Source organism: Astyanax mexicanus, chromosome 19, assembly GCF_023375975.1.
Source record: "Astyanax mexicanus isolate ESR-SI-001 chromosome 19, AstMex3_surface, whole genome shotgun sequence".
Taxonomy (NCBI): Eukaryota; Metazoa; Chordata; class Actinopteri; order Characiformes; family Acestrorhamphidae; genus Astyanax; species Astyanax mexicanus.
The window spans coordinates 13,539,692-13,683,870 of record NC_064426.1 but is presented as its reverse complement, the minus strand read 5'-3'; the positions used below and the strand labels follow the sequence as shown (position 1 = coordinate 13,683,870).

Below are 144,179 nucleotides of genomic sequence, written 5' to 3'. Positions count from 1 at the left end.
TATTTTTTGAACAAGTGAGAAACATGTCTGCTCGGGCTCGGAGGTCCTCCACTCTGCTCTATGCCTCTCCCTGCTCAGAGAATGCTACTCAATAAAATATGACTGTCACGCTAAATCTTTAATGGCTCTGTCTTGGAGCATTAGCCCACATGAACACACATTTAGGGCATCTTCTGTCCATAAGCCACAACAGACTCCTCCCCCCACTAAAATCACCAGAGGAGATTTAAGAGTCATTTAGCAAATAGGGTCGACCTACCCCGACACAACAGACAGCAGTGAGCAATGAACAGGATGAGGCTGATGCTGCAAATGCACCGTGCCCTATATAATCTGTATATAATATTAATGTACACTATATAAAATACTATTTGGGAGCATAGGTGGGGAATTTAACTGCATTGAGCAACAGCAGCATTAATAAAGTCAAGATGTTTGATGATGATCATCCCCTGCTCCTCAACTCTCCCAAAAGCATTGTATGCTCCATCATTCCAGACAACACAGTTCCACTGCTCCACAGCTCAACACTGGGGGCTTTATCCTGACATTAGGCAGGTTGGCGTTAGGCATGGTGCCAAAAGGTTCATATTTATCTGCCCCAGAAAGTCAGGGACTAAACGAGCTGTGTGTGTGTGTGAGTGTATCTGTGTCAGCAATGAAAGCAACTTAAAATACTTGTACTACTAATGCATACTAATGCATTTATTAGAAGAGGTGTCCACAAACATTTGTCCATATAGTGTAAGGTTTGTGATTTACTTTTTATTTGGTATAAACAGTGTACACTTTGTCATCATACTGTAAATGCCTATAGATGCAGTTTATGTACGCTTATTGAGACCCCAAAATCAGCAAAAGTTGAGATAGAAGGTAAAACAATTTTGCGTATTACAACTTTTATTTGTAAAAGTGTACCCACAATATTTTTTGTTTTCTGCATTTCATTTGTTCATATACATCCATTCCTGTATTTCAGGTCTGCAGCACGTTTGTAATATGGCACTATACAACTTCCTTTTTTCATTTCTATTAACTCATCTAATTCATCAAATCAGCTCCGGATTTAATGTTAGTTCAATTAAGTGAAATGAACTTTTAACTCTTAGTTACAGCTCTGTCTGTGTGTAAAAACTTATTCATATCAATTATCACTGAACTATGTTGAGTTGGGTGAACATTTGTTGTTGTCATTTGACAGTTTTCTGAAATGAATTAAACTTGTAATCATTAAGTTTAGCTGTTTACCACCAGCAACTGAACAGAGAAAGCCTAAAAAAGCACATACAATAAAAATAAACTGTACTGATATTAGATTGAGTCAACTGAGCTGGTTCAGTGATACACAATCCGGGTGTTTTTCCCTCTTCCTCACTCACCATCATTGTGTAGTTGTTTCTCCCAGGCTATCTTCTCTTATGTGTTCTATTATACTTTATACTATGGTTGGTTGGCTGTTCTCAGAGTCAGTGGCTGTAAGAACAAGTTACAGTTTAACGATGAATAAAAACACCCTGTTTTACTTAGCAAGGTGAGTTGTTCTATTTGTAATTTGTAATTATTTGTAGTTTCTGACAGTCCTGACATAATAGAGCTGCTAAAACTACCAATTAACATGTGAGCCAAATCAGGTGTGCTTAAACAGGAAAAGCACAAAACTGTGAAGGAATCTGCCCACTCAGGACTGGGTTTGTTTAGCCCTGCTCTAACTTACTTAAATTAAAACGAATACAACAACAATTAACTACAAGTCCTGTAAAGAAGTTATCTGTATTGTAAACTTGGATTGCTAAGTTGTAGCAACATGTATTGTATATTCAAATCAACTTTCAGAAAGTCCAAAGCAAAACTACTAATAACTGCTAATATAGTTTTACAGTGTGCCATTCTTTCTCACAACACCAAAATGACGTTTTGGGAGTGAGGATTGAGTGTTTGAGTGTTTAAGGTGTTATTTTGCTCCATTCTTTCTGTAAACACTACTTAAGCTGTGCAACAGTGTGAGGTCATTATTGTTACATTCCGGGACAGCTTCTTCCCCCAGGCGACCAGGCTGTGGAACAGCCAGTAGAACAGTGTTCTGCCCAACCCACCCCACTGACATATACAGCTTTATGCCCCCTGTACTTCCCTCTGAACTCATTCCTTACCTGCACTTATAGTTATTCTGTCACCTACTGGACTATTTCCTCACTTCCACACACACACACACAAACACACACACTCTAGATATCTGCATATCTACATAGCATCATATATTTACTTATTCAGTCTTACTTAACATATTTCTGTGCAATGTTTGTCTATAGTTATTAGGTGTATTGTAATTAAGTGTACTGTGTATATTGTTTATACTGTAAAGCTATCTGTATATCTTATTTTATATTATATTTAATTTTATTGTTCTTCTTGTAAATATTATTCTCTGGTGGGAATCTGCAGCTAAGTTTCTAACTCACATGTACACCTGTAATCTGTGACGTGGCAAAAGAAATCTTAAATCTTGAATCTCTTGAATCTTGAATGAAATGTTTCAACACATTGGGTTAGTCCAGATCCCATATTCTCTTCTTCTGCATGGTGTAAAAATATCTTATTAATTTAGGTGATGTTGGAGGAACTTAAATCTGCTCCTTAGGGCTGTAGAATATGTAGACCACACCTCTCCTTCATGTTGTTCAGCTGCTGGTGGACAGCATACACAGGAGTGCTGGTTATCTTTTAAACTTCATTTATTTATCTGAAGTCACACCATTGGTTACTTTTTTTTTTTACCTCATTATTAAATTGCCCCTATCTCAAACTTTTGGAAATGCGCTGCAGGCTTGAAATGCAGGAATGGATGTACAGTATATTAACAACTGAAATAAAGTTAAGCAGACAAAATATGAACTTTATTGAGATAATGCTTTCTGAAATCAAATAAAGGTCAGTGTAATGATAAAAATACCAATGATAAAATACTCTACTCACTAGATTAATATGTTAAAGTAGTTTAATATGATACTATATTTGTATTAATTAGCATGTAACTTGGTTTGGCTGTCTTTGGTAATGTAGTTCTAATTTAACTTTAAAGACACACACACACACACACACACACACATGCACACACACACGCACACACAAACAGGAGTGTACCAGAGGCCCTCTGTGACACATCCCTTGCTGTGGTTTGAGACTGTGAGAGGGATTAACCCCTAATCCCGTGATGTGGCCCTCACTAAAAATACAACAAGACATAGCAGATCTGCTTTTTAGCTCGGCCTGCTGATTGAATCGGCTTAGGTCACCGTACAACAGAGCAGAGTGATCCCAGAAATCCACTGAAGCCTTTCTCCTCTAATGTGTGCTTAAGTACCTCTCAGTCTGGCCAAATATTGTTCCCGTGCCTGACTCCGCTCACTAAGGAGCTTAAGTGTTTCATCCTTTCAGTGAACTGAGGCCCATCTGTTAGTAAATCAGTGGGAGCCCCTTGAAGTCGTGTCTACAAGACACAGCCTGACACTACGAGAGAACCTCACAGACCTGTGATAAATCAGATTATTCACCATTAATACTGAGAGATAGGGACCGGCTTCATATGATAAACTATTTATAGCAGTACTTTATTAATTGCACATTGTAAAAGGGCAGTGTTAAATGGCCCCTCCCACAGTGAATGGCTCCTTTCAACCCCTTTGACACCTTCTATCCTGGATGACTCCTCCTATAGTGTCCTGTTCCTCCCACACTGTGTGATTCCTCCCATTGGGCATGACTTTGCTCAGATTTGCAGACTCTTTCCATAGTGGCTCTGACTCCTCCTACACTGAATGACTCCTCCCATCCATTGTTTCTATGTCTATGTCACTAAATACAGTCATTCACAACAGTTCACAAACGTTTGGGCAGATGGTGTATGTGTTTATTTTAATGTGTGGATGAGAGAAAGACATTGAAATGATTATGGACTGCAGTGTTCATGTGTTTTTGCTAAATACCTAAAATAGAACTGTATTAAAATACAATTATCATGATTAAAACATCCAGTGCTTAACCGGGGGGATTTTGTTTGTTGCAGCGCCACCCTGTGGAGTGTAGCAGCTGAACCACACACCTATCCTGCTAAAAATCCCCGGAGGAGCTTGTGCTGGTAGCTGGTTTCAGAGAGTCTAGCTGTTTAAAACTGGTTATCTAGATGAACTGGTTGACCAGTTTTGCTCATGACCTGATCATCAAACTGGTCCTGTTGGTAGATCAGCATGTTCATATGGAACGTCCTGAAGGTTAGGTTGGGGGTAATGAACCTCACAAGACCCTCAATATCTCGCACGTTGGGTGAAGTGCAGTGTAGTTTGGAGTAAAGCCAGTGAAGCTGATTTGATGCAAAAGCAGGATTAATGGATACAGAAGCAGAAGATAAAAGTGTGCTTCAGAAAGTCATAGTGTGGTTAGCAGTAGCCTTCATATACAAATAAAGAATTACACGTGAAATAATACAGGAAGACGACAAAATTATACACCTTATCATTAGGGCTACACATAGTCAAATGGTAGGCATCTCCTTCCATCATTACTTTACTAATTTAAACACCCTTCTGTTACCATCTCTCACATATAATATATAATATATAAATTAAAATAAAATCTTCAACTAACACTGTTAAAAACACATCCAAAATAATTGCAAAGTACACATTTTAAAAGGATACGATAGGAGTGAGTCAAGGTTTAGGGTGCCCTGTACCTTATTCTATTCTAAAGTTAGTCACCCCTGTTAAAATTCTGAAACCTGTTTTTATGTGTCACAGGAATGGATGAATATTTGTAAATGAAATTAAGTTAAGCACATTAAACAATATATCTTGGGTTTACACAGTCTGCAATCAAATGAAGGTAAAAATAAATCTAAGAAATTATTTTATTATTATTTGCATTTTCCATACTGTCCCAAATTTTTCTGATATTGGATTGCACACATTATACATAATTGGTAAATTTTAATGCTGGTATATTAATAATTTATTCTGAACAGTCTAAAATAAAAAAAAACTGCCCCATCAGCTGTCCATCACACCACCGATTTTAGATGGGGTGAGTAATAATAGCTGCACTGACATCTAATTTAAGTCTCCATTTTACACACACAGACACACACACACACAGACACACGCACACACTGACACACGCACACTGGTAACTACAGGATTTCTACAAAGTCAAAGTCTGCCCTCCAATGTTCTTTTATTGAAACATCAGTGCACACATCACCTCCCCACTCCCTGCAACAAGAGCTGCAGTCCAGCATAGATATACTTACCCTGCTCACACACACTATACACACTATACACACACACTATACACACTATACACACTATACACACCCTCACACACACTATACACACTATACACACCCTCACACACACTATACACACTATACACACTATACACACTATACACACCCTCACACACACTATACACACTATACACACTATACACACCCTCACACACACTATACACACTACACACACCCTCACACAAACTATACACACTAAACACACCCTCACACACACTATGCACACTATACACACCCTCACACACACTATACACACTATACACACCCTCACACACACTATACACACCCTCACACACACAATACACAAACACTATACACACTATAAACACCCTCACGCACACTATACACACTATACACACCCTCACACACACTATACACACCCTCAGACACACTATACACACTATACACACTATACACACACACTATACACACTATAAACACCCTCACACACACTATACACACCCTCACACACACTATACACACCCTCACACACACTATACACAATATACACACCCTCACACACTATACACACTATACACACCCTCACACAAACTATACACACTAAACACACCCTCACACACACTATACACACTAAACACACCCTCACACACACTATACACACTATACACACCCTCACACACACTATACACACACACTATACACACTATAAACACCCTCACACACACTATACACACCCTCACACACACTATACACACCCTCACACACACTATACACAATATACACACCCTCACACACTATACACACTATACACACCCTCACACAAACTATACACACTAAACACACCCTCACACACACTATACACACTAAACACACCCTCACACACACTAGACACACTAAACACACCCTCACACACACTATACACACTATACACACCCTCACACACACACTATACACACACACTATACACACTATAAACACCCTCACACACACTATACACACCCTCACACACACTATACACACTATACACACCCTCACACACACTATACACACCCTCACACACACTATACACACTATACATACCCTCACACACACTAGACACACTATACACACCCTCACACACACTATACACACCCTCACACACACTATACACACTATACATACCCTCACACACACTATACACACTATACACACCCTCACACACACTATACACACTATACACACTATACACACCCTCACACACACTATACACACCAAACATACGCTATACACACCCTCACACACACTACAAACACTGTACATACCAAAAACACACACACTATACACACTACATACACTACACACACCCTCACACACACTATACATACCAAACACACACTATCCACACCCTCACACACTATACACACCCTCACACACACTATACACACCCTCACACACACACCATACATACCAAACACACACCCTTACACATAAGTTACATACCAAACACACACTATACACACTACACACACTATACACACCCTCACACTTACTACACACACTACACATGCCAAACACACACTATACACACTCACACACACTCTACACACCCTCACACTCACTATACATGCCAAACACACACTATACACACCCTCACATACACCATACACACTATACACACCCTGACACACACTATACACAAACTACACACACACACTATACACACTGCACACACTATACACACCCTCACACACACTATACATACAAAGCACACACTATACACACCAAACATACGCTATACACACCCTCACACACATTACAAACACTGTACATACCAAAAACACACTATACACACCCTCACACACATTATACACACCACACACACTATACACACTACATACACTATACACACCCTCACACACACTATACATACCAAACACACACTATCCACACCCTCAGACACACTATCCACACCCTCAGACACACTATACACACCCTCACACACACTATACACACCCTCACACACACACTACAACTCTATACATGCCTAACACACAGTATACACACTATACACAGACTATACACACCCTCACACACACTGTACACACAATACACACACCCCCATACACACTATACACACTACACACACTATACACACCCTCACACACTATATACACTATACACACCAAACACACACTATACACACCCTCACACACACTACACACACCCTCACACATTATACACACCAAACACACACCAAACACACCCTCACACACACTATACACACTATACATACCAAACACATACTATACACCCCGCTTACACACAATACATACCAAACACACACTATACACACCCTCACACACACTATACACACCACACACACACTATACACACCCTCACACACACTACACACAGTATACACACACTCACACACACTACACACATCCACATACACACTACACACACTATACACACCCTCACACACACTATATACACTATACACACCAAACACACTATACACACCCTCACACACACTACAAACACTATACATACCAAACACACGCTATACACACCTTCACACACACAACACACACCCTCACACACATTATACACACCAAACACACACTATACACACCCTCACACACACTATACATACCAAACACATACTATACACACCCTCACACACTCTATACACACCCTTAAACACACTATACACACCCTAATTCACTATACACACTATACACACCAAACACACACTATACACACTATACATACAAAACACATACTATACACACCCTCACACACTCTATACACACCCTTAAACACACTACACACACCCTCACACACACTATACATACCAAACACATACTATACACACCCTCACACACTCTATACACACCCTTAAACACACTATACACACCCTCAAACACACTACACACACTATACACACCAAACAAACACTATAGACACCCTTACACACACTATACACAGACTATACACACCCTCACACACACTACACACACCCTCACACACATTGTACACACCAAACACACACTATACACACCCTCACACACACTATACACACTATACATACCAAACACATACTATACACCCCCCTTACACACAATACATACCAAACACACACTATACACACCCTCACACACACTATACACACCACACACAAACTATACACACCCTCACACACACTACACACACCCCCATACACACTATACACACTACACAAACTATACACACCCTCACACACACTATATACACTATACACACAAACACACTATACACACCCTCACACACACTACAAACACTATACATACCAAACACACGCTATACACACCTTCACACACCGTCACACACATTATACACACCAAACACACACTATACACACCCTCACACACACTATACATACCAAACACATACTATACACACCCTCACACACTCTATACACACCCTTACACACACTATACACACCAAACACACACTATACACACTATACATACAAAACACATACTATACACACCCTCACACACTCTATACACACCCTTAAACACACTACACACCCTCACACACACTATACACACTATACATACCAAACACATACTATACACACCCTCACACACTCTATACACACCCTTAAACACACTATACACACCCTCACACACACTACACACACTATACACACCAAACAAACACTATAGACACCCTTACACACACTATACACAGACTATACACACCCTCACACACACTATACACACCCTCACACACACTATACACACCAAACACACACTATACACACCCTCACACACACTATACAGACCCTGACACACACTATACACACCCTCACACACGCTCTACACACCCTTACACACACTATACACACCCTCACAGACTACACACAACCTCACACACTATACACACCCTCACACACTATACACACCCTCACACACACTCTACACACCCTCACACACACTAAACACAACCTCAAACACACTATACACAACCTTACACACACTATACACACCCTCACACACACTATACACACCAAACAAACACTATACACACCCTCACACACACTGTACACACCCTGACACACACTATATACACACTATACACACCCTCCCACACACTATACACACACTATACACACCCTTACACACTGCACACACCCTCACACACACTATCCACACCAAACACACACTATGCACACCCTCACACACACTGTACACACCCTGACACACACTATATACACACTATACACACCCTCCCACACACTATACACACCGTCACACACCCTCAGACACACTATACATACCCTTACACACACACTATACACACACCAAACACTCACTTTACACAATATACACACCAAAAACACTATACACACCCTAACACACAAAATACACACCCTCACACACACTATACACACCCTGACACACACTATATACACACTATACACACCCTCACACACACTATACACTCCATCACACACCCTCACACACACTATACATACCCTTACACACACACTATACACACACCAAACACTCACTTTACACAATATACACACCAAACACACACTATACACAACAAACACACACTATACACACACCCTCACAATACATACGCTCACACATACTATACACAAACACACACCCAATCACCCTCACACACCAAACACACACCCAATCACCCACACACACCAAATACACACCCATCACCCTCACACACTAAAAACACCCAATCACCCTCACACCCCAACACACCCAATCACCCTCACACACCCAATCACCCTCACACACCAAACATAACACCCTCACACAACAAACACACACCCAATCACCGTCACACACCAAATACACACCCAATCACCGTCACACACCAAATACACACCCAATCGCCCACACACACCAAACACACCCAATCACCCTCACACACCAAACACACACCCAATCACCCTCACAAACCAAACACACATGCAATCATCCTCACACACCCTCACACACATTATACACACCAAACATACACTATACACACCCTCACACACACTATACATAACAAACACATACTATACACCCTCACACACTCTATACACACCTTTAAACACACTATACATACCCTTACACACTATACACACTTTACACACCAAACACACACTATACACACCCTCACACACTATACACACTATACGTACAAAACACATACTATACACACCCTCACACACTCTATACACACCCTTAAACACACTACACACACCCTCACACACTATACACACTATACATACCAAACACATACTATACACACCCTTAAACACACTATACACACCCTCACACACACTACACACACTATACACACCCTCACACACACTATACACACCAAACACACACTATACACACACTATACAAACCCTCACACACACTTTACACACCCTCAGACACACTCTACACACCCTTACAGGGTGTCCACACCCTCACAGACTACACACAAACCTCACACACTATACACACACTCACACACACTATACACACCCTCAAACACACTCTACACACCCTCACACACACTATACACAACCTCAAACACACTATACACACCCTTACACACTATACACCCCAACACACCCAATCACCCTCACACACCCAATCACCCTCACACACCAAACATAACACCCTCACACACCAAACACACACCCAATCACCGTCACACACCAAATACACACCCAATCGCCCACACACACCAAACACACACCCAATCACTGTCACACACCAAATACACACCCAATCACCCACACACACCCAATCACCCTTACACCACAAACACACACCAAACACACACCCAATCACCCTCACACACCAAACACACACCCAATTACCCACACATAAAGATGACTTGCCAAATCACCCTCACACACCAAAAGCACCCAATCACCCTCACACACCAAACACACACCCAATCACCCTCACACACCAAACACACCCAATCACCCACACACACCAAATACACACCCTTCACCCTCACACACCAAACACACACCCAATCACCCTCACACACCAAACACACCCAATCACCCTCACACACCAAACACACACTCATCAACATCACACACCAAACACATACCCTTCATCCCCACACACCAAACACACACCCAATCACCCTCACACACCAAATACACACCTTTCACCCTCACTCACCAAACACACACTAAACACACACCCAATCACCCTCACACAACAAACACTTACCCAATCACCCTCACACACCAAACACACACCCAATAACCCACACATAAAGATGACTCGCCAAATCACCCTCACACACTAAAAGCACCCAATCACCCTCACACACACAATCACCCTCACACACCAAACACACACCCAATCACCCTCACACACCAAACACACACCCAATCACCCACACACACCAAATACACACCCTTCACCCTCACACACCAAACACAAACCCAATCACCCTCACACACCAAACACACACCCAATCACCCAGACACACCAAATACACACTCATCAACATCACACACCAAACACACACCCTTCACCACAACACAAAAAAACACACACCCAATCACCCACACACACCCAATCACCCTCACACCACAAACACACACCAAACACACACCCAATCACCCTCACACACCAAACACACACCCAATCACCCTCACACACCCAATCACCCTCACACACCAAACACACACCCAGTCACCCTCACACACCAAACACATACCCAATCACCCACACACACCAAATACAAACCCATCACCCTCACACACTAAACACACCCAATCACCCTCACATATCAAACACACACACAATCACCATCACACACCAAACAAACACCCAATCACCCTCACACACCAAACACACACCCAATCACCCACACACACCAAATACACACCCATCACCCTCACACACTAAACACACCCAATCACCCTCACATACCAAACACACAGACAATCACCATCACACACCAAACACACACCCAATCACCCACACACACCAAACACACACCCAATCACCCTCACACACCAAACACACACACAATCATCCTCACACACCAAACACACCCAATCACCCACACACACACCAAATACACACTCATCAACATCACACACCAAACACACACCCAATTACCCTCACACACCCAATCACCCTCACACACCAAACACACACCCAATCACTGTCACACACCAAATACACACCCAATCGCCCACACACACCAAACACACCCAATCACCCTCACAAACCAAAAACACATGCAATCATCCTCACACACCAAACACCCAATCACCACACACACCAAATATACACCCATCATCCTCACACACCAAACACACACCCAATCACCCTCACACACCAAATACACACCTTTCACCCTCACTCACCAAACACACACCCTCACACACCAAACACACACCCAATTAGCCACACATAAAGATGACTCACCAAATCACCCTCACACACCAAAAGCACCCAATCACCCTCACACACACAATCACCTTCACACACCAAACACACACCCAATCACCCTCACACACCAAACACACACCCAATCACCCACACACACCAAATACACACCCTTCACCCTCACACACCAAACACACAACCAATCACCCTCACACACCAAATACACACCCAATCACCCAGACACACCAAATACACACTCATCAACATCACATACCAAACACACACCCTTCACCCCCACACACCAAACACACACCCAATCACCCACACACACCCAATCACCCTCACACCACAAACACACACCAAACACACACCCAATTACCCACACATAAAGATGACTTGCCAAATCACCCTCACACACCAAAAGCACCCAATCACCCTCACACACCAAACACACACCCAATCACCCTCACACACCAAATACACACCCTTCACCCTCACACACCAAACACACACCCAATCACCCTCACACACCAAACACACCCAATCACCCTCACACACCAAACACACACTCATCAACATCACACACCAAACACATACCCTTCATCCCCACACACCAAACACACACCCAATCAACCTCACACACCAAATACATACCTTTCACTCTCACTCACCAAACACACACCAAACACACACCCAATCACCCTCATACAACAAACACTTACCCAATCACCCTCACACACCAAACACACACCCAATTACCCACACATAAAGATGACTCGCCAAATCACCCTCACAGACTAAAAGCACTCAATCACCCTCACACACACAATCACCCTCACACACCAAACACACACACAATCACCCTCACACACCCAATCACCCACACACACCAAATACACACCCTTCACCCTCACACACCAAACACACACCCAATCACCCTCACACACCAAACACACACCCAATCACCCAGACACACCAAATACACACTCATCAACATCACACACCAAACACACACCCTTCACCCCAACACAAAAAAACACACACCCAATCACCCTCACACACCCAATCACCCTCACACACCCAATCACCCTCACACACCAAACACACACCCAATCACCCTCACACACCCAATCACCCTCACACACCAAACACACACACAATCACCCTCACACACCCAATCACCCACACACACCAAATACAAGCCCATCACCCTCACACACTAAACACACCAAATCACCCTCACATACAAACACACGGACAATCACCATCACACACCAAACAAACACCCAATCACCCACACACACCCAATCACCCTCACACCAAACACACACACAATCATCCTCACACACCAAACACACCCAATCACCCACACACACACCAAATACACACTCATCAACATCACACACCAACACACACACCCTTCACCCCAACACAAAAAAACACACACCCAATCACCCACACACACCCAATCACCCTCACACCACAAACACACACCAAACACACACCCAATCACCCTCACACACCAAACACACACCCAATCACCCTCACACACCCAATCACCCTCACACACCAAACACACACCCAATCACCCTCACACACCAAACACATACCCAATCACCCACACACACCAAATACAAAGCCATCACCCTCACACACTAAACACACCCAATCACCCTCACATACCAAACACACAGACAATCACCATCACACACCAAACAAACACCCAATCACCCACACACACCAAACACACACTCATCAACATGACACAGCAAACACACACCCTTCATCCCCACACACCAAACACACACCCTTCATCCCCACACACCAAACACACACCCAATCACCCACACACCCAATCACCCTCACACCACAAACACACACCCAATCACCCTCACACACCAAAGACACACCCATCACCCTCACACACCAAACAAACACCCAATCACCCATACACACCAAACACACACCCAATCACCCTCACACACCAAACACACACAATCATCCTCACACACCAAACACCCAATTACCCTCACACACCCAATCACCCTCACACACCAAATACACACCTTTCACCCTCACTCACCAAACACACACCTTCACACACCAAACACACACCCAATCACCCTCACACACCAAACACACACCCAATTACCCACACATAAAGATGACTCGCCAAATCACCCTCACACACACAATCACCCTCACACACTAAACACACACCCAATCACCCTCACACACCAAACACACACCCAATCACCCACACACCAAATACACACCCTTCACCCTCACACACCAAACACACACCCAATCACCCTCACACACCAAACACACACCCAATCACCCTCACACACCAAACACACACTCATCAACATCACACACCAAACACACACCCTTCATCCACACACACCAAACACACACCCAATCACCCTCACACCACAAACACACACCAAACACACACCCAATCCCCCTCACACACCAAGCACACACCCAAGCTCCCTCACACACCAAAAACACACCCAATCATCCTCACACACCAAACACACACCCAATCACCCACACACACCAAATACACACCCATCACCCTCACATACTAAACACACCCAATCACCCTCACATACCAAACACACAGACAATCACCATCACACAAAAAACACGCACCCAATCACCCACACACACCAAACACACACCCAATCACCCTCACACACCAAACACGCACCCAATCACCCTCACACACCAAACACACAACAAATCACCCACACACACCAAATACACACCCATCACCCTCACACACTAAACACACCCAATCACCCTCACATACCAAACACACAGACAATCACCATCACACACCAAATACACACCCAATCACCCACACACACCAAACACACACCCAATCACCCTCACACACCAAACACACACACAATCATCCTCACACACCAAACACACCCAATCACCCACACACACACCAAATACACACTCATCAACATCACACACCAAACACACACCCAATTACCCTCACACACCCAATCACCCTCATACACCAAACACACACCCAATCACCGTCACACACCAAATACACACCCAATCGCCCACACACACCAAACACACCCAATCACCCTCACACACCAAACACACACCCAATCACCCTCACAAACCAAACACACAATCACCATCACACACCAAACAAACACCCAATCACCCACACACACCAAACACACACCTAATCACCCTCACACACCAAACACACACACAATCATCCTCACACACCAAACACACCCAATCACCCACACACACACCAAATAAACACTCATCAACATCACACACCAAACACACACCCAATTACCCTCACACACCAAATACACACCCTTCACCCTCACACACCAAACACACACCCAATCACCCTCACACACCAAATACACACTCATCAACATCACACACCAAACACACACCCTTCACCCCACACACCAAACACACACCCAATCACCCACACACACCCAATCACCCTCACACCACAAACACACACCAAACACACACCCAATCACCCTCACACACCAAACACACACCCAATTACCCACACATAAAGATGACTTGCCAAATCACCCTCACACACCAAAAGCACCCAATCACCCTCACACACACAATCACCCTCACACACCAAACAAACACCCAATCACCCTCACACACCAAACACACACCCAATCACCCACACACACCAAATACACACCCTTCACCCTCACACACAAAACACACACCCAATCACCCTCACACACCAAACACACACACAATCATCCTCACAAAACCAAACACACACCCAATCACCCACACACACCAAACACACACCCAATCACCCTCACACACCAAACACACACACAATCACCCTCACACACCAAACACACACCCAATCACCCACACACACCAAATACACACTCATCAACATCACACATCAAACACACACCCTTCACCCCCACACACCAAACACACACCCAATCACACCCAATCACCCTCACACCACAAACACACACCAAACACACACCCAATAACCCTCACACCAAACACACACCCAATCACCCTCAGACACCCAATCACCCTCACACACCAAACACACACCCAATCACCCTCACACACCAAACACACACCCAATCACCCACACACACCAAATACACACCCATCACCCTCACACACTAAACACACCCAATCACCCTCACATACCAAACACACAGACAATCACCATCACACACCAAACAAACACCCAATCACCCACACACACCAAACACACACCCAATCACCCTCACACACCAAACACACACACAATCATCCTCACACACAAAACACACCCAATCACCCACACACACACCAAATACACACTCATCAACATCACACACCAAAAACACACACCCAATTACCCTCACACACCCAATCACCCTCACACACCAAACACACACCCAATCACCGTCACACACCAAATACACACCAAATCACCCACAAACACCAAACACACTCCCATAACCCTCATGCACCAAACACACTGAACTGAGTCGCATCACCCTCACATACCAAACACACTGAACACACTCTCATTACTCTCACACACCAAACACACTGAACACACTCTCATTACTCTCACACACCAAACACATTGAACACACTCCCATAACCCTCACACACCAAACACACTGAACAAACTCCCATAACCCTTACACACCAAACACACTGAACACACACCCATCACCCCCACACACAAAACACACACCCATCACCCTCACACACCAAACACACACCCAATCACCCTCACACACCAAACACACACCCAATCACCCTCACACACCAAACACACACTCAATCACCCTCACACACCAAATACACATTCTTTACCCTCACACAACAAACACACACCAAATCACCCTCAAACACCAAACACACTCCCATAACCCTCATGCACCAAACACACTGAACTGAGTCGCATCACCCTCACATACCAAACACACTGAACACACTCTCATTACTCTGACACACCAAACACACTGAACACACTCCCATAATGCTCACACACCAAACACACTGAACAAACACCCATCACCCTCACACACCAAACACACGGAACAAACACCCATCACCCTCACACACCAAACACACACCCAATCACCCTCACACACCAAACACACACCCAATCACCCTCACACACCAAACACACACTCAATCACCCACACACACCAAATATACACCCAATCACCCTCACACACCAAACACAGCCAATCACCCTGACAAACCAAACACACAATCACCATCACACACCAAACACACACCCAATCACCCTCACACACCCAATCACCCTCACACACCAAACACACACAATCCTCACACACCAAACACACCCAATCACCCACACACACACCAAATACACACTCATCAACATCACACACCAAATACACACCCTTCACCCTCACAAACCAAACACACCCAATTACCCACACACACCAAATACACACTCATCAACATCACACACCAAATACAGATCCTTCACCCTCACACACCAAACACACAGCCAATCACCCACACACACCCATTCACCCTCACACAACAAACACACACCAAATCACCCTCACACACCAAACACACTCCCATAACCCTCATGCACCCAACACACTGAACTGAGTCGCATCACCCTCACATACCAAACACACTGAACACACTCTCATTATTCTTACACACCAAACACACTGAACACACTCTCATTACTCTCACACACCAAACACACTGAACACACTCCCATAATCCTCACACACCAAACACACTGAACAAACTCCCATAACCCTTACACACCAAACACACTGAACACACACCCATCACCCCCACACACAAAACACATACCCAAACACCCTCACACACACCAAACACACACCCAATCACCCACACACACCAAATACACACCCATCACCCTCACACACCAAACACATCCAATTGCCCACACACACCAAATACACACTCATCAACAGCACACACCAAATACACATCCTTCACCCTCACACACCAAACACACCCAATTACCCACACACACCAAATACACACCCAATCACCCACACACACCAAATACACACTCATCAACATCACACACCAAACACACACCCTTCACCCCCACACACCAAACACACACCCAATCACCCACACACACCCAATCACCCTCACACCACAAACACACACCAAACACACACCCATCACCCTCACACACCAAACACACCCAATTACCCACACACACCAAATACACACTCATCAACATCACACACCAAATACACGTCCTTCACCCTCACACACCAAACACACCCAATCACCCACACACACCAAATACACACTCATCAACATCACACACCAAACACACACCCTTCACCCCCACACACCAAACACACACCCAATCACCCTCACACAACAAACACACACCAAACACACACCCAATCGTTCTCACACACCAAATACACATCCTTCACCCTCACACACCAAACACACACCCAATCATCCTCATGCACCAAATACACACCCAATTACCCACACACACCAAATACACACTCATCAACATCACACACCAAATACACGTCCTTCACCCTCACACACCAAACACACCCAATCACCCACACACACCAAATACACACTCATCAACATCACACACCAAACACACACCCTTCACCCCCACACACCAAACACACACCCAATCACCCACACACACCCAATCACCCTCACACCACAAACACACACCAAACACACACCCATCACCCTCACACACCAAACACACCCAATTACCCACACACACCAAATACACACTCATCAACATCACACACCAAATACACGTCCTTCACCCTCACACACCAAACACACCCAATCACCCACACACACCAAATACACACTCATCAACATCACACACCAAACACACACCCTTCACCCCCACACACCAAACACACACCCAATCACCCTCACACAACAAACACACACCAAACACACACCCAATCACCCTCACACACCAAACACAGACCCAATCGTTCTCACACACCAAATACACATCCTTCACCCTCACACACCAAACACACACCCAATCATCCTCACGCACCAAATACATACCCAATCACCCACACACACCAAATACACACTCATTAACATCACACACCAAACACACACCCTTCACCCCCACACACCAAACACACACCCAATCACCCACACACACCCAATCACCCTCACACCACAAACACACACCAAACACACACCCATCACCCTCACACACCAAACACACCCAATTACCCACACACACCAAATACACACTCATCAACATCACACACCAAATACACGTCCTTCACCCTCACACACCAAACACACCCAATCACCCACACACACCAAATACACACTCATCAACATCACACACCAAACACACACCCTTCACCCCCACACACCAAACACACACCCAATCACCCTCACACAACAAACACACACCAAACACACACCCAATCACCCTCACACACCAAACACAGACCCAATCGTTCTCACACACCAAATACACACCCATCACCCTCACACACCAAACACACACCCAATCATCCTCACGCACCAAATACACACCCATCACCCTCACACACCAAACACACACCCAATCACCCTCACACACCAAACACACCCAATCATCCTCACACACCAAACACACCCAATCACCCTCACACAACAAACACACACCCAATCACCCTCACACACCCAATTACCCACACACAATGAACACTCACCAAATCACCCTCACACACCAAATCACCCTCACACACCAAATCACCCTCACACCAAACACACTCTCATAACCCTCATGCACCAAACACACTGAACAGAGTCGCATCACCCTCACACACCAAACACACTGAACACACTCTCATTACTCTCACACACCAAAGACACTGAACACACTCTCATTACTCTCACACACCAAACACACTGAACACTTTCTCATTACTCTCACACACCAAACACACTAAACAAACTCCCATAACCCTCACACACCAAACACACTGAACACACTCCTATTACTCCCATACACCAAACACACTCCCATTACTCTCACACACCAAACACACTACCATTACTCTCACACACCAAACACACTCCCATTACTCTCACACACCAAACACACTCCCATTACTCTCACACACCAAACACACTGAACACACTCCCATAACCCTCACACACCAAACACACACCCAATCACCCTCACACACCAAGCACACACCCAATCACTCTCACACATCAAACACACACCCAATCACCCTCACACACCAAACACACTGAACACACTCTCATAATCCTCACACACCAAACACACTGAACACACTCTCATTATTCTCACACACCAAACACACTGAACACACTCTCATTACTCACACACCAAACACACTGAACACACTCTTATTACTCTCACAGACCACACACACTGAACACACTTCCATAACCCTCACACACTGAACACACTCCCATGACCCTTACACATTAAAAATAAACAGAACATGAATTAATGTATACATTTATTTATATATAATGGATTGTACATGTTATATTTATTCACACTTGATATGAATGTTATGAGAATTTTATTTTGGGTATTTCTTTCTTAATATAAAAGCTATTATATCTTCATTCTGTATTTTAATGGTGTTTTTCCTGCCGCTGGCTGGCAGGGCTGTGTAGGTACACCCTGGGAATAAGCAGCTGGTGTTCTGTTGGGCTAACTGCTGCCCTCAAGTGGGGTCAGAGCATTAAACCAGCTTTCATCTTCTACTCACAGCTCCGGCTGTTTGTTTCCACATCAGTACACAAATCAGAAAGTTCAGTCTTTAAAATGACAGTCTAACTTATTTTTAGACTTTTCTGAATCAGACATTTCTCACAGCAGAAGAGATTAATGTTTCCAGGGTAGACAGTATTAGAATAATGATACTCATTAGGAGCAAATGGAAGAACCAATGAGAGAACTGAGCTGGAGAACCTCCTCCTGCACCTTTGGGCTGTTTTGGATAGTAGGTGGAATTGCAACAGATGAGTTCAGTACAGTACATGTGAGATTACTGAGATATTTAATACAGAGAAACCCCTTAAACTTCAAAATATGCTCCAATCTGTTTAAACCAGTTCTACAAAGTTACATTTCACAACCTTCTCATTGCTAGATGTCGTTCTGGGTCTAATTACCCTCATAAATAAATATAATTATTGGGATCTGGATTTGCCACCTATACTCTTTAAATAATATTGGTGAAGTTGCAGAGAAGTGTAGTAACAAAAATACCTTTCATAATGAGATCATGAAAGTTATTCTGCATCATAATTAGCTCTTTATGAGTTTAAATTTCCCAATTTTATCCCCTTTTTTCCCATTCTGGAAGGCCAATTTCACGTTTCTTGACTGTTGGTTTACCAGGTGTACTTTTTGAGTTGTTGATGAACTATCCATGTAGTTATCAGAAAACAACAGAAGGTAATTCACCTTTTGATGATGTTGGAAATGTGGTAATTCACCACATTTGATGAATTAAACTTGCTGATTCATACTAACAAATTAAACCCAGGTCCTTTTACTTCTCACTAAACTTTTTACAGGTTTAACAAGTATAGGTACAACAGTCATCAACAGTCATGCCTATGGTTGGCTGCATCCAAGCTCCAAGCCAGACCCTCAGTCATATTTTGTTGTGAAGGGCAGTCCAGTACTCTGGTTGATGATCTCCTGCTCCAGCATTTCTCTATGGGAAAGTGCAGGCAGGTACAAAAAGGCGTACAAGAGGAGCAACAGCAGGAGGGCAATAACCAGCGGGATGCCCCAGTCTGAAGTCATGATGGGATCCTCACAGCGAGCCTGCAGGAACGAGCCTTGCATGGTGCTGAAAAAGGTCTGGAACAAGCAGAAGAACGAAATGTGCCCACTTATTTCACTTACTCTTGAATGGAATCACAGCTGATACTCCAGGTGTAAGTTTCTGCCCCCTTTCAAACATCAGAGAATCAGGGATAGCATTGGAGATACCATATAGTATCAGCAAATACCAGCCTGCAAATCTTCAGCTTGTCTCTTTCAATGTCTTGACTGCATTACCAGAAGGTCTCTACAAGATTATTTGTTGGGCTTTCACCTTGTTCTCCTTGGTCTATGTTTCTTCACATCTTCTTATGCACAGCTGGTGAAGATCTGGGAGAAGCATTCATTTATTAGGTCCAAGGTAGAGTCAAAGCTCCTTGTTCAAGGTTCCTTCGAAAGATGACTCATTTGTCTTCCCTGCCTCTGGAATGTCTGGTTTTTCCCATTTCCCCATTCACCTGGCACTCCTACCACTCTTCCAAAATCCCACATATGAAATATGCTTCTTAAAGGAACATCATCTCTGGTCAGCTCTGGAAATCTGACAGATCATAGGAGTGTGTGCCCACCTTCTTTCATGCTCTCAGTGTGGCACACCTGCTGACGGATCAACAGCTGCCATTGTGGCACTGTTCCCAAATTTCAGCAAATCAGGAGTGGCCTGGGAGACAAACGCACACTAACACCCAGCACAACTCACCAATCAGGTCTAAACACCACAAGTAACCTCTGTTTCATCACTAAGCTCTCCTAAGGGCATCACTTCATCATTATCACTGACCAATAGTGTCCACAGGACAATTCAAAAACACAATGGAACGTGTTTCTAATGTTATGCAACAAGGCACTGTGTCTTAAACACCTCATTACCATATTAACATCACCTCCCTAATTCAGTGTAATGAAATGTGAGCTTTTATACAACCGACAGTAAATCATTACTTATGTCTACAGAAATCAAATCAGAAATTAAAGTAAACGGCAAAAATCACTTTGCACTATGATAGACCATCAGTCTGATGCAAAGGTGGGCAATAGAGGCTGGGGTCCATTTCCCTTTCAAATGCTGGCATTTGTGGCATTTCTAGATGAATTTTTCCAGATGGATTTTTTTAATAGTCTGTACAACCAGAAAGGTGGTAAAGATTTGTACAGATGCATCTTAGTCTAGTCTAGACACCTTGATGTCTCATGGATGGCATTGTGTCTCAGAGCTCTTTGGATTACTGAAATCAATCTCAGACACCTGTAATAATTAGTTTGCCAGGTGAGCCCAATTAAAGGAAAACTACTAAAGAAGGATGTTCCACATTATTAAGCAGGCCACAGGGTTCAAGCAACATGGGAAAGAAAGGATTTCTCTGCTCCTGAAAAGCGTTAAATAGTGCAATGCCCTGGACAAGGTATGAAAACATTAGATATTTTACGAAAACTGAAGCATGATTATGATACTGTGAAGAGATTTGTGGCTGATTCAGAGCGCAGACGGGTTCCTGCAGATAAAGGCAAAATGAGGAAGGTTCCTGCCAGGCAAGTTCATCAGATCAGGTCCATATGGATGGAGTAGTGGATGGTTGGTGGATGGTCACCATGTCCCAACAAGGCTGCGACATCAGCAAGGAGGGAGTGGAGTCATGTTTTGAGCTGGAATCAAGGTGAGAGAGCTGGTAGCCCCTTTAGGGTCCCTGAAAATGACCTCAGCAAAGTATATACAGTTTCTGACTGATCACTTTCTTCCATGGTCCAAAAAAAAGAACCATGCCTTCCGGAGCAAAATCTTCTTCATGCATGATAATGCTCCGTCTCATGCTGCAGAGAATACCTCTGTATCATTGGCTGCTATGGGTATAAAAGGAGAGAAATTTATGGTGTGGCCACCATCTTCTCCAGACCTTAACCCTATAGAGAACCCAAGTATCATCAAGCAAAAGATCTATGAGGGTGGAGGAAGTTCATATCAAACAGCAGCTCTGGAAGGCTATTCTGATATCATGCAAGAAATTCAAGCAGATGGATAACAATAACAGTTCAATGTCGGTAAGAATTGTGAAGGTGATATCAAAGAAGGGTTCCTATGTTAACATGTATCTTGGCCTGTTAGGATGTTTTTGTTTGAAACATCTTTTGATTTCAGCAAATGTGACCTCCTAATGCTGCAAATTCAACAAATTATCATTTTTACTTCTTTACAACCTATAAAATGTTTTGAAACTCTGCTGTGCTTAATAATTTGAAACAGCGCATTTTGAGTTTTTTTTATGAAAAATATACTGTTATCATCGGGAGGTTTATTCAATAAAATTTGATAAACACTCCTACGGGTGATGACGTTTTTATACTAACTGTCATTTGCATCAACCAATATAATTTACATAATAATTCGGAATGAGGTGTAATGCAGTGTTCCATCTGATAACACAATCTCATGCCTAACTGATAACACTAGCAAGGTTAACCTGGTTAAATACTACTAACCATACCTGTTTAATTGGAAAGCAGCAACTGGAACTTGACCCCTGACATCCGAGGTACCACAGGGCACCTCAGAAGCCACTATTTTAGGCAGATGGTTTTAATGTTTTGGCTGATGTGCATATCCAGGCCTGGTTCTCTCTCTGCTCACATGATAAATGGCTGGTTTATTTTGAGATGAGTGCAGGGCCTTTCCTCTCCTAACCGTGAATTTATGTAAAAGCAGGATCCCAGCGGGACCGGAACAAGCAAGGACAGAAGAGCTGAGAGCCCAGAGTCCGACTCAGACAGGCTGCCTTCACCTTCACAAAGAAAGGTCCGTCCCAGAGAGGCCGGAAAACAGGTCAGCTTACTGCAGAGAGCAAGGGAAGGACAGGACACACACACACACGCTGCTGACAGAGCCACAAAAACACGTGTGTTCATCTCTCACACACACTGTCTATCACAGCCGCCATGACCTGTAGGCGGGGGTCAGATTACATAATCACTTTCCTTCAGTGTCTGACTGAACACATTGTACAGGACCAGAAAAAAAGCCTGAGCACACACATTTAGCTGTGATTCAGCTCCAAATGACTATTCTCCAAATATAACTATATACAGTCATGTGCAAACGATTGTGCACCTCTGTTTAAATTGCATTTATTGTAACCATGTTCTATCCTCTACAGGACACACTCTGTACAGCAGCTTCAGTATCATGTTGATGCTCCACTGACTGTAATTTGAAAAAATGGTGTCTGTGTCTTTCCCACTCCACTGCTGCTACTGCAACACCTCTCTACAGAACTGTTACATTGCATATTAGCGTAAAATCCTGTAAAATTTATCTACAGCCTTAGTCCACATGCTAAAAAACTATTCTCACATAATTATGTTTTATTAGAGTGGTAAATAAATGAGCTGTTCAAAAGTAATGGCCCATTAAATACAGGGTAAATAAAAATACCAGGAAGCCCTTTTATACGAGAAAAGATATGGAATTAAAACTAGAAAGTTTGTGAACGAACTTTAAGTTGGCTCGGAAAAGTGTGATAATAACACTAAAAAAGGGGTTGCTAAGTTTGTGTTGAGTGTTTGAGGCAGTTGCTATCTAAATTGGTTGCTGAGGTTTTTACAGACAGTTGCTAGTGTTGGTGGTGTGATAATTTTTATGTGAAGTGTGTGTGGGGTGGGCTGTGTGGAGTGTGCAGTATGGGGTGTGTTAGGTAGTTGCTATGTTGTTGCTATGGTGTCTGTGATGGTTGCTAAGGTGTTGCTAGGTGGTTGCTAAGGTGTTGCTAGATGGTTACTAAGGTGTTTCTAAGCAGTTGCTAGGTGGTTGTTTAGGTGTTGCTATGGTATCTGTGGTAGTTGCTAGGTGGTTGCTATGGTGTTCGTGCTGGTTGCTAAGCAGTTGCTAGGTGGTTGCTAAGGTGTTGCTATGGTGTCAGTAGTGGTTGCTAAGTTGTAATGTGGGGGGTGTGTGTTGTGTGTGTGTGTAGTGTGTGGTGGGTGTAGATTGGGGTGTGTGTGGGGTAAGTGTGTGTGTGTGGGTTCTGGTGTGGGGTGTGTGGGGTAGTGTGTGTGTGGGGTGAGTGTGTGGTGTGTGTGTGTGGAGTGTGTGTGGTGTGGGTTCTGGTGTGGGGTGTGTGTGTAGTGTGTGGTGTGTGCAATGTGGGGTGTGTGTGGTGTGGGTTCTGGTGTGGGGTGGGGTGTGGGTTCTGGTGTGTGGTGCGGGGTGTGTGCAGTGTGGGGTGTGTGTGGGTTGTGTGTAGTGGGGTGAGTGTGTGGTGTGTAGTGTGGGGTGTGGGTTCTGGTGTGGGGTGTGTGCAGTGTGGTGTGTGTGTGAGTGTGTGTAGTGGGGTGAGTGTGTGGTGTGTGTGAGTGTGTGTAGTTGAGTGTGTGTGAGTGTGTGTAGTGGGTGTGGGGTGTGTGTGGTGTGAGGTGTGTGTAGTGTGGGGGGTGTGGGGTTTTTGTGAGTGTGTGTAGTGGGGTGAGTGTGTAGTGTGTGGGTTGTGTGTAGTGAGGTGAGTGTGTGGTGTGTGTGGGAAGAGTGTTTGTGGAGTGTGTGGTGTGTGGCTGAATCTGTTTCTGGTTTATTCAGTAGTATCTTCTCCATATAGATACAGTACTGAGGAGCAGGGCAGAGAGGGGTGCCGTGCGCAAGATCAGCTGGTGTGTGTGAGATGGTATGTGTGAGATTGATGGTTGCTAATGTGTTGCTAAGCGGTTGCTAAGGTTTTCTAAGCAGTTGCTAGGTGGATGCTAAGGTGTTGCTATGGTATCTGTGATGGTTGGTAGGTGGTTGCTATGGTGTTCATGGTGGTTGCCAAGGTGTTGCTAAGCAGTTGCTAGGTGTTACTAAGGTGGTTGCTAAGGTATTGCTACGATATCTTTAGTGGTTGCTATGGTGTTCGAGGTGGTTGCTAAGTTGCTAAGCAGTTGCTAGGTGGTTGCTAAGGTGTTGCTATGGTATCTGTGGTGGTTGCTAGGTCGTTGCTATGGTGTTCATGTGGGTTGCTAAGGTGTTGCTAAGCAGTTGCTAGGTGGTTGCTAAGGTGTTACTAGGTGGTTGCTAAGGTGTTGCTATGGTGTTTGTGGTGGTTGCTAGGTGGTGCTAAGCAGGTGTTAGGTTGTTGCTAAGGTGTTGCTATGTGGTTGCTAAGGTGTTGCTATGGTATCTGTGGTGGTTGCTATCGTGTTTGTGGTGGTTGCTAGGGTGTTGCTAAGCAGTTGCTAAGTGGTTTCTAAGGTGTTGCTATGGTATCTGTGGTGGTTGGTAGGTGGTTGATATGGTGTTCATGGTGGTTGCCAAGGTGTTGCTAAGCAGTTGCTAGGTGTTACTAAGGTGTTGCTATGGTGTCAGTGGTGGTTGCTAAGTTGCTAAGCAGTTGCTAGGTGGTTGCTAAGGTGTTGCTATGGTGTCAGTGGTGGTTGCTAAGTTGTAATGTGTGGAGTGTGTGTTGTGTGTGTGTGTGTGTGTGTGTAGTGTGTGGTGGGTGTAGATTGGGGTTTGTGTGGGGAGTGTGAAGTGTGTGGTGTGGAGAGGGGAGTGTGTGGGATGTGTTTAGTGTGTGTGGAGTAGGGGAGTGTGTGTGGGGTGAGTGTGTGGTGTGGGGTGTGTGGAGTGTGGGAGGGGTGGGGTGTGTGTAGTGGGGTGAGTGTGTGGGGTGTGTGTGAGTGTGTGTAGTGGGGTGATTGTGTGGGGTGTCTGTGAGTGTGTGTAGTGGGGTGAGTGTGTAGTGTGGGGTGGTGTGGGGTGAGTGTGTAGTGTGGGGTGGTGTGGGGTGTGTGTGAGTGTGTGTAGTGGGGTGAGTGTGTGGTGTGGGGTGTGTGGAGTGTGGGGGGGTGGGGTGTGTGTAGTGGGGTGTGTGGTGTGGGTTCTGGTGTGTGGTGTGTGTGGAGTGTTTGGTGCGGAGTGTGTCTAGTGTAGTGTAGTGTGTGTGTGTGTGTGAAGTTTGGGGTAGTGTGTGTGTAGTGTAGGGTGTGTGTGTGGAGTAGGAAGTGTGTGTGTGGTGTGTGTAGTGTGGGGTGGTGTGGGGTGTGTGTGAGTGTGTGTAGTGGGGTGAGTGTGTGGTGTGGGGTGTGTGGAGTGTGGGGGGGGGTGGGGTGTGTGTAGTGGGGTGAGTGTGTGGGGTGTGTGTGAGTGTGTGTAGTGGGGTGATTGTGTGGGGTGTCTGTGAGTGTGTGTAGTGGGGTGAGTGTGTAGTGTGGGGTGGTGTGGGGTGTGTGTGAGTGTGTGTAGTGGGGTGAGTGTGTAGTGTGGGGTGGTGTGGGGTGTGTGTGAGTGTGTGTAGTGGGGTGAGTGTGTGGTGTGGGGTGTGTGGAGTGTGGGGGGTGGGGTGTGTGTAGTGGGGTGTGTGGTGTGGGTTCTGGTGTGTGGTGTGTGTGGAGTGTTTGGTGCGGAGTGTGTCTAGTGTAGTGTAGTGTGTGTGTGTGTGAAGTTTGGGGTAGTGTGTGTGTAGTGTAGGGTGTGTGTGTGGAGTAGGAAGTGTGTGTGTGGTGTGTGTAGTGTGGGGTGGTGTGGGGTGTGTGTGAGTGTGTGTAGTGGGGTGAGTGTGTGGTGTGGGGTGTGTGGAGTGTGGGGGGGTGGGGTGTGTGTAGTGGGGTGAGTGTGTGGGGTGTGTGTGAGTGTGTGTAGTGGGGTGACTGTGTGGGGTGTCTGTGAGTGTGTGTAGTGGGGTGAGTGTGTAGTGGGGGGGGTGTGTGGGGTGAGTGTGAGTGTGTGTAGTGGGGTGATTGTGTGGGGTGTCTGTGAGTGTGTGTAGTGGGTGTGTGTGTGGAGTAGGAAGTGTGTGTGTGGTGTGTGTAGTGTGGGGTGGTGTGGGGTGTGTGTGAGTGTGTGTAGTGGGGTGAGTGTGTGGTGTGTGGAGTGTGGGGGGGTGGGGTGTGTGTAGTGGGGTGAGTGTGTGGGGTGTGTGTGAGTGTGTGTAGTGGGGTGATTGTGTGGGGTGTCTGTGAGTGTGTGTAGTGGGGTGAGTGTGTAGTGGGGGGGGTGTGTGGGGTGAGTGTGAGTGTGTGTAGTGGGGTGATTGTGTGGGGTGTCTGTGAGTGTGTGTAGTGGGTGTGTGTGTGGAGTAGGAAGTGTGTGTGTGGTGTGTGTAGTGTGGGGTGGTGTGGGGTGTGTGTGAGTGTGTGTAGTGGGGTGAGTGTGTGGTGTGGGGTGTGTGGAGTGTGGGGGGGTGGGGTGTGTGTAGTGGGGTGAGTGTGTGGGGTGTGTGTGAGTGTGTGTAGTGGGGTGATTGTGTGGGGTGTCTGTGAGTGTGTGTAGTGGGGTGAGTGTGTAGTGTGGGGTGGTGTGTGGAGTGTTTGGTGCGGAGTGTGTCTAGTGTAGTGTAGTGTGTGTGTGTGTGTGAAGTTTGGGGTAGTGTGTGTGTAGTGTAGGGTGTGTGTGTGGAGTAGGAAGTGTGTGTGTGGTGTGTGTAGTGTGGGGTGGTGTGGGGTGTGTGTGAGTGTGTGTAGTGGGGTGAGTGTGTGGTGTGGGGTGTGTGGAGTGTGGGGGGGTGGGGTGTGTGTAGTGGGGTGAGTGTGTGGGGTGTGTGTGAGTGTGTGTAGTGGGGTGATTGTGTGGGGTGTCTGTGAGTGTGTGTAGTGGGGTGAGTGTGTAGTGTGGGGTGGTGTGGGGTGTGTGTGAGTGTGTGTAGTGGGGTGAGTGTGTGGTGTGGGGTGTGTGGAGTGTGGGGGGGTGGGGTGTGTGTAGTGGGGTGAGTGTGTGGGGTGTGTGTGAGTGTTTAGTGGGGTGATTGTGTGGGGTGTCTGTGAGTGTGTGTAGTGGGGTGAGTGTGTAGTGGGGGGGGGGTGTGGGGTGAGTGTGTGGGGTGTGTGTGAGTGTGTGTAGTGGGGTGATTGTGTGGGGTGTCTGTGAGTGTGTGTAGTGGGTGTGTGTGTGGAGTAGGAAGTGTGTGTGTGGTGTGTGTAGTGTGGGGTGGTGTGGGGTGTGTGTGAGTGTGTGTAGTGGGGTGAGTGTGTGGTGTGGGGTGTGTGGAGTGTGGGGGGGTGGGGTGTGTGTAGTGGGGTGAGTGTGTGGGGTGTGTGTGAGTGTGTGTAGTGGGGTGATTGTGTGGGGTGTCTGTGAGTGTGTGTAGTGGGCTGAGTGTGTAGTGTGGGGTGGTGTGGGGTGTGTGTGAGCGTGTGTAGTGGGGTGAGTGTGGGGTGTGTGGAGTGTGGGGGGGTGGGGTGTGTGTAGTGGGGTGAGTGTGTGGGGTGTGTGTGAGTGTGTGTAGTGGGGTGATTGTGTGGGGTGTGTGTGAGTGTGTGTAGTGGGGTGATTGTGTGGGGTGTCTGTGAGTGTGTGTAGTGGGGTGAGTGTGTAGTGGGGGGGGGGTGTGGGGTGAGTGTGTGGGGTGTGTGTGAGTGTGTGGAGTGTGGGGGGGTGGGGTGTGTGTAGTGGGGTGAGTGTGTGGGGTGTGTGTAGTGGGGTGAGTGTGTGGGGTGTGTGTGAGTGTGTGTAGTGGGGTGATTGTGTGGGGTGTCTGTGAGTGTGTGTAGTGGGGTGAGTGTGTAGTGTGGGGTGTGTGGAGTGTGGGGGGGAGGGGTGTGTGTAGTGGGGTGAGTGTGTGAGGTGTGTGTGTGAGTGTGTGTAGTGGGGTGATTGTGTGGGGTGTGTGTGAGTGTGTGTAGTGGGGTGATTGTGTGGGGTGTCTGTGAGTGTGTGTAGTGGGGTGAGTGTGTAGTGGGGGGGGGGTGTGGGTTGTGTGTAGTGAGGTGAGTGTGTGGTGTGTGTGGGAAGAGTGCTTGTGGAGTGTGTGGTTGGTGTGTGGCTGAATCTGTGTGGTCAGTTTCTGGTTTATTCAGTAGTATCTTCTCCATACAGATACAGTACTGAGGAGCAGGGCAGAGAATGGTGCCGTGTGCAGGATCAGCTGGTGTGTGAGATGGAATATGTGAGATGGATGGTTGCTAAGGTGTTGCTAAGCGGTTGCTAAGGTGTTTCTAAGCAGTTGCTAGGTGGTTGCTAAGGTGTTGCTAGGTGGTTGCTAAGGTGTTGCTAAGCAGTTGCTAGGTGGTTGCTAAGGTCAGTGTGTGGTGTGGGTTGTGTGTGAGTGTGTGTAGTGGGGTGAGTGCGTGTAGTGGGGTGAGTGTGTAGTGTGGGTTGTGTGTGAGTGTGAGTAGTGGGGTGAGTGTGTGGGGTGTGTGTGTAGTGTGTGTAGTGGGGTGAGTGTAGTGGGGTGAGTGTGTGGGTTGTGTGTGAGTGTGTGTAGTGGGGTGAGTGTGTGAGGTGTGTAGTGTGGGTTGTGTGTAGTGGGGTGAGTGTGTGGTGTGGGGGGTGTGTTGTGTGTGTGTGTGTAGTGGGGTGAGTGTGTGGTGTGGGGGGGTGTGGGGTGTGTGTGAGTGTGTGTAGTGGGGTGAGTGTGTGGGGTGTGTGTGAGTGTGTGTAGTGGGGTGAGTGTGTGTAGTGGGGTGAGTGTGTGGGATGTGTGTGAGTGTGTATTGTGGGGTGAGTGTGTGGTGTGGGGGGGTGTGGGGTGAGTGTGTGGGGTGTGTGTGAGTGTGTGGGGTGTGTGTGAGTGTGTGGGGTGTGTGTGAGTGTGTATTGTGGGGGGGTGTGTGGGTTGTGTGTAGTGAGGTGAGTGTGTGGTGTGGGGGGGTGTGGGGTGTGTGTGAGTGTGTGGTGTGTGTGGTAAGAGTGTTTGTGGAGTGTGTGGTTGGTGTGTGGCTGAAGCTGTGTGGTCAGTATCTGGTTTATTCAGTAGTATCTTCTCCATACAGATACAGTACTGAGGAGCAGGGCAGAGAGGGGGTGTGCGCAGGATCAGCTGGTGTGTGAGATGGAATTTTTGGCCCAAATTCTGCCCATTCATTCCTATGGGAAAAATTCATATGATAATTTTACGAAAACTGTAAATCGGATCGGTTTGATCGGCATATTGTCTGAAAAGATTCTGCAAGTTCTGTAAGACTGGTGAATAAGTAAGCTATAGAGGCATTTGAAATTTTGTTCGGAAGGTTTTGAATGAATGTCTATAAGGAAAAAATGCGCGAAAAAACGTCGCTTGTGCGAAAACCGTACGACATAACGCTCCAAAAAGCACAAGCCACCTAATAGTATAGTTCCTACAGTACTGTAAAGTTTTGTGGTTGCGCGTTGGAAGCTGTGGGAGGAGTAGCGTTTTAAATTTTCCTGCAAGAATAATAATTAGTAGAATAAAAAGATTACGAAAAACAATAAGTTGGCTTTTCCAAGGCGACTTAATGACAGGGAAATGGCATCTAAATACCCCAGCAAGTAATAGGAGATGCAACATATCTTTTATATTTCCTTTCTAAAATAAAAGGGTGTCCCTTGAGAAACTTAACTCACCCTGTAAATCATGTCTTATTTATCTAATCTGTTACATTTTGAAAACTCTATAAGTAAATTGTCACTTCTGATAACGGCACCCTGAACAACCACAACACTCAAAATTAAGTAAAAGTTAATAAACACTTAAAACACTATTATATTATTATTATTATTATTATTATACTATATCATATTATAAAAAAAATTGATATACATACAATCAAAAGTTTTAGAACACTATCTAAAATACACAAGCTGCTATATTTCTCATGTGATCAATGACTTAATTACTACACTTTACCTCTAATTAGGGTGCAAATTACACAATGATAACTGTATAAAGGGTGTAAATGGAAACCAGTATAGGGCAGCTGCGTGCTTCACTAAACTGAAGTCTTGTCTCGCTTCCTTTCTGTAATGTCTATAGCACGTAAAAAATCAATCCATTACATCAGCTAATGTAGCACATACCATAAAATAACCTTTATATATTCATAAATATTATACAGCAAAATCCACAGTGAATCCTGGATTGTTTTTCACAGACTCAGATTTTTGCCTGACCTCTGCTACTGTACCCTGTGTATTACCTGGGCTGTTTTTTGGACTTTGATTTTAACTTTCTTCTGATACTGCCCTGCTGTGTATGACCCCTGGCCTGTTTATTGTTTATGGTATGTCTTCCCTTTATGATTACCATTTACCGTTAATGACCCTGCTCCTTTTGACCATGATTTTGTTTCCTGTTTTCTTTAATAAAACATCTTTGCTACCTCTACGCGTGTCTGAGCCCTGTCCGATCATTACAGAGTTCACAGTTGTAGAAAATTATATTGATTAGCTTCCTGGAGGTGCTGGGTGAAGAGTCATGTAATCCTGTGATGAAATGGCAAATTGCACTCTGGGTAATGTAGTCCGGAGGCTGGAGAGCGCAGGTAGAGCCCAGTGTGGGAGAGTTAGACGTCTTACGGCACAAGGCATGACAGTACAACCCCCCACTCCCCAAAACAACCGGAGTGGGAGAGATGCGGGGGCGACCATGGCGACGCCCACCTGACAGACAGGGAGTATCGGCGGGAGAGGCGGAGGTGCCGGACAGACGTGAACAGCGGGAGCGGAAACCCCTGCAGGTGGGAGCTATCCTGGACAGAGAACGTGCGTAGAATTCAGCAAGCAGGACGAAGTCCAGCACATGGTTTACGGCCACCCAGGAGCATACACTCAATTTGAGCATCTTTATTACATTGTTAAATATATTTTTGGTAATGAGAAATGAACACTAACATATATTTGTTTATTTTATATTTAATTTAGAATGAACATCCGGAAAAAAAAAAATCATTATTTTGTTTTTGAATATACTACCAAAAATAAATAAGGGCTTGTATTTTGTGTTTTTAGTTGATCCAAACAAAAATGCGTAATAAAAAAACGGATCATTTTATTGTGTAAAGACACACAAACTGAAAACTAAAAAAAAAGAATTATTTTAGTATTTTGAAAAAAATATATATTGTAAAAGTAAGTATACTGTTAAAAAAACTTTTTTATGTATATCTGTAAAATATTTATATACATTTTTTTGATAATCTCATCTGGTCACTTAACACATCGCACATCATTTCACACGCACCACCTCTAAAATAAGACCCATTAGGAAAGAGCTACAGAAATATCTAAAACCACCAGGTTCAAGAACAGCTTTTCCCCACAAGGTGTTAAACTGGTGACACCTACTACACCACCTACAACCTGAACAACACACAGATTGATCAATAACCAATATCTGTATACTACATATCCATTCTGAGCTCCACCAGCACCAGCAGAGACAGTATGCATCTGCACTTTAACCCCATCCACTATATTACATTTAAGCTTGGCTTTTGTTTTCATTTTTTCTTAACAATAATCATATATGATTAAACGTTTGCTGTAGCCGCATGTCTACCTGTCTACCAAGCTGCTACACTAGTATAGTAAGCTGCTATTCTCATACTGCACTGTTCACTTGACGTGATGTGGGCTACCTCTACACACTCACCAGTATTCACTATATCTATTCACTGTACACACAATCGTGCAATCATATCTCTGAACTACATATCCTTTACTAACAGTGTTTCTTTGAGATGTACAACCCAGTATCAGTTTAATAACAATAGTTTAATTAATCTGAATTGCATATACTGTGAATGTGTACAAAACAGTTTCATTAGAGTGAGCACACCAGTAGTGTGTGTGTTCAGCTCAGGTAGTCCACTGTAGACCACATCAGCCTCACTGGCACACAAAACTAGCATGACTCAGCACTCTGTGGGCTTTTTACAGCCATGCTCAGAGAGATCTTAGAGAAAAGGGGTTATACAACATCACTGCCATCATAGAACACATAATACAAGATATACTCTTTTTCCACTATTTAAAAACTTCTGCTGGTTTTAAACGCTCAAGATTAACATTACTAATGCATGGAGATTTGTTTGTTTGTAAAATAAACAGGAATTTCTGAAATTACGCACTTTAAGGCGTAATTACAAATATTTTAATTGCCTCGTCAGTGCGCTTTACAATCCAGTGCGCCTCATGTATGAATTTTACCAATCAGGTTGTAAAGAACAGTAAAGCCTCTCCGCTGAAGTTCAGTGTTATACAGTTTCAGTGAAGTTTCTCCAGCACAGAGGATTGAGCATAATCCGCTAGCTGCAAACCGCAGCGCTATAGGTCTTTCCCCGTTCAGAGTTGAGTACCCAAATAAACAGTTTTCAGGAGAGAAATCTGTGTAGATTAACATCCAGCACTCATTTGACTTGACTTGAATTTTTTTTTTATTAATAATTACTGGTTTGTTTACTTGAAAGAAAACATGGCGACACCCCAATTCCTTACTATTGTCACTTAAAGTGCACCTTATAATATTTCAGTTATGTTCTAACAACACGTGGATGTTCAACCACAACAATGTAGAGATTTAATGGTTTATCTGATTAACTTAATTATTAATTAATTAATTAATTATTTATTAATATTTATCATTTCCTGCATTTCAGACCTGCAACAAAAAGGTTGGGGCAGTTTATGCCTAATAATAATGTAACAAAAACTATTGTTTGTGATTTCAACTTGTCAACAGGTAATTCTAACGATTATTTGGCATAAAAGCAGTATCCACGCACAATGACAAATGTTTGAGAATGGGTTAACATTCCTCTCCCAAACCTCTACCAGTTCCCACTCTCGTCATTTCCCAGACTTTTACAGGCTTTTGACTAAAGAAGATGGGATGCTACACAGTGGTAGACTTAGCCCTTTCCAACTTTTTTGTTGTGTTGTTGCCATCATGTTCAATATGAGTTCATAGAGACAAACATACATTCTGGTTTTGGTAACATTTTACACAGCATCTCATTATTTTTTGTACTGCAAAACCTGTGTGCTGACTGTTTGATGTAGTTCAATTAAGTTCAAATGAACTTACAAGAGTGAAACCCTTTTAGACATTATAAAGAACCTACAAAAGAATCTACAAGCGTTTCTTCACCAATCTTAACTGGGTAAAATATTCATGTGATCCTGTGAGTTGTCATAGCTCCTTATAGGACCAGTGACTGTTAAAAGAACCTCTGAAGGGCACGTTTGAGAAAACACAGCAGCACATGTTTAGCGATCACTGAGTCCAACTTTGAACAGAATGGTTTATTTAGTTTAAATGACCTGATTTCTTTAAACTGGATCTCATAAGGGGCTGTATTCCCAGTGTCCTCCACACAGAGACAGAATGGATGGGTTTCATATAGCAGCAGCAATCCCTACCTCTGCTCAGCGTAGAGTGTGTCACTCGCCCACAGACATGGGGGCTGGCTAAGTTATATAAATTCTCTACACACACACACACACACACACACAGGCCTCTTTTCTCCCCTGAAATTTACCCAGTTCTCCGCACTGATGGCAGAAACCACCAAACCATCATACATCATACATACTCCCTGCCACACACTGCCTCAGAGGGGGTTCCTGAATCCAGAGCATAAAAAAAAAATCAGAGTTTTACCCAAACACTATAGCTGGAGTTTTACATCGTTTTACACTGGAGCTACAAATCATGTGACTAATAAGATGCCTATACCCAGTGTTCTCAAGTCTCACGCTTTGAGCGTGTGACACACGCACCTCAGTGAGTTCACACGCTCACACATGGTATTTCTCACGCTTGCCAATCCATCGGCTGTTTATTATAATGTACTCTCGTTGAGCCAATCAGAATATAGATCGCTCTGTTGTTAGGCAGACGTAGTCAAAGAGGGTGGAGTTTCAGCCAGAATGTCAGGCGCTGTCCGATTCGACAGTCGAGCACACAATATTTAATGACTAAATTATTTATTTACTAATACAATTTTTTTTATAAAAAAAATGAAAAATAAAATACATACAAGGTGTCCACTTTTATCTAATAGGCGAATATTTATTACAATTTAGAAAGGTAGTGACCGTTGTGATTGGCTCAGTTTATCAGTAGTCAACATTATGTCTACAAGGAATTAGCTGTCTTATTTCTCCAATTACTGCTCTACCTTCTTCCTGGGTATGAGGTGGATGAAGAAAGGATGAGTAGCGGAGGTTATATATATACACACAAACACACACACACACACACACACACACACACACACAGTGGTATGAAAAGGTTTGGCCAACCCTGATAGTTTAATGATATTCCTTTATAAGTCACTGGCTGCTCAGATCAGCAATTTCAGTTAAATATATCATATAGCAGATGAACACAATAATATTTGAGAAGTGAAATTAAGTTTATAGGATTTACAGAAAGTGTGCAATAATTATTTAATTCAAAATTAGCCAAAATTAGGTTCTAAAACATACTTTTAGCCAAACACTATATACAGTTTCCTACATTACATACAGCAAAACCCTGTGATTATTTTAAGAAACACTGCCCTGCAAACAATACACTCATCTACCTGTTACACAAACCCAGCTGTACCAGGTGAAAACGTTTTAGGATGATCTTTACACATCTTTAAAAAGAGAGAGGAAAAGGATAAGAAAGGGTAGAGGAAATCCACTGTCCTGTGCAGCACAATACAGCGTACTTTGTCTATTTTATACTGTCCTACAGTACTGTAATGTTAGGCTTTAGACAGTGAGGGAGCTAGAGATGAAACTGTAGTGTTACACAAGTTACTTTACACTGATGAAGCTTCACTCTACCAAAACAAGAACAGGACCATCATTAGAGTACCTGAACAGCGTGGTGGCAACATCAGTGTGCCAGAATGATCATAATTATGACACTCTTGATCTCTACAATACTGCCCTTTCCTGACACACGGCCCACCATATGTATCCCCCCATCACCAGGAAGCAGTAGAAACAAGATGGATCCTTTATATATCTTTAGCCAAATCAGTTTGCTATAGTGATGTAGTGATGTACTTAACACACACACACACACACACAAAAGGGTAATTCTGCTTAGCTGGGGCATTTCGTAACCGGTCAGTCTGGGGTCAAATTAGTGGAAACAGCTTTAATACTCAGAGATTTCAGAGCTAAACGGTCAATAAGCAGCTTGTGTCTCCCGCTCAGGTGTGTGGAGGACTCTGAACCCCATGTCAGGTAAACAGCTGCTGTTACAGAGATGGTGTCACTCCAGCAGAGTCCTAGCACCCCCTACAGGAGTCTGGACTTTAATATGTGTGGTGCACAATTCTGCCTAATCAGAGTTACTGAATAATGATATATAATAATATAATAGTCATACAATAATCAGAGTTTCACATTTCTCTTAAATGTTATGAATTATGAATACTTTTATATTCACTCAAAACTCTATATTTAAATAAACTGGGGTAAATTTAATTTGTTATATATAACGTAATAATTCTCCAATGAAAAAGTCCAATTTAATTGTTAAAAATCTTAATGTTATAAATCACTGATTAACTGATTTATAAATATAATCTAATTAAAAAAGGGTCATAATGTCAAGTTCTGAATTAATTTATAATCCGAATTCAATTTAGTGTAAATATAAATTATTCTGATTTTTTAGAGAGAGAGAGAGAGAGACTTACAGGCGTATTAATCAACTCTTTAGGACTAAATCTCAGATGCTGGTTTTGGTGTAGGTTTTACACTGTAACTCTCGGGTGAATATTTAAACTGTTTATTTTCTCACCTTTAATCATTCTGTTTAAATCTTTCTATTTATCTTTTACCTCTTTTTATATGTGTCTTTATCTGGATGTCTGTGTCGCGCTGCTGGTGGAGTGTGGGAGCTCGGCGCTCTGTTAGCGCTGTCTGGTGTTTGGGAGCGGAGCAGAGAGATGGAGCTGTGCGAGATTTTATACAACAAAGCGGAGTATATAGAAACTGTAGGTAACAGCTGGGCATTTATTTAACTCTGTACTGGAGTGAGAGAGAGGCTGTAGTGTGGCTCTACGGGTTGATAGCGGGTAGTTTCCGTGTAATCTCCTGTGGAGAGCGGGGTTACCTCAGGAGGCTAAAGCTAAAGCTATAGAGCCGCTCCCTAAGGTTCAGCTAAAGCTCCGCTTCTACTGTTTACCTCACATTTTACCTGGTTTAAATCACGATTTAAAGGGGTTACTTGCACGATTTCTCCTGTATTAATGCTAATAAATATTTAAGCTTGAGTAACAATGTGATTAAAATACAGAAAAACATACAGATTCTCCAGAATTCGCCTTTCCACCCTAAATGGTGTAGGTTAGCTTGTTAGCCATCAGTACCACTCTGATGCCTCAGGCCTCTATTGAGAAATATAATTTAATATAATATAATATAATATAATATAATATAATATAATATAATGATAAAGAAGAATAATAGTGTGGTTGTCTCTTTTCAGGCATCGGGTAATAAAGTAAGCAGGCAGTCTGTGCTCTGTGGGAGTCAGAACATCGTCCTTAATGGAAAAGTAAGTTAATGTAAAGAGCCAGTATCAGGGTAACGCTGATGTTTAAGTGTCTATCACAAAAGAATGAATGAATTGGTGAATTATTTCTGTTTCATGTGAAAACGTGTGTGTATGTATATATTTATTATTTATATAATATATACACAAAAAATAGGGAAATGTGTGTTTAGTAGATTATTTCTTTGATGTATCAGGTCTTCTTGGCAATAAACCTTATACTGTTAGAAATCCTGCTAATTTTACTTTAAAATGGTGCCACTTTTGTAAGAACATGCATCTGTGGGATGAGTATGTGAGTTACGCCCATTAAAAAATTGTCAAATCTTTTCTGCCAATGCCAAACAATTTATTTTGCTGTTGCTATTAATACTTGTTTTGAGTTTCTGTAGTGTTGGCCTGATTGGCAGCCCCTGTGAGCATGGGTCCTGCTACAGTGGTCTGTAGGTGTCTGCTATAGTAATGGGCATGTCACGTTTGACTTATTTTCAAGCTCGGGTTCCACAAAAACAAGTTGCAGCATTACTATTTGGAGTGAGCCCTAGTACCAGTATCTTCAAATTGAGACCAAGTTCCACATAACAGGGGATGTCAGAGACAGGCCGTGAAGTGGGCGCCCCAAGAAGACGACGCCCCAAAAACATTTTACACACCAAATGAGTCAATGATAGAAGAAGCTGTTTGGCAATAGCAAGGAGGATTTGGCAAAATTTTGATGGACATGTTCTTTACACATCTTTCCAGCGGTGTAAGATTATATTTTAATGTTTATTATGTATGTATAAATTATGGTTATTTTAACCATGTTCTTGTTTTATCTTCCATGTTCATGTTCGTTTTAACTGTTTCAGACAATTGTGATGAATGACTGTATTATCAGAGGAGACCTGGCCAATGTAAGGGTTGGTCGGCACTGTGTTATTAAGAGCCGGAGTGTTATCAGACCGCCATTTAAAAAGTTTAGCAAAGGGTGAGTACATAATAATATAATTCTTTCTTTTTTTAAGGTTCATTTCCACTCCCTTTACATACGAAAATGAATTAAAGTATTTAGACACTGTAATTATCATTCAACCACATACTTTTGTTTGCATTTGAGGCATGAATGTTAATCAGTACATCCCCAGGAAGGCAGATCAGAATCTACAGTTTTTTGACATTAACAAACCTAGAAGTTCATCAGAACAATAAACCTAAAAGTTCTTTTATAAGTTTCTTTTCTGCCAGAGTAATTTCTACATCAGGTTTTGCTAGACCTATCAGCTACTCTGGACCCATAATTATTTTTCTGTCAAGTTCATAGATGTAAGCTTTTACACATTTAACACTCCATCTGTATCTGTATTTACCACTGAGAGCAAATTAGCCAGTGTGTTCTGATGTTTATCAGTAGCAGTCTGTCCTCTGGAGTTTTTTTTTTTAAACATGCCGTAGTGCAACCCATGCTTAAAAAAACTGGTATTGATCACAAGGTATTGGCTAATTATAGGCCTATCTTCAAGCTTATTTTTAAAATCTTGGAAAAAAGTTGTTTATGCTCAGTTGAAATGGTTTTTGGATGAGCATAATATCCTGAAAATTCAGTCTGGTTTTAAAACCATGCATAGTACAGAGTCAGCATTGCTTAGTTTTTAATGGCATCCTCTTGGCAAATGATTGTGATCCCTGTTGGATTTAACTGCAGCATTTGGTATGGTGGACCAAAACATTTTACAGACGGAATTTTGTGTGTGAGCTCTCTTGCCATATGGGGTTCCACAGGGCTCAATTTTAGGATCCCTCCTTTTACATCTTAAAGTTCATTTTAACATTCTTTTATTTGTTTTTAAATCTTTACATGGACTTGCCCTGCCTTACCTTGCAGAGTTGCTTCATCCCCACGTCCCTGCTTGGTGCCTCAGGTTAGCTGATCAGCTGTTTCTGCAGGTGCCAAGGTCAAAGCGTAAGCTCAGAGGGAACAGAGCTTTTTCTATTGCTGGTCCCAAGTTATGGCACAACCTAGCATTACACATTAGACAGGCCTCCTCACTGTCTGTTTTAAAAACTAGTCTAAAAAAATATATATATCTTGGTTTTTAACCCTGAAATGAGGTTTTGCTGTTGTTTGGTTAGTTTTTTACTGTTCTATTTGAATTTTGTCTTATTGTTTGTGTTTGTCTTTGTTTTATAATTATCTGTGTACAGCACTGTGTCTTTAACTGTTGTTGTTTTAAAGTGCTTTTCAAATAAAGTTGAGTTGAATTTATATTGTAGTAAAAAACATATCCATAAAACCATAGAATGGTTCCCAGAAGTTTCTGAATAATAGAGGCACATTTATAGCTGGTCTGATTCTGTACCTAATTAAGGGTGGTTATACACCTGGATTGGTGGTGTGGAGATAGGGCCCAGTGATCTCATACATACATACATACACACATAAGAACCCCCTTAATCACCAGTGCCTTTACTTACTGCTGGTTCATATCTGTTGTAAAATATTTCTTTGTTTATTATATAATCTGAAGTTGTTTATATCTGTGTAATGTATAGTTCTTTAATCATGTTTATACAGTGTGGCCTTCTTCCCTCTGCACATTGGAGATCATGTGTTCATTGAAGAAGACTGTGTGGTCAATGCAGCTCAGATTGGATCATATGTTCACATCGGCAAAAATTGCGTCATCGTAAGTAGCCAATCAAACATGTCTGCTTCAAGAGGAAGAATGTCACTGCCTGGCCAAAAAATGTCACTTCCTGGGTTTTTAACAAATTTGTAAGAGCCTTCCAGTTGATAATTACTGCATGGGTGATTGTTTCACATGGAAACATATTTATCCTTAACTGATGCAGTAAGTATCTTCTCATTTGTCAAACAACCATGTGGACAGTGTGATTCTTTGGTTGTGGAGAAGATATGTTTCAGAAGGGTGAAATTATTGGCATGCATCAAGCAGTAAAAACATCCAAGGAGATTTCTGAGACTACTAAACTCAGGTTAATAACTGTTCAACACACTGTTAAAAGAGAAAGGACCGTGGGGAAACATTGTCTTCGGGGATGGAATGTGGTTACAAAATCTTGAATGATTGTGATCACAGATGGGATAAACGTGTGGTGAAATCAAATGGTAGAAAAACAGCACTACAACTTAGGAATATGTTTAATAGTGAAAGTAAGACCATTTCTCCACACAGTGAAAAGAGAACTTAAGGGACTTAAGTTGGGACTAAACAGATGTGTAACCTTAAGAAAACCATATATCAGTGAGACTGACAAAAATCAGCTTCAGTTTGCTAGGGAGCATAAAGACTGAACTGTGATGCAATGGAAGAAGGTCATGTTCAGCAAAGTTATGTTTACAAAGAATGAGATAAGCTGACTACCTGAACACTCTGATCAAGCATGTTAGTACAACAATAGATTTTTTTCCCCCTGATATAACGACCATATTCCAAGATGAAAAAGCAGGTATTTATAGGGTTTAGGTTGTAAACAATTGCAGGGTTCAGCATGAGATCATCATTTTCACACATGGAACCAAGTTAAAGACTTGCTTTAAACACAGGGTCACCAAATGAGGTTCACTGTACTACAGTTAATATTCCATTATTATCCAACAGGTCAAAAAACTTTGTATTGTACCAGAATTTCATGATGCTTCAGTGTCTTAGATTGAAATATTTTTAAAATTTCCAGTGCCGTTTAAACATTTGTATGATGTACTATACTTTTTTTTAGGGTCGGCGGTGTGTTCTGAAGGACTGCTGTAAGATTTTGGATAACACAGTTCTACCCCCGGAGACGGTGGTCCCCCCGTTTACAGTGTTCTCTGGATGTCCAGGTGAGTCTTTTCACACTGAGACTGTTTTCAGTCTGAAATAAAATGCTGAGTGAAATAACATTTTTCAGGTAGTTGCTATGAGGTTCCTGGGCAGCTGCTGTTACTAGTGTTAATGCTGTCACTAAGCAGGTGGTTTTCCAGGCGGTTGCTGTATGGTTACTATGCTTTCCCAAAGTGATTGCTATTGCTATGGTTCCCCAAATTGTTGTTTTGTTGTTGTCCAAAGGCCTGTTCCAAGTGGTTGCTATGCTGTTTCTAAGTATTTCCAGGTGGTTGTGTGCTGATGTGTGGCAGTTGCTTTCTCTGCTGTGCAGTTGCTGTGGTGTTTTAGGGTTAAACACTACTAGCTACTAAAGTTGTCCAGAAGAAAGAAATAAAAACCTAATTAAAAATAGCAAATCCTGGTTCTGATAGTTTGCTCCTTCTCATCTAAGAGATGTGGTTAAAATACTGAAGTATTGATTTATTAAACTAATGGCATGGAGTTTTCTGATGTATACGGTGGTTTGTGTTTCAGGTCTGTTTTCAGGAGAACTGCCTGAGTGCACGCAGGAGATGATGATCGACGTGACCAAAAGCTACTACCAGAAATTCCTCCCATTATCCCAGATATGATTCCACATGGACACTGGACTGATCATTACTTATATACACACAAACATACTTATCCAGAGTTTCAGTTTCCAGCTCTGCCTGTCTTTAGTCCGATCAGAAAACAGCATTTTTTTATTTAACTGTTCTATGTGTAATCATCATCATACACGCATAAATAATGTACAGGGAGGGGTCTGTTTTTCCTTAGTTCAATGCTTCACTGTGTTAGCTCTCTCTCTCTCTCTCTCCATCACCAGACTGAACATCACAGGACCCAGAATTTTCCCTGGAGGTGGAATATAACTGATTCCTCTTTTGAAAGTCTGTATTTATTAATTATCATGTTTGGATGTTTAGTTTGTGTAGCACTAACTGGTCCTCTTTGTGGACCTGAACTGTCTTCATTCTGTAACTTAAGAGGAAATAAATCTAATTAGACTTAACTTTAAGACAAACTACAATACAGGATGCTCAATGCTTTATGTGTCCCTCATTTGTACATACAAGCCCTGCCCTAACATATCCAGGCAGTGTGTTCAAATATAGCATTTAATAAATGCAGTAACATAGTTGTACACTTACGTACATAAACATATGCACGTGTGTGTATACATGTATACACCCACAATTATAGTCAGATATTAAGCACAGTAGTTTCCTTTTTTAAAAATAAGACAGGAAATGTTTTTATTTCAGGTAAATATATATACTTCATAGTATAAGTTAGGCCTTACAGGCAAGCCAGGCAACAGCAGAGAGAAGAGTAGTGAATTTCTGAGACAAAATAAATGTAACTATGATGATGTCAATGATTTACAATCAGTCTTCAGCCACACCAAATATAGCTGTGTGGGAAATGCCTCAGTGTCACCTCAAGGGCCTTACTGTTTTAAAATGCAATAATAATCAATCCGAAGGCAAGACCCAAAAACTGTCTGGAGAGAAGGAGCATCAGGTACAGCAGGCATCTTACCCTGGATAGAGCAACAAGCATGGCTTTGCTTACATTAACCATTTGAAGAACTTTAAATTCAATGAGCCACAGTTTAGCACATCGTGAGCAATGAACCGAGTCCAATTTTTCTCCAGTTAATCCAGTTCATTCTCCCACCTATAGTTAATTTTAGATAGATGTTAATCTCCCAAAGACATCAGTTCAGCATATAAAACAGACTTTAGGTAAGAATAAGATTCTCCAACTTTGTAACAGGTGGAGGCTTTGGAGAAGTAGGGGAGAAGTAGTAAACCTGAGGCAGAAGTATATACACTGCCAGGCCAAAAAAAGTTATACACTAATATTTAGTTGAACAACCTTTAGCTCTGATTCCAACACGCATTACCAAAAAATATGGTAGACTTTTCTTAGCCTGATGTGCGTATCACTCTAGAACAGAGTAAATTTGGACACATAACCTTCTTCAATTAGACCAGAGTCCAGTCTTTATGCTCCCTAGCAAATCAATGCAGTTTTTGTCAGTTGGTCTCATTGATAAGTATGTTTCTTAAGGCTACACAGCTGTTTAGTCCCAATCACCAGTCCCAGTTTATTTTGCACTGTGTGGAAATGTTCTTACTTTCACTGAGTTTTGGTGCTGTTCTTCTATAATTTGATTTCATTAACATTTAAGTAATCACAATCATTCAAGTTTCTTTTTTTCTGAGCTTGAAGATGACGTTTTCCCACTGTCCTTTCACTTTTAGTAATGTGTTGGACAATTCTTAACCTGATTTAGGTAGCTTCAGAAATCTCCTTAGATGTTTTCTCTGCTTGATTGTATGCCAATAATTTGACCCTTCTAAAACAGATTTCCCACTACCACAGGATCACAGTGGATTTCCAGACTGGATAATTAACAAATGAGAAGCTACTCTGCATCAGTTAGGGTTAAATATCTTGTTGCCAGCAGTAACAATCACCCATGCAGTAATTATCCAATGGGAGGCCCTTACCTTTTTGTTTAGTTAAATTCAGGTAGTGTTTAATGTTGAGGAAATAGCTAAAACATTTTTAAGGGTAGAAAGCACCACAGGGTTGGATGCAAAATGAGAAGTTTTTAGCGGTAGGGAAGAATGAACTGAAGCTGGAAGTGATAAGGTGTAAAAAGATTGTCTCAAGCTGACACCATAATTAATTGGTGAAGTTGAAAAGATACTTTTTTGACTATGAGTGGCCCAGTAAAATAAATAAAGTTAAAAAGGCCCAGTCCATCTTTCTCACGACCACTTTGGAGAACATGTTTAATAACCCTAGGGACCATGTCTTCTTAGACTATGGAGAATATAAAATGGTTAACTTAAAAAAAATAAAATAATAAACTACCATACAAAGACTGAAACAAAGTTATGTTTCTTATGGGCAGTATTGTAACCTTTCTCCTAGCTATCCTAAGTATCCAGTTACGCCATCTAGACATCTTAAATTGACCTAGATTTGAAAAAGAACGTGAATGAGTGTGTAATGCATGTTTCTATAGTCCAGTTTTATCTGAAGGGCTGATTTTTGTTTTTTGTAGATTTACCTTAAAGCCAGAAAAAGAATCAAATCTGACTGTTCATGTGGAGCACAGACCGTATGGTCACTAAACAGAGATTGTCAGTAGTCTGAACATCAAAAACAAATGTGTTCAAAGTGTCTTCTGGATCATTCACAATTGGACAAACAACATCCACTGCACTGCACAGTTCAGCCAGCCATAACTACAGCACACAACACTGCAGTGTCTACTAAACTCTTCAGTGGAAGAATTTGTATATTGCGATTTAAAGTTTTAAACTGAGACCTGGTAGGTGACTGGAAGGTGAGGTCTCTACCCCTTCCTCGTGCAAAAAGCCACATTACCAGTGTGGCTACGATGTTACTGAAACCCATGTTGTTACTATATCAATCCATGCAGATAGATTTGTGATGTATGGACACACAACTCTGATCTGACTGCTATCAAATAACAGCAGACAGTCTGTCCACAAGAGGGAGCTGTTACATATGAGAGAACACCAACAGCTGAAAGATGTCCACCATCCCATGTTCAGTTGTGTTGCAGTGAAAGGCCAGTCAGTCCCTTTGCAGCTGAAGGGTACATTTGCTTTAGTGTTGTTTATCAGTCTGCAGTTCTATTAATTCACAGCTCTGGTGCAAAAAATCTGAATGTTAAGAATATGGACTTTTTAACCCACTGCATCAGTCCAGAGACCACTCAGAGAGCCACTGCTGACACTGAACCCTTGATTCCTCAGTTTCCTCTGGGCTGCTTCTTCTCTCACACACATTATGTTTTGGGCTTTCAGTCTGCTTAGCCCGAGATCGCTCTAAAATACCCTCCACCACGCAGTCAACTGTGAGCAACACTGTCTGTGGACTCCATTTGGGGTCAGTTGTGGGCAGGAAGGGGTCTGGGGCGGTGACCTGGAGGGGTTCGTGCTCCAGAGGGATCTGCAGCATATAGGCGTGGAGCATCATGCGGTACGGGCTGTTATCTGAGCCCAGGCTGTAGGTGTAGTCGCCCACTATGGGGTGACCAATGGCACTGCAGTGCACACGCAGCTGATGGGTGCGTCCTGCCGGAGAGAAGATTTAAATAGTGACTATTTTCAATAAATGAAGTTTCAAAAAAAGAATACAGAAAAGCAGGACAACCTAACATGGGCCAAACATGGATATTTTATCAAGTCATGTTGGTTCAAGTAGAACATGCTTTTAAGTCATTTTCTATTTCTCAAAGGAACACAATCAACCAGTTTTCCCATCAAACCAATAGATCTTTTTTTCCGAATTTCTCCTAAAGAACATAAACCCTCTGTACCATAACAGTCTGTGTTTTCATGTTATGTGTTTGAGTGTATTTGCTGCGGGAGTTGTGTGTACAATTCTCATCTATAGAATGTGCTCTCATACTTCTATATGTGCTCTCAGTGAGAGCTTTCTAGGTTAAAGCCCAGCTTCCAAACATGGTGGAGGTAATGTCCCACACTGTAAATAACGAGGACACCCCCTTCAATATACACTGACAGTAGCTGATGTTTTGGACCTAGGAGAACCAGAACCATACTGTCGATATTATTAATGAATGAATAAAATCTATTTAATAAGTATTAAATTAAATATTAGATTTTATACTTTGTGGTGAAAAACAAACAGTGTTTGAAAACAGTCTCTTTTTTAAACTGGTTACATTTACTTGGATGCAGAAATGTTACAGATATAGATTTGCCAGAGTGGCCTTTAACGCTGGTAAACAACAACACAAGAATGCATTAAATCATATTTCAATTAACAGCTGAACAAAAGCCCCAAATTAAACTTCCACATACACTGCTTTAGACTTAACCTTTAAAGAGGAAAATAGATGCACTTACAAAGTAATACACATGCACAGGACGTTACTCTACACCTCGTCTCTCACAGCAGACATGGATGCAACAATAGTGACTGCAATATTGTAATATTTTGTTAGATATCTTCCTTGTGCATACAGCTAGTGAGAAACCATGACCGCTCATCTCTGTATAAATGATTGCTATTAGAGCATTACACTGCTGAGTGGCAGTAGTTTTATAGTTTTGTATCTTGATCCAACTTAAAAGTATTGGAGCATAGACTGTGTATAGCTGGACTGAGCATCGTCTCTCAAAAGTGAAGCCACCACAAGTCGGGCACCCCTGCTGTTCAGTTGCAGAAAGCTGTGTAACCCCACTCATCCCTATAGGATTCAATGGCAAAACAGACAACTTTCAATCAGGTTTTTTTCTAATATACTGTAATTCTACCTCCTTTATTTAAATGCAACAGCTAGTGTAACCTCTGCTTATATTGTAAAATTTATATATCCCCACAGAACCCGTTTTTTAAACAGTTATTCAGCTCTATTCAAAAAGGTGTGGTTATTGTAAAAGGGCTGGGTTACACCAATCACTGTATGGGTGGGACCATAGACTGCATGAGCCCTGTGGAGGCACCCCTCAGGGGCGGGTTTATTTAAATGAGTAGGCTGTCTCTCCACAGTCTTTCTCCCTCCTCAGGGGCCTCATGTACTAAAGGTGTGTACGCACAAAAACATTGCGTACGCCATATTTCACGCTCACGGTCAGATGTACTAAATTTGACTTGAACGTGAGAAAGTGCGTTCCCCCACAGCACTTTCGTTTCGGGCGTACGCATGTTTTATTGTACGTAAGTATTGTGTTTTTGTCTTTTGGCGATGTATTGAAATTACAACTGTTAAGATTTCCTTTATGCACACATTGTAGTAAGGCATTATTGGGTAAAATAAAGTAAATTAATCAGACAATTTCATTGGCTTACTGAAATAATCATTCAACGTGTTTCCACTTAGCCTACATCATATAAACATACATAAACCTTTGCGCTGGAGTTGTTGGAGATGGCAGCGTTGCATTATTGGAAATTATTGCTATTGGCCAAATTCATTGAGAGCTCATTTTCCGTGACCATTATGTTTTTTTGGCCCATGATGATGACTGGCTTATAAGCCGTTTTAGATTTCCAAGAGTATAAGAGGATAAGAAAACAAGCTGAGTGCGTGACGGGTGGCTTCTTGGTTAGCAACTCATTTAAATGAAAGCATTTATTATCCATCCTAGAATAATACATTTAAAACATGGGTAATTATTAGTTATTACGCTACGCGTCTTGCGACACTTTTCTTTCTTGACTTGCATATTATTATTATTATTATTATTATTATCATAACATTATACTCTGCGTAATTGAGGGAGGAGACATGGCAGGTGTGATGTTTTCGTGCATTTGCGCTTGATTTCAAGTTGATTGTGATGTACTAAGAGAAAGTACGTGGAATTCTGCCTACGCACGGTTTGATAAATCCGGATTTTTTTGTGCGTACGGAACTTTTCAGGTCTGAGCGTACGGAACATTTTTGTAGGAAGTCCACGCAAGTCTTAGTACATGAGGCCCCTGGTCTCTACTGCACAAAAGAAAGTGGCTTCATTTTCATAAAAATGAATGAGAACAGCGACTCAGCATCCATCTTTTTTAAAGTCTCTGTATTTGAGCCACATTTTTTGGAAGCATTGTTTTGGTATATTTGTGCAGTCTGGTTATTATTATTTATGATTTGATGTCATGACCTTTAATAATGTATTAATGCATGTAATTTTACACTTGTTTATTTAGCAAATACACTGCCTGGACATGAAATAAAACAAATTGTTCATATACTCTAATATTTGGTTGGACCGCCTTTAGCTTTGACTTCTGCACACATTCACTGTGGCATTGTTTCAATACACTTCTGCAATGTCACAAGATTTATTTATTCAATCCAGTGTTGCATTAATTTTTCACCAAGATCTTGCAGTATTGATGATGGTAGAGTCTGACCACTGCACAAAGCCTTCTCCAGCACATCCCAAAGATTCTTAATGAGGTTAAGATCTGGACTTTGTGGTGAACTCTTAATCCATGGGTGAAAATAATGATCTCATGCTCCCTGAATCATTCTTTCACAATTCCAGCTCCATGAATTCTGGTATTGTAATCTTGGAATATGGCCGTGCCATCAGGGAACAAAAAATCCATTGATGGAATAAGCTGGTCTATATTCAGTATATTCAGGTTTTTTACCTGTTCGAGGCTGGAGGAGCACTTTTGTGACTGGATCTCCGTCATACACTCCATACTCCAACACATTCAGCTCTGTTTGGCTAGGCTTGGGGTTCTCACATCCTATAACAATCAAAATAATAATAATAATAATAATAATAATAATACATGTAAACAGAAATCAGACAGAAATCAGAGCTGTACAGTGTGGAACACCTCGGTGAACAGACTTACCTTCTGTTTCCTCTACACACATCATGTGAGTCTTTCCCTCAGTGCTGTTCTTACCAATTGCAAAATCAATCATCAGTTTCTCCTCTGGCACAGAGCCTCGAACCTACATAACATTATTTCATTAAAACTAGTTCTAAGTTTTGCAAAAAGACAATTAAATACACACTAATAAATGCTTTTACATGAATTATTAACATTTATATAGCGACATAATTAAAATAAATCTGACACTCATAGCTACTCAATTACAACAGTGCATTACAGTACTGTTTGTACTGTAGGTGTGTGTTTGTGTGATGTTACCAGAGCAAGGTAGGCCTTGGTTACGAGTCTGTTTTTAAAGAAGTGGTATGCTCTCCCTGCCGCCGCTTTGTTTAGCGCTACACACAGAGCACCACTGGTGGAGAAATCCAGCTGATGACAGAACCTACACACAATCAAGCAACCAATCAGCACACAGCTCATTTACATATAACATGCCTCATGGAACATGAGGTTATTTGCATTCAGGAGAAAATGATATATGAATGTGTGCCATGGAATTTTTGACCATTCACCTACGCCGGAATATAAATGAGTGGAATTCTCAGGCTCAGCTGGTATGGAGTGGAGAAGGCAGATGGGAGTGTGTGTACCTGAAGCCGTAGTAGGTAGCGGGGTCAGCCAGATCAGGGAAGTGGTGTTTGAGCTGCTTCTGCACCGTCCGCTCCTCTGCCCAGAACTTGCTGTCTATCCGGATATCCCAGTGTTTATTAACCACCAAATAATTCTCACTGTGGTACAGAACACACAGCCGGTCCAGACTAGCCTCCTCCATACTGCCCTCACCCTGCACACAACCATCACAACCAGCACCACAGCACACCTCCTTATTCCCAATCTGCTCACTACTGAAGCACATTCGCGTTATTATAGACAACATGAAGAAAATATTGTTTCACAGTTTATATATATATTTTTTAAACAAAACACAACAATATTATTTTTTTAAAAATTGAAACGTTGAAAAGGATGTGTTAGTAGCTCATATGTGGAGCATCTTTTGCTCGAGTAAAGAGTAACCAGCTGGTCTGAAGTACATGCTCAGGTCAAGGAGGTGAAAAAAGGCCCAACAGTTTGCTTTTGCTGACAAAACCTTTGCTGCAGCTATAGCTGCACAGCTGCACGGTACCACGAGATGGGTAGGTACGAGAGAGAAGCATGTAGCGCATGCGTAAAAGCAAATAAATGCATGAATTGACCGTTCACAATTAATGGTTTGGATATGTATCCGATTTAGGACCATATATGAAAATGACTTAAATCTGATTTGAAAAAATCGGATTGACATGTTCACACAGCCATGACAAAATCAAATCTGAGCCATATTGAGCAAAAAAAAAAAAAAAAAAAAGAATTGAGTTACTTCAGCCTGGTAATGTGTATGTAGCCTAGCCTTTCATATGTGGTCATAAATAATATTCAAACCATGGATATGCGACATGAATGTGAACAATCAAATCGGAATTCATGCATCTTTTTGCTTTTCTTTGTGCTTCTCTCTCGTACCCACACATGTCTTGGTGCAGCTGTGCAGCTATAGCTGCAAAAACAGCAAAAACAAACCGCCTGACCTTTTTTCACCTCCTCGACCTGAGCATGAACATCAGACCATCTGTTTACTCTCCACTCCAGCAAAAGATGCTCCACATATGAGCAGCTAACACTGCATCCATTTCCCTTTATAAAGCAACGAGTCGTCTCTTAAATATCAGGTTTTTTGTTTTTGGTGAAGAAGGCGACGTTTATACACGTATCAATGTGAGCATGTTCACATTACACACAGATACAGGTCACTTACACATGTAAATGTGAACCATCAAGATAGTCAAATCCGATCTGAGGAAAAAAATTGGATTTGAGCAATGTGGTTTGTAATGTGAAAGTAGCCAAAAGGTTAAAATCCACAACACCCCTGTTATCAGGAGGCCGCAGGTAACTGCAGCAAGAATTTAAGGTGGACCGAAAATCCGAACGAAGACACCGGTGAAAAGGAAGCTAACCTCAGCGTCCCACACCAAGTAACAGAACTATTGCGGGTGGTAGATAAATAAACTCGCCCCCAGCGAAACAGTGCAGCGGATATTCTAAGAAGTTAACCCAGTAAACTGAGTATGAATAAATACTAATACATAAACTCTCATTCACACCATACTGACCTCCAACTTTACTCCACCTTACACGCCTCCGCCTCACACAGTTACAGACCCCGCGCTCTGGAGGAGATATCATCTAATAAAATCACTCTAATATCCCGCTTTAATATAAAATTACATTAATACAATCCTTCAGCTCCAGCCATGCTACTCCGCTACACTACAACACCGGCGGGAGTTTTTCAAAATAAAAGTTCACCGCCGGGTTATTTAATATTTATTGTCTTTTCTGCACTCAAGAATCCTCCTACAAATACCATAACTATTATATATACACAATTACTTTTTTCCTTTCAATTTTTAATATTGTTTATTTAGGCCTAACATACATATTTAAATAGTATAGAAAATAGTATAGAACTAACAGGAATATATATATATATATATATATATAAAAACTATGTAAATATATGTATGTCACAAACTTTGATTATATTGTTCAGAAAGTGCTGTTTTATATGAGCTATCAGAGCATTCATTGGATTAACATTTAATTTTTTCACAATTTTCAGTCAAACCAGAAAAGGCTCATGTGGCGTGACTGTCCCATTCACATTTCACAAAGTTAGATTTTGCCTAAAAAATCGAGCATTATATTTTGAAGCCACCATTAACTAAAACATTTTGTCCCAAAAATGAATATCACATGGTGTGACGCCATACTCATTTTTTAACGGGCTATTGTTTGGACACCTTTGGGGAGTGAGGGAAGAACAACACCTCAGAAGGACACTGAAAGTTACAGGATGTGTTATCACTGTTTTAAGAAAAATCAAGTATATCTAGCACTTCTGCTTCAGTTCCACTTAGGTGTGACACATTTTACACAAAAATGCCCAAATAAAATGACCTTTAAAGCTATAATGTCATATTATAATTAGCATGGTTTTATGATGCTAGCATAAAGCCACATTGCCTAAAGTCATGCTAAGTACACGAGACGTCGTACGGTGTGACACAATGTCATACGGTGTGACAGGGTTTTCTTGTCACCATATGATTATTTTGCCACATATGATATGAACTCCATTTAAACAAATAAATAATGCTATTAGATTCATATGTTATAGCTAATAGTTAATTGTTTTAAATATTTCATTCGTTTAACACTTTTTAAAGTATATTATTCACAAATGTCATATTTATACAACACTCACTCATTCATGCAGATTCACTCACTCACTCAGACTCAGTTACTCCTGAACACAAAAGGAAAAGTTCAGTCTGACCCAGTTGCAGTCCACTGTAGCACACCTGAACATCCAGCTTCAGCACAAAACCAACATTATCAATACATGCTTCTTCTGTTTGTTTCTTTAAGTAGAAGCCAAATGTGTCTAAATGTTTATTGTCACACTGTTTTTAACAATACATCATCAGCTTTCTGATCGATCATTGTTTTGATCTTTTTTAAAAAGAAATGATGCATTAAATGTAAAAAAAATTCAATGATTTACAAAAAAATATTAGAATTCCTGTAGCTAACATTTGACAGATTCAAATAAAAAGTGCAACATCTTTTAAATACAGTAAGTGGATTAGTTAATGCCTTGTAACCATTCTTCTCTACGCTGAGTAGAATTCACTTGTTCTTCAACAATTTTGTGCTGCTGTGACTGAAAATCATTTCAATTATTTTCCAAACCAAGTTTGTTTGTTTGCTAAATGCACTTACCACAGATTTTTGCATACAGATTATGTGGTGTGAATCATTATATGTTATGACACCATGTCATATGGCGTGACATTCAGAATAAAAAAAAGAAAAAAAATTGGTTATTTATCATAAACTCTTTAAAGTGACATATGAGGAATAGTGCCAGCAAAGGTTACAAGGTATTCCCAAAATATTTAAAGTATATTGAAATAATAAGATTAAACAACTTCCTTTGTGTGTAGATAATGAAAAATAATGCAAAAGGTAACATAATTGCACGTAAACAATGCTATACTTTTATATAGTAATGATAAAGTATCAGGATAACTGACTTTATATCACATTATACCTATTTTTAATTTAATACACAATAATATTCATGTCACACCATATGACAATTTTAGTCACTAGGACAGTAAACTATTGAATAAATGTAAAATTTAAGAAAAAATCTACAAGACTATATATAGATAAGAGTTGGTAGTGTATAACCCAGTGATTTCTGACTTAATTTTGAGATTTTTGAAAAACACTTTTTCAGCCAAATATGTCAACCACCCATAGACTTAAAAACTCCCTGTAATGAACATCAGTCAGTAACAGATGCTGCGTATACTGTGCATATCTTACATATCTAGGCCAATTTATTATAGCTGCACCTTTATTCACCTAAAAATAAGAAAAAAAACACAAGAGCAGACGGTCACACACACCAGGGGTTATTTCAGGTGATTCTAGACTACTCAAATATACACGACTGTATTTTAAAGTTTACTTAATGAAGTTCAAACAAAACAAATGTTCTTATTTTTCACTTTATCATTTTATTTACACAATCTGGTCTTGGGGACTTTTATTATGAAGCCCAACCTGAAGCTAACTGGTGATGCTGTTTTCCGTTTCTTGGGCAGACTTGATGAGAGCCAGTTTCATCATGGTCTTTGTGACTGCTCTTGATACTTTCAAATGTGCTCTTTGCACAACTACTTCTGCATTCTCATCAGTGCTGCTCCAGCGTTTCCTGTTTGGCTTTTCCAATACACTCGGTATGGCAGTATTTTCAGCTGGTGTTTACAAGAGCTTCTAAAAATTAACCTCAACGTCAAGGAGACCAGTAAAGCCTACCACTAGAAAGCTAGAGAAAGGCTTTAAACTATATGCATCTTCATACCTACACACTACGAAGATTTTTTTCTTATATTTTACGTTAGCCCACACAGCTCAGCATTAGCTAGTATAGCTAGTTGTTAGTTTCAGATTGAAATCTGTTTGGAACTTCAAACTACTCTAGTGTCTATTAGAGCTAGGCGATATTGTAAAAAAAAAAAAAAAAAAAAGTCTCAATTTTTAAATATTTAAGCAATTCTCAATTCTGATTACGATTTACTGACAGAATCCAGCCAAATTAAAGTATTAAAATACACACATGCACAAAATTGTATTAATATTTGACATTGTAAAAAAATTAAAAAATGTAGGCTACAAAACTTAATTCACATTCTGACTGTAATCCATCACGTCCACGACCACTTCGCTAGGTGGCAGGGTCACGAAAACATAGGGTCCTTGAACTGCGGTTCTGAAACTGCAGAGTCCTTAAACTGCAGTCTCCGAGGCTGCAGCTATACCCTTCTTGTTCTGGCTCCAATTTGCCTTTACTGCGCAAGAGCACACAAGATATTTTGGCTTCAAAACGCCGTAATGAGAGTGAATATGGACGTCCTGTCTATACTTTTTTACAGTCTATGGTAAATACGACATGCAGGTTGTTAAAAAACTTTAAAGTTCTCATTCCATTGTTTTTTCATTCATTTTAAAATGTCTAGTTGTGATCTCTAGAATGAATTAAATGCCATGTAAGCCGTTTTTTGTTTAAAAAATTAAAATGGCTCTGGTTTAGATCCCTGAGTTTCTGGTCTCTTAAGAAAGACAGGATTTGTCTCTTGCTCATGAATATTCATGCATGCAAACACATTGCCTCTGATTGGCTAACAGCACTGCAGCAGAAAACACCTACCTGCCTTTCCCTCACAGTAAATTTTACAGCTCTAAAACTAAAAGGATAAACTGTTTTCAGAGATACAGCCTTAGTTATAAAGATATAGCATATAGCACTGAATGCTAGGTAAAGTTAACCCCCTAGACTTCACTTCACTCTCAGCATCTCACTAAAACGCGGATTCAACCGGAGATACGATTTAAACCTACAGTTACTTACACAAGATAGCTAACATTAACTAGCTGGTGTAAACAAAGCTGTACGTTTTTGGATAGACAGGTTCGGCTCTGTCTGTGGGCAGTCCTGAGCCACGGTGGGCGAGGCCATGAATTTACGAGTTGATGTAGACACAATGCTTTTCCTGATCGATTCGTTTTTCTGTAAAAAACATTTTCTTAGCTACTGCAGACAGAGTTTGTTGTTTCTTAAAATCCTGCCCTCAAAACTAAACTCAAGAACCTGTACAGCTTAAAAACTGTTTACCGATTAATACTGGCAGCCGTCATGACCTTTTGTTACTGACACGGCCCCAACTGGGAAATTCAGGGCTTATCTAAAAATCAGTTTTCCCACTGGTAAATATGAGTTTGTGGTGGTGTTCATGTGCTCTCGTCTCTTAAATACTATTTGTCCGACACGACTTGAAGGCAGCATTATTCTCAGTATACAGGTCCTTCTCCAAAAATTAGCATAATGTGATAAAGTTCATTATTTTTTTTGTAATGTACTGATAAACATTAGACTTTCATATATTTTAGATTCATTACACACAACTGAAGTAGTTCAAGCCTTTTATTGTTTTAATATTGATGATTTTGGCAAAAAAGTAAAGAAAAAAACAAAAATCCCTATCTCAAAAAATTAGCATATTTCATCCGACCAATAAAAGCAAAGTGTTTTTAATACAAAAAAGTCAACCTTCAAATAATTATGTTCAGTTATGCACTCAATACTTGGTTGGGAATCCTTTTGCAGAAATGACTGCTTCAATGCAGCGTGGCATGGAGGCAATCAGCCTGTGGCACTGCTGAGGTGTTATGGAGGCCCAGGATGCTTCGATAGCGGCCTTAAGCTCATCCAGAGTGTTGGGTCAGGTCAGGGGAGTTGGCAGGCCAATTGAGCACAGTAATACCATGGTCAGTAAACCATTTACGCGTGGTTTTGGCACTGTGAGCAGGTGCCAGGTCCTGCTGAAAAATTAAATCTTCATCTCCATAAAGCTTTTCAGCAGATGGAAGCATGAAGTGCTCCAAAATCTCCTGATAGCTAGCTGCGTTGATCCTGCCCTTGATAAAACACAGTGGACCAACACCAGCAGCTGACATGGCACCCCAGACCATCACTGACTGTGGGTACTTGACACTGGACTTCAGGCATTTTGGCATTTCCTTCTCCCCAGTCTTCCTCCAGACTCTGGAACCTTGATTTCTGAATGACCTGCAAAAATTGAGCAACAGTCCAGTGCTGCTTCTCTGTAGTCCAGGTCAGACGCTTCTGCCGCTGTTTCTGGTTAAAAAGTAGCTTGACCTGGGGAATGCGGCACCTGTAGCCCATTTCCTGCACACGCCTGTGCACGGTGGCTCTGGATGTTTCTACTCCAGACTCAGTCCACTGCTTCCGCAGGTCCCCCAGGGTCTGGAATCGGCCCTTCTCCACAATTTTCCTCAGGGTCCGGTCACCTCTTCTCGTTGTGCAGCGTTTTCTGCCACACTTTTTCCTTCCCACAGAGGTGCCTTGATACAGCACTCTGGGAACAGCCTATTCGCTCAGAAATTTCTTTCTGTGTCTTACCCTCTTGCTTGATGGTGTCAGTGATTGTCTTCTGGACAGCAGTCAGGTCGGCAGTCTTACCCATGTCTTACCCGGTTTTGAGTAATGAACCAGGCTGCGAGTTTTTAAAAGCCTCAGAAATCTTTTGCAGGTGTTTAGAGTTAATTCGTTGATTAGGTTAATAGCTCGTTTAGAGAACCTTTTCGTGATATGCTAATTTTGTGAGATTTTAGGTTTTCATGAGCTGTATGCCAAAACCATCAGTATTAAAACAATAAAAGACCTAAAATATTTCAGTTGGTGTGCAATGAATCTAAAATATATGAAACTTTAATTTTTATAATTTCATAATGGAAAAGAATGAACAATATCACAATATGCTAATCTTTTGTTTGAAGGACCTGTAAATACAGCTCTGAAGGCTGTATTTGTTAAAGAACATAAGAGATCAAATAGCATCGTGAAAACCAAGAAACCAGTCAGAGAGCTGCAGAGTTCCACAGCTAATCATGGTGGCAAGAAGAAAGATATTTTTTAAAGCAGGACGAGAGCCACAAACCAAGTGTTAATCCCTCTCAATCCTATATGAGTACACAGTGCAGAAAATATTTAAAAATATATACATCCAGGCTTAGATGCAATTCTGCGAGCTATACAGCTCTGGAGAAAATAAAGAGACCAATTAAGTTTCTGAATCTGTTTCTCTGATTTTACTTTTTATTGGTATATGTTTGAGTAAAATGAACACAGACATTTCTCCCAAATTCCAAATATAAATATTGCTATTTAGAGCATTAATTTGCAAAACAAATGAGCCAAAATAACAAAAGTTGCAGAACTTTTAGACCTCAAGCAACGCAAAGAAAACTATTTCAGAAGTCAATATTTTATGGAATAACCCTGGTTTTTAATCACAGTTTTCATGCATCTTGGCATGTTCTCCTCCACCAGTCTTACACTTTTGGATAACTTTATGCCACTCCTGGTGCAGCAAGATGCCCTTGACTGAGGCACATACCCCCAACTGCTCCCACATTACTGATGCGGCTGCCCACAGCTATAAATGCCCACTGCACTAATCATGGGTTAACAGCCCGTACCAGTGTATCGCTCCACACCTTCACCCCATTTTACTTACTGACACTATAACAATTCATTCACACTGGTCCTACCAGACTTATTATTGTCACTTCTGTTTTGTATATACTTCTGTGATACAGTTCATGTTTTTATTTTACGTTTAGCCCTCTGTAAATCTGAAGTGAAAAAACTGATTTGTGTTGTCACTACATTGACTGGGTTAAATGTGGAAGTTCAATTGTGTAGCACTGCTATGCAACGATCTTAAAAAAAAAAAAAAAAAGGTTGATAACCATGAGCAAACAACGGCAGCTGTATTTTAAATGCAATCAGACTGATCAGTTCGGAACACCACCATTGTTACTTTACGATTCATAAATGGAGATACCTGCAGCAACAGGAAAAGCTGTGTGTATTAAAGTGTGAATAAGGCAACCTTAATTTTAACACAAATAAAATGTAATTCTTTAGAAATTATTGTTACGTAAAAAGGTAAACCAAACATACTTAAGGTAACGTGTCAAATGCTTCTAAACGGTGCTGTAAACCACTTTAATAAAACCCTAATGAAAATTTATCTACATAAATCTTCTTAAAACATTTCATGTTATGTTCTAAAAGCAGGGTTTAAGTTCAGCATCCACCTGAACAGCACAAAAAGTACATTGTCCAAATACTCTTTGCCTGTAAGAACGAGTCAGGACACAGTCACCACTGTTAGACTTTTATTGTGGGTTGTACCCAAGTTATACAGCTTTGTATTCCGATATTAAGATCAGAACTTTTACAAACAGTTATCAGTCTACTAGTACAGCCAACAGAAGACCTAAAACCACTACTCTACTTCTTATTTCATATCATCGCCATCATCATCGCACTTAAGGGCACTAGAATCGAAAAACCAAGCATAAGAGAGAAAAATAAAACGGCATTAGAGGAAACATTCATCACTACACATGAGTAATCTACCTTGTTATTATTCATCGACTAAATGTCAATTATTGTTACCATTACAAATAAGGATTGTCCTTCAAAAAGTGCAGTTCTCCAAAAAGGTACGACTCTAAGATGACCCCAGGAAGACGCTGAAAACAAAAAACAAAAAAAACCCACACAACCACAACCCGAAAGACCTTCTTACTCGTATTAGGTTGCTCTTGATTAATTACTTTCTGGTCAATCATTGTTGTTGATAAACAGTCTACTGAAGCATGTAGGTGTGTGTGCGCATATTTGCGGATATAGGAGCAGAAAAGCTTGGACAATAACACAACACAACACACTGATGTTATTGAGAACGTATTGCTTCACAGCTCGTTCGTTTGCTTGTCTGTGAGGAGTGTAGAGTAAAAATCAGTATAAACGCTTTGTCTGCTACAACTGGCCCACTTTTTGGAGAAGAGGAAGAAAAGAAAAATCAGTTTCAGTCATGGCACGTGTTTCAGGAATCTGAAAATGTATTCGTTTTCTTTTTCTTTTAAAACCCCGACACCTTCGTAGCGTGCCAGGGACTTTTATTATGCAAACACAGACATGGAAGCCTCATCCTTCGACTGCATAGAACCGGCTGTCTTTTTGTGCTGGTTTTTCTAAAGCTTTTTATGTTAAGATTTATTTAACTGGGGTTTTTCTACAAGACGACGCAACAGTGCTACTCACAGTCAATTTGCCTTTAGCTTGCTGTTCAACAGTAGGAACCATTTAAAGACAAAAGATAAATCATAAAAAAACATCTTTCTTGCAGAAAATACAAAACAGAAACACACATTAGAATGTCAGGCCAGGTGCGTTATGGTGTTCTTGTCCCTCCACTTTTACCTGGTCATAAAAATGGGGATTGTACATTGCTTGTGAACTTTACTCAATTAAAAAATTACTTGTGACAATAAGCAACAACATTGTCCAGCTTTTTACAAAACATCCCTTTCCGAAGCTCGCCCCTTTCCAATTTGGCATGACGATGAGTTAAAGACACTTTGAGACGTAAAACACGTTTAAGAGGAGTAAAAAAAAAACTAAATAAAAGCTTAAAAAAAAAAAATCAATTATAATAAAAGCAAAAATTACTTGCAGCTGCTTTTCCCAGTTTTTTCTGCAAAAACTGCTCAACAGGGAAAGAAGCTTGCCATAATAAAGACTGGTTAAAGCGCAGAATAATCAGCATCTCTCTCTCTCTCTCACACACACACTCACGCACGCACACACACGCACGCACAGACACACACACGTCTGCTCACACTAGGAATTCGGAGTCAGCCACATCAGAGGAGAACAAACTCCTGCAGAAGAGTAGAGGAAAAATAATAATAACAGTAATAATAATCATCATCATAATAATATAATAATATTAATCACAGCACTCTAGTCAGGTGTAATGGGTTCCTGCAGTTAAGCTTAATAAAGACGAGGATGGAGTGGGCCATGCACGCCAAGCCAACACACAAGATAAGAAAATTACAAACAAAAATTATTAAATTCCTCAGCTACACACAGCCCAACACGCACACACACGCTCAGATCAGTTAAATGTACACCAAGTGCAAATCCAAGGCTTTCATTTTTAGGTTCTCTGAATGTTCCACTGTAATATCAGACGAGTGGAACTCTGCACAGAGTTCTGATCGAAGGATTCAGTTTTTTGGTAAAAGCAGAGACTCGAAAATGGTTCAATACTGGCACACAAACCACACGGCTGAGGCTAATACTCGATACCACCCACCCCCCCACCCCCACCACAGGAAACAGCTTACATCACCTACATCAAGGTCCACTGGCTAAACCTAATGCTGACATCACTCGCCACCCTCTCTCTCACACTCTCGCCTCATCGGCACGTTTCAGAACGGCCACCAGCGACAGATTTACATTCAGCTCCTCCCATGGCGGTAGCCCGCCACAAACGTGAGGACAGGAGGGGAGAAAAATACAACAGGGGAAAGTAATAATAATAATAATAATAATAATAATAATAATAATAATAATAATAATAATAAGCAGCCAAACAGATTTCTTGTAATGAACTTCAGAACAAACACAAAACCAAACTGTACATGTTACAATCATATTCTATTTGTAAACAGTTAAAAGCCACTTGACTCGTTGCATCTTCGGACACGATTATTGATTTCTCCAGAATCAAGGCAATGGATGAAATGTGGACGACTTTTCGGAAGGTTAAAACAAACGCTCTCATTCTTTTAACACCATCTCTGGCAATGTAAAGAGATATGCGGAGTTCAGGACACAAGTAAAACATTGAGGAGAAGGAGGATGAAGAAAAGAGCGTTTCTGTGAGCCGGCTGATGGGCTACAGTATGCATAGTTTCAGATTTCTGCTTTTTCTTCTTTAAACACAGTTTAACGATGACCGGTGGGGAAAAACAAAACAAAACAAAAAAACAAACAAAAAACAAAACAAAAATAAAAACACTGCCACTCAATGGAAATATAGAAAAAGGACAATAATAAAATAATGATTATAAGTATTATAGTTGCAATAATAATAATAATAATAATAATAATAATAATAATAATAATATAGTGATTCAGCAAACCAAATTCACTCAGTAATACGAAATAATAAACGACAGCATTGAAAGCAGTGTGTAGAACGTCTCCAGCTTAAAGCAGTTATTTGGCAGAGAAAAACTTACTATAAGTAGTTTCAGTGCTAAAAGTTGGATTTTTCCTACAATAAGGAGTTTTTCCTATGGGGGGAAACTGGCTATATTCCTGAGAACCATGCTGGTTATTTCTTTTAGCAGACGAGGAATAGACAAAATAACCAATGACATGGCCAAACACTGATCAGTATTCCCAGAGATAGACCGCTTCGTCTTCATCCTCAAAAGGGTTTTTAATTTTTTTTCTTTTTTTTATTATTTTTCTTTTTTTTGATTTTTGGGGTTTTTAAATATTTTTTTCTTGTTTTTCTTGTTTTGTTTTTTCCATGTTTTTCATTTAAAATGAAGGAAGAATGACCACCCTTTCCCCCTCAAAAAGTCTGTAAACAAGAGGGCAGAGTCCCACCCTTCCACACAAAAACAAACAAACAAAACAAACAAACAAAAAACAAAAGTAATCGAAAGCCTATCTGAAAGTGCTGTTCCCCCTGGTTTTGCAGGTTGGGTTTGCAAGTCACAGCTGTGGCTGCAGTTTTCATTTTTTAGACTGCAGAACGCTAAATTCTTTAGTTTTAAAACATAAAATTGGTGCAATACTTATTTCTGTAATCATCAGCATCATATAATAATCCTAAGTCAGCATCTAATATTTCTTGATCTGAAAACTCCACAATACCACAAAAAGGTAGGCGTACATCAAGGCATAGTAGAGCGCACACGTGTTATACTTTTTTCTTGTTTTGTTTTAAGAACGTCCTTGAGTAAACATCTACACTGGAACTGTCGGCTCCCTCGATATTGCAGATTATACTGAGAAAAACCACATTCAGTGCAAAGTTAAAAAAGCTCATACTCCAACATTGTCAGCAAACAAACGCAAAAAAAAAGAAAAAAAAAAAATGGAATTCAAACCAACACAATGAATAAAGAAAATGAGCTGAAGAGATCTCTCTCTTGTATGAAGAGCACTACCTGGAAGTGTAAATACATCCTTTCACATTATAGTATTGGCCTGCATGATTCAAGTATTCAAACTGATATGTTTTGGGCTAAAACAAAGTGGACATATGTGCAGAAAAAAAGTAACTTATTTCCACAGGGTGACCCCGCCTTTTCTTTTCTTGTTAGTGAAAAGTCCAACTAGTGCCATTAAATTTTCATATATAATATATAGTCATATGATTATGATTAACTATCCACGCTGAGGTCACAGGTTTATCTCTATTTTTTTTCTTACTTTTTTTTTTAACAATTAGTTATGAGTCCAAAGGTGAGAGAACATCAACTACATGGGGTCCCCACCGCTGCCTGTGAGGTGATCCACCGGGAGGAAGGAGCTGATTGGACTTGGGCTGATGCGCCCCCCCTCGCCACCGCTGCCGGAGCTGCCCCACAGGCTGCTAGAGTAGTTGGGACCCCCCCAGAGTGAGGAGCCGTGCAGGTCCCCCCCATTCCAGTGGCTTGGATCAGTGCGGTTGGGGAAGGCGTGCGAACCCTCCATGGATCCGATGCGGTTCTGAGAAGAGGCCAGTGTCTGCCAGCTCGGCGAGGCGGTCATGGACTGACCTTGTGCAAAGAAACGGTTAATTTCCTCTTCACTAGCGAAATCAGCAAGTATAGTAGTGTTCCCTAAAACACACCTGAGAGAGAGAGAGAGAGAGAGAGAGAGAGAGAGAGAGATAAACACACAAATCACCACTAACCTCATCACTTCCTTGAGCAGTCCTGATGAGAGCCAATTTCATCATGTTTCATGTTCCCATTGACCAGTGACCGTTTGTAAAAGTATTTTTTATTTTCTTTCTTATATGGATTAGAGCACTACTTAAATAGGACTGTTCACTGTATACCAACTCTACCTCTCCACAACTCCAAACTTTTGAGTGGTACTGTGTGTGTGTATGTATATGTGTGTGTTTTCACAATCAAGCAACATTAACACTGCAGCCTCATTCTCACTAGAGCTTAGATTCTCTGCGTGAACCCGACCTGACCGGCCTTTTATATAAAGCTCTAACGTGATAATCACAATGTAGCTAAGAAACCAATTACTACCGTTAACGAACGAAATAACTAAAACTGAAAGTGAAACATTTTTGTTAACTGAAACTAATAAAAACAATAATTAAAAGGGAAAAAAACTTACTACAACTGTATTGTGTTTATAAAACTAACTAGAACAAAAAAAATAAATACTGATAGAATAACTTTCATTTTCCCACGGCTCGTGATAGCGGCGAAATAACGACAGAAAACCCTGAGGAAACTGCAGAATGGGATTAGAATATAAGCGAGAGGGAGATGAAATCACGTGATCTGTAGTGAAACAGGAGATACTGTGGAATAAACACCACACACTATGGGTGAATCCCATTTCTCCCCTTGGCCCTACCCCTTACCCCTACCCCTTCTTTTCGAGTGTAATCCTTCCCCTTGGAACGGAGTTACAAGGGGAAGGGGTAAAATCCTACCCCTAGGAATTGGGACAACCCTTCAAGCACCCGGTGAAAGGTGAATCTTATTGAAAATAGCCTCCATAATATACTAGAAATTGTATATCACACTGGTTCCCAACACTGGTCCTGGAGCAGGTAATGTGTTACAAAAACAATATAATGTGCAAGAATATGGGTCCTCAGTGACAGAGGAATCACTGGTATATCACAATGACGTTTGTTAATGAACAATAAATACATAAATAAATAGCACTGATTTATGACCAGGCTACTAGCGGTGGTGTGTAGGTGACCCTGCTGGGCTGATGTGATGATAGCAGTGGAGCGCTAAAGTTCAGTAGCCTAGCTGCTGGTTAACTAGTTAACTTTAGGGCATTGTATGTGTACAGAAAGGGGGCAGGAGGTGCAGAAATTAATTAATATTGTCCATTCCTTAATTCCTCTGTGATGGGGAGCTGAAATTAGCTCTGATTATTTTTTATTTGATTTATTTTTTCCGTTCCGCCTTAAATGCGGTAGCGCCTGCCGTCTGTTGCACCATTTAAGGTGGAACAGGAAAGTTAGCTAGCTAGCTAGCTACCGAAACGAACTACTAGCGAACTTTTTATGCTTTTTTTATGCTTTTATGGCTGAAGAATTCAGCCATAAAACATCAAAACTACACAATAAACTAAGGTAATACAGTGCTAATCGTAATTTTTAACATGGAAAATACTTTCTTTGGTCGCTTGTTCCGCCATCTTGCCAGTCATTCTCATACCCCTCGGTACGAAGTGTGGGTCTGGAAAATCTCTGTTTGAAGGGCTAACTAGCCCTACCCCTTACCCCTACCACTTCATCCTAACAGGAATCGGGACACCCCTACCCCTTGACGTGCACGCGCAAAACAGAGGGGTAGGGGTAAGGGGTAGGGCCAAGGGGAGAAATGGGATTCACCCTTTAAATACCTGTGAGTAGCTCATACACCTGAACACCCCACGTGGAAGGATGAACTGATAAATACCCCTCTCTCTCATAGTTGATAATGTGGTGAAAATTAGTGTAAAGTTTATACATTTTTTTAGTTTGTTTATGTGTTTCTCAGATTGATCTCTCTGATGTGATAAATACTAATAAAACCTAGCAAACTCACTCTAAAAACTAACTGAATTGGAAGAGAAAAAGTGAAAACAAAATAAAATTAAACTATAATGAAAATTTAAAATGTTCAAATATCGGATTTTTTTGAGCCTGATCTAAGCTCTAATTCTCACTAAAATAACCTGCATACTATAAGTGCTGCATACTCACATGTGCAGTGACTTCTGGGCCTTGGCTGCCTCCTCCTTGGAGCTGTAGCAGACCACGGCGTTTCCATGGGGCAGGTTTAGGTGGAATGTTATCAGTGGACCGTGCTGCATGCACAAAGTGCGCAGGGTAGAGCCATCGATCTGCAAACACAACACCGAGAGCTTATTACAGAGCCTACCTGTTCAATCAATAAAAATTCTATCCTGTGTGGTGGAAATAGTGACAAAAATATAAGTTGCAAAGTCTTTGAGTCTGGGTCAAAATGAGTATCAAGGTTTATTGAGAAGACAATGTGAAATACAGAAATCTCCTCCCTGGAATCACTGCCACAGTGTCTTTTATACTCCTCTATCTCCCCAACCCTTTGCTACCTTACTACCTAATTTCTTCTGACAGGTGGTCAGAGCTATATGACATAATTCCTTCTGCATATCAGGCCAGTTCTCAAGACTGTGGTTTTCTGCACCCTGAGGGAGAAATAGGGTTGCAGCGGTATGAGATTTTCACGATATGATAACCGTCTCAGAAAATACCGCGGTATCACAGTTTGTTACATATATTATTAAACTGAGCCTTAAAGAAATTACAACAAAGGTTTTTGTTCAATTAACCATTTATTGTAGAAACCTGGAACAATGATATAGATAATGTCTCCTTAAAAAAAATAAGCTGTACACCATCAGATGAAGAAAACCAGGTTTTTCCACTACTCTTAAGGGCATTAAGAGTGTGTGTATATATATATATATATATATATATATATAAATAAAATTATATACACACACACACACATACACACGTTACACACATTACATGTCCTCTAAGAAGTAAAGATCCAGTATTTAAAATATTCAGTACAATTATTTAATATCTGATAAACTGAGCCTGGGTCAGTGTCTGATCAACGACTGTTGTAAACGTCCGTTTTACTGCCAAGTTGGTATATAACCAGATACTGCAGAAAGAGGGGATTTATTTCTGACATGATCCTCACAATAGAGATTTCTATTTTAAGGCGTTCACACCGAGTCTGGTTTTAACATATGAAAAACAGAATTTCAGAAAATGAACGCATGTAAATGAATGGCGTCTTTCACATCCAGTCCGGCCAGGACCTTTACACGGACACGTGAATCCATCGCAGCACGCACTTCACGCCAGCACCTGAGTGCCCACATTTCGGATAACTCAGCGCTTTTGCGGGCGCTTACCGCAGGGGTTGTGCACGACTACAAAGAGGTTTTATTTATGTTCAGATTAAAATTATAAACTAAACACATACTTTGCGCTGCACAGCAGGGTGGTGTTCTCGGAGATGGGAGAACAGGTTTAACGTATGTCCACCGTATGCTTAGCTGTGACTTTACGGCCACATTGATTACAAATCAGATAACCATCCTCGGGTGTGTTCGGCGGGTATCCGAAATAGTCCCACACTGCTGATTTTTTTAGGCGGACGGAGATTTGTTTAGTCTGATGCACTTTCTGCTGTTCTCACCGCTGTGTGCTGAGTAGCTGAAGCGGAGCAGAGTTGCGCATGCGCGGGTTAATTTTGTCCGCTGGCTTGCGTTTTACCGGTAATAAGCAAACACACACGGTATGATAACCGTGCATTTTAATACCATGGTATACCGTGAAACCGGTTACCGCTGCAACCCTAGGGAGAAATGACCCTGGGCTCCAGATAACAGATAGAACAGTGACGTGCATTCTTCGGCACACACACACACAATGCTACTCAGACTGAGAGATTGAAACCAGTTTAGTCACTGAGCACACATCATTGTATGGAACAAAAAGAAATTACTATTAACAGTGATTGATTATGAATCATTTAAATAAACACATTCCATTACACCTGTCTTAGCTGTGGAGCAACACACTGCCCCATCTGCTGGTGTGATGATCTGGGGAGTTATCAAATATTAGTCAGCCACCCCCAGTAAGTGATAAAAGGTACAGATGGTGATAAGCTGACAAGCTTTACCAACCTAGGTGTGTGCACAATTTACAGCCCCAGAAGACCAAAACATGCACAAATGTCTCTCTCATGGGAAACAAGTACACATGAGCTGGTCATTGCTTTTGAATGAAGTGTTTCCACAACCTTTAATAGCAGAGCTCCTCTTATTAACAAGCTAATCACCAAAACAAAGCATGTGTTTAAAAAAAGCATGGTGTCTCATCCCTACCAATCAAGAACATACAATTTGTAAGCAGGAAAAAAGACTGTTTAATCCTGTTCTGGGGAAATTGATAAGAGCACATTTGCACTGCATCTATAGACTGCACTTAGAAAACATCCAAAACACAGCTGGGAACTTAACAGATTAGCAAAGGTGCAGTGCCTCTCTTACCTGAGGTGTGAGATTTTTGAGAACAAGCCAATTGGTTCTTCCTGAGCTGCTGTCACCCCAGCTGGAGCCTGGGAAACAGAAATATACATCATTAGTCCCTTTACTGTTTCAGAAAAGACAAAGCAAACCTGAATACACAACACTCAAAACTGTCAGTTCATATGCAGACTTATAAATTACCCTCTTTTAAAATTTGCCCATTTTCTAGCACCTTAGAAAAATCAATTTACATTTCAAACTTCTTGCCTTCTGTGTTGAGATGCTAAATGAAACGAGATCTGGGAGAGCCTTGAGTTGCTAATGCTTTTTTCACTCACTAAATATAAGTAGAATATGCACATATTGTCAAGCTTCACTGTTACTGTGATTAATAGGATATTTTTGTAGTTTTAATCAGGATTCAGTGTGCGTGTGAAACTGACCTGGGGTGTATCTGGATTCAGAGTTGCCCCAGCCAGCCATTCTTAGAGGGCCGCTGTCCCAGGAGGAGGGCTGTTTTTGCCCCGTCAGGCCAGGAGGGGGACGGGACGGAGCGGACATGCCTTTTGATGGGAGGGGAACCTTCCACAGCTCATGAGCCAAGGAGGTGTTGGTAACGGAACCAGGGGACCATTTGGAGTCACTGTTTCTGGCTGTGTGGAGAGAAGCCTTGGTTAGTAACAAAGAATACAATGACACATCTATTTACTTTATTTATTTTAACATCTATTGTAATTTCTCATTTTCCATATCTACTTGGTATTAGATCAAATAAATGCAGACAATGCTAAAGACAAAGACAATGCTAAAGGATTTACAAGCTGTTAAAGAAAGTTTAGCTTTAAAGGAGAGTTTGTGTTCTGACCTGAAGTGCTTTGTGCTGTACTGCTGAGGGAACTACTGTGGTTGGAGGCACGAATGGATGTCCAGGCACTATTTGAAGGCAGCGTGGTGTTAAGTGATGAGGATGGCCCTGCAGAATAGCAAACATCAGATTAGCCATACATTAATTGCTTTTTTACAGTGGGGTAAAGATAAGAGAAACAAAGAAGACTGAGAGGGTAAATAAAAGACTGGAAGAGTTAAAGAAGCTGAATGAAGATGGATGAAGTAAAAAGGAATAGAAACTGGATAAAAAGAAAGCAGTAAAGATGAGGAGAGACAATTTACTTAGGGTAAAAATAATGTAAGTTTATATGAGCACTCATAATATTGCATAAGCACAGTAGTTTCAGTAGCACACCATTGTTCCTGTCCCTGAGGTGATCAACATCCCGGACTGTATTGATGGAGAGATTATTAATCACACTGCCAGGAGTGACAAATGGGTCCGTTTCAGGGTCGATGTTTGGATAGCCTGGCCAGGGCTCACCAGGACGGAACTCTGTTTAGCAAAAACAGACAAGACACCTCCCATGATCAGGATTACACACTCACAAACTGCAGACACTGTAAACAAGTCAAATTTCTATTTTAGAACACACTCAGAGCTCTGACCTGGTGGCCAGTTTACATTGGTGGATCCATGAGGTGATTTGGCACGGTTGGGCCAGCCGTCCCCCACCGATCCAGGAGCAGTGATGGGGGAGCTGCTGGCATTCATAAAGTCATATGGACCAAAGGGGGAATCTTCAAGCCTCAGAGCAGAGGACATAGCACCTGCAGGACAGGATAACACAGTGAGGACGGTTCAGATACTGCAGAGTGCAGTAGAAGGCTAATAGAAAAGCAGCCTCCAGGTTTCACTTACCAGGTTTGCTGGGGGTTTGATCAAGTGGCGAGTTAACGGAAATGTCCATAGCAGTCCACTTCTTCAGACGAGACTGCGGCTCCTTAAATCCAACACTACCAATATCAAGGTTGTTTACATTCAAGTTTGAGTTCAAGCCTGGACAGACGGAGACAGAGAGAGAGAGACAGATTTTCAGGTGGAACAGAAAACTCCAGTAATATACTGCTAAATACTAAACTATCTAAAGCAGTGATTTGATTGAGAAGCTAATCTAAAGAAAACAAAAGTAGATTCAAGGGCAGTACAGTGTAAACTTTTTGCCCCTCCAGATCACAAGGGAAGAGAATAGTTTACGCAAGGTTATTCCTCAAAGAAGACTGTTCCAACACTTAAAAGTGTTTTAGCACACCCTTAAGAGGTTTTGTAAGAAACACACCATTCAGGATGGGACGGTAGAGTCCAACAGATTACCGTAACAATCCATAACATTCTTCCGCATATTGCTCATCACAAACTTAAGTATTCACCTCCCAATTCTGCAGAAAACCCACCTAAAGGGAAGTTGGTGAAGGAGTTGAGGGTGTTTTGTTCTTTCTGCAGGTCAGAGCTGCTGGGGTGCATGAAGTTGTCCATGTATGACTTAAGTCCAGGCTGGTGCAGGGTGGGTGGCTGGGGGGACGTCTGCTGTTTCAGTAGGGAGGGGTCCAAATGGCGAGGGGGCTGTATCATTGGGGAGGGGCCCAGGCCACGAGACTAGACACACAAACACACAATACACCAAGTGTTACTGACCACTTTATTACAATTATAAGCTTTTACACTTTAAACTTTTACATTCATGTTCTAATCGGTTTCCTTCTGTTCAGGGCAGCGGGTCCAGGGTTTACTAGCATTCATTGGGCACAAAGCATCAATAGATTACAAGCAGTAAAAGTGCACAATGTGTATAAAAGAATTTTCGATTGTTTATGTTAACAGACAGAGTTGTGCTGCTTCTTCAGTACACTAGGATACATGTGTAACTTAAGAACATTGAAACACACCTGGCCTGCTAATTAGTGTTTTTGTGTGATGGGCAAAGTGCAATGCCAAGGGACACAAAATATTTAATAAGGCATTTTACAAGCTCCTTTATATCAGAAGATATTAGGACTATATGAAAAAAAGCTGTTTCACATGTATTTCCTTTTCTTTGCAGACAGTATAAAACTAAGATGGTCCCACTTTATAATAAGTGTCCCTAAGTACTATGTAGTCACACGGTAACAATCCATGTAACTACAGTGTAACTACCAATTAAGTACACATTGTTACAGATTAACAGCAGCGGTACAGGTTATGTAATTACACATGTGTATTAAGGTTTATTTTGACTTGTGAAGTTACTTGTGTACCAGGGTGAGTGTATTTACACATGTTATAGAGCAAGTGTACTTACACATGTGCAACAATGTTTGTGTACTTACACATGTGTAATAATGTGTTTGATAAGTTGAGTATAAACTTATCCAACAGCTATTGTCTAGTATGTAATTAGGGCTGATTGAGTACACACACATTGTTACATGTGTAAGTCCACTTGCTCTATTACTTGTGTAAGTACACTCACCCTGGTACACGTGTAATTACACAAGTCAAAATTAACCTTAATACACATGTGTAATTACATAACCTGTACCTCTAGTTAATCTGTAACAATGTGTACTTCGTTAGTAGTTACACTGTAATTACACTGTAGTTACATGGGTTGTTACCGTGTAACTACATAGTACTTGGGGACACTTATTATGAAGTGGGACCACTAAGATTAAAAAAAGTAAATGCAAACCCTCAGGCTGCAAAAAACACCCTTTGGAAGCAGACACACTTGAAGAAAGAGCGAGACAAAACTCCTGAAATACTTTAGTGCATATTTACTATTTGGCAAAGAGTTTAGAGAAATTATAACTACATTAAAAGGTGGTAAACTCATTACTATTCAAAAGTATTCACGGAATGTGATGCAAGCTTAAAATGCAGAAATGCATGAATATTGACCAGACAAAACAGGACCTTTGTTAAGATTTTGTTGGATACAAATACATGCTTTTTTCTAATTTGGGTTGCAGTTTAGTGTCTAATACTGATCTTTTTTTTTTATTATTATTTATAAAGCATTATCTTTCTAGTCCCCAATTTCCATATACAACTCGAGCTCTTCTCTCAAAACCCTTCCAGTACTGCACTAAAAACTCAAGATACAATTTTACCAAAACTGGGATTCCAGCTTGTGTCCCCAATGAGCCCCATCCTCCTTCATTACAGTTGCAGCACAATCCTTACCTGCTGCTCCTGAACCTGACGTCCATTTCCAGACATTGCTCTCTGATTCTGAGCTTTCTGCTGGATGAGGAGACGCTGTAGAGAAGCAGACAGGAAGGGTGAAACTCAAAGTACACACTGAGGATAACATGTTCCTTTAACTGTAAAAAGGACAATAGAACAAGTGCAGATCTGTACCTGGAGCTGATTAATCTGGGATAATTGGGACAGCTGGTTGAGCTGTGACAACTGATTGAGCATGGCTACCTGTTGGGGTCCAAACAGGGGGTTCAAACCACCGTTACTAGAGGGGTACTTCAACATGGATGGTGGGACCTGAGGAACAAATTTAAGGTATACAATTGATCTAATCGTGTATAACACACTTACAATATTTGTTTTCTGCCCTAATCTCCTCTTTACTCTTATCTAATACACAATACAAAATGTATCACAATATAGAGAATCGATACACTGCGACATACCTTGATTTAAAAAAAAAAAAAAAAATGTGGACCTAGTATGAAAGTAGTGGACTGTAATGAATAGTTTACATGTACCCCTAGCTAGCAGTTTTGGACCCTGTACTGTGTCAGATTTTATTCATATGCAACAGTTTTTCTATGATTTTATGATAATAAAAAAGCAAGATTATCTTGCTTACAGTATTGCAATATGAGACAATATATTTAATGGAAAACTCTGTATTGTGATGCATGTCGTATCTGCAGGTTCTTTCCAATACACTGCCTTCGCTGTGCTGATTTACCTGAGAGGGGAGCAGTGGAGGAGGCACTTGGTTACGGAGATTGGGCTGAGCAGAGTTTAGAGGTTGTGCTGGAGGCTGCTGGGGGTTCCGGACCTGTGCTGCTGTGTTACCACTACCATACATGTTCACATTCTATAACAAAACAAACAAAACAGGATTGTTGGTTACACGTTGTTAAAACTAGCTGCTGTAGTTATCCAACATTTTAAAACAATAATTTAAAACACGTTTTACACCAAACTTCTTAAAACTGATTGCTGCGATTTGAAAAACTCTGTAGAGCTGGGTCAGGAGCAATGTGAAGTGATCTTTTTGCTGTATTTTGTGCTGGGAGTCCTCGTCTCTCATCTACAACAGAGCAGTCAGGGAGGACACTAGCCTCTAGGCTACAGAGCAAGAACCACCAGTAAGACTCATACTAGAACAGGGATATCAAACCTCTCCACATTGGATCGGTGTGCCTGAAAAGACACATTAGCAATTTAAAAAGACTAGAATTACCGGACGACCAGTGAGTTCAGCAAAAAACAGTAGGTAATTTAGCCTGTAATTTTCTCAGAGGTAACATCTAAGAAAAACACATACATGTCATTCCAGACCGAAATAAAATCACAGAGGACCCCCCAAAAAAGAGAAAATTACCCAGGTCCCCCTAAGAAAGTAATCCTGTCCGGATAGAGCTAAAGATACATAAAATACTTGAGGGGGGGAAAAAAAACCCCACTTTGCATAAGTGTCTAATAATAATCTATAATCTGGAGGATTAAACTGCTGGAGTCAAATGATGAGAATGAAGAGGGTTAGTTAAGATGAGGATAACAGGAGGGTTAAACGAGTGGAATCAGGTGTGTTTAGAATGAAAGCCTGTAGTCACACTGGTCACAAGTGAACCAAAACTAAGGCTACTATTTATTTTTGTATTATGATAGTACAATACAGAGTACCATATTTTTTTGGCCACTATAACCATATTATATTTCCATACCAATATATAAACATTTTGTAAAATAAACATTGGTAATTACTTTGTGAGGGACGATTCAGACGCCTGGCTTTATTAATCACTGTAAAGAAATTCTGATTGCGTGTTTATAAACGACTAATATTCACTTCTGAGAGTTCACTAAACTTTTGCACTAGCCTGTATTTAAATACTCTCTATCTGTACCAGTCAGAGCATTATTTACCTTCTCCAGTGTTCAACCAAACACGCCCCTGTCTCATACACAGTAACTCACCTGCCTAACAGCAGTGTGGTTGGACCCAGGGCTCTGGTTAGGTTGGGTAGGTTTTGAAGGTGTAAAGCTCATGCTGCTATGTGAGTTTTGGGTTTCCTCAGTTACTGGGCTATCGTAGGCAGAAACGGGCAATGCAAGCTGAAGCATGGGCCAAGCACAGAGGAAGAGGCAGCGTGTAAAACACCAAGGAAAGGCCAGAAACACCAGAGAAGAGAGAAACAAGCACCAACACACAAGAGAGAAAGGCTCTGTTAGCAAAGAAAGCAGAAAATGAGCAGAATAAAACAAAAATAAGTATTTAGAGTACATTAAAGGGATAGATTAGCAAACACAATGACCCTTGAAAATTAACATAGCCCACCTGACAAGACTTTTCTTGGTCAATGTTAAGTTATAAGAGATGTAAACCTTCTTGAAAATTTTAGAAATAACTTTGTACTGTGCACATTGACCATGTGTAGTTATAATTAATAGTATGCATGAAGGCTGCTGTGCAGTTCACCTTTAGCAGTGCAGAAGCTACATTCTGGCACTTTAGCCCCGGCAGGCACAACAATAATTTATGGCACCCAAATTTCCATTAGCCTTCTAGCTCGAACTGGACTTGGCTGATGTATGAGGATAACCTTAGTTTAGTTGCTAAACTATCCCTTTAAAAGAATAACAGTGCTCAGCTGCAGAACACCTAGAGACATAGGAGTTTAGCTAAGAGGGCACTACAGGCCCCAGTAGCAGAAGCAGCAAAGAGATTACAGTATTTTAACACCAGTGTGTGATGAAGAGAACTGCTGACCTTTTCCATGTAGGGACTGCGGTCCATGGGTGACTCTTTATGGATCTGATGGCGTGAAGCGGAGCTCTTTCCGTAATCTCCCACATTTAGGACATGTTTGTCGACATCCATACGCTTATCTGTCATCATCCCTACAGAAAGAACGTTGTTAGATCCAAATGGTAAAACAAAACATTATTATTTTTTTAATATACATAAGCATACCTCCTCTAGGCATGTCCATCTTATTGCTCTTCATGGATTCTTCAGAGTCCCTCTGCAAATATAGAAGTGTGAGAATTTAATTACTCTGAATGCGTAGCAGAACATCTAAAGCTGAATTAATAAGACACTGAATTCTTAGCAGAGGCTAAACTAAATTTTTAATTAACACTTGAGCATTTAACATTTATATCACAAGTACCATGTCTACCAGTATTCTTAATACTGGTAGACATAGAATTCAAAGGAATTCTAAATAATATCACAATATTTGAAACATTTTCACAACCCAATTAATCAGGACTAATTATCCTCTCTAATGTATGTTTTGTTTAGTGTTCATCTAGCCATGATAATATCCTCCTTATTATCAATACAAAAAGCACAATAGAATAAAATATTGTTCTACCTAATCTAAACCAGGGGTGTCCAAACTACGTTTTGGACCTGTTTACTTTATTGGGGTGGCCCGTGAGGTATTTTAGAAAAAAAAAAGAAAGTTGGCCCACTATAAGAAGATTTTTATAATGTGAGATTCACAGTTAGAACGCTAGGTGTCAGAAAACGGGCCAAAGAGTCTAAAAGCGGTGAGTGTACGCGGTTGTATTTGAAACAAGTATTATCACACGAGTACTAGGGGTGTAACGCTACGTGTATTTTTTACAAATAGTCACGAGTCAATATGTGCAAATGCTGTGTCTGGTAACTGCTTTTAAAAAGGATATGGCTTTGTACAGTGTAAAAAAAAACACTTACTGGAAAATTCATATTGTTAAACTGCTTCACAAACTGGTTCATCCACGGATCATCCGGCTTGCTGGGTCCTTTATTTATCTTGAGGGGAGGAAATCATACAAACTCATTATTAGAATTTACACACCACACACACAAAAAAAAAAAAAAAAACTTTAATTCAACTTTGCCATATCTAAAATGTTTTTTGCATTTCCACAATCTCTAGTATCGCACAACATGGTTAGAAGAGTGTGTTTCCTGAAATTATGTTTGACGTGATGTATGATATTGACTAGTATTCCACCAGCCAGATCTTATGGCTCACCGTTTGTCCGTGTCTGACATTTTCAATTCAAATGGGGCAACAGAACAGTCTTAATGTAGGTAATCCGTTTTAAAGGGTACAATTTTAACTACATCTCAGTGTAATATATTAGTTATGGAAATATAGATGTGCAATTAGATGGCCACAGCAACGCAGGGGCACTCATTCTCTATATTTTTTGCTGTAGGGAGAGGTCCTGTTCAACGCAACGCGGCATGTACTGCGGCATCGCATCAACTCAAAAACCTGAGTGTTTTATTGTCAATAATACAAATATTCTAAAAAAGCTTGGTATCTTCTTATTTACAAGCTATATTTTGGTGCCTGCTGACATTGCTCTAGAGTAAATATTCAGTAGGAATTGTGTACTCAATTATAAAATGGGTATAATGTGCGTTAATTTACCCTGATTCTTCTTCATTACTTTATAAAATTATAGCATTGCTCATGTGCAAATATGTTACCTTTTGCATTATTTTTCATTATCTATACACATAGGAAGACGTTTCATCAAATTCTTTCAATATACTTTCAATAATTTTGGCAATACCTTGTTATAAAAGTACCTAAATTCTAGTAACCTTTGCTGGCACTATTCCTCATATGTCACTTTGAAGAGTTTATGATAAATAACTCAAATTCTTCTTTTTTTTATTTTTTTTTATTCTGAAAGTCACGCCATATGACATGGTTTCAACATATGACGAATCACACCACATAATCTGTATGCATAATTCTGTATTAGCTGAATTTAGCAAACAAGCAAACTTGGTTTGGAAAGTAATTGAAATGATTCAGTTACAGCAGAATTACAAAATTGTTGAAGAACAAGTGAATTCTACTCAGCGTAGAACTGTTATAAGATTTTAACTAATCCACTTACTGTAGAACCCCTCACTCCCCAAAGGTGTCTAAACAATAGCCCGTTTAAAAAATGAGTATGACGTCACACCATATGACATTTATTTTTGGGACAAAATGTTTTAGTTAATGGTGACTTCAAAATAGCCAAGCAGACTTACAAGTAGATATCCTGAACAGAAAATAAAGTCAATTGCTTGTCTTTATTCGAAATCTAACTTTGTGAAATGTGATTAGGACAGTCACACCATATGAGCCTTTTCTGGTTTGACTGAAAATCGTGTCCCATGAATGCTTTGTAAGTTCATTTAAACAGCACTTTTTGAATATAATTACAGCTTTTGACATCTGTTATCTACATATATTTGACACTCTGGACCAAAAAAAGGCCACGTCTCGTCAACCACCCACAGCAACACGGTATTCATTGGTAATGCTTAAACTTGAACTTAAACACTTGTATTACATGTTTGAATTTATGCAACGCTGATTCCAACTGGGGCTGAGAACAGGATTAAGGCAAATTACCTTGGGAGGCATCTTTTTCATGTATGACCAGTTTCCGGTTTGGTTCATTTCCTGTGATGTGTTATTGTTCCACATGCCAATCTCTACCTCTTCCTCCTCCTCGCCCCAGTTCGATGTTCCATGAATAGACATGTCCTCTCCACCCCAGCTGTCTTGCATAGGTTTGGGTCCTGCAGGAAGAAAACAGGGAAAGTTAGTGTTTTCAATATAATCACTCTATTAATCCTGGGATATTACTCATTACTCATACTACATTCGTACTACATTCAACACTAAATCTTCAGGCCTTCGGGGCTTTAAGTTCTGCAGCCTTTAAACATATTCTAATCAGCGGAACTTACATTCATATTAACTGGAAAAGTCTAAGTTTCTTCTTCCAGCTTTAAAGCAGTTTCTCACTGCATTTACTTCTGCCATTTTGTTAGGATAATTGTGAAAGGGGTTATCTAAGTGCGATCACCATAATCCATTCAAGTCTGTCAATTTAGTGATCATTTTAACTTGCATAAATTAATCTGAAACCTAAAGCCACAGCAAAAAAGCTAGAGAAATAGTAGAGAGCTGAGCATTCATTTAGTATTGCATGAGCAGACAAATATTTAATAAATTAATACTTTATATATTGCACTAGACCTGCACTGCAGGGTTTAATCCTCAGGCAGGAAAGGGTTAGGCTAAGTGGGCACCATGTGGAGTTGCGAGAGCGCGATTAGTGGTCAAACACTGAACACCGCAGCGCTGCCCATGAGCAAATGAGTGGTTAGATTTGAGACTACCTCGTAATGGTTTAACAAAGCATTTCACCCAGACACAGATGGAGCCGGGACTCACCGGGTTTGTGCTGTGTCGCCTGGCCCACGGTGGACCCCCAGCTGCTGCCTCCGGCACCCTCCCTGCTCGAATCCTCCCAGCTGGAGCCTGTCTCCATGGGCTTTCCCCAGGCGGCAGTGCCATTGTCCACGGTGACAGGTGGACCCGGAGGCTCCCCCCACGTTGAGGACTCCATTTTTTGTGGACCACCATATGGTTCACCCCACCCTGCAAACAAATACATTGTCAGCTTCACACTAAAACACATCTACTACACAATCTCAGGCTCAACATCATTTTCAGTACTGGGATGAGATCTGATAATTGGGTTTAAATGAGCAGTGAGCTCATTTACTTCTTCACAAATAGATAACAGTGCTTCCAAAAAAAAAAAAAAAAAAACTAAAATCAAAGAACCTACAGTTTAGCAGCTCAGAGAAAAACTCCCAAATAAACACAACAGCAATATTAAGCTCAGCAAAAATTATGTTATCCTACAATAAGTCATCAGTCCTAATATCAGGTCATTTTGTGTTTTGTGTTTGTGTTAAGACAACATAATGAAAACTTCCATCAAATATGCTGCATTTGAACAGAACAGGATTTTTGGCAATTTACTTCTAATAAAAAAATAAAATGCTGCCACACGTCATACATACCAAGCAATTTATGTTATGCTGCGTTCCATTTACTTCGGATGTCAAAGCTAGTTATTTTGCAGAATTTTGTAAATCCTAACCCATGTAAACATGTTCAAATAGAGCCTTCTCCGTTTGTTCCATTGTAAGTTCCAAGCTAACTAACTCTTTATTGTAAAAGGGAGGGACTTTATCTCCAAATTACTAACCCTGTGGCTAAAGTGTTAATCAAAATTTTCCACATTTTTGTGGGTAATTACTCATATGCACGTCTATTAGTGGCAGGTGATGAGTCAAACCTTTATGCAAAAGTATGTATTAATTTTCTCAGAATCTAGTAATAACGGGAGAAAGTAAATACTGAAAAAGTATTCATTAACTGGTAAAAAGTATTATAATTTCTATTTCAAAATATGCTTAGATGCATATTAAATGCATAGATCATAAACAGCATTTTATTAAAAGCAGATAATTTTAGGCAAAGCACACTACACTGCAGAAGTATTTATGTTTTCACTCTGAGGAGTATAGAAGCTACAAGAGCTTAAAGCTAAACTCCAGGCCTAGTGGTACCGCCCAACTCCCGTATAAACATCCTTACGTAAGCTTTGTTTACTTTGAAGTCCTGATGAAGGATCAGCTTACATGTGACCACTGGAGAAGTTTCTGCACTTTCACCGTCCAGAGAATGAGCCGAATTCTTCCTACAGAAATAGCCCTGTTCATGTGTGCCCTGCTGCTCAGGTTGCTAGCATATGACTGCACCTTCAATTACAGCGAAACCCAAGCCTATTTTTCCCCCAAGCGCAGCTCATCGCCAGCCAAAATCTGAAAGCAGCAGTAACACAGCCTTTAAGACAGGGCCACTATCCAAGACTAGTATGAGGACATTACCCTTCGAAACAAAGGTCAATCTAAGCGGCTGTGGGAAGACACAAACAGTACACCAATGTCTGCTTTAAAAAGACGTCTCCCACCTCAGTAAACCTGAACTTATTTAGAAACACAATAACACAAACATTAAAAAAAAAAAAGCTATCTACAGTATGACTTTGCATGTTCTTAAAAAAACTTTAATCAAGCATTGAGACCACAGCTTTAAGTAAAAATCCTCAAACAGGTAGCAAAATGCTTCCACTTTAAAGCATCCTTTTCTTAAACACAGAACACTTTTTATGCACAATAGCCTACATATAAAGTTTTGAACTCTAGACAAGCTTGTATCGAAAAAAAATAACCTATGCTGATCTAAACTGTATCTCTAGTCACACCAGACAACTCTGTCTGCGCATGTACTGAAGAGGAATGCAGATTGTGTGGGAGGGAAGAGAGCTTCCAGAGAAATTCCTAAGGTATGACTGCACTGCCATGAATAAACACAGCCTGTAAGTCACTGCCAACACACTAAAGAAAGAATGAAGGGGGAGAATACGAAACAAAAAACACGTACCTGAGCTGCAGATCTTCTCCTTCTGGCCCATGGAACTTGGGGGAGGTGGGGGAGGAGGCTGTTGCTGCTGCTGAGACCCAGGCATTCCATCCTGCTCTGAAGAGCTGTTCTTGTTCCACATGTTGACATTGCTGTAGTTGTATTTGCTGGGGTCTCCCCACGCAGAAGTTCCATCGTCGATCTCCATCCTGCGCCGGACGGACTCAGGGGACGGTTCTTCCCAACCAGTAGATTCTTCCTCTTTTGGAGCAGCAGGTATGGGACCACCAAGCCAACCGGATGGCTTGTTCTGGGTTCCAGTTTGAGAGCTGCTGCCTACTCTGAATGTCCCCATGCTGGTATCCTGGGGCTTGACCCAATCCTGGGACGGGTTGGTGGGTTTTGCAGCTTCACCGCCCCAGGCTTGGTTGGAGTGACTTGGTTTGATTGGCTCACCCCAGCTTTGGCTCTGATTGTTTGCCTTCACGGGTTCTCCCCATCCAGTGGTAGGCCCACCTTGATCGGGAGTATTAGTTCCTCCACTTCCTCCCCAGGTTTTGCCACGGCCTGCATCACTCCAGCCGGAGCCAGAGCGGTCACTATCGCTATCCCTGTCCCAACCTCCTGACCCAGACTTCTGGGGCTCGCCCCAGTGGTTCCCTCTTGAGCCTTCTCCACCCCAGACTTCACCGGAAGAACTACCCCATCCTTGCTTTGCCTTCTGTCCACCATTCCAAGAGGAAGATTTGTCGTCCTTGCCATTTCCCCAAGAGTTACCCTTGCTAGATCCAACAGAGGAGTCCTCCCAGCCATTTTGACCCCCTGGGGTTTTTGTGTTTTCTCCCCAACCAGAGGTCTGCTTCTGCTCGCCCCAATTAGACATGGTAGAGTCACCACTTTTGCTGTTGGGTCCATCCCCCCACCCACCTGAGTTTGACTGTTGGGCAGGAGCAGTACCGCAGCCCTGCAACCCATTGCCGGCCGTCTTTGAGTTGGAGAGGTCCCAGGCAATGTTCTGGCGGACAGGTGTCTGGCCCCACCCTGTGTTGGACAGCACCCTTGGGTCCATATCTGTCCTCGAGAGAGCTGCCTGTACTACAGTTTGCTGGTTGCCCCTTCTGCGGTTGCCATTGCGTTGCACATCTCGCTCACTACGACCTGCAGAGCTTTCCCCACTTCCTTCGCTACCTGTAGATTTGTTCCATGTGCTGCCTTGGGATGACTGACCAGCACTCCCTAATCCGAGAGCATCATCCTCCAAGGACTTCCAGCCATTTGTTCCCTTCCTGCTCCCATTTGCACAGTCACTGGAATGCTGATTGTTACTGGGCAATGAGTTCCACTCTCCATTCGAGACCTTAGTGCCAGTGTTTGAAGACGAGGAGGAGGATGAGGACGAGGAGGAAGCACTACCCCAGGGCCGCGGGGCCACTGCTGGACTAGCGCTGTTCCCTGACCCCCAAGTCATACTCTGAGCAGGACTGGACCCAGAGTCCCAACTTCCTCCACGGCCACCCATGCCGTTATTATTATTATTCTTGAAAGTAGTAGCGCTCACAGAAGAGTCGTTGGCTCCTGGCTGCATTAGAGTTGCGTTCACAGTGTCGCCCACAGCTTGGCCTTTAGGGACAGGGCATTTATCTCCGGAGTAATTAGTGCCAGGGGCAGCGCCCCACACTGTACCGTAAGACCCGCTGCTGCTGTTCATTCCCTCGCTGTTACTATGCTGAGAAATGGAAGTGCCATTAGAGACTGGAGATACTTGGAGCTGAGGGGAGCCCCCTGTGCTCACAGGCCAGGCTCGGTGCCCTGGGGGCTGTTCATTCATATGCACGGAACCTGTAGAGTTTGGTAAACTAGAGGTCATTGTGTTAGTAGTGTTATTTGGTCCATTAAATTCAGTGTTAAGGTTTTGAGGCTGCCCACTTAGAACCTTGTTTGTACCATTGACTTTAGATTCTGCAACGCTTTCCTGCAGGCTACCCCAGGACATCTTAGAGTGGATGCTCTGCATGCCAGGGGGTTGACCTATGGTGCTTCGTTGAATGGTGGTGCCCCCATTCCCACTGCCTACAGGCCCATGGGGGTTGGACCCAGTGTTCTGTAGAACAGGCCAGGCACCATGGTTGGCATTTGGGTTCAAAGTGCTTGGATTTATACCTCCATTGGTTGAGGAACCTTGGGATCCCCATGCATTCATCTTGCCGTGACTACCTTCTGCCAGCTTGCCACTGGGACTCTCCCCAGAGCCTGGACATGTGCTTAGCATTGAGCCGTTGGAGACACCCCAAGGCCCCTTAGAGCTCCCGTTAGCAACGTTATTGCTGCCATTTGTAACCAAAAAATGAGAACCTTGTCGATTGCCATTGTTGTCACCACTGGCAGTTCCAGACGCCATCATACTGAGGTTTTTCTCAGACCCAGAGCTGGATGCGGAGTCAGCATCCATACATTCTGAGGCTAACTCTGGGTCGCTACCAGTGATGGAGGGCCAGGGTCCCTTATCACAGCCGTCTACAATGACTTTGGCCCAGCTGCTGTTAGAGTTGCTGCAAGGTGAGCTAGAGGTCCAAGAAGAATTCTCATACTGCGTGTCCAGACCAGCGTGATCCAATCCTGAGGAGAAAAGTGAACAAGTTTAATATTTCAGTTTAAAAAATAAAATAAATACTGAAAATGTGCCTTAACCTGTTAAATGTTCACAGTATACCATAGCATTTAAAATTATTGAACAAAAAAAAGCCAGATGGTTTGCTTTTTTAGGTCATTCTCTAAAGTTCTAGTCAACAATAGAGAAGGTGGTCATGTTACATGTGCCATTCCTAAAACGTTAATCGGACACAAACTTAAATACTGCCTATCACATATTTTAGGGGCACAAGAAACTTGTTAATTTGTTGAACTGTTTCCGTCAAATGAATCAAATAAACAGGGATTTAGAATTAAACTGCAGAGAATTTAGACACCTACTCGCATTATTTAAATGCATTTCTCTCAGCAATGCAGTTATAAATGTAAAACTATTAGATCACATTACAGATACTGGCAAAGAAATACAGGTGTGGACAGTACAGGTGCCCAAATTCTGAACAGTACTGTAGTATATACAGAAAAACACAGGTAATTTGTGCAATTTACACATTGTATATTAGCCCCAAACAAAGACAGCAGATACAAGCAACAATACATGATTTTGTACACTAATCATAATTACTACCCTATATGAGAGATGAGACTAAGAAAAATTTTAGTGGGCAAAATCATCATGTCATCAGTATAAACCCTGTATATTGGAAGATTACCACTAATCTTTTCACTAGGTGGATGTCATTTCTAAATGTAACTGCAGCATTAGTGGAGTGGTGGTGCTGTAACGTAAGCAGTTCGGTGTAGCAGAAAATATGCAGCATGTCTTTACCTATGAAACAACATCTCCAAGTTACATTTTTTTATTTTAAAGCTAACCAGCGTCAGTGTGCAAATACTCTTTGCAAATAAGTTGTAATACCGGCATTCAGCAAGAGAGGGAGCGCTTCACACTCCACACTGCTCATGTGACAAGAATTGTGACAATTAACCAATGTTATTCTTTTTTTAACCAATTACATTCCACAGAGATATCAGAATATCAAACATTATCACACACAGCATTTTTTGTCCATATCGTTATATTACAACTTTGCACTTTGTGGGTTAGGGTTTTATAAGTAGTACATTATGCAGGGAAATTTGGTGTGACTTGAGACTGTGCCGAATGAATCCTGTACTTAATAAAAGAGAAAACACTCCACAGGCTGGTGTTATTAGAATAGCGTGCTCCTGTACTGTTAGATAGCTCAGTTACAGCTGCTTCTAAAGACACAGCTTCACTATGACAAAAGCTCTAGATCTAGGGTTAAAAGCTTTAGTTTTGCAGTTGAACATATTTCAGACTTCAACGAAATCTCCACAATGGTAACCATCTCAACCCTATTAAAGAGAAGAACATTATTATTCAAGCACCTGCGGTGATTAACAGCAAAAGAGGCAAATGTTTATGTTAACTTTCACAGACTAGCAGGAGGATCCCCATGCCCCCGCTGGGCGGCATCTTGCGCCAGCCAGGCTGAAACAGAGGCACAGCTGCCACCATTTTGTAGCAGCAGCGTGATCCCGCAGCATGCCAGAGGATCCGTGAGAAAGGACGGTGCGAGGGTGTCTGAGTAGATCAGAGACTTTCACTTTGAAAAAAGGCTTTAAATATACGAAAAGCTTAAGTGCTCTTCCACAAAACTCAAGGCCCTTCCTCCTAAATTCCCTGACCTTCCTCTTCCTCGCCCCCTCAGCTCCGCTAAAAGTTCTTCCCACAAGGCTGAGCCTGCATTCCCATTACACTTAAAGATGGCTGCCAAGCTCCCTGAAGAGCAGCTCTCCTGCCAAGTCTGAGGCCCTTTTTTTTGCCCCAGAGCAAGCAGCAGGACACAGACACAGACCCAGACCTTGGCCCAACGCTTTCTTACTCTACTATGGAGCCGGTCTTTCTGCATATCAGAAGGCTTTTAACTACCAGATGCACCTGCAAAGATTTGTGTAAAAATTATTATATATATATATATATATATATATATATATATATATATATATATATATATATATATATATATATATATATATATAAAAAACTGCAGTAATGTAGTAAGTCTTTAAACGCAAAGAGAAATGCTCAAAGAGGACAGTGAAAAAGACCATGGCTCGGGACTCCAGCCTGAGCAGCAGTTATGAACAATATGACTTACTGGAGTTTACGTCTGAGAGAGTACTTTGAAAGAATGAATCTTTGTTTTTTGCATACATTTCCAAAGTTCATCTCCTTTGTTACAGATCAGCTATAAATTGTTAACCATTTACAATGTAAAATTGTTCAACAATACAAGTAAAATCTTTATCTATTTATTTTTTATTTTAACGATACAAAACCTAGTGAAAATATTAACTGGACCTGAAGAGCTTAAATGGCAAAAATAAAGGAGGAAAAATGGGTGTCCTAACCTTGCCCAGTACTGAATATAAACATGATAAAATGATGGCACACTAACTCCTGTATTGCTCCCTTATCTGTGTCCCATTTAAACACACACACTTGCAGCCTGTACCAGAGCACTGGAACAGAGGGAACCAGAATCAAAGTAAAAGGTACCTGGGCTGCAATGTCAATATTTTTTGCTGAATGGCGATATAAGATTTGTATCTCAATCTTTTCATCCCATAGTTTAATAACAAAATGACACTTCTGAGACAAAGCCACACTACATGTTGCTGATTTTATACAGGTACTTATCGCTCAGTGCCATAACCTGTATATTAGAGCAGCCTTGTTATTTTATACTACCATTTTATATAGTCAACAACTGAAAGGCCATTAAAATTAAAATCTGTCATGGGGTAAGGCGAAGACAAACAGACGAACTGTCCGAATTAAACAAAATGTAATGTAGTCAATATTGATATGACATGATTTTGTCTACACGAACATGTGTGAAAATATATCTATATATTTTTTTCAAAATCAAGATACCACCCAGCCCTACTCCAGGGGTGAAACCAGCTTCTAAAATGTAGGCATGTATCTGAGTAAAGTTAAAACGTACTACAGACAGATTCAAAAATAAATTTAGAAATGATAAACTACATTCTATTGCTTAAAAGCTGCAGTTAACCACTTTCAGATTCAGTCTGAGAGAAAAATAAGTATATTATTAAGTTTAACAACACTGTGATTAACACATTGACATGGAGCAGCACTGCTATGACAACACAGCACAAACACCACCAACACAGCAAGCACATCCAGTGCACAGCAAACCCACACACACTGGTGGAAACAAAACAGCACCACGTTATAACACTACCCTTATAAAGGTCTTAGAGTTTAATTCACTATTTCCAACTCTAAAAATGTAAGACTTGTGGTCTGTTACATTCTGCACAGTGACATTTCTCTTTTCAGATAAAGCTTATCTTATCTTAACAACACCATAATTTAACCCCAACAAGTGCTTTGTTACACACTGATCTGACCAGCCTTCACTAACATAAGAGACTACAGTCACATTCTTAGCTCTAAAGAATATTGTTGAGATTTACATTTTCAACATTTGTGATGTTCATGTTTGAAATTCATTAACAACATCTAAAGCATTAACACTTATAAACACCAGAAAAGCATTTATTGTGCTTATATTTTGTGTTTATAAGTGTTAAAGCTGAAGCTGCACTAACACTGACAAAGATAAAAGAAAAAAAAACAGAAACCTCAGAGCTTTTAATACTCAGAGTTAACTGGGATCAGTGTTTTATTAAGCAACAGATCACTGTTGTCTTTGTGCTTAAACAGCTTACTAATGATTTTGAGAAATAATTCATACCCAATTAGGTTTTATAATTATTAATCTGCTAATTAACCAGTATAAGGGTAGTCATACTTTAAGGTGGAACCCAAGAAACAACAGAAAAGTCACCTGTTTGGTTAGAGGAGTGGCTGACCGAGTCCCGAATGGGAGCCATGCCTATGAAACAAGAATGCAACACCATCAGTGACTGTCAGAGGACTAATGAAGGATCAATAAGTTACTTGATAGCGACTTTAATTCCACACTGCTTTAGCACTGCTCTCACACAGCTATTTAACGTTCTCCATGGCAAAAAGCCATCAGCGGGCCTGGGCGTCAACTCATTAAGACTTTCGTCAGCAGAATTACTGCAATAATCTATCAAGCATTATAGTTATGTATACAATCTATTCTGATGTTTCCTTGCAGACACCTACCACATGTTTATCTTCATCTAACTAGCTAAATTAAAAGAATGTTAATTTGTAGGGAAAAACAGTGATGTGTTTAACAGTATTAACCGAATTTAGTATTTAATGGAGACACATTCACACTGATGAGTCCGACTGACTCTATACACCTAATGTCAAAAACACTAATAATATTAGTATCTAGAAAATATAGACACAGCTTAATGCAGCATGACACTAAAATGAACATTTGCAACAAATGTGAGCACACCCCTCACATTACTACAAATATTTTATTTTATCTTTTGATGAAACACCACTATGGAACAGAAATTTGGATATAACTGAAGAGTAGTCGGTGTAGAGCTTGTATAGCTGTATAGATCTACTGTCAGCGCTATGAATGTTTAAAAATAGCTGAAAACACAGATGAGTACAGCTCTCAGTGAGTCCAAATTGTGCCCAAGTGTATTGTTGTCCCTCCCTGATGTCACATGCGTCATTAAGAGTTTTAAGGTTTCAGGTGTACTTTGGGAGCACATGTTATTTTTGGTGTTTTGGGTACAATTCCCTCATACTGGCTGCAAGATATTGCAGATTATGATAAATAACTTATTACTTATGGTAATAACCAGACGTGAGAGATAGCAATCTTCTTATAGTCTTTGCGCAAACAGTTTACTGAAGACAAGAGCATGGATTACTGGAACCATGTCCTGTTGTCTGAAAAGACCAGGATGAACTTGTTTGGCTCACATGGTGTCCAGAATATGTAAGTGGCATCCATAGAGTAGGGCCCTATAATATCCGCTATACTTGGTGAGTAAAAATCGTATCTTATTAATTACATTATCGACTCTACATACTCTATAATTACATGACAAAGGTTATTTTCAGGAGATTCCTGGCTACAGACATATTCCTTAAAAAAGTAATTACACATTTTTTTTTACATTAATAGCAATAACACAGTACACCACAGGGGTCGGTAATAGGCGTGAGGTTGTTAGATTAGTAGGTTCAGGGATTTGATAACAGATGGATGGTGCTGTGCTGGTTAGATTAGTAGGGTCTGGGGTTTAATAACAGATGGATGGTGCTGTGCTGGTTAGATTAGTAGGGTCTGGGGTTTGATAACAGGTGGATGGTGCTGTGCTGGTTAGATTAGTAGGGTCTGGGGTTTGATAACAGGTGGATGGTACTGTGCTGGTTAGATTAGTAGGGTCTGGGGTTTAATAACAGATGGATGGTACTGTGCTGGTTAGATTAGTAGGGTCTGGGGTTTGATAACAGGTGGATGGTGCTGTGCTGGTTAGATTAGTAGGGTCTGGGGTTTGATAACAGATGGATGGTGCTGTGCTGGTTAGATTAGTAGGGTCTGGGGTTTGATAACAGATGGATGGTACTGTGCTGGTTAGATTAGTAGGGTCTGGGGTTTGATAACATATGGATGGTACTGTGCTGGTTAGATTAGTAGGGTCTGGGGTTTAATAACAGATGGATGGTACTGTGCTGTTAGATTAGTAGGGTCTGGGGTTTGATAACAGGTGGATGGTGCTGTGCTGGTTAGATTAGTAGGGTCTGGGGTTTGATAACAGATGGATGGTACTGTGCTGGTTAGATTAGTAGGGTCTGGGGTTTGATAACAGGTGGATGGTGCTGTGCTGGTTAGATTAGGAGGGTCTGGGGTTTGATAACATATGGATGGTACTGTGCTGGTTACATTAGTAGGGTCTGGGGTTTAATAACAGATGGATGGTACTGTGCTGTTAGATTAGTAGGGTCTGGGGTTTGATAACAGGTGGATGGTGCTGTGCTGGTTAGATTAGTAGGGTCTGGGGTTTGATAACAGATGGATGGTGCTGTGCTGGTTAGATTAGTAGGGTCTGGGGTTTGATAACAGGTGGATGGTGCTGTGCTGGTTAGATTAGGAGGGTCTGGGGTTTGATAACATATGGATGGTACTGTGCTGGTTAGATTAGTAGGGTCTGGGGTTTAATAACAGATGGATGGTACTGTGCTGGTTAGATTAGTAGGGTCTGGGGTTTGATAACAGGTGGATGGTGCTGTGCTGGTTAGATTAGTAGGGTCTGGGATTTGATAACAGATGAATGGTACTGTGCTGGTTAGATTAGTAGGGTCTGGGGTTTGATAACAGGTGGATGGTGCTGTGCTGGTTAGATTAGGAGGGTCTGGGGTTTGATAACGTATGGATGGTACTGTGCTGGTTACATTAGTAGGGTCTGGGGTTTAATAACAGATGGATGGTACTGTGCTGTTAGATTAGTAGGGTCTGGGGTTTGAGAACAGATGGATGGTACTGTGCTGGTTAGATTAGTAGGGTCTGGGGTTTAATAACAGATGGCTGGTACTGTGCTTGTTAGATTAGTAGGGTCTGGGGTTTGATAACAGGTGGATGGTGCTGTGCTGGTTAGATTAGTAGGGTCTGGGGTTTGATAACAGATGGATGGTGCTGTGCTGGTTAGATTAGTAGGGTCTGGGGTTTGATAACAGATGGATGGTACTGTGCTGGTTAGATTAGTAGGGTCTGGGGTTTGATAACAGATGGATGGTACTGTGCTGGTTAGATTAGTAGGGTCTGGGGTTTGAGAACAGATGGATGGTACTGTGCTGGTTAGATTAGTAGGGTCTGGGGTTTGATAACAGGTGGATGGTGCTGTGCTGGTTAGATTAGTAGGGTCTGGGGTTTGATAACAGATGGATGGTACTGTGCTGGTTAGATTAGTAGGGTCTGGGGTTTGATAACAGATGGATGGAACTGTGCTGGTTAGATTAGTAGGGTCTGGGGTTTGATAACAGATGGATGGCGCTGTGCTGGTTAGATTAGTAGGTTCTGGGGTTTGATTACAGATTGATGGCGCTGTGCAAGATGTGTCTGACTTGGCAAAAATAACATCCTGATAGCACACATTTTATGATGCACCATAAAACAAGAAACTTCAACACCAACTGTAAATAAAAACTGTACAAAGCTCATCCAATTCAACAGGTCTAATCAATCTCCTGTCACAAAAACATGCTGTTCGTCAGTTTTTAAATGTTTACCTATACCTAATAGTCTTAATAAAGGCCTATTGTCTATTCCGACAACTAACCGGCACCACACCGCTCACCTCTAATTTCATCAGTTAATAGTTTAATAAAAGTAGCACCTGTCACTCAAGTTCACCTTAGCTGAATCTCTTTACACATTAACCCAGCAGGACAAAACTCAACTCAGAAACTAAAGCTCCTTAGGCACCACTATTAGCACACCACCACCACCTTTAACCAGATAAGATTTGTGGACTTTAGGTAGGTGTTACTTACAAAAATTATTGGAAACTTTACATTTTTTTTAAAAAGCTTTGTTATTGCACAAATTTTCTCACAGAAATAAGGTTGCACCGATTAAGTGTTATCAGCAGGTAACTAAATTAATGCAGCCGTTTCCATTTCTGTACTACACACATTTTACACAACAAATCACTACCAAAATAATATGTAGATTTACAAAGATCAACACATACATATACGCATAGGCCTACTGTAATAGTTTGTTACTGCAAACAAACAGTCAAATTAAACTTTTCCATCTTAAACCTCTGTGTGCGTGTGTGTGCGCGTGCTAGTGCACATGTAAATAAAAGTTGTGGAGACCTGATTGGTGCACTGTAGGAAAGGCTGGTTGGTTCGCTTCCCTGGCACGTTGGACGACGTAAGCTGCACTTGAGTTCCCAGGATGGTAGAGAGGACCGCAAACTGGAGCCCGCACTTAGCAGCGGTATGCCAGTGAGCTGGCAGAGATGTGGTGTGCGTTAATGGAGCTGGGGTTGGGGCAGGCCACAGGCTTGGGCCCTCTTGGCATTGCTGATGGCGCAGGGTGCGGAGTGTGTGCTGCTGTTTAGATTGGCAGATTGAGACTGGCAGGAACTGGACTTGATATGTTCTGGCTCTGTAGGATAAACGATAAAAAAACAATGTCTGACATTCAGAAAACTTTAATCTAAGTATTTGTGATGTACACAATGGCTCCAACTATTTACCTGTCTCAGTCTATACTGATTTTTTTATTCTATTTTAAAATGGGACTGGAATTTTATGGAACAAACTGTGCACATGTTTACAGCCTATATAAATCTAGGATCTATATAAAAGGATCAGTTTTAGACATCTTAAAGCTGTGGACAACAATTGAATCACGCATCAATAAACATTAAGCCACAGTGATTCTAAACACTACTGCTATGCTGGTGAAGACTAACAGACGCACATACTTCCTAAAGGTCTCAGTTCAGCAGCTTTAAAAAGAAAAGGCCTCTACAGCTACACAGTCAGGAACAGGCAGAGACCTAACACTGTTTCATCAGGAGAAATGCTTTAACTGACAGCTGGTCTGGCACATTCTTACAGAACAGTCAAGTGCTGCTTGTAGAGACAAGAAAAAACTTCTGGTCTGTGCTCAGCACTGCACAGAATAACTATTCATATTTTAGGCATAAACTTGCTGATATGATATATGATATATATCATATATGATATTATATATCATATATGATATATAATTCAATATAGTGCAATAGTGTAAGCATTATATTGCCATTGTTCAAATGTCATTTTAGGAACAAAATTAAAAATTACATAAGCCCATCGCAGGCCTAGCCAATCACAGTTTAGCAATGTGCTGAGTTTGAGGTAAAAGTTAAAAGAAGCAAACCAGTCTGCAAGATGTTCCTCAAAACTATTATATTTACTCCACTTACTGTGTTCTCAAAAGAACCCAAAACGACACATAAAAAAAAAAAAAAATGTAGCCTTACGACACCAGCCATATAATCCAAATCACTCGCAAGCAATTTTAACATTTGCAATTATAGTTAAATTACTGCTCTAAAGTGTGTATGGTGTTTGTATAGTTACCAAATTTATACCGAACTGCATACCTCGTTTCAAATTAAAAGCCCTGTCCAGTGATCAATTTCTGTGAACACCACTGGGAAAAAAAAAGTAGTAGAAACTCTGCATTGTGCTTTGCTGAGACGTTTTGTTGGTAAATAAATACTTATGAAACGCTTCATGATAGTCTTTCCTTTGACAACTATTCATTTAGGCTATTTAATTATTAATAATAATAATAAAAAAAATTTAAAAAAAACTTTCGTAGCATTAACATTTTAACATACTCTATTGCACTACAAGGCAAATGTACAGCCAGATTAATCAATTAATCTGCACCTTTTTAAAAAGGGAGTACTTAATTCTTTTGAATAAGGTTCCAGCTGTTGCAAGAAAATATGGAATGTGCTTAAAACTTGACATCTAAGATACATTTATTCTTGCAAGAGTAAAAGGAAATGTCGCCAGAGGAATGCAATCTTACGCTTTAAGAATTCCATTATTTGTGCTTACATTTACTACAGAATTAGTAGTTTACCCAAGCTAAAATCTATGTTTTTATCTTTAAGAATTATGTTGTACATGCTAGACATTATTCCTCGTTCTTTTAAATATAGCAACTGTGTAAAAATGTGCAGAAGCATGTTGTGTAAAAAATGTTTACACTTTACAAGCGTGCACAAACTTCTGCATAATACTGTATGTAAAAGATGGCAGAGAAATAAGGCAAAGCGAGGTTATCACTAACAGTCAGCTGTAACACACTGATAAAGCATTGAGGCAGCCCTCAGCTCAACACCATTTAGCCTGATCTGACCTGATACAGGGAAAAACTAAAAGGAAGGAATTGACAGATCACATTTTAGATTTTAAGTTGAGCAAACATTGAGGCTATAACTTTCAATGCCAAATTCTATTTGAAAGTTCATATTTACACAAATCCAGTGCACTGCAAAAACACAGCACTGCATAAACCGTACTGGCTTACTAACTGTAGTTATGTAAGATGTATGAGTATGTTTCAGCAATGCAAACTAGTGCTTTTTGTTGCTTAAAAAGAAAAAAAGCAGCACTTTTATATTACCTCAAAGAGTGAGCATGACTAACCTACTGCCTGACTCATTAACAACGACACTGCTGTCTAGCTTAGCATTTACCACACTATTTATAAACATACGCACAAACTACACTTCTATTTGGCTAATAGAAGCTCAAGAGGTTTCTAAGCTGCTTTTGGGGGAGACGTAAACAGAAAAAGCAGGGCATTACAGTGCCACAACGAATGATCAGAACCGTGAGCGCATGTCTACCTTCAAGTAAAGCAGGACTAAAGCAACACCAGTTTTCTCCTTCCTCTCCCAGCCTCAACCGTTGCTCCTACAGCCATGATCTGTACCTACATTCCTCTGGAGGATAATGGAGGAGCGGTGTCATCTTACTGCCAGAGCTCACGGCTGCAGGAGAGTGGTGGAACCCCTGAGAGCAGGGCTGCTGAAGGGGAGGAGAAACACAGAGCACAGCATTTCCGTTCAGAGTAAACAAAGCCAGCTACGCAGCACCTCCAGTGTTTACTTCCTGTCCGGAGACAGAGTGGAAGTAAGTCACTGACCGGCTAGAAACCTGAAACCCAATTTTAAAACTTGAACTGAGCAAACAACATAGAAAAGGTTTTAAGAGACCTGGAAAAAAAAAAAAAAACAGCTTTAGCTGATCTCATAAAGTAGATCAGCTAAAGCAGTGTCTGAATTTTTGTTCTTAAATTACCGTATTTTTCGGGCTATAAGGCGCACTTAAAATACTTATTTTTTCCCAAAAATCGTCATTGCGCCTTATAATGCAGTGCGCCTTGTGTATGGATTTTGCTTGTGTTCACTGACCTCGATTTTATGTGGTACACGGCGCTCTGTTGTGCAGAATTCCTCACCCACGCCAGAAAAAGATCCCCCTCTTGGGCTAGCGCGCGGTTACCTTTGACTGCCGTACTGCCTCTCGGCTGTGGCTCAGGGTAGCTAGTTTCCACTGTAGCTCCGTGGCCAGAACAAGGTGCCGGTAAACTTTCCTTTCCACCCGTTCTGGGGTAATAGCACAAACTGTTTCTTTTTAGCGCCCACTTCTAAGTAAAGTTAACCTCTTAACACGCGCTGGCCCACCGGCGGGCCAGAAATATTTCATAACTGGCTGTGTTTCTGAATAGTTATGAACAGTTACAGGTTCAATATAGACATCCAATATACCATTTTAAAGCTTAGAATCTCTGCTTTTGAGCTATTTAGCCTATTTAGCCTATTTAGCAGAATATCCTTTCAGAAAATAAACATTTAGGGCGAAATATGCCTTGGTTATGATTTTAATAATTCATAACTCTCATATTTGCGTTTATCGTTCGTCCATATTTCATCGAATGCGGTCATGTCATACACCATTCGAACCGTCTGGCTCTCCGGATTCCAGAACTGTGCTTTTACTGTAGGATGTATGTTTCATGAATTAGAGCTGCGTCAGAGCGCATGTTTCCAGTAATAAAAGGCTCTCCTTTTGTCCTGGGGTAACCTCCGGTCACTGCCGCCACCCCCCGAACACACACCCGCGCTCAGCCACAGGTCCTACCTTCAAAACGCGTCCAGACTAAAGAGAATCCATCAATCCAGTCTCCTGTAATCCACAGTTATATCCAAACAGCGCTGGAAATCACTTCATCCAGAAATGAAACTTATCCAATCTTTATCTCTGTTTTAAAACCGTTTTATTCACCGAATTCGGCACAACACGCTATTATAGTCAGAAGCCTCGCGGAGTAATGCGGTACTTGCTGTGCTTCAACATAATATTATGGTCTGTCGGAGCGTTGCGGCTACCGTTGTCAGGAGCGTCGCGGAGTAATACGTACTTGCTGTGCTTCAACATAATATTATGGTCTGTCGGAGCGTTGCGGCTACCGTTGTCAGGAGCGTCGCGGAGTAATACGTACTTGCTGTGCTTGTTGATTTATTGCTCAGAGATGTTGTTATTTTTCACAGATATTGTGAAGGATTTATTGCTCAGAGTTATTGTTACTGATATAAATAATGTTTCATTTAGTGCACCTTATAATCCAGTGCGCCTTGTGTATGGACTAACACTAAAAATAGACCGTTCACTCATCGTGCGCCTTATAATACGGTGCGCCTTATAGTCCGAAAAATACGGTAAGTGCTACCACTTAATTTGGACATGTATGATTTTAGCTATAATCAAATATTTAATGACGGGACAAAAGCTGAAACTCAGAAGTGCGAAAATGTAGACACATAATGCAATATACCTGCACAACCTAAACACTGCTTGGTTCAGTCAAACAATTGCAGAATTCATAATAATCATTACAGATACTTTACCAAGTACCCATGAAACAAGGAAAAAGAAATCTTATATTGAAAAAAAAGATGCACGAGTTGTCCCCCTGTCACAGGGGGACGTAGGGCCCTCGCACAACAGCGCAAATCGTACCGGGCCAAACAGAGAAACCGGTTAAAGTAATTTTGAGGTCTTATTGAGTGTGCCAATTTTCAAGAGTTTTCTATCCTGTTAAACATGTGAAATATCCATTTAAAATACAGGTGGCGCTATGGCGCTGTTAAAATACATGTATTTGAAATTCTAATTCTACATCAAACAACAGCCTTAGATAAACAGGCTGGTCAAATTTTGTGAGTTTTTCTCCGTTATAACCTCCTCAAAACACCTGGCATTACCTAGGTTTTCACCTCCTGTTTTGATGTGGGATCTCAAAAATTCAACCATCTGCCATTTCGTCCTCGTTTGAGATATCGACTATTGCTTCACAATTTATCATCAGATATGTTCAATGTTTATTTTTACCAAATACCAAGAGAATTCATCAAATTTGCTAGGAGTAGTTTGACAATGTACACAAAAAATGTGTGTAAAATGCAGATATTTCAAAATGGCCGACTTTCTGTTGGGCGGAGTCAGTCCTACCAATGCTGAAAATGTGTGTAATGATGTCTTTTGTGTTTTTGCCAAGTTTCATGAATTTTCAATAATCTGTTTTCTGACCATGTCATGGTTTCACTTTGGTTTAGTGTTGCGTCTCTAGTGACTCAATTGCTCGCCATTGGGTCACCGTTTTACCGATCAACTAATCCTTTGGCAATTATCATCAAATATGTCTGTTGTTCATTTACAGCGAAATAAGAGGTAATCTGACAAAGACTTTAGGAGCAGTTTAAATTAGTTTGTGAAAAATGTGTAAAAATATTACAAATTCCAATATGGCCGACTTCCTGTTGGGCGGAGCTAATACAAGCCAATTGCAAATATGTGCAGGGTCATACTATCTACGATCCTACCAAAATTTGAGAAGATTAGACAAATTTTGACACATCCACAGCTAATTTATTAAACAAACGAATTAGGGGGCGCTGTAGAGTCTGCTAGCTATACATGAAAAAATTGTCAAAATATTTGTAAACTGTTTTTAGGTCTTATGCAATCTTTCAATTTTCAAGAGGTTTTGAGCATTCCCGTAATGTCAAATATGCATTGAAACCTAGGTGGCGCTATAGAGCCAATGAAATACGTATACAAGAAATTTTAATTTCAGATGAAAGTACTGCTTATTTCAAGCAGGCCTGTAAATTTTCGAGAGTTTTCAACCTTTTTAACCTCCTCAAACACCTACTAACACCAGAATGTATTCACTTCCTGTTTTAATGGGGCATCTCAAGCAGTTCAACTGTCCGCCATTTCGTCCTCGTTTAAGATATCGACTATTCCTTCGCAATTTATCATCACGGATGGTAGTAGTTTTTTGCTGACAAATATCAAGAGTATTCAACAAATTCCCTAGGAGGAGTTCGACAAAGTATGCAAAAAATGTGTGTAAAATGCACATATTTCAAAATGGCCGACTTCCTGTTGGGTGGAGTCAATCATTCCAATACTAAAAACGTGTCTTATGATGTCTCTTGTGTTTTTACCAAGTTTCATGATTTTTCAATCATCTGTTTTATGACCGTGTCATGGTTTCACTTTGGTCTAGTGTTGCGTCTCCATTAAATTAATTGTCCGCCATTACGTCATCGTTTCAGCTATCGACTATTCCTTCGCAATTTATCACCATGTATGTCTGGAGCCTATCCACACCAAATTTAGAGGTAATATGACAAAGACTCTAGGAGGAGTTTGAATTAGTTAGTGAAAAATGTGTAAAAATTCCACAAATTTCAAAATGGCCGACTTCCTGTTGGGCAGAGCTAGTACAAGCCAATGGGTAATATGTGCGGGATGATAGTTTCTATGTTGTTGCCAAAAATCGAGAATATTGGAGAAATTTTGAGACAGCTACAGCTAATTTAATGGCCTAAACAAAATAGGGGGCGCTGTAGAGTCCTCTAGCTACACATGAGAAAAACAACAAAATATTCCTAAATCATTTCAAAGACTTATTGAATCTGCCAATTATCAAGAGGCTGAGAGCTTTTCATAAATATGATATAAAATAGGTGGCGCTAGAGAGCTGATGAAAGACGAATTTACGAAATTCCAACTTACGGTCAAAGTATGGCCTAAGCCAAATAGCTCTGTAAAATTTTAGGAGTTTTCAAACATCCTAACCCCTCCGAAACCCAGCGGGAAACTTTTTATTTTGCAACTTCCTGTCAAAATGGCCGACTTCCTGTTGGGCGGAGTCAAATAAAACCTAGTGATTCTTGTTGTTTATGAGGAGGTCAATGAGCATACCAAAGTTGGTGCACGTTGGACAAACTTCATCCCGGCCACTGCCGACGTTTGGGGGCGCTATAGAGCTCCTGAACAACGCCAAAGTCCAGCCTCTATGGAACTTTAAAATTTTCGCCGAGCTTGAGGTCTGTGCCAAAATGCGTGAGTTTTCGAGTATCGGAAATGCCTCAAAAATGGATGCAAAGAGGCAGAATAATAATAATAATAACGACGGGCCAAACCGAGAAACCGGTGAAAGTAATTTTGAGGTCTTATTAAGTGTGGTAATTTTCAAGAGTTTTCTATCCTGCCAAAAATGTGAAATACCCATTTAAAATACAGGTGGCGCTATAGAGCTGTTAAAACACATATATTTGAAATTCTAATTCTAGATCAAACAACAGCCTCAGATAAGCAGGCCGGTCAAAGATTGTGAGCTTTTCTCTCTTATAACGTCCTCAAAACTCCTAGCATTACCTATGTGTCAACCTCCAGTTTTGATGTGGCATCTCAAACATTCAACCGTCCGCCATTCCCTCCTCGTTTAAGATATCGACTATTTCTTCACAATTTATCATCAGATATGTTCAATGTTTATTTTTACCAAATACCAAGAGAATTCAACAAAATTTCTAGGAGTAGTTTGACAACATACGCAAAAAAATTTGTAAAATGCAGATATTTCAAAATGGCCGACTTCCTGTTGGGCGGAGTCAGTCCTACCAATGCTGAAAATGTGTGTAATGATGTCTTTTGTGTTTTTGCCAAGTTTCATGAATTTTCAATAATCTGTTTTCTGACCGTGTCATGGTTTCACATTGGTTTAGTGTTGCGTCTCTAGTGAATCAATTGCTCGCCATTGGGTCACCGTTTTACCGATCAACTAATCCTTTGGCAGTTATCATCAAATATGTCTGTTGTTCATTTACAGCGAAATAAGAGGTAATCTGACAAAGACTTTAGGAGCAGTTTAAATGAGTTTGTGAAAAATGTGTAAAAATATTACAAATTCCAATATGGCCGACTTCCTGTGGGGCGGAGCTAATACAAGCCAATTGCAAATATGTGCAGGGTCATACTATCTACGATCCTACCAAAATTTGAGAAGATTAGACAAATTTTGACACATCCACAGCTAATTTATTAAACGAACAAATTAGGGGGCGCTGTAGAGTCCGCTAGCTATACATGAAAAAATTGTCAAAATATTTGTAAAGTGTTTTTAGGTCTTATGCAATCTGTCAATTTTCAAGAGGTTTTGAGCATTCCCGTAATGTCAAATATGCATTGAAACCTAGGTGGCGCTATAGAGCCAATGAAATACGTATATATGAAATTTTAATTTCAGATCAAAGTACTGCTTAAATCAAGCAGGCCTGTAAATTTTTGAGAGTTTTTAACCTTTTTAACCTCCTCAAACACCTACTAACACCAGAATGTATTCACTTCCTGTTTTAACGGGGCATCTCAAGCAATTCAACTGTCCGCCATTTCGTCCTCATTTAAGATATCGACTATTCCTTCGCAATTTATCATCAGGTGTGTTAGTAGTTTATTACTGACAAATATCAAGAGTATTCAACAAATTCCCTAGGAGGAGTTCGACAAAGTATGCAAAAAATGTGTGTAAAATGCACATATTTCAAAATGGCCGACTTCCTGTTGGGCGGAGTCAATCATTCCAATACTAAAAACGTGTCTTATGATGTCTCTTGTGTTTTTACCAAGTTTCATGATTTTTCAATAATCTGTTTTATGACTGTGTCATGGTTTCACTTTGGTCTAGTGTTGCGTCTCCATTAAATTAATTGCCTGCCATTACGTCATCGTTTCAGCTATCGACTATTCCTTCGCAATTTATCACCATGTATGTCTGGGGACTATCCACTGACAATTTAGAGGTAATCTGACAAAGACTCTAGGAGGAGTTCGAATGAGTTTGTGAAAAATATGTAAAAATTCCACAAATTCCAAAATGGCCGACTTCCTGTTGGGCGGAGCTAATACCAGCCAATGGGTAATATGTGCGGGATGATAGTTTCTATGTTGTTGCCAAAAATCGAGAATATTGGAGAAATTTTGAGACAGCTACAGCTAATTTAATGGCCTAAACAAAATAGGGGGCGCTGTAGAGTCATCTAGCTACACATGAGAAAAACGACAAAATATTCCTAAATCATTTCAAAGACTTATTGAATCTGCCAATTATCAAGAGGCTGAGAGCTTTTCATAAATATGATATAAAATAGGTGGCGCTAGAGAGCTGATGAAAGACGAATTTACGAAATTCCAATTTAAGGTCAAAGTATGGCCTAAGCCAAATAGCTCTGTAAAATTTTAGGAGTTTTCAAACATCCTAACCCCTCCGAAACCCAGCGGGAAACTTTTTATTTTGCAACTTCCTGTCAAAATGGCCGACTTCCTGTTGGGCGGAGTCAAATAAAACCTAGTGATTCTTGTTGTTTATGAGGAGGTCAATGAGCGTACCAAAGTTGGTGCACGTTGGACAAACTTCATCCCGGCCACTGCCGACGTTTGGGGGCGCTATAGAGCTCCTGAACAACGCCAAAGTCCAGCCTCTATGGAACTTTAAAATTTTCGCCGAGCTTGAGGTCTGTGCCAAAATGCGTGAGTTTTCGAGTATCGGAAATGCCTCAAAAATGGACGCAAAGAGGCAGAATAATAATAATAATAATAACGAGTTGTCCCCCTGTCACAGGGGGACGTAGGGCCCTCGCACAACAGCGCAAATCGTACCGGGCCAAACCGAGAAACCGGTGAAAGTAATTTTGAGGTCTTATTAAGTGTGGTAATTTTCAAGAGTTTTCTATCCTGCCAAAAATGTGAAATACCCATTTAAAATACAGGTGGCGCTATAGAGCTGTTAAAACACATATATTTGAAATTCTAATTCTAGATCAAACAACAGCCTCAGATAAGCAGGCCGGTCAAAGTTTGTGAGCTTTTCTCTCTTATAACGTCCTCAAAACTCCTAGCATTACCTATGTGTCAACCTCCAGTTTTGATGTGGCATCTCAAACATTCAACCGTCCGCCATTCCCTCCTCGTTTAAGGTATCGACTATTTCTTCACAATTTATCATCAGATATGTTCAATGTTTATTTTTACCAAATACCAAGAGAATTCAACAAAATTTCTAGAAGTAGTTTGACAACATACGCAAAAAATGTATGTAAAATTCAGATATTTCAAAATGGCCGACTTCCTGTTGGGCGGAGTCAGTCCTACTAATGCTGAAAATGTGTGTAATGATGTCTTTTGTGTTTTCGCCAAGTTTCATGAATTTTCAATAATCTGTTTTCTGACCGTGTCATGGTTTCACATTGGTTTAGTGTTGCGTCTCTAGTGAATCAATTGCTCGCCATTGGGTCACCGTTTTACCGATCAACTAATCCTTTGGCAGTTATCATCAAATATGTCTGTTGTTCATTTACAGCGAAATAAGAGGTAATCTGACAAAGACTTTAGGAGCAGTTTAAACGAGTTTGTGAAAAATGTGTAAAAATATTACAAATTCCAATATGGCCGACTTCCTGTGGGGCGGAGCTAATACAAGCCAATTGCAAATATGTGCAGGGTCATACTATCTACGATCCTACCAAAATTTGAGAAGATTAGACAAATTTTGACACATCCACAGCTAATTTATTAAACGAACCAATTAGGGGGCGCTGTAGAGTCCGCTAGCTATACATGAAAAAATTGTCAAAATATTTGTAAAGTGTTTTTAGGTTTTATGCAATCTGTCAATTTTCAAGAGGTTTTGAGCATTCCCGTAATGTCAAATATGCATTGAAACCTAGGTGGCGCTATAGAGCCAATGAAATACGTATATATGAAATTTTAATTTCAGATCAAAGTACTGCTTAAATCAAGCAGGCCTGTAAATTTTTGAGAGTTTTTAACCTTTTTAACCTCCTCAAACACCTACTAACACCAGAATGTATTCACTTCCTGTTTTAACGGGGCATCTCAAGCAATTCAACTGTCCGCCATTTCGTCCTCGTTTAAGATATCGACTATTCCTTCGCAATTTATCATCAGGTGTGTTAGTAGTTTATTACTGACAAATATCAAGAGTATTCAACAAATTCCCTAGGAGGAGTTCGACAAAGTATGCAAAAAATGTGTGTAAAATGCACATATTTCAAAATGGCCGACTTCCTGTTGGGCGGAGTCAATCTTACCAATGCTAAAAACGTGTCTTATGATGTGTCTTGTGTTTTTGCCAAGTTTCATGAATTTTCAATCATCTGTGTTATGACCGTGTCATGGTTTCACTTTTGTTTAGTGTTGCTTCTCCATTAAATTAATTGCCTGCCATTACGTCATCGTTTCAGCTATCGACTATTCCTTCGCAATTTATCACCATGTATGTCTGGGGACTATCCACTGACAATTTAGAGGTAATCTGACAAAGACTCTAGGAGGAGTTCGAATGAGTTTGTGAAAAATATGTAAAAATTCCACAAATTCCAAAATGGCCGACTTCCTGTTGGGCGGAGCTAATGCATTCCGATTGCTAATATGTGCAGAATCATATTGTCTATGTTTCTGTCAAAAATCGAGAATATCTGAGAATTTTTGAGAAGGCCACGGCTAATTTATTAGCCGAACCAAATAGGGGGCGCTGTAGAGTCATCTAGCTACACACGAAAAAAATGACAATATATATCTAAGTCACTTCGAGGCCTTATTGAATCTGCCAATTATCAAGAGGCTGAGCGCTTTCCAAAAATGTCATACGAAATAGGTGGCGCTAGAGAGCTGATGAAACACGAATATACAAAATTTTAATTTACAGTGAAAGTTTGGCCTAAGCCAAATAGCTCTGTAAAATTTTAGGAGTTTTCAAACATCCTAACCACTCCGAAACCCAGCGGGAAACTTTTTATTTTGCAACTTCCTGTCAAAATGGCCGACTTCCTGTTGGGCGGAGTCAAATAAAACCAAGTGATTCTTGTTCTTTATGAAGAGGTCAATGAGTGTACCAAAGTTGGTGCACATTGGACAAACTTTATCCCAGCCAATGCCGACGTTTGGGGGCGCTATGGAGCTCCTGAACCACGCCCATGTCAATGCTCTATGGAACTTTTACATTTTCACCAAGTTTGAGGCCTGTGCCAAAATACGTGAGTTTTCCCATATCAGAAATGCCTCAAAAATGAGCGAAAGGGTCAAGAAGCGTAATAATAATAATAATAATAATAATAATAATAATAAACGGACCAAAAACAATAGGGCTTTGCACCTCCGGTGCAGGCTTCGCCTGCGCCTTCGGTGCTCGGGCCCTAATAATAAACGGACCAAAAACAATAGGGCTTTGCACCTCCGGTGCAGGCTTCGCCTGCGCCTTCGGTGCTCGGGCCCTAATTAAGATCCATCAATAATCGGTTTATAATCGCATTGCAGACTCCTGAATCGTAATCAAATCGACACATTAGGTGCCTATAAATTTCCACCCCATTAGTCAAATTGTATTTACAGGGTTGGGCGGTATGACGGTATTTCGGTATACCACAGTTTTTAAATATGGTGACGGTATTAAAATAGTGACGGTATATTAACCACGTGACGTTCCAAATCTGTACTTTGAAAAACAGGACGTTTAAGACATTCTGCGCATCCACAATGAAAGAGCAGTGGGAGGGGTAAGCAGTTGGAGCTCACTGACTGGTTATGGGTTAGGGATTCTCACTGAGGAGATCATACAGCAAAAACTCAAACTCTACAGGTTTCACTAATTTTCACCGAAATTATCGCCACAAATAGCCACATTTGTGCTGGAGTGGCAATAAAACCCCAACAACCAACCACCGAAATGATCAGATTTATCAGTTTATCCTGCAGCGTGGGGTGTTCGGTGTGAGTTACTTACAGGTAAAGTTACACAGCTGCTTCTCAAATATTCCTCATCCTGTTTCTCTACTTTCTCTCCTTTTTTTATCTCCTTTGCGCACATATTTTAATCCCATACAGAATTCTGCAGTTTCCTCAGGGTTTTCTGTCGTTATTTTGCGGCTAGCTCGAGCACTGTAAATATAAGTAATTCCGAGGACCGCTCTGCGCGCTGAAGCTCGTTGTCGAAATCTAACCCCGCAGAATCCGGCTCCGCTTTGGGAGCAGAAACGGCACAACACCACCCGCTGTTAAACTGTTGTAGTTGAAACAGCGCTTATAAATAAATTAACAAACACGAAAATGAGGGTATTCAATCTGCAATTTCAGTTCGTTTTAGTTTTTTCTTTAAATTACCATTTTTATTAGTTTCAGTTAAGGAGAACTTTCACTTTCAGTTTTCTTTATTTCGTTCGTTTTCGTTTAAAATAATACTTTGTTACTTAGGTGTATGGTGTTAATCAGGCCATAAATTTATATAAAATAAAAAAAGAGATATAAAAATTAGATGACTACATAGACTATTTCCTGGAGCCTGGACTCCACCCGAGATTTTCTATTACTTTCCTCGGGCCGGTCGGGTCCGGGCAGAGCAATAAAAATCAATGTATCCTGCTGTTTAAAAGAATGGAAAATTAATAACAGTAATAATATAGTTCTGCATACTAGAGTTTAGATTGTCTGCCTGAACCTGAGCGTGAACGCGAGCTCATCCGCGCGCTTAAAGCTCCGCAGGTGGATTAATGGGTGCGCACTTCGCGCTTCTTCTCCTGCCTACGGGCTGCATGACCTGCAGTCTCTCAGCCTGCCAGTCAAACTACAGTGTCAGCAGATAGATCGCGTGTGTTTTTCTACAGGACAAACCATTCAAACATGCGAATGAGCTCTCCACACCGATTTAAAAAAAAATCACACAGTGTCTGTCTGGCTTAAAATAGTTAGATACAGCTATTAAATGAGTAAATCAACATTCATTGAAAGACCAGTGAGTATTTCTGTATGCTAAATAAGATAGAAGGCAGCAACAAGCTAAGCTAATAACAGCATTTAATAAAAAACTGAAAAATAGATATGAAATGAAAAAAATAACTAACTAAACTAAGCTCAAAATGCTAAAGGAAATATAATCTAACAAATTCTAAAAAATCAAAACGAAATAGTGTACACACAGATACAAAATAAAATATACATAAAAAAATAAATTGTAAAGAATTATCATCAGATTCCTTTTCAAGTTCGGTCAAGAGGCTTTTATTTTCATTACATCTGAGTACAGGTACACAGTGTAACGAAATTACAATCCTTCAGAACGTGCAAAATAGAACAATAGACAACAAAGTGCAAGAGTGTAACAATAGTGCAACATAAAACTATAGCGCTACAATGAATTATAATAAATACAAAAGACAACACAATTTAACAGACAGGACAGGGCAGTACAGATACGGTACAAATAAATGTTCTAATAAAGAAAAGTTGCAGAGATATGTAATTTACTGTAACATATAGAACTTACATAATCACAGCAGTTACTGAGGTAGAGAGTTTATAGTTTTTTGGAATGAAGCAGCAAATATTGCTGATAGGGATAACGACATTTCTGTTCCTGTGTGTGTACAGTGATGAGTGGTAATGCTGGGCGATTTTCACGTTCATTCGAATTACTATTTAATGCGATTTTGAAAATAAGAGTAATCTTATTTTACATAGACATTTTTGCCAAACACTCACACAAAGCAATCCAGACTGTTCTCATACAGAGTTCCCCAATGGTGGAACAAACTACCTTCCACTACCAGATCAGGAGAATCTCTCGCTATCTTTAAGAAACTCCTGAAGACAGAGCTCTTCAAAGAGCACTTCCTCTCCTAACACCTCTAACAAACTAACTAATTCTAACCTCATCTCCTTCTTCCTCTTCTCTACTCCTCTATCCCATTATTTCCCTCTGACCTCCTTAAGGCCCCATCTATAGATGCTTTATTTTTAACTTCTATTATTTTTGTACTTAACCTCTTCTATTATTTGCACTTCAATATTGTAAGTCGCTTTGGACAAAAGCGTCTGCCAAATGTAATGTAATGTAATGTAATGTAAATGTTTTAAATCTAAAATTTTCAAAAGACCCTACAGAAGTGTTTATCCGTCTTGCCAGTGCCTCTTACAGACCAACGTGCGCTTATTTTTCTCTGTTTCTAGTTGCGCTTTGCCTCTTAGATGCCCCGGAAAAGCTAGGCTTTAACTGTTCTGAGATCCAGCACGTTAGCTCCACGTGTTGGAACGTCCAGATGCTGGTGAAAGCTTGGCAACAGAGCCTTCAGGTTTCTGAGATTAATATCACCAGCAACAAAAAATCAGGGTGTGAGTTCTGGAGTTTGGTGATAGCAGAACAGAGCCCTGCACCAGGTCTGGTACCCACGGACACAGGCAAATAAATGCTGAAACGGGTGAGTTTTACAAATACAGGAATTTTATGGGTGTGTATGCGGGCGGGTAAGTTAAATACGGGTGGTAGCACGTGAATAAAGTTAAACATAAGAATACAATTGCGCAAAGTGTCCTCTCAATCCCCGCATCCATCCAGTGAGAGATTTTTCCTACCGACAAAAAAAAAAAAAAAACGAAATCTTGAAACAAAAACAATGTCTCATGTTACCAATAGCTTGGCACTTATTTCCTATTAAAGCCTCATTGGCACTATGTTGTTTTTTTCACAGGCGCATTGAAAATTAAAGTGCGCTATATGGGAATACTTTCGATTTGTGTGATTTTTCACGGGCACAGGTGGGTAACGGGTAGAATATCAACTGGTCCGGGCAGGTATGACATTTAAAACGAGGTATTAATATCTTAAAAAGTGCACAAGAAACTTATTAAAACCTCTGTTTTCATCCTATAACGCAAGCTTCAGCTCCGTGCGCCTCCACTACTCCTGGCGCCGGCTGCTACGCTATATAGAGTCCGCATAGTGTAGCAGCCGGTGCCAGGAGTAATAGTGGCGCTGAAGCTCGCGTTATGGGATGTAAACAGTGTACTTTATTAAGCGTCTTGTGCACTTAAGTTATTTATACCTCGTTTTAAATGGCAGGGCTCTCCGGAATCTAGCAAGGAGGTGTGGAACTACTTTGAGCCTAGATAACGGTCGAAAAAGCGATTTATCAGGGCAACATGTGTCTGAAGGGTGTTTGGACAAACTGTTGATTTTGGATCTGGATTTTCCTAACAAAAGGTATGTTTTGAGTTCATTCACTCCCTATGTCTTTCGCTTCCGCACTACCGGGTCACAATGGCCACGTCACAACACATGTAAGTGCATTTTATAAGTGCAAACACAATGGACGATATCACGATTATTAAAATGATTGAGATCGTGTCCATTTATTGAACGATAAGCCAATAATGTAATTATTGTGACAGGCCTATAAAGAAGTGATAAATCAGTAAATTTGATTTTTTAGATATAATTGTGTAGTATCCTTAGCAGACTGGAGCACAGATGACAATTTAATGCTCATTACAACCAGAAGAGACTTGACTTGGACTCGTGCCTAAAGGCTTGTGAACATCTGTAGAGTGCATAAAATCGAAGAGTTTACTCAGACTATTGGGGAAAGCTAGAACCGGAATTAATTGATTTGAATTGAAGGAAAGCTCTGCATGTAAACATAGCTACTGTTCCTTTGTCCCAGATTGTGGTTTGTGCTCTCTTTCACACCTGCCAATTTGGTTTGGACCAAAAAAAAAGTCAAAGTTTGGACCAAACAAGGTTGTCTACTAAACAATTGCTCATGTAAATTGCTTGTTCTCCGAGCATGCAGCCAAACCATGAGCACACATTCTTGACAGGAATACGATCAGGGCTCTGAGAGGGCCACTCCAGAACCCTGATTTTGGTGTCTTTTAAAAGATTTTTGACCAACTTTGATTTATGCGTCAGGTTAGAAGACCTAGAAACCTAACCCATCAAAATTTCCACATAATCCCAAACAAGGTTTCCTGTGCCTGAAGCAGCAAACACCCCCACACTATTCTGCTTCCACTAGTATGCTTTACTATGGGGAGAGCATTTATATTATTCCAAACATCGCCCCTCATACGCCAATTAAAAGCAGCATACATATGACCAAACATCTCAAGTTTGTTTTTTATGAAACCAAAGGACAGACTTCCAAAGGCCACCATTACGTTTCATATTGTCTCTGGCAAAGTTCATTCAGGCATTGATGTGCTGCTGTGAAAGCAACAGGGTTTTTCTTGGACCAGAAGGGGGAAAATGCTAACTTGTTTCCTAAACTCTAGAAGGATCTATTAACACTGAGTGAGAGAAGATTTTTTGTCACTAATGTTACCTTTTCCACAACTGTGGCATGTTATGTAACTACTTTTCTAGTGCAATCAAGGTGAATTTTAAGATGAAACGGTGAAAAGTTAGAAAGAAAAACTGAGACGATGCTAATGAGTCAGATCATATTTACTTACACATCTTGTTTAACTAGTGTACCTGGCATTAGTAACTTGGTGTGAAAAAGAAACTTGTATTTAATATCTTTTTTTTTTTTAAACTACACATCTTAAAACTGCTATTCTGAACCTGCTGGCTGCAGCAGACTCTGCAGTTTCGCAGATGGATTGTGTGACATGCAAAAATCAACCTAGGGTTTAGTGCTGGGCAGTATAACCAAAAATGTATCACAGTTTCAGTTTATTTCGCAGTATTTTTAGGGTTCAAGCACCGAAGGTGCGTAGAACCCTATTGTTTTTGCTAAGATTTTTCTTCTTATTATTAGGGTTCAAGCACCGAAGGTGCGTAGAACCCTATTGTTTTTGCTAAGATTTTTCTTCTTATTATTATTATTATTATTATTATTCTTTTTCTCCTGTAAAAACAGTTGTGCAGCCTAAACCGTAAGTCATAGAGAAATGAAACTTGGTAGGTAGATGTAGGATCAGTGCATCTCGGTGGACAACAAAAATGGCACCGATTGGTCAAGTGGTGGCGCTATAAACAAGGAAATTCATTTTTCACAATTTTCTCAATAACTCAAAAACCATAAGACCTACATTCAAAATTCTTTTTTTGATGGATTCCTTGGGTCAATACCAACAACTTTCCAATTTGGACCATGCACTTCCGTCTATATAGATTTTGTGCTAATTTGCATAATATGCAAAACCTACTTTTGCAAACTAGTCCTAGGAATTTTGACCAATCCTGGCATGTTTGGTATCAAAACACTCGTGAGAGCATGCGCTTCAATATTCATTAAGAAAAAGTTGAAATATGTAAACAATATGGCCGCCATATGCAAATTAGTCCTTCCGGATATATGCCCCATTCACTTCAAGAGGTAAATTTGGAGCACTGTTTCTCAGCAACCGTGCAACCTAGCAAGTTGAAACTTTGCATGCAGAATCTATCATACAGCCTCTAAAGGATGTTCAAAGGGCAACTTAATCAATCAACATGGCTGAACACCATCAGCCAATCAGCATTCAGCAGACATTTTGGCAGGCTGAATGTTGCCCAATCTGGATGATATTTGGCAGTTATGTTCAGGTGGAGACACTGTAGTGACCTGCAAAGTGCTGAAACAATCCGCCCACTGGGGGGCGCTGTTCCAAAAAAACGAGTATATGTCAATCATGCTGTACTATTTTGACATCTAATTGTTTTTGCCATATTTAGTACAGTGGCTCTGACAAATGTCTCAATACAACTATGTTTAAAAAGTGCTTTGTTCATTCATAATTGCTAATTGTTTGAAAATAGCTATATTGAAACTACTCTCTGGATATTTGGCCTATCACCTCCATTTCAGTCTTGCTGCACACTGTAGAGTCTCTAGGTAAATGTTCATTAAAAACATTTGTGAAAATTTCACATACAATACTCTCCAGGCATCAAGCAATCTGTGCGTCCTTCTAAATTGCGTCTAACCTAAATTGCTGTAACTCTGCAGTATTTGCTGTAATCTCACAATGTTAAAGACCTCTGTACAATATCACTCTGATGAAGCGCCATTTAATACAGAACTAGATTAAGAATAACTTGACATGTCATATCAGAACATTCACTCCTTTGTGCCTCTTCTCAACATTAATAACAGGTGAAAGACTTTTGATCATTTTAAATGTGACAGAATGTCTCCAATTGTGTTAGACCTTCTTACACATCACCATCCTATGCTCTAGTAGGCACCATTGTGCTAGTTGGTGCTTGATGAAGCGCCATTTAATTCAGAACTAGATTTATAATAACTTCGTAATTACATGTCATATCAGAACATTCACTCCTTTGTGTTAATTTAAACTTGTTTGGTCAAACATTTCAGCTTGTTCTGCAAAGGTTCAAAGGTCAATCTGAATACCCCTTTGTGAACATTCTGGTTGAAGCCACCTGATCAATACCAATAACATGTAGACACCTTTTGACTAGTTCTAACTCACTTAATGAATATCCTACAAAGTTCACTAGATTTACATGTGAATTTAAGCACTGATCAGGTTGAAAGGCCTCTGCTCAACATTAATAACAGGTGAAAAACTTGATAATTTCTAAATGTGACAGGGCATCTCCAATCATATTAGACCTTCTTACACATCACCATTCAATGCTCCAGTAGGCACCATTGTGCAAGTTGGTGCTTGAACCCGATGATTGCCGCTTGCGGCTATATTTATAATTTGTGTTTGATTATACATTTTTGCATGACTGGGCTTTTATATAGGTCTGTGACTTACTGTACTGTTAGGAGTACATATAATATAAACATTAACCATTTAAATAAAGGCTTTGATTGGTATTGGGTTTATTTTGTTCCACAAAATAAAACAATATGAAGAAATCAGAAAAACAGCTAAAGAATGTAAACAATAGACATTAAAAAGAGATAAGCCAAAATAACACTGCTTCCTTTACAAAACTATTTAAAAAAATAGTTCAAGCCTTGTTATGCTAACTGGCTAGCGTTAGCATAGTGAGCTGTCCCAGTGTGCTTGTGTGGCAGCACTCAACACTGTTCTAAACTGACATACAGTATACAATATGAACTGGCATACTGCACAGCACTAGCAGGATTTATACGATTTAAAAAACAGATATATTTTAAACCCACATTAGGGTCTTATGCCGCATAAGCACCTCCATGTAGCCACCAAACCACATCTTTAACTTGGCAGGAAGGGCTGTTTGACATAGTAAGAAAAGTATAAATTAGTTTTAGTGTCTGCCTGCTTAACACTCTTGCATACAGCAAGTGTCCTTGCATTTTCACATATTTTAAACAGAAATGGCACAGGTGAAAGGATGCAAAACAACGATAGCATTAAGCTAATGATCATCTACAGCCCCTGGGGAGGTCCAATGCAAATGTTAATACAAAATCACTACATTACAATCAAAACAACCATCTGCAAACCCACTACACTCAGCAGATATATAGCCAAACTACAAATAATGCTACATTTCTTCATAATAATGTCAGTTTCTTTATCAGTCTGTGCCTCCAAGTGAGTGTCTGTACTGAGACTAAGTTGTTACTAAGCAACAGTTAGACAAATTAATCAACAAACCAAAGAAGGATGGACCTCAGATGCATCTCTTCATTTACAGCAGAACCCTCCATAAAGAACCTCAGCACAAGTTCCATAATTATTCTCCAAACAAATAAAATAAGAACTACATGCACAGCAGAGCAGCAGAACCTCACTGAGGCCAAATGTCCCAGAACTCACAGAAAAAAGCTCACCTAATAAATATTAACATAACCAATACATCACAATGACAGGAAATTGACAAGCTGTATTTTAATATAGATGCGATCAATATCTAATTTAAACGTAACTGTTTTGAACAAAATAAATTGAACCTTAAACTAATTTTGTTCTGAATTTTGAAAAACATGCCATCATGTTATTCCACAAAATAACTATTTGTATTTGTGATGTAATGTGCAAGCAATCGAACCAAACCATTACAGTAAAGGATGTTGTGGTTTGGTGCACAGAGAGAATAGATGTAGTGAGCTAAAGAACAAATGTAATGCAGAACAAAAGATCATAAGCATGACTTCCACTAAGCGGTAGGGCAGATTTACACGCTATTGTGGAACTTTCATTAGAATTGTACTGAAATTATAATAAACTGAGTTCTGCACCACTTTTACCGTGTATCAAACAGAAGACGCCACAGAGATGTGAGCATGTTGCAGGTGGTACTTGTACTGATTAGAAAGACAAGCATATTTTAAAGAAGTCTTTCTTTAAAATACCTGACAGTTAGTTATCTCCTACTTATCTAAATGTTTGAGCATCGGTTCTCTCCATCGATACAAACTAGGCGCCCTCCACCCTTGCCCTTCTGCCTTCTTTATAAAAAATCGTGCTTTGCTTGTGCAGTCAGAAATGCTCAGATGAGTAGGCTGTTCGGAGCTGGATTACTCACTCATAGTTGATGGCAGACTGAGGCACTGCACTGGTTAGACAGGATCTAACTGGTTAGTCTAGCACAAATACATTCTAGACCGTTTCTATTGGTCCGCAGACCACAAAAAACTCAGAAATTGGTTTTGTGACAGTGAGAAGAAACTCTAGTCCAACAAAATTTGTAATCATAATGCAACACCAGCTTTGATTAATTTATTTCAAATGTTATATTCCCTCACCTGTACACCTAATGTAAGATTTTATATCTTTAAAATATTACAGCCAACTACCTTTTTAGCAGTTTCACACTTTTTTTTTTTAAACAATGTGCACTGGTACAGCCCTTGGGATGCAGCTCTAAGTCAAACAAAGACAAGGTCAAGAGATAAAGTCTTCGAGCTTTGATTACTGTCGGCTCAGTGGAAAATTCACACCAGTCAACTTTAGAACCAAGTCTGTGCTCTTACAACAAATCCTGCCTAAACAATTACAGCAAGCATGACATCGTCCATGCCTTCACGATGCATGGCCAGATCCGTAAACGAAACAATCACTTGCCCACTTGCACTATATAGTGCTACAGATTCCCTAACAGGAGGAGAACTGCAGTTAAAGGTTGTTTAAGGCAAATACGCACCTTAACACCAGCCCCCTCTTCCTAAACGTTCTTCAGCTGTACAGCATTCCTACTTCCATTAATTGTCCATTCGATCCTTGAGTTTTCCCTAGAAAGGATATATTAGAGGGCAAATATGACACAGCAATTCTTAAGCAGAGTCATGTTATTGATAAATAAAAAGCCCAAGACAGATGGACAGCACTGTTCGGTCTAGCCCTGCATGCAAAACGATGCAGTAACGCAATTACAAAAAGGCAGAAAGCTTCAACTAGCCCTGCTGCTAATCTTCTTAAAGGATTACAGTGGTAAATTACCCCTCTATAAACAGCTAACACACACACACACAGATCTGCAAACACTCATTGTGATACTGACATGGGAAACTGATTTCCACCTGTAATCATATTGATACATAGAGAGGGGAAAAAAGTTGCAACTCTAGCAGTCTGACATATAGTCTGTCATTGCCAGAACACTCCTCAATGTAGCACTGTTGGGCAGCATTTAGTGCTGCTGCTAAAATATTGGTAATCTAAGCATCCTGAGAATAAACTTAAGTGCTTAACCTACCAAATAAAACAGCTTTTAAAATGCGCCTTAACATCCGGTGCGGCTAATTTTTAAAAAATAGACCAGAAAATAGTCGTTCATTGATAGTGCGTCTTATAATACGGTGCACCTTATATTCCGCAAAATATAGGTTTAGTTTCAGCCTCTTACTTACACTGACACGCACACAATGATTTGCTGAGTCATCAAAACAGCACCAAAATACTAAGAAAAGAAAATCTCTCTTTAAAAACAGGTCTAAAGAGACCCCCCCTCCCTCCCTCCCTCCCTCCCTCCTCCCTTTTCCCTTTCTGTGGTGTGTAAGCAGCTCGGTACAAAGAGTGTTTGAGCAGCATCTGTTTATGAAGGCAGAACAATGACCCCGAGAACCCTGTAGAACCTGTGGAGAACATACTGGCTATTCGCTCCCATGTGACCACAGCACTGAAATGGTCAGCACTCGAATCAGAGGTGATCAAAACCAGTAACTGCAGTTTCCTGTGAGCAATAAGTTCCTACAGTGAGCCCTGCAAAGAGATGCTGTAACTGCTGAATATGATCTCGGACTTTACTGATAATCTGGTAAGACTCAGGAATAGTTTGTCAGTTTTCTAACATTGGGGTTCTATCGATGCCATAAACTCCAATCAAAACAGAGCTTATTTTCACAAACTCTTTGTATATTAAAAAAGGTTAATTCAGTAAATAAGGCTTTTTAAATGACATTTGAGCATTTTACCCCAACCAAAGCCACAAGCCTACCATTAACACTTAAGTACTGCATTGAGAAAGTATTTTAATGACTGATGGGCTTCTTTATGAGGCTCAGGTCTAACAGAGCAGAGTCTGAACGTGAACAGAATGATGGTACAAAGAACCTCTCATTTTAATGTTTTAGAACAGCAGAGCTTACTCAGCACTTCCAACTCCTGCTTCAATTCAGATGGAAAGACTCTGCTTACACCAGCAGCTACTGCACCAAGCTGGAAACATCCAGAACTGCACAGACACACACAGACACACACAGACACACACAGACACACACAGACACACACAGACACACACAGACACACACAGACACACACAGACACACACAGACACACACCTTACCGGTGTCACTTCTGTCAAGGTCTTTGGTGGCAACAGCATCCAATTCTGTGAATTAAAGAAAAACCCAATCATTAGTTATAAATCACAACAGAATAACCCATCAAGGCCTTTTATGTTTGGATACTCATGATGGAACACCTTCCGAATCATTTAATACAATTTAAGTACAGTAAAAGAATGTTTTTGTGAAAAAAAAAAGTATCAGTTCAATCAGTCAACATGCCCAGTGTTTGACAATAAGCTTTACGTTGATCAGCTAATGTTGATAACAATGGACATTATTTTATCTACTTAAAGCTACAGAAACAAATATATTAAGAATAGCATAGACCTCAGTCAGCTTATGAACCACTGTCTGTCACCAACCTTTACATGTATCATAATTAAATCAATACTGTGTTTTGGAAAATGAATTCAGTATTGCAAAGCAACATATTGAGAGACAATGTCAATATTTTGTTACGCATCACTGGTTATGTTTACATCAAAGCTTTCCTCCAATCTGAATGAATTCATTCTGATTCTAGAATCTGACTGAGATATTTATATGTACACTTTATTCTGACACAATAGTCTGAATAAACGATTGAGCTATAAGTCTGATTATTAACAGATTATTAGGCTGCATGTAGACATAGCCACTGTGGGTGTAACCTATATTAACTACGTCTGCACCTAACACAAAATAAACAAACATGGCACCCAACCTTTTCAGTTGTGTTCACACTCTTCAGTGTGTCTTTAAGCTAGAGCTCCACAGCATTTTGTTTAATATGGTTGATTTTAAAATATAAAGCATATTTTTAGTTGAAAGACAGTGTTCGCCACATTATAGAAAACCTACAAAGACACATTACCAAGTATGCCTAAGTGTTAATGTGGTATCTAGCCCCACCCTTGATCACCCAATCAGCAATTGGTCAATTAAACTGAAAGATACACAAAAATGACAAATACACAAAACAGTCCATTTCTACTGTATGAAGTCTGAGTGCATATACATTAGCGATACTATATATTACAACACTTTCCAAATCAACAAATGAAGGGGATAAGGCCAGAAATTTTTTTTTACCACACATTTAGCTTTAATATGTTTTCATATTTTAAACCGAGGGATCTATTTTGGGCTTTTATTGTAACTTATCAGAAAACCAAAGATTGTCTGACAAACAGAGGAAACAAGTTGTTAGATGGAAAGTGTAGAACTTTGTTATGACAAGAAGAAATGCTGCAGAACCTGTTCTGACTATTCTACAGCGACCTAATTTAATTTTACTGAAATTAATCCTGTACGGTTAAACCTGCTGTGAAGCATAAATCTTACATAATATATAAAATATATTAAACAGTACATCTCAGTATTCTACTAAAAAGAGAATGCACTAGAAGTCTCAGAAAAACAAAAATTATGACAGCAGATTATATTAACTTTGCTTAATCTGAAAAGCATGCCATGATTAAATATATAAACACTGGTGACATTTAGTATCATTACACATTATTGATTATGTCCCATACTGAAGCAGATGTGATGCTAGTTTACTTAAAATGTGTATCATATTAATTATACTGAACATTGTTGCTGAACCTTTTTTCACAATATTGTGGATCTATTACTGTACAACCAAATATTGTATTGCACAGTGTAATAAGCATTGTTTAAAGCAGCAGTCCTGAAGATTTTACATTGTTTACTTTATTTTATTTTTAAAATGTCTAAGCAGGGGAGATAGCAAAATATAATAAATTGCATCAATCTGCTTTTGCTACCATTTTGGCAATGCCAAATGCATTTATTTTAAAAACAGTGTGTCTGTTAGGTCCCGGGACATTTTTCTGGCTACAAGTCTTAACTTAAGCAAATGCAGTGCTGCTAATAAGGATAATACAAGAGCTCATCATTAGAGAAAATTTATATAGATTAGAACTAAAGCAAGCTGGTGAAATAAAGGAGGGCAACAGACTCCTAACCAATCCAAATCACCAGATTCATCCACTCTGAAAAGGGAATGCACCACAATGCACACTTCAAAAGTACTTTTTAGTATGCAATTAGAAACACACAAAAACTTACAGGTCACATCTTATATATGTTTTATAATAACCACTGTACTATATATAGTTCACGTTCTTGATAGCAGAAATGAAATCCTACTACTGCATGTCAATAACAAGTGTATTGTAAAAAATACATACTGCCAACCTTATTATATTGTTCTTTGGTGGTGATTGTCTAGGATTGGACAGCACTAACAGGCACCAAAGTTAATCAATGGCAGACATGGACATCAGTAAGTGAAGTGTTTAGACAGTGTCTACATGGGAAATACCACATTGATTTTTGTAAAATCATAAAATGAACCAAATTAAACCCCTAAGGTGGTTCAACGCGATTTCATAACCAGGAGTAGGAGAGAAAATCTACAGCTACACCTCCCCCACCACAGACAAACCACGTTAAACCTGCTAACCGCTTACAGTCGCACACAACTACACAACACCCGGCTTCCATCACGAAATAACTGATTTTACTCCTGTTCTCGCAAAAAAAATAAAAAAGTATAATATTGTGGGATGACAGTTTGAATGCTGGAACCCTTACTGTTAGCTCTGCAGTGGACAAGCATTTATTTAAACGTTTTTTTTTAGCTCGCCTAGCTAAACAACACCGAATTATAATTACACATACTCACTCTCCTACATGAAGCTTACATTATACAAGATAGTACGCTTAACTCTACAACCAACACAAAATAGCTAAACTAAAACATGAGGAAAAACACTAAGGGCTTTAGCTCAGAAGCTAATATCAGCTAGCCTAGCTGCTAAGCTAACTACGTAGCTATTTAACATACGACTAAACCTAATAAGCCCACATACTATTTGCCTCAGTATCACATTTATTCGTTTATACTTAGTTAACTATTTATTTATCGGCATGCTTATGTAGATATCTGTGCTGTCAGCTACGTAACGCTAGCTAACCTGCATTAACCAAATAAAATGGCTTTCGGGGTCTGCGAAACTCTGATCTGATCTGTTGAAAACTGAGACCTAGGTTAGGTTAGTCCGCTAAGCTAGCTATTAAACAATGACCTGCTCTGTTTGTTTATAGCTCGTTAACTAGCTTGGAGCCATATATAATTTTATAGATTTAACATCGCTAAGCTAGGTTAGCGGTATAAACATAAGAATCTTTTAACACACTTCGCGTTCTTAAAAGCAAGTTATATAATAAACATATTTACAAAAGTAAGCTAATCAGTTAGCAAGGTTAACTAGTTAGTCAGTATTAAATTTAAGACCACAAAATACAGCCTTAGCAAACAAGATAACCACTTCGCATTTAGAGTCATTATTAAATAACTAGCTAAAGACTTATTTGTATCACTTATAAACTATTGTGTAGCTAGCTTAGATTTGTAACGAGGCAGAAACTCAAAAACATAACTGGCTAACGCTAGCTAGCTAAAGGTTAACGTTAGGTCTATTATTTATAACTCAAATCTTACGCCATTTTGTTCTGTAACATAAGCATGTAGTTGGACGAATATTTAAACTCAAATGTAAGAGCATTATCCAACGAATAATCAATTAGCTTTTTAATATCCAACAGCGTTAGAGGTTACAGCTGGGCTTCGCTTTTATAATTTTTCCGGTCCACCTTAAACGGAAAAGCAGCTCGCTAGCTTCATACGGGCACTTCAGACTATATAGTGTATCAGTGCCGCACCATTTAAGGTGGAACTGAACAACTCTAATAGGAGGTCCAACTTCGGCGTCGTAGTTCTGGCTTTTGAAGCCGCTTGACTAAGACGTTTCTGCAACACGCCGCCCGCAAAACACACATTACCCAAATGCACCGCGCTGTTTATGTTTATCACGGTTTTAACGGTCCCTGTAAACAACAGACGCCACCACGCGCAGCTCCACTCGAGCCCTTCGACTCCGCCGCGCGCTACATTACAGCAAACTGCGCCAAACAGCGAAAAGCGCGTTCAGCCTCACCTGTGTAGATTAAAGTGCGATGAGTAAAGTGTGGTGAAAGGCCTTCAGTGGATCAGCGATGAGTGTATTATTGATCTTTAAACCCGAGCTCGCGCTTAGCTCTCCTGCAGGATCACCGCTCCGCCCGCGCGGACATTTTCTCTCTCACTGCGCGCTCCCGCAGGAAGAGCTCAGCGGCGCGCGCGGCTGCCACTTCCGCTACGAAATGGCGCCACGGCGCAGAGCAGCAGGCGCATATCAGGAACATAAACAAACAAAATCCAGTTCAGCTCAATAATAACAGCTATACAACTAAAAAAACAAACAACTTAACACTAGTGATCTATCTACAGCGGTATGAAAAAGTTTGTGCACCTTCATTTTGATGATTTTCATTTTTAAATCATTGGTGTTCAGATCAGCAATTTCAGTTAAATTCATCATATAGGAGACAAACACAGTGATATTTAAGTTTATAGGATTTACAAAAAAAAATTACAATAATTATTTAAACAAAATAAGGCAGGTGCATACATTTGGGCACCCTTGTTGTTTTAGTGATTTGAATAGCTTTATCTCTAATAATTGAAACACTTGGCCAATTGCAAGTTTTTTTCCTTTTTGCATCTTCTCTGAAAAGTGGAAAAATGGGAGCCTCAAAACAACTCTTAAATGACCTGAAAACAAAGATTGTTCAACATCATGGTTTAGGGGAAGCATACAAAAAGCTCTGTCAGAGATTTCAGCTGTCAGTTACCCCTGTGAGGAACATAGTGAGGAAATGGAAGACCACACGCACAGTTCTAGTTAAGGCCTGAAGTGGCAGACCAAGAAACATCTCAGATAAGCAGAAGGATGTTGAGAATAGTCATAGTCAATCCACAGACCAGCTCCAGAGATTTCATTCTGTGGGGCAGTGTGATCAGTGCAGGTACTGGGAATCTTGTTAAAGTTGAGGGGTGCATTATTCCAGTCAATATCAGCAGATTATTAAGAACAATGTTCACAGATCAGGAACGAAGCTGAAGCTGTGCTGGGGCTGGATACTTCAACTTGACAACGACCCTAAACACTGCTCAAAGTCTATTAAAGCACTCATACAGAGGAACAAGTAGAACTTTTTGGATAACTCAAAGATCTTCAAATTGGATATTTACTGCACGGGTGATTATGTTTCAGCTGACAAGTTATTGAATTCTAACTAATGCAATGAGAAGCTTTTCATTTGTTAAACTCATTTTGTGTCCTTGAAAATATGTTTGTCTGTTTCAGAAGAGTCAAATTATCCGAAAATATTAAATTATGGTAATTGGCGATCACTTTAACTTTGTGGTACAAAAACAATACCAGAGATATGTTTAAAAGTGAAGGTAAGAGCATTTTCACAAGCACAATGTGAAGGGAATTCAAGGGATTGGGGCTAATCAGCTGTGTAGCTTTAAGATAACCACTTACCAGTGAGACTAATCGACAAAAACAACTTCAATTTGCTAAGGAGCATAAAGATTGGAATCTGGAGCGATGGAAGGAGAACATGTGCTTTGAGGAATCATGATTTACCCTGTTCTAGAGTGATGGGTGCATCAGGGTTCGGAAAGAGGTGGCTAAAGTAATGCACCCATCATAGTGCATGTCACAGAATCCAGACCTGAACCTTATTGAGAATTTTTGGGATGTGCCGGAGAAGACTTTGCACAGTGGTCAAAATCTCCCATCATCAATACCAGATCTTGGGGAAAACTATTGTTGTAACATTGCAGAGGTGTGTGGAAAAAATGCGATAGAGTACAGTATGCATACTGTAATTTAATCAAAGCTAAAGGAATCCATGTATTTATTTATCTCAGTCCATCTCTTTGCAAGCTGTTTGTTTTTTTTATTTATAGTGATCAAGCTACATTTCAGCAAATTACAAAAGCAGTATGAATGTTTCAAACAGCATATAGATAAATTCAACAGAGTAAATAAATGGCAGCTCTGAAACAAAATGTGCATTCATACTCTGACTGCTGTGTGAAGCATTTTAGACAAAATTCACTTTTAAAATGATTTCAGAAGCTGTGTATAGATACCCTCTTCTTTAAACAAAAGTTCCCTCAGGTATTTCTGCTCCCAGCTGCCTGTGATGCTGTATCTGTTTGCTTACATCCGTAAATGTGTTTAGCTCTGTGCAGCAGTCTGCTATGAATGCTGGCCAAATAGAAAGAGTTTAGCCGTCTGTGGACTGAGAAAACCCTAAACAAATCAGGAACAATGTAAACACTGTCCGGTCTGCCCGCAGGAATGTGCCTACGCTTTCACTTTGTACACAAAGCACCAGCACACGGGCAAAAACTGACCTGCAGCCTCCACTCTGGGGGCCTTTTAAAGACAGTCATTCTGCCTCATTGGACACTGCACAAACACACGCACACACAAATACACCATACAATTCAAGCTAATTACTGTCAAATATTTCCTTATTGGAAACCCATTTAATATAGTCATTTAGCCTAAACTATACAGCCTACAGTAGCCTACATATACAGCCTTAGCCATTGAACCTATCGCAGATTAGTCCCAGCAATTTGGCCTACAACATTTTATTCCTGTGTGATTAAAGCTCATACTGTAGCACATAAGAGTAGCAGAATAAAATGAACAAGAACATATTTATTTACCACAGAATGTGATAGAGGCGAGTTTTGAAAAGCCCATTCATTTTGCTATAGACAAATACAGCTTAGACACAAACCCCCAAGTGTTGGAAATTCCCTGGGAGCAGGTAAACTACATAGACCATAATTCTTTGCAGCAGGATAAGGCGGGGCTTAGAGGTTAAAATGGCACTGTCGGCCATTTTTTTATTTCTTTGTTTGGCATGGTCTGAGAATTTGAACCTCTTTTGGATTGTGGACTGAGCTTCCAATGGATGTGTGTTTGTGTAAGTTTTCTGATTTATTACTTAATTCATTTATGTTAACTTGTCCAATTTGATTGTGATTGGGTTTATTGTTTGCTCACTTGGTTTGTTGTTCCTTTTGTTGCACTATTTGTATTGTTTTACTGATCCTTGTATTTTGTTTATTTGTAGATAAAACCATCCATCCTGTGTATCCATCCTGTAGATACAACCATCCTGTATAATCTCTCCATTCTCCCTACATCATCTTCCTTCCTCCATCCATCCTTTCCTCAGCCATGCATTAACTGTCCATTCATGCACCTGCTCTGCCTCATTGTGAAATATGCTGTGACTCTGAGAATAAACTGCATCAGTTGAAGTCTGTTCATCCTCCTGTGTTTTAATGGACACACCATCACGCCAGCCACCCTTCCACTAAATGCAATCCAACTAAACTTTACATGGTGCCGAAACCCGGGATTGGCAGTTATGATGGATACAGATCAAGAGAACAGACGATCCACACGGCAGAGAAGGCCTCCAACCCATCTTCAGCAATATCACGTCGAGTCAGTGGGCTTTGGAAAGCCACAGGAACCCTGCACCACTAATCCAAGGCCTTTAGCTACCTATCTTAAACCTGGAGGTAGAGGGATCCCGAATCCTGCCTCAGCACAACAACAATCTGACCTCAAGGAACTACATACTAGGTATGCAGCCTGAAAGAGACAATAAAACTACTTGATCGTATGGGATCCCTGCATATTTGTAACAGGGACTCTGAATCAGTAAATGTTTCTGAAGATTGCATTAGCTCTGATGATGACTTTGATGTTGATTACTCCCAACCTGTACAAAGACCTCACAGTTGTGTAGAATTTCAATGTTCTATACCTGAAGAGAACAGAGCTAGAAGTTCATGTTCAGCCCCATCTAGATTAGCTTTACCCCATCCTGCCTCCCAATCTAGTTCTTTACAGCCTCAGCCTTTGATTGCACCCCAGTCTAGTGTTGTGCCTACTCATAATCCCCAGCCTAGGCCTCAGCCCCTTCAACCTTATCCTGCCTTTCCATCTAGTTCTGTACAGCCTCAGGTTTCCTCTCAGTCTGGTGTTTTTCCTCCTCATATCACTCAGTCTAGCTCCCAGTCCAGCTCCCAGCCTCCTCAGCCTTATCCTGCCTCCCCATCTAGTTATTTACAGTCTCAGCCCCAGGCCCAACTCTATTATCTGTGCATGCAAGATCTCAATCCTGCCCATACTGTAAAAGTCAGGAGCATAGCTTGACATACTGTTCCCAAGTTGGACTACTAAGCCCAAGTAATTTGAAGGAATGGATTAGAAGCAACGGATTATGTTGGCGATGTGCAAAACACCATCAAGCTGAGGAATGTAACCTTAAGAAACCCTGCCCAAAATGTCAGGGTCCACACCTTGGTGTTCTTCATGAAGCAAACAGGAAAACGGATGATTTAGTCCCTCAGCATTCGTCCTCCAAGGTACTCTACCTGAACCCATCAAGCTATTCCCCCAAAGTGCTTCTGAAGATGGTAAAGGTCATTCTGAGTTACAAAGGTCAGTCTTGCCATGCATATGCTCTTCTTGATGATGGTTCAGAACGAACATTGATCTTGTCACAAGCTGTAGACACATTACAACTTGAAGGAACTCCTGAAGTTTTGGAGCTTCACACCATTCGGCAAGGTATTGAACAAATACAAGGCTCATCTGTAACATTCAATATTGCAGCAGCAGATAATCCATCTGAGCAATATGTAATCAAGGGAGCGTTCACATCCTCAAATCTTGCTTTGACTGAGCATAGCTATCCAATGAGCTATTTCAAAAGGTACTACCAACATCTGGAAGATCTTCCCCTGCCAGATTTTGACAATGCCATGCCAATGCTACTCATCGGAGCAGACAACACTTACCTGATAACTGCCATAGAAGAGGTGAGGGCTGGACCCCCTGGAACCCCTGTGGCCATTCACACACGATTGGGATGGACCCTGCAAGGACCAACTTACCTACACAAGGTAAAAAGCAAAGTCCAATGTATGCATGTTTCCACATCTTCCTCTGCTGAACTCATGCACAATGTTGAGAAATTGTGGCAAGTTGATGTCCTGCCCTATCAAAATGAACGAGAGGTCACACGATGTAAACAGGACACACGAGCCCTGGCCATGCTGGAAGAGAAATCTGACAGTCAAAATGGATGGTGTTCAACGTCACTCAACTCCCCTTTTGTGGAAAGATGAAATGCCTACCATTAAATCTGGAAAGGAAGCTGTATTCTCATTGCTTCATAGCACAGAACGAAGACTGCAAAATGATCCATGTTTGACTGCGGTCTATGCCAAAGAGATCACAAGATTAAAAGAAGGTTATATTTCTTTAGTGTCCCCAGAACAAGAAGCTAAGTCCAATGCATCCTGGTACATTCCTCATCATTTAGTAGAACATAACCAAAAATATTGCATTGTTTTCAACTTTTCCTTCTCACAAAGATTACATTCTAAACTCCTTCCAGGACCTATCCTTGGTCCTACATTAATTGGTGTACTCCTCAGATTTCGTGAACATCCTGTTGCAATCAGTGGCGATATCAAGGCAATGTTCCACCAGATCAGACTCCTTCCTGAAGACAGACCATTCACTAGATTTCTCTGGTGTGAGCAGATGACTGAAGCTCCTTCAACCTACGAATGGCAAGTACTACCCTTTGGGACAACCTGCAGTCCTTGTTGTGCTGTTTATACACTCCAAACTCATGTCAGAAACCACCCTCAAGCAGACAAAGACATTGTAGACACAGTCTTGCAGTCTTTCTATGTAGACAATTGTTTGCAGTCCTTGAAAGATTCAAAACAAGCTAAAGAACTCATCGCAAGGATCAGAACAATCTTGGCTGAAGGTGGCTTTGACATCTGTCAGTGGGCTAGCAATGATTCAGCAGTGATTGATGAACTCCCACTGGAAGCTCTGGCAACCAGCACAATTCAACTTTTGAATCAAGATGCTAACAATCCACTTGAAGGAACGCTTGGATTAACCTGGGACTGCACTTCTGACACTCTCGGTTATAAGTACCGTCCAGTGAAATACCACACTTTAACAATGAGGAATGTGTACAAAGTACTGGGCACCCAATACGACCCATTAGGTTACCTAAGTCCTTTCATCACTCGAGCCAAAATCATTCTCCAAAAATTGTGGTCAAAAAAGAGAGAATGGGATGACCCTCTCCTACCAGATTCCTTGCAACAATCCTGGCAGGAATGGGAAGAACTACCAAGTCTGCATAACATTCATTTTCCTAGATGGTATGGAACAAGTGATCAAGCAAGTGAACTGCATGTCTTCTGTGATTCTTCAGAACAAGCATATGGTTCTGTAGCTTACATCAGAACAAAAAATGCTCAAGGTGACATCCACATATCCTTTCTCATGGCAAGATCCAGAGTTGCACCCAAGAAAATCATATCCATCCCATGACTAGAACTGTTAGCTGCTGTAACAGGGGTGCAATTGGTTAAACTCTTTCGAACCGAACTAACTCTGAAGATAGACCAAACCTTCTTTTGGTCTGACTCCACTGTAGTTTTAACATGGGTGAAATCAGAATCCTGTCGCTACAAACCTTTCCTAGCTAATCGTTTGACAGAGATCCTAGAACACACCTCCCCAGATGACTGGCATTATGTGGACTCAAAGAATAATCCTGCAGACTATATAACTAGAGGTCTTAACCTAACTTCCTTGGCATCATCCTCTAAATGGAACTATGGTCCATCCTTCCTCCAAAACCACAAAATCTTTGGCCATGCATGCCTCCTTGCCCTGAAAATACAATCAAAGTAGAAATGAGAAAACAATTTTGTGGTCAGGCAGGAGCTGATGTGCCCAGTCCATTGCCTGACATCACAAAGTACTCCAGCTGGACTGACTTGGTGAATGAAACACATCAGTCTTTAACTCCAACAGTCCCAGACCTTACCCAGAAACAGGTGGAAGCAATGCTGTTGTCCCAAGCCCAGAACGAAAGTTTCCCTGAAGAGATGAATGCCCTCAAAGCAAACCACCCTGTTCCAAACTCCAGCAGACTTACAGCTTTAGCACCTGAGTATGATCCCCATACAAAACTGATTCGAGTGGGAGGTAGATTAAGACGGTTAGACATTGTTGAACCAGACACCATCCATCCAATAGTTCTAGATCCCAGGCACCCTTTAACATCACTCCTTATCAAACATTATGATATCCTGTTTCACTCTGGTCCAGAGAGAGTGTTCTCAGAAATTCGAAGGTACTACTGGATTCTGCGTGGACGGCAAGCTGTGCGCAAACACCAGTGGTCTTGTATGCAATGCAGACGATTGAGAGCAAAACCAATCAATCCACAAATGGCAGATCTACCATCGTCTCGCTTACAGGCAACCCCCCTTTTGGGCTACAGGAATGGATTGTTTTGGACCTTTCATGGTTAGTCATGGCCGCAAAACAGAAAAAATGGGGCATACTATTTAAGTGTCAAACTACACGGTGCATTCATATTGACCTGCTCAATAACCTTGACACAGACAGTTTTCTAATGGCACTTCGAAGATTCATTTCCAGGAGAGGATGTCCTTATGAGCTGTGGTCTGATCAGGAACAAATTTCAAAGGTGGAAGTAAAGAACTGAAAGAAGCTTTCGAGAAGCTCAATTCTAACTTGAAAACAGTACTGGCCAAACACCAGATAAACTTTCATTTCAATCCTCCTAACGCTCCTCATTTCGGTGGGCCATGGGTAAGGGAGATCAGATCCATCAAAACAGCACTTCAAACCATTCTTTGGGTTATGTATCTTCAGATATCCCTGACTTGGATCCAATAACTCCTAATATTCTTCTCATGGGGCGGCGGGATGCATCACTACCACAAGCACAGTATGCACAGACTGATGCATTGAAACGGAGACGGTGGCGGCACAGCCAAATCCTGGCAGACCAATTTTGGACTCGATTCATTAGAGAGTACCTCCCCACTTTGCAACTAAGACATAAATGGAAAGAGTTGACTGATGGCCCAAACTCACAAACAGCAGTACTTGTAATGGACCCTCAACAGCCTAGAGGTATGTGGCCAGTAGGCAAAATGTCTTCTCGCCTTATTCCAAGTTCTGATGGACAAATTTGTACAGCTGAAGTATGTTTAAATGGTAAAAGTTATATTAGACCTGTAGCTCGTCTTATTCCACTTCAGGCTGTTTCTGAATCTAATATTCTTTCTTCCTAAATTCATCAATATATGCACACACTGAGGGGCGGCTGTTGGAAATTCCCTGGGAGCAGGTAAACTACATAGACCATAATTCAGCAGGATAAGGCGGGGCTTAGAGGTTAAAATGGCACTGTCTGCCATTTTTTTATTTCTTTTTGGCATGGTCTGAGGATTTGAACCTCTTTTGGATTGTGGACTGAGCTTCCAATGGATGTGTGTTTGTGTAAGTTTTCTGATTTATTACTTAATTCATTTGTTAACTTGTCCAATTTGATTGTGATTGGGTTTATTGTTTGCTCACTTGGTTTGTTCCTTTTATTGCACTATTTGTATTGTTTTACTGATCCTTGTATTTTGTTTATTTGTAGATAAAACCATCCATCCTGTAGATACAACCATCCTGTATAATCTCTCCATTCACCCTATGTCTCCCTACATCATCTTCCTTCCTCCATCCATCCTTTCCTCAGCCATGCATTAACTGTCCATTCATGCACCTGCTCTGCCTCATTGTGAAATATGCAGTGACTCTGAGAATAAACTGCATCAGTTGAAGTCTGTTCATCCTCCTGTGTTTTAATGGACACGCATCACGACAGCCACCCTTCCACCAAATGCAATCCAACTAAACTTTACACCAAGTATGGTCATACGATGACTACAGAAGGATGCATGACTTTAGTGGTCTATTCTATTAGTCCCACCCATTTAGCTGAAAGAGGTTAAGACCACCAATTTAGCCTACAGTAGTTTAGCTCCGCCCATTCAACTTACAGCAGAGCCCCAGTCATTTAACCTGCAGAAATTTAGCCCCACCCATTCATCATAAAGCAGTTAAGACCACCCATTCAGCCTACAGCCATTTAGCCCATCCTTCAGCAATGTAGAAATGAAATATTCCATTAATAATAATCAGGAGAATGTCTTCAGTATCTAAGTCAAAATTAGCAAATACATAAATGAATAAACAATCTTGAAAAACAAAACCTTTCAGAAAAAAATCTTATATCTGACTAAAGTCACATATATTCTGTAGAAATGTTCTGAAAATCTTCATCTAAACAGCTTAGGCATGGTGTTCTTGCTCACAGAACACCTTCGCAGTCATCTAAAACAAATACCAAATGTTTTCCTACTGGTACTTCTGAGTGCAGCCTTAGATCACACTATCCTTTTAGAAGGATTAAAGAACATGGTCGGTGTAACTGGAACTGCCATATCATGGTTCAAATCATACTTAACCGATCGTTATCGGTTTGTGAGGATAAATGAAATGTCTTCCAGTTATACTAAGCTAAAATATGGAATTCCACAAGGCTCTATATTAGGACCGTGATTATTTACATTATATATGCTCCCACTGGGCAAAGTTATTAGAAAAGGGTTATTGTTATGTGGATGACAAGCAGCTCTTCATATCAGCCAAACCTGATGACAGAGTGAGAATTAAGAAAATTGAGTATTGTGTAAAAGTTGTAAAATCCTGGATGTCGCACAACTTCCTCCTATTAAATAGTGATAAAACAGAAGTTCTCCTACTAGGCCCCAAAGCTGCTAGAAGTAAATTATCAGACTTGATGCTAAATCTGGCCGACTTCTCTATCACTCCTGGTTCAGCAGCTAAAAATCTTGGAGTTATTATAGATTCAGATCTAGCATTCGATAAACACATATCTAATGTTACTAGAACAGCTTTTCTACACCTCCGTAACATTGCCAAGCTAAGAAATGCCCTATCACTGCATGACGCAGAAAAATTAGTACATGCCTTCATTACCTCAAGGCTAGATTATTGTAATGCGCTACTGTCTGGATGTTCCTGCAGTAACTTAAATAAACTTCAGCTAATTCAAAATGCTGCAGCCAGGGTCCTCACTAAAACTAGAAAATTTGAGCATATTAGTCCAGTCCTGTCAGCAATGCACTGGCTTCCAGTCAAATTCCGCATAGACTATACTATTCTTCTTTTAACGTATAAAGCCCTACACGGGCTCGCTCCTGAGTATTTATGAGACCTCATCTCCTATTATGAACCACCACAATTACTTAGATCTCAGGGTGCTTTTATTAGTAGTTCCTAAAATTTAGAGGAGCTCTGCAGAAGGAAGAGCTTTCTCTTATAAAGCTCCCCAACTTTGGAATAATCTTCCTGAATATGTTTGGGACTTAGACTTAGTTTAGCTTTTGGTAATTAATGTTTCTCCCTTTAGATAAGGCTGCAGATCCAGGGGTTCATGGACAGAGGGAATTGTTGTAAACTGAGATGCTGGTGCTGTTGTTCTCCCACTGCACACGGTCACTCAGGTTTGTGGACGGTGGAGTAAATGGATGCCGGTGTTTCAGGGTGCCTCTGTGTCTGTTATCTTCTCCTTTAGTTAGGCTGTTTTATTTAGATCTGCCGGAGTCATTAGCCACACTAATATTCTATGTTTTCTGTTTTACATAAATCCAGTTAAAACTAATTCCATCTCTCTGCCTTCCTCCGAGTTACTGACTGCCCACCTGTCTCACCCAATACCGATAGATGTTGGACCCCAGGCTCTCATGTCTCCTGTCCAGCCAGACTGATGGAAGTTTCTGAAGTCAGCTCTTCTCCATCACCCACCACAGATCAGCTGCTCATCATCCATCTTACTCTCCACTGATTACATCCAAGCTTCCATGAACTCTAATGGCTTCCATTAGTGGTGCTGCTATACTCCTGAATTTATAAAACCTATGTGGACATATAAAAACTTTAAAAAATTCATTTAAAAACATTTGACCAGTGGTAGGATGGTCCCCCCTTAAATGTGAGTTTTGGTCCTCTCAGTGTTTCTTCTTCCTCCTTCAGCTCTGAGGGAGTTTTTCCTTGCCTCTGCGCTCACTGGGGGTTTCTTTATTTCTTTAATGTTTTGCCTGATTCTTTGTCCTGTGATCATGTTTCTGTAAAGCTGCTTTGTGACAACACCAGTTGTAAAAAGCGCTATACAAATAAATTTGATTTGATTTGATGTCAGTCCGCTCTACTGACACTCCAACAGCTCCATCTGTTAGCAATTTACCTTCAGCCGTTAGCATTAGCCTCCAGAGGCTATTACAGTAGAGCAAAGTCCAAAGCAGTCTGGGCTGAAGTGAGGATGAATCTTGCATGAAGTCATGAATATTGATGACTGGCGGTGGGGCTGGGGGGCAGCTGTGTGTGAGCGCGTGTGAGAGTATGTGTGTAGTGGGACAGAGGTCAGTTTGGTCAAAAAGAAGCAGAGTGAGAAGGTCCTGGGAAAACGACCGGCTCCATTGTGTTCCAGAAGAACGACTTTGCATGACAAAAAAAAAAAAAAACAGAGAGAAGCTGCAGCTTCAGCTTTCATAAGCGTATCTAAAGTAATAAACCAGCACCCACTTACTTTACTGATAATAATAGAGTATCTAAAGTAATAAACCAGCACCCACTTACTTTACTGATAATAATAGAGTATCTAAAGTAATAAACCAGCACCCACTTACTTTACTGATAATAATGATCAGAGTATCTAAAGTAATAAACCAGCATCCACTTAGTGTACTAATAATAATGATCAGAGTATCTAAAGTAATAAACCATGATCTAGGATTTGAACATAGTAAACATTTTGAAGAGGGTCAGATTGTAATGTCCAGTCCCCTGGTTTGGAGTTTCTCCCAAATTGCCAGAAGGTTTGCAGAAGCTGCCACAGTGGTGAGTACCTACTGATGGTGGTCCAGAGAGATACAGACCATCGATCTGATGGTGCTAAAGGCTATCTTATCTATGTTTAATTACAGGAGGAACAGGCACCATACCACAACACATAAAGCTACATACTGCTCTTGCTCATATGTATGGGCACTGCCCTGGCATTTTGCCAAGTGTTCATGACTGTGGAAGGTGAGCACTGTTCCTTCCTTCCAGTGTGACGTGGTTGCTGTAGCAACAGCAGCTGGGCCCATGGATGCACTGCATCATATTTCAACAGCACAGCAATGTGTGTGTGTGTGTGTGTGTTCGTGTGTTTGAAAGAGAGAGAGAAAGTAGAGAGAAATGAGATCTGTGTAAACATAGACAGAGCGATTCTTTTTAGAACCTTATGTATAAATCTGGATTATCTGATAACACTGTGATCTGCTCCAAAAAACTTTTTATGTAAAACTTTACACAAACATTCTGTACACAAACTATGTACCTCTTTTATCCCAAATTAAGTCAATCAGCCAATAAGGCCTCCTCTCTTTCCTCATGTCCACAATCAGCTCCTTTGTCTTGTCTGTGCTGAGGGTGAGGTTGTTGTCCTCACACCATAGCACCAGTCTTGTCACCTCCCCCCTGTAAGCCGCTACTGATATGTCCTATCACTGTGGTGTCATCTGTGAACTTCAGGATGATGTTTGTCCTTATGGGAAGTAACACTGTCGTGGGTGAACAGGGTGTAGAGGATTGGGCTGAGGACACATCCTTGTGGGTCGCCTGTGTAGGTGGTGATACTGGCTGAAGTCCTATCTCCAATCCTGACAGACTGAGGCCTGCCAGTCAGGAAATCCAAAAGCCAGTTGCAAAGGGGTAGGTGCAGGCCGAGTATGGACAGTTTGTTTGTGAGTTTGTGGCGATAGTCGTATTAAAGGCAGAACTGTAGTCCACAAAATGCATCCTGATGTTAGTGGGAGAGAGAGTGGGAGAGAGAGTAATAGAGGGCAGCAGTGATAGCATCTGAGGTGGACTCCTGCACTGGATGTGAACCAGAACCACTCTCTCAAAGCACTTCATAAGTGAGTGGTACTAGCCTGTAATCAGGTAGCCTGTAGGCAGGTTGGGGGGCTCTTCTTGGGAAGAGCAGATCCTCCAATGTGTGGAGGAAGGTGGACATGCTGGCCCCCTCTGAAGTCTACAATCACCCCCTCATCTTCTTTACATTGATGCAGAGGTTGTTATCGCTGCACCAACCCTCCAGGTGTTCCACCTCCTGCCTGTAGCTGGTCTCTGTTTGTCACACATCCAACCACTGCCATGGTGTCCACAAACTTCACAATATGACAGCCTGGATGGAGAGGTGAGCAGACATATGTGAGCAGTGTGAACAGAAGGGGGCTCAAAACAGCCTTGAGGGGAGCCAGTGCTGAGGATTATGACGAAGACCACAATGAGCATATGGACGTAGGAATCCTTCTGCTCCAGGTGGGTGAGGGCAGTGTGAACCACGGAGGAAATGACATCCTCTGTGGATCGATTCTTCCTGTATGCGTACTGGTGTGGATCCACAGTGACATTGATGGTGGCTTTGATGTGAGTCTGAACCAGTCTTTCAAAGCACTTTGTGACTTTCGAAATGAGGGCTACTGGCCGGTAGTCATTCAGACCTGTCACTGCGGAGCTCTTGGGGACCATGATGGTGATGGCAGTCTTCAGGCAAGTGGGGACCGCTGCCTGGATGAGTTAAGCGTTAAAGATGTCTGCCAGGACGTCCGAGAGTTGGTCTTCGCAGTCTTCGCAGGGGTTGATCCTCCTCAGCATCCTCCTTACTTCTGCTGGTGTCACGCTGAGGGGCTCCTCTCCTGGTGAAGGAGTGAGTCTAGTGCTGGGTGGGGTGTCAGGATTCTCAAAGCGGGCGTAGAACCTGTTGAGAGCCTCAGGCAGGGATGGGTCTTTGGAGTTTTGTGCAACAATCCACATGCACTGTGGATTCTGGGAGGAAAAGTGTCCCTGGATTTTCTGAGAATATGCAGCGTTTAACCTCTTAACTCCAACAGTCAGCTCTCTTCTAGCCCTCCTGAATTAATTTGCGTCACCAGACCTGAAGGCAGCCTCCCTGGCTTTCAGCAGAGAACGCACCTCTACAATCAGCCAGGGCTTCTGGTTTGGGTAGCAAGTCACAGTCTTGGTGGTAGTGACATCCTCCACACACTTGCTGATGTACCCGAGAACAGCCGATGTGTATTCCTCCAGATCCAGCTCCCCTCACACTCAGCAGCCTCCCTGAAGACCTGCCAGTCTGTCGCAGACCGATGCAGTCCTGCAGCACAGCATCGCCGTCTCTGGGCCACACAGTGATGGTCTTCTTTGTGGGTTTGGAGAGTCGCAGCGGTCGGTGGTATGCAGGGACCAGCATGATGGAGATGTGGTTGTAGAGCCCGAGGTGGGGGTGGGCGGAGGCTCTGTACGCGTCCCTCAAGTTGGTGTAAAAACGGTCCAGTGTGTTATTACCTCGTGTTGGAATGCGCGCGTGTTGGTAAAACCTCGGCAGCGTGTTTTTTAGTTCTATGTGAAGCGAGCTGATGTTGACATCAGCATGTTGTTAGCATTAGAATCCAATGCTGTGTAAACAGCAATCACGAACACCGCAGAAAACTCACGAGGCAGATAGTGAGAGCGACATTTCACAGTCAGCTGTTCTGTCGCCTCGGAGCAGTGGCTGTTTACCAACACACAGTTTGTGCACCAACCTTTGTTCATGTAGACATACAAGCCGCCTCCTCGGGCTTTCCCGGATAGCTGGCTGCGGTCTGCTCCGAAGAGCTGCCGGCCAGCGAGCTGGGAAGCTGAGTCCAGCATGGTGTGGTTCATCCAGGTTTCCGTAAGACAAATCACAGTGCAGTTTCTCATCTCCTCAGAAACACTCATCCTTAGCCGCAGAAGGTCCAGTTTGTTATCCAGAGAGCGGACATTAAACAAGAAAAGCAATGGTATCAGAGGTCGGTTAGCATTAACTTTTAGCCTGGCTAGCTCGCCACCGCTCGCACCGCCTCCTCCTGCCCTTTGTCTCCAATGAGGAGGAGGAGCTGTAGTCTGCCCAGTGTTGCTCTGATATTATTGTCCATTGTTGCTGTTACTGACCAAACCTTAATCCTTAAAAGTTTGGTTCTGCTATAACTTACACGTGTGGGGCGAATGAAGTTGGGCTCAGAACTGATGTAAAAACACAGCAGTAAACTCCTGGGGTAGATAGTAGGGATGGCATTTTAGAAGTATGAACTTGAAGTCTGCTGAACAGTACTTATAAGCGGTCTGTACGTCTTCACAGCACGCATTGTTTACAACACACACACCCACCTCCTCCTTTAGCCTTACCCTAGATGGGGCTAAACTGCTGTAGGCTGAATAGATGGAGCTAAACTGCTATAGGCTGATTGGGTGGGGCTAAACCACTGTAGGCTGAATCGATGGGGCTAAACTGCTGTAGGCTGAATCGATGGGGCTAAACTGCTGTAGGCTGAATCGATGGGGCTAAACTGCTGTAGGCTAAATAGATGGAGCTAAACTGCTGTAGACTGAATAGATGGGGCTAAACTGCTGTAGGCTGAATAGATGGAGCTAAACTGCTGTAAGTGGAATAGATGGAGCTAAACTGCTCTAGGCTGAATAGATTAAGCTAAACTGCTGTAGGCTGAATAGATGGAGCTAAACTGCTGTAGGCTGAATAGATGGGGCTAAACTGCTGTAGGCTGAATGGGTGGAGCTAAACTGCTGTAGGCTAAATAGACGGAGCTTAACTGCTGTAGGCTGATTATATGGAGCTAAACTGCTGTAGGCTGGATAGATGGGGCTAAACTGCTGTAGGCTGAATGGGTGGAGCTAAACTGCTGTTGGCTAAATAGATGGGGCTAAACTGCTGTAGGCTGCAATAGATGGAGCTAAACTGCTGTAGGCTGAATAGATGGAGCTAAACTGCTGTAGGCTGAATAGATGGAGCTAAACTGCTGTAGGCTGAATGGGTGGAGCTAAACTGCTGTAGGCTGCAATAGATTAAGCTAAACAGCTGTAGGCTGCAATAGATGGGGTTAAACTGTTGTAGGCTAAATAGATGGAGCTAAACTGTTGTAGGCTAAATAGGTGGAGCTAAACTGTTGTAGGCTAAATAGACGGAGCTAAACTGCTGTAGGCTAAATAGATGGAGCTAAACTGTTGTAGGCTAAATAGATGGAGCTAAACTGTTGTAGGCTAAATAGATGGAGCTAAACTGTTGTAGGCTAAATAGATGGGGCTAAACTGCTATAGGCTGAATGGGTGGGGCTGAACTGCTGTAGGCTAAATAGATTAAGCTAAACTGCTGGAGGCTGAATCGATGGGGCTAAACTGCTGTAGGCTGAATAGATGTGGTTAAACTGCTGTAGGTTAAATAGATGGAGCTAAACTGCTGTAGGCTGAATAGATGTGGTTAAACTGCTGTAGGTTAAATAGATGGAGCTAAACTGCTGTAGGCTGAATAGATGTGGTTAAACTGCTGTAGGTTAAATAGATGGAGCTAAACTGCTGTAGGCTGAATAGATGTGGTTAAACTGCTGTAGGCTGCAATAGATGGGGCTAAGATTCAATGGGTGGGTCTAAACTGCTGGAGACTACATAGGTGGGGTCTAACTGCTGAATGGGTGGAGCTAAACTGCTGTAGGCCTATGGGTGTTCTCTAAGATGATATTTCAGTTATTATTTTGCTTGTTGTTGTTGTTAAGGAACTATTTCTTGAGCTGATTTTATATGTGAAGTTTAATAAAGAGGGAGTTTGGTGTATAGCAGGTGTCATTTGTGTTTATTTGTGTAAACAACAGCTATTATTATTGTTTTATCTTATTATTTTATTACCAGAGCCATTTTATACTTAGGAATTGAGGCTTACTGATTGTGCTAAAATTCCAAATTGTCAGATTTTCAGTTAGACTTAGTGGTTTTATTATTTTTATCCAGTGATGGTTATAAGATGATACAAGTAGAAGCACAGCACATCAAACCACACTGAAAGACAGTGGATTAAAAATAAAAGGCCTGCCATCGCTCTGTGTGAGTATTTATACACTAAGAGCAGCCAAAGAGACACACTTGAAATGACGCGGCTGTAAAAGTGAGCTAATTTCCATAACAATAGGGGCATCAATGGGAACTCAGAGCCTTTGAGATGCTAATGGAGCTGCCGGGTCTGGTTTGATAACCAGAGAACCGTCAACCCAGGCATTTCATTACAGAACACTGGAGGGCCGTAACTGTCCTCACCTGCCTTCAGCACTCACACTAAACTAACCTCAGTATTAGCATGAACACCTCAGTGTAAAATGGCTGTCTGCTCAGTAAGGGTGGTTGAAGAGGCTGCTGAGTGAAAATGTTCCACTAGCCTAAAATATCATTAAGCTTCAGTCAATGCCAAAACATGGCCACCTGCCTAAAACGCTGAAGATTTCCAGCTAAAATGAGGAGCATGTTATATTCAAGTGCCAGAGATGTGTAGTAACAAATTAGAACTCCACTACTGTAATAAAATGCTGTATCTATACTTATCATTTTTCTCCTACTTCCACTTTTTCTTCACTTCAGTGGATATTGGGTTGGTTTTCCAAAATAAAGGGCCTTATTCAGATACAGGTTCTGAGTAACTTTCCCATTTTTAGCTTTTTAAATTAGACCAGATAATGAAGCTTCATGTCAGGCCTGGGACTGAAAGCACACCTATTTCCCCTGCATCCAGCTCTGCCTGCGATGTTCACTCTCGTTACTCAGACTATGTTACCCAGAACGCACCTCACCAAGACAACACACATTCACACGATCATATGACTTCCAGAAAGTCAAACACCACAATAGTAATCACCTATTGAACTCAGTATATAAGACTGTCTAGCACACTCACTCAGTGCTGAGAACTGTTTTGGTTCATTCTGCTTTACAGTGCGTTTCTGCTCTTATTGTTTATTGTTTTTGACCTTTTTTATTTGTTCCTTGACTGTGTACCTTTTAGCCTGCCTCCCCTAGCTTGCCTGTGTTTTGACCCTGGACTGTTTTTTACGTTTGGTATGTTATTCCTTGTTGGCCCTGTTTACCGGTGTTGACCCTTCATATCCTGACTACTCTTTGTATCACCTCTTTTTGTAATAAAGTCTTTTTTTTACCCCCCTCGCTCGTTAAAATGATAAAAATGTAATGAATTGTGAGTGTAAACATTTGGTATGATATATACAATATGATTTTTAAACTTTTGACTTCTTTCTTTAATAAAATACACAACACAATTCTTGTTCTTTTAAGTTAAGTACTTGAGTATTTTTTTTAATAAACTATTTGCAATACTAAGTACAAATAAGTACAAAAATGTTGAATACTTTAGTATTTTTACCTAAGTATAATGCTTAAAGAACATTTCAACTTCTCCTCAAGAATTTTTTTGATAGAGTACTTTTACTCAAGTCTGGGTCTCTAGTATTTTATACATGTCTGTTAAGTGCTTTGTTGTTGAAGCAACATAAATAAAGGTGAATGCAAGATTCACCGTCTTCTGCTTCTTTGGCGGTAATAGTTCTAGCATAGATGTCAACTTGCCTATTGTTCTATATTAATATAGTGAACAAACATAGTGAACATTACAGCTTAAAATAATTGCTACAAACAATTATTAACCATTTTTATTATTAATCCCACTGTTATAGTTGCATAAAACGTGATATTTTTTTTACTCAGACATAAATATGAGTGTGTTTTTATAAAGTATGTTCTAGAATATGATTTAAAATATTGTAATATGCTGTCTTGTTTACAGTATCATAATATATTGCGTTGTAAGCCTTGTGATACTTATTGTATTGTAGCTGGGGATAGCAGCAAGCTGTCGATAATACTCACCTCTAAATGGCAAAAGAGCAAGCTCTTAGCGTGGTTAGCAGCTAATGCTAATCATGTTCCAGCCAGGATAAACTTTACTGAAACTTACTGGATAATAAGGTGTACTGATGATTTGCATTGTTCACTATAAAGCTGTTCACTATAAAGCTATTCACTATATAGCTGTTCTCTATATAGATGTGGAATTTTGTACTTTTTAATATTATTTTTTCATATTTTGAATAGTTTGAAATAACTGAACAGATTTATGAATTTCGATAAGAGAGACTGGCCATGTGTATATATTTTTATATGGTCCAGTCTGACCCCCCTTTAAAAAACACAGCTGACCTGTGAGAACCGACTTTTCATTTTTATCCATCTCACAGAGAGCTTCATGTGCAGCATTGTTACCACACCTTCACATGGGAGAATTTTTCATGCTCCTCTCTGACCCCTGACAGCCAGACATTTGCAACTAATACCCCCTAAGGAAGCGCCCTCCATTCTCTGCTTTTTATCTACTGCCAGAATGTCCTCGACTTTTAACCTCGACAGCACTGACCAAATGACGAGGTGTCAGAAACAGCTGACACACACACACACATACACACACGCACACACACACACAGCTGATGCCCTAACTGACTTGCCACTTTATTCTAAACCCCTCTGCAGTAGCTCCACCTGATATTAGAGACTGTATTTCAACTACTTAAGCTGATCCAACTAATGAACTAACTGCCCTCACTGAGGTGAGCTGGGTGTGTTACAGCAGAAAAACACTAAAACAAGCAGTAGAAAAGTAAACAAGTGTTACTGCCATTTAAAAGTTCATTTTTTTGTCATAGACTAATGCATATCAGACACAGAACCCCAAATATGGGCTTAAACAATATAGCGCAGACCAGTGGCGTGCACAGACATTTTGGGGGGCAAGTGCTCAGGGGGGAAAAAAGGCACTTTTTAGTGCACGTGGAACACTTCATTATAAAAAAAATTACACGCACATGTTGAATGACATTTGACTTTTATTTGTAACATTCTCTAAACATGAGTTTTCAATGGAAAAATGTCACACCACCAACTGATAAAATACATAATAGTTTGGTGCTGTATGAAACATTTTACTGCACAACAAAATGATTTCACTTTGGGCTTAGAGGGCAAACGGTAGGATTTTACTTGATGTGTATGTTACCTGGCTAGTGGGACACGGGGGAGAAGAAGCCTATCTGTGCGTGCTGTGCTGAAGACTCGCTGAACTGAACTGCTGCTGCAGCGCATCTAGTGTGCCTTGCGCGCGACCGCGCGGGGTCACGTGACAGAGGAAGAGAGAGGTCGGGTGTGTGCGAGCTGATTTCAGGGCATTCTGTTTTTACTTGTTTTTAATCGCTCAGGTTTTCAAAAGATCATTTCAAACCGGCCTCAGTAAAATCTTAATAATAATAATAAAAAAAAAAAAAAAAAAAAAGTTTCAAAAGGGCACTTTGGTTGATAAAGGACCTGATGTCTATGTCTGCACACCTCTAGCGCCGACTACAAAATGACAACACGACTGCAGTGGTCTACAAACACTCAAGAAATCAGAAGAGAGAACATTTTCTTTAAATGATTTGATCTGCAAGTGTATTATATGTGTTTGGTGTTGCATACTCCAAACTTAAAATTATTCAACCCCCACTGCAGCAAAGTTTTCTAGCAAGTTTAAAATCTTGTTTACAATCAGATCAAATAAAGAATTGTAATACTTGTAACTGACAATTTTTCTAATTTACCAACAAATTTGTCCTTTATTGACAAAATTATTCAACCCCTTATTCACATACAACATTAGTAAATTAGTACCATAGTACCCTTTGGCAATAATAACGTCCTTCAGACATGAAAAATAGCTTCACACAAGTTGCAGTGATCAACAGGTATCTTAGCACATTCCTCACGGGCAAAGGCCTCCAGTTCTTTGACATTTTTGGGCTTGTGTGTTGCAACTGCATTTTTCAAGTCCCACCAGAGAAATTTGAGTGATTGCAATGGCCACTCTAGAATCTTTCAGCCTTTCTTCTGCAACCAAGCCACGGTAGAAGGTATTCTTGGGATCATTGTCCTGTTGGAAGGTCCAACGTCTTCCAAGCTTCACCTTTGTCACTGATTGATATTTCCACCCAAGATCCTCCACCGCACAGCAGAGATTCCATGTAGCTGAAGAAGCGAAACAGCCTAGAGCATGACTGACCCACTACCATGCTTCACAGCAGACAAGAAGTTATTTTCTATAAAAGCGTCGTTCTTTAAACATATCACTGGGCCATAAACCCAAAGAGATCCAATTTTGTCTCATCATTCCAGAGAACAGTATCCCAGTCCAGTATTCTCTGGACTTCACCATGTTGCAAAGACACCATTAACTGTCTAGAAGGAGCTAAGTATCTACAGTGATGTGTAAAAGTATTTGCCCCCTACAGATTTATTTTTTTAGTCTGATATTTTTAAGATTATCAAATAACCTTTAATATCAGACAAAGATAACCTGAGTAAATAAAAAAATACTTTTAAATGATAATTTTATTCATAAAAGGAAATCTAGCTCTGTGTGAAAAAAAAAACTCCTAGCGGCAACAACTGCAATCAAGCTTTACCAATAACTGGCAAGCAGTCCTTTTCACATTGCTGTGGAGGAATTTTGGCCCACTCATCTTGGCAGGATTTTTTTAATTCAGCCACATTAAAGGGGTTTTGAGCATTAACACTTTTGTCACATCAGTCCAATGAATATTTACTCAAAGTCCTGGTGCTTTCCAAGATGTTTTTGGCATAGGTGAGATTGTGGTAATTTTGGTCAGCAGTGTTTTTTTTTGCCTTGGAACTCTCCCATGGATATAATTTTAAACCAGTCTCTTTCGTATTATTTAATTATTAACTGTGGCAAGTGAGACCAGCAGTTCTTTAGATGTTGTTCTGGGTTCTTTGTGACATTCTGGATGAGATGTTCATGCCATTTTGGAATAATTCCAGTTGGCTGGCCACTCCTGGGAAGATTCACCAGTGTTCCATTTTTTCTTAATTTGTGCATAATAGCTCTCACTGTGTGAGAGCTCACCCTGTAGTGAAATACTGTCAAAAGAATAAAACTCTGGAGCAGATAGACATAAACCTATTCGTGTCTAATAACAGGTGTGGGCTACAGTTTTTGAAAAAGCCCTAGGTAATGGTGCTCTATCCAATACTTTTTTAGTTGGGGATAAGGTAAGGTGGTAAATATCTCGTCACAGAATCCAATCAAATCCTCACACAAGTGCTCCAAAATTTAGTGAAAAGCCTTCCCTACACAGTTAAGGCAGTTGCAGACAATTAAAACTACATCAAGTGCATATTTAAGGAAGATGGTAAAAAGTGTTCTGTAAATGTGGAATGTAATATAAAATAGTTTTAGTGCTTTATATTTTATAATGATGAGTGGACATCAACTTTACCAACCCCCCCCACCAAAATAAAGTAGCTTTAAATGTAAGGGGGTCAAAAGCCTGACCCCAGACTGCAGTGGAGAGCATTTCGACGTTCCGTGGAGAGAAGCTAACGGAACATGCAGAGAGAACTACTGCCCTGATCTGCATTTTTCTTTGAGAGGAGAGGCCTACGTGTCTGAATGTGTGTGTGGTCATGGTTGTCAGGGAAAGGGTTTCTCTCTCTGGTTACGACATCAGATCCCAGTGTGAGAATGTGCGGCCGGCGGTGGCTCTGGGCACAATGGCTGGATCCGAGCTGTTCCTGGCTTTGTGAGCTGGAGGGAATAATGAGCGTTTGTTAAGTACGGATTCCTCATGGCATAAAAAACCCTCTGAACTTTCCCCTCTTATGCCCTCTAATTCCAGGAATCCCAGCTCCCATGCAAAAGATGTGTGAGTGTGAAGAACCGAAGAACCTTTTTAAGATTTAAAGGACCTTGCATTGATAGGTGCTAGCTATGGAGTTGCTTAATGGCAGCTAGGCAGGTGCTTTGGTATGCCAGGTGGTTGCTATTGAGTTACTGGTTGATTGCCATTGTGATCCTAGGTGGTTGTTGTGGTGATGCAATAGCATTGCTAGCAAACCTGGTTCTTTAAGTGACTAAATGTGTTTCCTGTATGGCACCTTAACTCGTTTATTCTTCTTATTATTATAGGGCATGAACTGAGCAATCACTACCTCAGAACTAAATTTAAACCTGCCTCAAAAATGGAGCAAAACGTTAAGCATGAGTTAGCTCCAGTAGTGGTTGATGCTACACATGATCACTCATAGGTTTGCTGACAGTGGAGTGGACGGATGCCATTCTCCTCAGGGTGCTCCTCTGTCTTTTGTTACCTTAAAGGTGTCCTTTCGCTAAGATCCACTTTTTAAAGCCAATCAGAGGCAATATGTTTATGTGTATGAATACTCATGAGCAAGACTCAAAATCCTATTATTATCACTCCTCCACAGGACTAAAACAGTGTTATACTGGATAACTGAATTTCACAAATGCCAGAAACGGGTGAGACACATGCAGATTCGAATCAGAGAATTTTATTCAAGAGTAAGAGGTAGAGGTAACAAAAGAATACAATAACACACAGAAGGGCTAAGCTAAATCAGTAGACAGTAAACAAACAGGCAGAGGTCAGAAAGGATGAAGAGACCGCGCGGTAGAAGAGCTAGGAACTAGATTCAATACTGGACACAGACAACAGAAAATGGGGGGTATTTATACAGGGAAGCACAAGTGAGAACAATCAGACTAATTAGTATGATGAAGAGTTTGCGAGATGCAGTGGCACATGACTAAGAGAGTCCAGGGGAGAGAGCACAGGGGAATTCTGGGAAGTGTTGTTCTGAGTCACTGATTTAGAGTCCATAGCAGGCAGACAGAAAGTGGCTGGCCTGACACTGGAGCACTTTTTTTTCCAAAACCAGCTCACATGTCATTCATTTATACTAGAGACCAACACTAGACATTTTAAAATAAATAAAAAACATAGGAATGAGACTCTCTCCTTTTATATAGACTGTCATATTATTACATGGCCTGAGTTGCACACTCTCCACTACCAAGTTTACCAACTATATGGAGTTAAAATGTAATTCTTATTTTTATTATATTAAGTAATCTGGTAAGAGCAGGATGTGAGCCCTGGTTCCTCCCAAAATTACTTCCTTTTTTCCTTGTGTCTTTAGCTCACTGGAGGTTCTGTGTCTATGTTTTATGTTTTTTTTTCCAATTCTCTGTCCTACTATGACATTTCTTTAAAGTTGCTTTGTGCAATCAGTTGTAAAAAGCGCTATATAAATAACTGATTTGATTTAATTTGTGATGCTATTGTGTGGATAACAAACATTTACATTTGCATTTAGCAGAATATCTTATCCAGAGCGAGTGCTTTGTTATTTAAAATACCCTCAGCAAGTTTGAAGAGGCTTAGATCAAATACATCAGCTTAGATAAGCATACAGAAATTGCTATGGAAACTTAGTATGCCTAGAATATATGTGCTAAGAACTCTCCAAGAGCTCTTGGTACAGATCTGGCTTTGACCATTGCCATCAATTACAGAGGGGCTGGTCCATAATTGGCTTTGTAGGCTATGTTAGGATTTTGAATCTGATGGGCTGCTACAGGAATATGGTGGAGGAAATGCAGAAGAGGGGTTATATGGCTAAACTTCAGAAGATTAAAGA

At 40.8% G+C, this 144,179-nt stretch overlaps 3 protein-coding genes and 1 long non-coding RNA gene across 14 annotated transcripts; 2 read left to right on the top strand and 2 right to left on the bottom strand.

Moving 5' to 3' along the window:
- Positions 1-39,044: 39,044 nt before the first annotated feature.
- On the top strand, positions 39,045-44,640 carry dctn5 (dynactin 5). The gene is made up of 6 exons (XM_007241561.3): positions 39,045-39,202; positions 39,697-39,765; positions 40,614-40,732; positions 42,317-42,428; positions 43,483-43,585; positions 44,103-44,640. Exons 1-6 carry the CDS (start codon positions 39,155-39,157, stop codon positions 44,198-44,200), a joined length of 549 nt encoding a protein of 182 aa, XP_007241623.1. The 5' UTR covers positions 39,045-39,154; the 3' UTR covers positions 44,201-44,640.
- Positions 44,409-53,369, bottom strand: rpusd1 (RNA pseudouridine synthase domain containing 1). 2 transcript variants are annotated; one of them, XM_022686359.2, is made up of 6 exons: positions 53,192-53,369; positions 51,629-51,822; positions 51,297-51,420; positions 50,994-51,096; positions 50,781-50,882; positions 44,409-47,734 (listed from the first exon to the last, which is right to left on the bottom strand). In XM_022686359.2, the coding sequence occupies exons 2-6, from the start codon at positions 51,808-51,810 to the stop codon at positions 47,358-47,360; spliced, it is 888 nt and encodes a 295-aa protein (XP_022542080.1). In that variant the 5' UTR covers positions 51,811-51,822; positions 53,192-53,369; the 3' UTR covers positions 44,409-47,357. The 2 variants fall into 2 exon arrangements, with proteins under 2 accessions (XP_022542080.1, XP_007241622.2); XM_007241560.4 differs by lacking the exon at positions 53,192-53,369 and having other exon boundaries at positions 51,629-53,180.
- Positions 53,370-60,406: 7,037 nt separating this feature from the next.
- On the bottom strand, positions 60,407-119,948 carry LOC103042767 (trinucleotide repeat containing adaptor 6A). Of its 10 annotated transcripts, none has more exons than XM_049468015.1 (25): positions 119,787-119,948; positions 115,776-115,820; positions 114,135-114,222; positions 94,744-94,924; positions 92,198-92,492; positions 88,257-88,304; positions 81,781-84,375; positions 79,714-79,920; positions 78,883-79,052; positions 77,190-77,267; positions 76,437-76,488; positions 76,233-76,363; positions 75,440-75,577; positions 74,202-74,333; positions 73,631-73,768; positions 73,454-73,528; positions 71,683-71,884; positions 71,150-71,287; positions 70,897-71,058; positions 70,643-70,783; positions 70,265-70,372; positions 69,843-70,052; positions 69,421-69,488; positions 67,064-67,203; positions 60,407-64,957 (listed from the first exon to the last, which is right to left on the bottom strand). In XM_049468015.1, the coding sequence occupies exons 6-25, from the start codon at positions 88,300-88,302 to the stop codon at positions 64,603-64,605; spliced, it is 5,286 nt and encodes a 1,761-aa protein (XP_049323972.1). In that variant the 5' UTR covers positions 88,303-88,304; positions 92,198-92,492; positions 94,744-94,924; positions 114,135-114,222; positions 115,776-115,820; positions 119,787-119,948; the 3' UTR covers positions 60,407-64,602. The 10 variants fall into 10 exon arrangements, with proteins under 10 accessions (XP_049323972.1, XP_049323974.1, XP_049323976.1 ...); XM_049468017.1 differs by having other exon boundaries at positions 94,744-94,921; XM_049468019.1 differs by lacking the exon at positions 94,744-94,924 and having other exon boundaries at positions 115,771-115,820.
- A 362-nt stretch (positions 119,949-120,310) lies between these two features.
- Positions 120,311-130,907, top strand: LOC125784442 (uncharacterized). The gene is made up of 2 exons (XR_007427246.1): positions 120,311-122,688; positions 128,287-130,907. It is a non-coding gene; the product is annotated as an uncharacterized LOC125784442 (long non-coding RNA).
- The last annotated feature ends 13,272 nt before the right edge of the window (positions 130,908-144,179 follow it).

Bases quoted from the DNA above. Each gene is read 5' to 3' on its own strand.
- dctn5 (XM_007241561.3), top strand. From the start codon at position 39,155: ATGGAGCTGTGCGAGATTTTATACAACAAAGCGGAGTATATAGAAACT. The intron at 40,733-42,316 runs GTGAGTACATAA...ATGTTTATACAG, and splicing joins TTTAAAAAGTTTAGCAAAGG to TGTGGCCTTCTTCCCTCTGC. The intron at 43,586-44,102 runs GTGAGTCTTTTC...TTTGTGTTTCAG, and splicing joins AGTGTTCTCTGGATGTCCAG to GTCTGTTTTCAGGAGAACTG.
- rpusd1 (XM_007241560.4), bottom strand. From the start codon at position 51,915: ATGTTGTCTATAATAACGCGAATGTGCTTCAGTAGTGAGCAGATTGGG. The intron at 51,097-51,296 runs GTAACATCACAC...AATGTTATGTAG, and splicing joins CCAAGGCCTACCTTGCTCTG to GTTCGAGGCTCTGTGCCAGA. The intron at 47,735-50,780 runs GTAAAAAACCTG...TCTCTCCGGCAG, and splicing joins GCTCCTCCAGCCTCGAACAG to GACGCACCCATCAGCTGCGT.
- LOC103042767 (XM_049468019.1), bottom strand. From the start codon at position 88,302: ATGGCTCCCATTCGGGACTCGGTCAGCCACTCCTCTAACCAAACAG. The intron at 84,376-88,256 runs GTGACTTTTCTG...TTTTCTCCTCAG, and splicing joins CCACTCCTCTAACCAAACAG to GATTGGATCACGCTGGTCTG. The intron at 73,529-73,630 runs GTACAGATCTGC...GCTTCTCTACAG, and splicing joins CCCAGATTAATCAGCTCCAG to CGTCTCCTCATCCAGCAGAA.